The sequence below is a fragment of the Eptesicus fuscus genome, chromosome 6, assembly GCF_027574615.1.
Source record: "Eptesicus fuscus isolate TK198812 chromosome 6, DD_ASM_mEF_20220401, whole genome shotgun sequence".
Lineage (NCBI taxonomy): Eukaryota > Metazoa > Chordata > Mammalia > Chiroptera > Vespertilionidae > Eptesicus > Eptesicus fuscus.
Genome location: NC_072478.1, coordinates 73,153,432 through 73,295,395, shown reverse-complemented (window position 1 = coordinate 73,295,395; position 141,964 = coordinate 73,153,432). Strand labels below are relative to the sequence as shown.

At 48.8% G+C, this 141,964-nt stretch overlaps 3 protein-coding genes and 1 long non-coding RNA gene across 10 annotated transcripts; 1 reads left to right on the top strand and 3 right to left on the bottom strand.

Moving 5' to 3' along the window:
• Nucleotides 1-3,632: 3,632 nt before the first annotated feature.
• On the bottom strand, nt 3,633-5,606 carry LOC129149475 (uncharacterized). The gene is made up of 2 exons (XR_008556378.1): nt 5,431-5,606; nt 3,633-4,210 (listed from the first exon to the last, which is right to left on the bottom strand). It is a non-coding gene; the product is annotated as an uncharacterized LOC129149475 (long non-coding RNA).
• Nucleotides 5,607-5,798: 192 nt separating this feature from the next.
• Nucleotides 5,799-12,792, top strand: IRF1 (interferon regulatory factor 1). Of its 5 annotated transcripts, none has more exons than XM_008142488.3 (10): nt 5,799-6,005; nt 7,003-7,094; nt 8,345-8,444; nt 9,190-9,366; nt 9,490-9,539; nt 9,643-9,775; nt 9,967-10,089; nt 10,503-10,552; nt 11,420-11,555; nt 11,849-12,792. In XM_008142488.3, the coding sequence occupies exons 2-10, from the start codon at nt 7,008-7,010 to the stop codon at nt 11,971-11,973; spliced, it is 981 nt and encodes a 326-aa protein (XP_008140710.2). In that variant the 5' UTR covers nt 5,799-6,005; nt 7,003-7,007; the 3' UTR covers nt 11,974-12,792. The 5 variants fall into 5 exon arrangements, with proteins under 5 accessions (XP_008140710.2, XP_054573790.1, XP_028004544.2 ...); XM_054717815.1 differs by having other exon boundaries at nt 11,663-11,917; XM_028148735.2 differs by lacking the exon at nt 5,799-6,005 and adding an exon at nt 8,062-8,230 and having other exon boundaries at nt 7,031-7,094.
• Nucleotides 12,793-21,247: 8,455 nt separating this feature from the next.
• On the bottom strand, nt 21,248-90,615 carry LOC129149248 (uncharacterized). The gene is made up of 6 exons (XM_054716738.1): nt 90,610-90,615; nt 83,722-84,071; nt 74,549-74,664; nt 46,331-46,369; nt 24,932-25,119; nt 21,248-21,261 (listed from the first exon to the last, which is right to left on the bottom strand). The coding sequence occupies exons 1-6, from the start codon at nt 90,613-90,615 to the stop codon at nt 21,256-21,258; spliced, it is 705 nt and encodes a 234-aa protein (XP_054572713.1). The 3' UTR covers nt 21,248-21,255.
• A 4,244-nt stretch (nt 90,616-94,859) lies between these two features.
• SLC22A5 (solute carrier family 22 member 5) lies at nt 94,860-119,515 on the bottom strand. 3 transcript variants are annotated; one of them, XR_008556377.1, is made up of 11 exons: nt 118,824-119,515; nt 112,385-112,488; nt 106,449-106,603; nt 105,311-105,482; nt 103,216-103,342; nt 101,094-101,194; nt 99,035-99,249; nt 97,978-98,160; nt 96,858-96,993; nt 95,374-96,496; nt 94,860-95,213 (listed from the first exon to the last, which is right to left on the bottom strand). XR_008556377.1 is itself a non-coding variant. In XM_008142499.3 (10 exons), the coding sequence occupies exons 1-10, from the start codon at nt 119,217-119,219 to the stop codon at nt 96,409-96,411; spliced, it is 1,677 nt and encodes a 558-aa protein (XP_008140721.1). In that variant the 5' UTR covers nt 119,220-119,515; the 3' UTR covers nt 94,860-96,408. The 3 variants fall into 3 exon arrangements, 2 of the variants coding, with proteins under 2 accessions (XP_008140721.1, XP_054573788.1); XM_008142499.3 differs by having other exon boundaries at nt 94,860-96,496; XM_054717813.1 differs by lacking the exon at nt 103,216-103,342 and having other exon boundaries at nt 94,860-96,496; nt 106,430-106,603.
• Between the last annotated feature and the right edge of the window lie 22,449 nt (nt 119,516-141,964).

The following is a 141,964-nucleotide window of genomic DNA, read 5'->3' as shown; positions in this document are numbered from 1 at the left end:
TGCTGCCCCGCCCGCGCCCGGCGGAGGCGGGAGCCAGCTCGAGTGTCGGGGCGCGGCTCGGCGCCGACTCCCGCCGGCAGGGCTGCGAGTCTAACCGAGCCGCGCTGGCTGCGCGGATGGCGGCGTGCCCCGCGGGGGGACGCAACGCCGCCTTCTCCTGCAGCCACGGCGGCGGCGCCATTACCGTGCGCCTACCGTGTGTCCGCCGGCCCCGGGGGCAAAGGGTGGGGCGGTGGGGCGGAGGGGGCCATAAGAAGAGAGCAGGGGGCATTTACCAAGGGCCCTGCACCCGAAGTGTTACAGGCTTCATCTTGCGGTGGGGGGGGGGGTGGTGCTGGGGGGGCAGACAGTGTGCACAGAGAAGTTGAGTACCTTGCCCGAGGTCACACAGCCGGTAGCTGCGGCGCTGGCTGCAAAGCCCAGGTTCGCAGCGGGAGGCTGGGCGGGGGAAGAGGAGGAAGTGGCCGGGGCACCCGCAGGTGAGCCGCCCGGCCTGGGCGGGGCCGCCACTGGAGGGGGAGGGGCGGCCCCAGGCCTCCACCGAGCGGCGCGGCGGGGAGGCTTTCCTTTTCTCCCGCCATCCCTCCCTTTCCAGGAAGCCAGCCAGACCGGAGCCGGCCGCTCACCCTAAGTCACCCCCAGCCCGGGCTGAGCAGGAATGTGGAAGTTGGCCCGTAGAGCTTGGGTCCCCTCCCCTGCAAATACACACACACCCAGCTCGGAGGGCGCAGGGGGGAGAAAGAAGGGGTGAGGGATTGCACACCAGAATGCGGATTCCCCAGGGCGAAGTAGGGGTACAGATGGCCACATAGAGGCTAAGAAGCCTGCCAGGAGCGCTCTGGACAAACGACAGTGAGCGCAGGCCGCGCTGCAGGACCCATTCGCGCGGGGCGGGGGACGGGGGGGGGGTGGAAGGGGGGAGGGTGCTGCTCTGGTCCAGCTCCGGGCGCCGCTGGGGCCGAGTCCGCCTTCCCCCACCCCGCCTCCTGGGGGCCTCCACGGGCGGATGGGGAGCCGAGGCCTCTTTCCTCCCATCGCAGTGTTTATGAGAAATGAAACTGCACAGGGCATCAGCGGCAGCCCACACTGACACTCTATTCCCCCTCCGGGGTTCCGGAACAGCCCACGGCGCTGCAGGACCCCCCAGTGCTTTCCCAGCCAGCTGCAACCTCCCACTCCGCATTTAGGAATTTTATAACTGCACGACATTTATTCTGCTGTGTCATGCAGCACTTCTGCCAGATCTGTGAGGAAAAAGGGGTAGTCTCGTGCCCCAGCATATATATCCTCGGGGCCAAACTTGGAGTTGACCCAGAGAAGGAGTGCGATTTGTATTTGTTGAATGAATTAAGAAACTTCTTCCTTTCTCGCTAACTGGGCTCCTTCCAGGAAGAGTGAAGCCGCCTGGATTCTATCGCTAAGGCTTGGGATGCTCAGAGGACTTTATGTTTGCCTTGTGCTCTGCACTTCACAGTTTGGGGCTGCCTGCCTCCCAGGTCTGCTGGGAGGAACGCTGAGCAACTAAGAGAGCCCGCCCTCGGACCTGGAAGCTGGAATGCCTATTGTGGGTTCCTTTGCTTTGGGGTCTGTGGCCTCTTCTCTGGTAGCAGGCTCAGCAAGGGCCCAGGGCGGCCCCCTCTCTCAAAAACCGAGTTAAAGCCTCAATGGTCCTGCATCTCAGGACTAACTGGACCCACGGAGGCGGCAACAGGCAACAGTGTGTTCTAAGAGGCTGAGGACAGAATTTGGTCCATCAGGGAAGAGGCTCCCACAAGGGTGATCTTGCCTCCTGCATCTTTTTAAAATATATATATATATATTTTTTATTGACTTGAGAAAGGGAGAGGGAGAGACAGAAACATCAATGATGAGAGAGAATCACTGATTGGCTGCCTCCCACAGGCCTTGCCCCTCCCCATCCAAACCCCAATCCTGGGCATTTGCCCTAACCCAGAATTGAACCATGACCTCCGGTTCATAGGTAGATGCTAAAACACTGAGCTTAAACTGGCTGGTCTGCCTCCAGCATCCTGATTGCCAGCCAGTCAGCTCCTCTTGCCAGCCTAGAAAACCACAGGGCCTTATACATAAAAATCACCCAGTAAATTGACCCTCAGAGAAGGACAGTATAGATGGGGGGCACCTGCTCCAGAGCTAAGCCCCAGCTAACTCCTGCTGTAGGTGCGAGGAACTCAGGTGTCTCGTGGAAAAATGCAAAGTTCCCCAGAAGGTCACCACCCAGAATGTGATAAGTGGAGAAAAGGCAACATGCAAGTTAAGGGTGAGGAGATCCTGAGGAGGGGAATGACTTCTAGCTGGCTGCTTTGGGGGCATTTCATAGACCAGGCATTCGCTCTGGGCCCTAAAATAGAGACTGAAATTGAAGTGGGGGGAGGGGTAGTGAGATGGGAGAACTGAAATTGGGGGGTAGGAGTGAGTTGTTAAGTATCCCAGGAAGTCAGGGTTGAAGAGCAAATGGAAGGAACAAAGACATGAAGGGGAAAACACAGCATGAGCTCACAAATGGAAGTGCAGTGAAAGGTTCACGCATTTCTATTAATACATGTCATTTGTCTAATGTTTTATAGTTTAGGAAGGAGTTTGACAGTCTACTGCGGAGCTGCGGGACCCATCTTCACAACAATTAAGAGATGGACTAGAGCCGTGGTCGGCAAACTCATTAGTCAACAGAGCCAAATATCAACAGTACAACGATTGAAATTTCTTTTGAGAGCCAAATTTTTTAAACTTAAACTTCTAACGCCACTTCTTCAAAATAGACTCGCCCAGGCCGTGGTATTTTGTGGAAGAGCCACACTCAAGGGGCCAAAGAGCCGCATGTGGCTCGAGAGCTGCAGTTTGCCGACCACGGGACTAGAGTATCTCTGTTTTACAGATGAGGACACTGCGGCCCAGTGAGGGACAGTGACTTGCCTAAGATCACACAGCAAATAGCAAAGAGACAAGAACCCAGGCTTTTGGATTTAAATTGTGTTCTTTTCCACCGCCCTCTTGTTACTGCCAAGAGTAGGGGAGCTGTGGGAGAGAAGGTTGGAATGAGACCCTTGGGACCCCAGAGTGAGCATCGATCTGAATGTGGGGCTGAGGAGTCTGGGAGAACTCAGAGGGTTCCAGGGTGGACCTGAATATTAGGGAGGTCATCAAAGTTAGGGAGATGACCCTAGTGCAGAGGCACCTGGAGGGGCAGGCCACAGGGGAGGCTGTGGCAACACGGGCTGGTCCTGGAATGTGAAGACATGACTTGGTTCAAGGAAGGAAGACCCAGAGGACCACGTGAGGCAAAGGGGGATTGGAGGATAGAGAAGACTGCACCAGGGAGGGAGCTGGAAGTAGGACAGGAGAAAGCCTGCGGGGCAGTATGGAAGGGGAGGCCAGGAGTTCTGCTTGTATGTGTGTGAACCTGTGGATTGGATTGTAGGGAAGTGGGTTTGGACATCACCTGTCCAGAGGGGATGCCTGGAATCACAGAGGATGAGTATTTTGAGAGGGGAAAGGGCCAGCCCTGAATTCCTAAGAAAAACCTAGAGAAGGCTCTGCGTTCTGCTTAGCATTACAGGGAATAATGTGATACATCTTAGAGTGGGATTCATCAAGAGCAGTTACAATAAAAATTGTACTTCAACAGGTGTAGCTTTATTTCACCTATTTGGAATAGGGCACTCCCAATCCTTAGAGGCTTCAAGATACAATAGAATCCCTAAAATTAAAAGTTAAAAAAAAAAATCAAAGAACCCTTCAGAGATGTAAATGACAATTTCATTGGTAAATCCTAACACGGGGGAATTTCTCCTAAGCAAAAAATTATTGATGTGTGCAAAGATTTAGCTACGCAGTGTTGCTTGCATTATGAAAAAATGGAAATAACCTAAATGTCCTACAATTGGGGATTAATTGGGTAAAATTTCATTTATCCTTATGATAGAATAATATGTACCCATTGAAAATGATATTGCAGAAGTACATTTCACAACATGGAAAGATGCTCATTATATATACATGTACACATATGGATGATTACCTGGGAGTTAATATAAAGTTCTTGTTTTAAAGCACTTTTTACAGTCTCCTGTTGCCTTCACAGGGTCATTTTGGTCAATTTCTCAGACCACATGAGATGCAAACTTCCTCTCCGTAATCTCATTCTGAGTTTTCCAGCGGCGATGTCAGGTTCTTAGGGACCATCCATTTGCTGCACAGAGAACAGACCTCAGAGCTTAGGAGCCAGCTGTTTCTGCTCTTGCTCAGAAGGTCTTGGTCTCCCATTTTGCTTAACACCCAGCTAGGCTCAATCCTCACAGTCCCTCCTGCCTCTTCCAGCTTCTGCACCCACCACCAGAATTGGCTTAACCCATCCATTTCCTCCGTGGGAAGAAGTAGAGTGACTGACAGGTGGAATACTGCATCCATGTGTCTAGTACAGCCTGCATCATTGCAAGAGGGTGCTGCTGTGGAGGGAGAGCTGGGGTGAAGGGCCTGACACAACCAGCCTCGCCAGGAAGAGCAATTTACTGAGTCAGCAGCCTTGGGGAGGTGAAGGAAGGAGTCCGCTGGGCCAGGAGCTCTGAATGGAAAAATGAACACAGCCCAGCAGCCTCTAGGAGTACACAGGTAAGGCAAGGTCTAAGTTGTAAGCACAAAAGTTAACTAGCTACCCTTCCCAAATGGCCTGGGACCTGGGCTCCCCAACCCTTTGGCTGGACCCATGGCCTTAGCCAGCCCTAAGAAATCTGCCCAGAACCTCTCTGGGCCAAGCCTTGAGGACCCAGAGACAACACCAGTGCTGCCACTGAGGAGCTCCCACGCAAGGGCCACCTAAGGCTGTGGAGGTGGCCTAAGGCTGTAGTGCTAGGAGGGACCAAGGCTACCCCCTCCTCCCCCCACCCCACCCCCAATTTAACACTCCTGGCTTCTATGAAACCCTTCTTTATTTACCCTTTCCCTGAGGCCAGATGTGGGGCAGTCCCAAGGATGTAGACAGAGAAGGGGGAGAAGTGTCTCCCTGGTCACTCTTAGACTCTGAGCCGGGGATTTCGCAAACCACAGAGCATCTGCTGCCCAACCGGGGCATGGTGCTTTGCAGATATCTCCCTGTCGCTGTAAACGGGCGAGGTGGGGCTGTTATTTTGAGGTTGAGGAAATTGAGGTCCCGACTCCTCGGGCAGGCTGCGCCGTCAGTGGCCAGACTGAGATTCGCCCAACTGCTCAGGCAGCAGCCCAGGGTAAAGGGCTTTCCTTTACGTCTACGGGGCAGGTGAGTGGCCTGGCGGTGGGTCACCTCTCAAGAAGCGGGCAATGAAACCCTCCCTTTCTGACATCCCATCAGCGGGCTCGAGGAACCAGCCGGTCTTCAGGAGTTTCATCCCGGTGTCCACTCTGAAGGAGGAGGCAAGGGCCCGGTGATCACCTCACCTGCGTTCCGTGCACAGACGTCTTCACCCCCCAAGAGGAGGGTGAGGAGGCGGCCTCCGGAGCTAGCAGGCTGGGAGAATGCGGGCCAGGAGCGTTCGGCTTTCCTGGACAGCCTATCTCGGGGAAGAGCTGGGGTGGGGGGTAGCGAGGAGGCCGGCGGGCGGCGGCGGCGGCGGCGGCGGGGGTGGGGAGGAGCAGCCGCCCTGTACTTCCCCTTCGCCGCTAGCTCTACAACAGCCTGATTTCCCCGAAATGATGGGGCGGCGCTGGCCAATCGGCGCGCTCGCGGCGCCCTAGGAGGCGGGGCCGGGCCTGGGCTGGGGGAATCCCGCTAAGTGTTTAGATTGCGGGCCGGCGCCGCTGCCCCGGCAGATCGCGCCACTCCTTCGTCGAGGTAGGACGTGCGTCCGAGCTCAGCCGAGCCGAGGCCAGCGGGAGCCGTGCCCAGCCGAGGCCAGCCGTGCCCGTGGCCCCGCGACCCGGGCATCCTCTGCCTTCTCCCTGCTCCCACCCGGAATCCCGCTCACCGCTTCGGGACCCTCGGATACCGCCGCCCATTCGCGCCCGCTGCAGAGGTGAGCCTGCCTTCGCCGCGGGGGAGTAGGGGGGGTGAGGGGGGGGGGGGACGGGACGACGGGTGGCATCGAACAAAGACGCGCGGGGCACCAGGAAGTGGGGGCTGAGAACCCCAGGCGGGAGAGTCGCGCGCGTGCGGCGTTGCCTGGGCTCCCGCGCGGACTCGGGAGGGCGCAGGGGGGACGGCGGGCTGCAGCGCAGGGAGGGCGGGCCGCGCGCGAGGTTGCGGGCGCCCGGCCGCTTTCGCAGATCTGTGTGCGCGGAGCCATCTGGGGGCCTCTGGTTAGCGGGGTGTGTTCGCAGCGCGCACCCACGGGCCGTGCCGGGGTCCCGAGTGCCCGTCCGTGCATGGGTGCTCTGTGCCTCGCGCCCAGACCCCAGGTTTCAGGCTGGCGATGCAGGTGGCGGGGTTGGGGCTTGCTTCCCTGGGCGGCTGGAGGACCTGCTGAAGCAGCGGGAGGAGGCGTCACAGGTGTTTGTTTGGTTCACTTCGCCGCCGAGGACGGGAGCCAGGCTGGGTTGCGCCTCGCGGCCGCTGCGCTGTTGTGGGCGAGGGTGGGGGAGAGGATGTCTCCGGTGCAGGGTGCCTGCTCGCCCATTAGGGAAAGTGCACAGCTTTATCTCAAGGAGGGAAATTTCTTGGCATCAAGCAAAAGAAGCCCCTACCTTCCCAAAGGGTCTGAGTTTGGGAAGAAAAGTTTTGGAATTAAGATACCCGTGTATTTTGTCTCTTTTTCCTGCACATAAATCCTGCAACTATCACCAATCTTCCCAGGACTGCCCAGGAGGGAAGGGGCAGAAGTGGTGTTGCCTAAGATGCTAAAAAGATTGGGAGGGCAGTTTTATTTCAGTATAATCCTCCTCCCCCATGATGGTTTTACCTGCTACCTGGTTGAGGGCAGGGGAAGGTAACTGAATGATCTGGGGTGCAGCAAAGTAGTGCCCAGGGGCTGCTCAAACAGACTTAAACAAGAGCCTTCTGTCTTCTCTTTACAGCCAACATGCCCATCACTCGGATGCGCATGAGACCCTGGCTAGAGATGCAGATTAATTCCAACCAAATCCCAGGGCTGATCTGGATTAATAAAGTGAGTGTAACTCTTTGGGTTTTTCTGCCACATGTTAACCCATGTTCTTTGGGGGACCAAAGCTCCAGATGCAGCTCAAAAAGGGAAGTGATAGGGAGGAGGCAGATGTGTTTCCCAGCGGGTCCTGCATGCAGGGAGTGTGCAAGGCCCACAGCCCTGGGCCTCACTTGCCTGACTTCTGCCTTCCTTCCTTCTTGAGGTAAGGACAGGGCGCCTACCCGAGGTCACTGACAGTTTCCAGCAGCTAGACTCTCCCAGCATCTGAAGAGCTGGCGTTCTGATCTCTCCTGAGGGAGACCCATAAAAATCCACCCAGCAGGGCTCTAGTCAGACAAATGGCACTGCCAGTAGGAAGGTGACTGGCTCACCAGGTGACCCAAGAGTTAACCTTGCACCAGTTGCCCATGGCCCAAGAAACCTCTTGCTGGTGAATAAAGGGCATCACACAGGCTTTGTAGACCTAATAATAACCGTATTCATAATAATAGCTACTGCATACTGTTCACTCACTACAAGTGAGTGTGGCAACATGCTAAGTACGTTACTTACATTGTGTCATTTAACCCTCAAAATAGCCCTGTGAGGTAGAGCCTTTAATATCTCCATTTTTAGGTAAAGAAAAGGAGGCACTGAGAGATAAGATAGATCATGACTTTGATGCCAAGACCTGAACCTGAGCAGGCTGACTCAGAAAGCCATACTGTGAAGCCACCAGTAACGAGAACAGTGAGACCTAAGGCTTTACATTTGCCACTGCGTTTTCTTGTTTCATAGAAAACAGTGAGGGACAGAGTTAGAGGGCCAGGGCCAGGGCCAGGGCCACACAGGTAGTCAGCATCCACGTCTGGCCCGGGGCCTCCTCAGGTGTACGGCCGGAACCCCCAGTGTAGGAGCCAGTGGCCCTAAGGTGTCCTGAGCAGCTCCATCTAATGGACAGAGTTCTCGTTTCCATGTTGATGCTGACCAGCCAGAGAAGCATCCCACCCAGCACATCTGTAACAGGCAGAGGGAGGTTTTTGCTGAGCTGATGGTGCCACAGCTCATCTGAACCCACAGCCCCTTCTGAGAGATCCAGAGTGATGCAGCAGCCTGTTTAAGCCAATCTCAGGATGGGTCAGCCCAAGCCAGCTGTCGGGGTAAAAAGGGGAAGCCAGCCTTTTCCCAGACCTGGGTGGCTGGGCAGACTCAGACTAAAAGCCTGTAGCCTCTGAGCTGACACAACCTTCTCTACATGTGTGTGTGCTGTTCAGGAGGAGATGATCTTCCAGATCCCATGGAAGCACGCTGCCAAGCATGGCTGGGACATCAACAAGGACGCCTGTCTGTTCCGGAGCTGGGCCATTCACACAGGTATGTGACACTTGCCCAGGAGGAGCCAGGGAGGGGCTAGGGGGAGGCACTTCTGTTAACACAGCGGCTCTAACTGGGCTTTCTGAGCTCCCTGTGATGGCATGTAGAATTGGGGGTGGGGGCAGAGGGCAGACCTGCATTTCTTTGGAGAGGGGCCATGGTTTCAAGGAGTTTGTGGCTGGATTAAAGTTCTCCCTGGCAAAAGCAACTGTGAGCCAAGATATTAAAAGAGACCCAGGCCTTCTTTTCTTGAGGTCCTTGGCTAAAGGCCCATCCATCTTGTTGGTGGCCTCCTGTCCCAGAGGGACGGGGCTCTTGGCCCATCTCAGACCAGTAAGCACACCTATCAGTAACTGTTCTTTGATGCCCACTCTTTACCCACTCCCATGTTTGGAAATAGCAGATAAGCCCCAGCCCCTACCCTCTGGATGCTGACAGCTCAAGTAGGGAGTCTGGGCATGGTCCAGGACAAAGAGCACTTTCGGGTATGTGAGCGCTCTCGTGCTTCCAGCTGGGCCCTTCCGTGAGGCTTGCTGGATGTGTTTATACAAGCCTGGGCATTTCAGAAACCCCAGGGTCTAGGGCCAGCAGAGTGTCACGCAGGAATACCTGCTGGTTTGACCGTTGAGGGTCTCTGGCAGCATGAGAGCTCGGGAAACTCTTGCCTTCCTCCTCCCAGGCCAGCAGGCAGCTGAGGATCCCCACCTATGGCCCTGACCACCCTCTTCACTCTCCTGCCCACTAGGCCGGTACAAAGTCGGGGAAAAGGAGCCAGATCCCAAGACATGGAAGGCCAACTTTCGCTGTGCCATGAACTCCCTGCCAGACATCGAGGAGGTAAAGGACCAGAGCAGGAACAAAGGCAGCTCAGCTGTGCGGGTGTACCGGATGCTCCCGCCCCTCATCAAGAACCAGAGGAAAGGTATCCAAGGACTCTGGGTCCTCAAGCCCTGAGGCAGGGAGGGAGGGGAAGAAGGAGGGAGGGAGGAAGGCAACGGGGGCTGGTGTTGCCTGTACCAAGGCTTAGAGCCTAACTCCTCCACAGAGAGAAAGTCCAAGTCCAGCCGAGATGCTAAGAGCAAGGCCAAGAGGAAGGTGAGTGTGGTCCTAGGCAGCCAGTCTTTGGCCACCTGTGAGTCAGGCCGGGCAGTGGAAGAAGCGCCACGGCAGCCTGGTCTAAGCTTTTCTCCCTCTGCAGTCATATGGGGACTCCAGCCCTGATACCCTCTCCGACGGCCTCAGCAGCTCCACCCTGCCTGATGACCACAGCAGCTACACAACACAGGGCTTCATGGGGCAGGACTTGGACATTGAGCGGGCCCTTACTCCAGGTGAGATGCACGGGGCCTGGCAGGGACCATACAGGTCGGAGGGGGTGAGGGGGTGAGCTCTTTCTCTTGGATCTGGGAGGCAACGTGCTTTCGGGTGGCCTGTTGGAGCAGGCCACGGGATAGGGGATGCTGGGTGTTTTGCAAACTAAGAAAGCACACAGCTCTGACCTGCGCTTTCTGCTGTCCTAAAGCACTGTCACCATGTGCCGTCACTAGCACTCTTCCCGACTGGCACATCCCACTGGAAATTATGCCCGACAGCACCAGCGACCTGTACAAATTCCAGGTGTCGCCCATGCCCTCCACCTCTGAAGGTTCGTGCTTCTGGGGCCTCGCTTGCCTGCCTGTTTGGGTCTTGGGAGGGGCTTCCTGGGGGGGAAAAGATGCTCAGAACTCCAGAGCGGACTGCAGCCGGCTGGAGAGGGGAGGAAGGGGGCCAGAGGCTGCATTTTGATCTAAGGTTGCTGGTTCTCCTGGCTCCTCTGCAGCCCAGTCTCCGAGGGTGAGGAAGGAAGCGAGGGAATAGGAAGAGGTGTGGCTTCAGGGTTTGGGAGGCTGAGTCAGGAGGACAGTGTCCTGTTCTGGAATCTCCATGGCAGGCTAGGCAAATGCCTACTGGGAGGGTGTGTGTGTGTGTGTGTGTGTGTGTGTGTGTGTGTGTGTGTGTGTAGGGGCAGGGGAGCCTGGCTGACTGCCAGCTAACCTCTCTGCTCTTCCCCATCCACAGCCACAACAGATGAGGACGAGGAAGGGAAGTTACCTGAGGACATCATGAAGGTAGAGCCCCTTCCTCCCTGGGCACTCTTTTGAAGTAGCTGCTACTCAGTGAGGAGAGAGAGAACCAATGAGAGCGTCCAGATTGTGCGGGGGTGGGGGGGGGGGGGTTAAGGCAGCTCCTGCTATAAGCTGGCTGCTTGCATAGTGCCATCTCCATACGGTGGAGACCACTGCCCTCCTTGGAGGAAAGACACTGCGGAAGTGAGGACAGGAGGGATGCCTGGTTTCCAACAGACTGTCCTGGAGCAGCCTCAGGGCCCCAGATAGCTCTGAGTCAGCCACCATCAGGACCAGGTCCCTGGCCCACATCCTCCGCCCCAACATGCCCCAGCCCTGCTAGCCTGAGAAATGCGCATTAGGTTTCAATACTCAGCCGTGGGGATTTATAATATGGCGGCTTTTTTCTTTTCTTTAGCTAATTATCCTCTAGGGTTGTGTTTTTTTTTTTTTCCTGTTTTAGTTTTAAAAGTGAATATAGAAGAGTTTTTGCAGTTGTATGCAGGCTCTGTTCCATCAGCACACAAACTACATGGCGTAGTTTCTTATCTCTAGCTTTTACAGTCATCTGTTCTTGACTTATTATGCTAGCCATTGCTTTAAGCCATACTCCCAGTTGTCCTGTCCTTACCCAGTTGAAAGGAAAGTCTAGGAGCTTCGGTGCCAGAGGTTGATGTAGGAGTGTGAGTCCAAGGCAGACCCTCACCTCCCAGACCCCTGTCCTAAGCGAACTCCTCATCTGCGCCTGCCCGTCTGAGAAAGCGGCCAAGGCTGTGATCCTGGCTGGGAAGCTGTGGCTCGTTAGGGCAGGGCCGTTGGGTGAGTCTGCACTGGAAGTGAGCTGATGGCCTCTTGTTCCTCTGTCCCCAGCTCTTGGAGCAGGAGCAGTCGGAGTGGCAGCCGACAAATGTGGATGGGAAGGGGTACCTGCTCAATGAACCTGGGGCCCAGTCCACCTCTGTCTATGGTGACTTCAGCTGCAAGGAGGAGCCAGACAGCCTTGGGGGTAAGAAGCCCCTGAGGGAGAAGGGAGAACCATGTGGGGGGCTGAGGGAGGGGCAGGCTTGGCGGTAGGGAGCAGCAGAGGTAATGCATCCTTCTTGAACTCCCCAGGGTACAGACAGCTTGCAAATTGGCTGTCGCGCCCATGCCTTTAAGTTTGCCTAAAGATGAGGGGTGTTGGCGGCCATGGGATGGACATGAGACGCTGCTGTATCTGTGGTCTTCAGGGAGGAGGTTAGAGGGGAACACACCTCCTCCCACCCCCTGTCCTCAGACAACCTCCTTCACATCTCCTAGGGGATATCGGACTGAGCCTGCAGCGCGTCTTCACAGACCTGAAGAACACGGACAACATCTGGCTGGACAGCCTGCTGCCCCCAGTCCGGCTGCCCCCCATCCAGGCCATTCCTTGTGCGCCATAGCTGGGTCCCCGGCTATCTTTTGCTCTCCTAGGCGAGCAGGACCCGGCATCCCGGTGGCTGTGGTGCAGAAAAGCAAGACTCTTGGACATGCAAAGAGTGGGGATGGGGCCACCCTCACTGGGATGGTGGCTTCTCAGGGCCTGGCAGGACAGGGTCTGTGGGGTAAAGCTGGCCCTGCCTCCTGGGAAAACGGGGTTCTGAGATTGGTGTCAGGTGGAGGTCTCAGACAGAAGTCAGCCCTCCAGGTTTTCCCTCTGAACCCAGCTGCCTCGAGAGGGTTTTGCTGTCACCGAGGGAGCGGACCAGTGACCTCAGAAAAGCACAGCACCACCCCAGGGCTGGCTCCGCACTAAGAGACAATTGCACTAAGTGAATCCTGTTTCCAAAGAGCGTCTCCCTTCCCAGCTGAGCCCTGGGCACCGTTCCAAAGTCAGTGAAATGTGAAGGAAAAACGTGGTCCCGCGGGACCGTGGCCCCTCGGCCTCAGAGGAGTCCTGCCTCCCTGCGTGGGCTGAGGGGCTGGGGGAAAAGCATGGCACTTTTTCTTGTGGATCTTGCCACGTTTCTGGTCAGAGATGTACACTAACGTTTCCCACAGGTTCTCAGCCTTTGCATTTATTTATACAGTGCCTTGTCCTGCGCCCGCCTGCCCCTCAGGCGGGCTGCGGCAGCTCTCAGCAGGCCCAGGGGGGGGAAGTGTGAGCACCTTGGTATGACTTTTAAAATTGGAAAAGCTTTCTAACCACTAAGTCATATATGACCATAATATGTACATGTGTGTAAATATGTACATTGTATTTTTATAAAAAGTGAATTGTTCTAAGGGGTGTGGCCTTTTATTTATAGATAAATTGTAGATGAGTTTACTTTCTGGAGAGACATTCGGATGGCCTCATTCTTGGCATCCTGCCTGAGCTTGACTATGGGGTGAGGTGACCTGCACCTATTGTAGGATCCTTTCAATTGTGTTCTCTCAGAAGATGGGAGGAGGGGACAGCCATGGCCCAGGGACATACTCATGTAAATATAGTCGAGGCTTGGCTTTAGAGCCAGGGCTGTGAGTTGAATTTGGGTTTCTGGGGACTGGGGAGTGTTGGGTCTTGAGTTCTGAGGAATGTGCCGAAGGCTGTATGTCCCGCTGAGCTCAAATGCGAGTGCACTCGGGTACTATTCCCCAAAGCGAACCACTGGTGCAGCGCAGTCATGGGCAATCGGAACAGACGGCCGCTCAGAAAAGGCTCCCGAGGCCTGCTGTGCCGGGCGTTGCTGCCCGACTTGTGCAGTGACGGACATGGACAGTAGCAGTGGCAGAGTCACATGTGCCAGCTGAGTACTTGAAATGTGGCCGGTGCAATGGAGGAACCGAATTTTAAACTTTACTAGTTAAAATTTAAGTAGCCACTTGTGACTAGTATCTACTGTATTGGACAGTACAGGTAGAAACTGGATTGGGGACAGATCTGAGGGGTGGGGTGGGGTGTTGAGAGAACACTGGGGACAGTGGCTTGGGGCTACTTACCTGCCAAATCAAGAGTATTTTACTCTTGCCAGCTGACAGTAACTATCAGTGCTGAATACCAGCCCTGCATTGTACTGTGAAATGGGTCCATGCACAAATGTGTTAGGAAAACCTTGGATGACCTTACATGAAGCAGGTTTCCCTCCTCCACGTCTTTTCAGGGTCTGTCTGGGCTAATGCACACAGAAACTCTCGGAAGGGGTATATTGGTCAGAACAGTGTTTCTGAAAACCACAGGTTGGGAACCACGGACACATGCCAAAGCATACTCCAGATAAGGCCCAAGTCACAGGAATATCTGAGGGTGACAGGTCTGGATCTGGGCTTTTCTCCTCTCCCTCCCCAGTCTCTGGCATAAACAGTACCCAGCAGTAGGCAGTCTGGTCAAGAGAAGCCTGCCGGCATCATTAGCATCATCTAGGCTAAGGCAGTGGTCGGCAAACTCATTAGTCAACAGAGCCAAATATCAACAGTACAACGATTGAAATTTCTTTTGAGAGCCAAATTTTTTAAACTTAAACTTCTTCTAACGCCACTTCTTCAAAATAGACTCGCCCAGGCTGTGGTATTTTGTGGAAGAGCCACACTCAAGGGGCCAAAGAGCTGCATGTGGCTCGTGAGCCGCAGTTTGCCGACCACGGATCTAGGGAATGAGGCCATGGCAGGGAGGGGTTTGCTCAGAAAAACCAAGCCTTGTAGACACATCTTCCCTATACTTAGTCCTATAACCCACTTGCACTGTGGTCCCCTCTTTTGACCCAGCTCTCTGGAAGGAATGTGGGCTCTTGGTGGGGAAGGGAAGGCTGAGTGAAAGAATGATGAGGAAATTGAAACATGGGCAAAGGTCAGTTGGACATGCTCTGCCAAGCTCAAGAAATACTGTTCTCTGACCTTGGACATGCAGGGTGAGTGACAGATGGGCTCCTGCTGGGGGGTGGGGGGTGGTGTATTCTGCATGTAGGTGCCTGGATAGACCTCAATCTCAAGCCCTGCCCATCAGAAGGTCCACCTGGTTTTTTCAAGAGAGCTTCACCTATGGGCAGAGAGATGGGTAAAATGACCTTGCCAGCTCCACCAGAGCCCAGCCCTTACTGAGGAAAAATGGATTGGGGTGACTAGCCCCCTGTGGCTTCTAAAAGGGGGCTTGGCAAAGACTTCTAGTGGGTGGCTTTTCCAGATAAGGATGGCTGGGGGCGGTGTGAAGCCAGGGAGAGTGGACTGAGGAGGAATAGAAGGGAAGGAATGCAACCCAGAGCAAACAGGAACTGCTTCTCGGACCAACTCCTTAGAATATCCTGTACCCCCTCCTCATAATAATGGAACTGGGTCCTAGGGACCAGGCACGGAGGAGGAGTGTGGGATAGGTCAGGACTGAGCTGTCCCACCACACCCCACCCAGGACTTCAGCCTATCCCTAACAGGAGAAACAGTCAAGTCTGCCTGCTCACCTAAGGGTGATGGCAGCTGACACTAACTCCTTCGTTAAAAGGTGCCACATCAGTGGAACAACATCAGTTTAATCCGAGCCAAACTTGGGCATAATCATTTAAGGTCATTCTAAGGACCTGCCAATGCTTTTGTGGGTCATTCCAAGAGTTTCAGTCTAAGCACTGAGTGAAGGTGGAGGCTCTTGGCTGAGGGAGCTAGAAAGCCATTGAAGTCTGTTTTTTAGGGGTTGTGATGATATCATTGTCATCAAGAACCACTTTTCAATGGGGTAATCTGGCAAAGGGAGGCTCAGTCATACCAGCTAGAACTCCTGCCAAGTCTACAGATATTCAAAGGCATTTCTGGGTACTTACAGGGTTTCCTTGCCTTACTCCAAAGGTGTCATTTTAATTGGGCTGGTTTATTCATTCCGCTCACTTGGCAATAGGAAGAAAGCTACAGGCTAATATGCTAGCTGCTATACAGAGGCTCAGGGTGGCAGGAGATCTTCAGGGAATACAGATGCAAACTATCCCTTCTTAGTGTATTGGTTTTCAACATCTCCTAGTGCACCACATGCAGGATAAGAGCTTTCTCAGATGGGGACTGAGACAGAACTGAAGTCCTCGGAAAAGTCCAGGGCCTGGTTGGGGTGGAGTTCTTTCCTCTGGGAGTGATGCCCCCTGGCTATCAGAGCTGGTCATACCCAGGCTGTCATTCTCTGGAACCTTCACAGTTTGCACAGACCCCCAAATCCCTGTATCAGTGGGGATCAAGGAGCCCTGCTGGAGCATCCAGGAAGCTTTGTCTCTTTCAGATGCAATGCCCTTTCTTAACTTGGACATGACGAACTCTCCACTGTGAGGATGCCTGAAATTCATCAGAGCACTGCACTAACCTTGTACCAATGGCTGGTCACAGGGGCAGGAGCCTGGGGAGGGAGAGTGGGGAGCTGGTGAACTCTCTTTTCCAGGAGTGAAAGTTCTGGGAAGAGGGAGACTTGTCTTTGTCAGCCAGGACTCCCTGGTGAGGCCAAGTCTCAGGCAGCACAAGGGAATAGCTGGTTGGCCACATGGTTTTCTTAACTCCAGGCAGCTCCCCAGAGACCCCTTTCTGATAATTTTCTGGGGGTGGCGAGTTGGAGAAGTCCCCACTTCTGCAGGCTCCATGGTGAGGTGGGCCTAAAGAGTCTATGCAGTTTAATTTCAACTAGGGAAATACTGAAGGCAATAAAGCAAGGACATGCTCACCATCCCTTATCTAGCTCCACGAGCTCAGAAAGAGGCAGAATGGAAAGGACCTCAAAGTCTGGCTGGGTAATGATAACATAGACCTCGAGTGCTCACCGTGACAAGGTGCCAAGCACCCTCTACGCACCATGACACCGGCACCCACCACAGCCCCTGCTTCACGGACCAACCAAAGCTCAAGTGGCATAAGGCGTTAGCCTAAGATGACTCAGCTAATCTGTATGGGGCCTGGATTCCACCCCACAGCAGTCTGTGCCCAGAACCCAGACTGCTTCCACAATATCAGAGGAGGAAACTGAGGCCTGGGGCGGAAGATTGGCAGAGCTTGCCCGGGAGCAGGGCACTAGCAACTCACGCCAAGAGAGCCTTCGGAGACACCGAGAGAAGGTAGCAAAAGCCACCGCTGCTCTGGACGCTGTGCAGGACCCGCCCCTGCCTTCAGCACTCGTGACCTCCCCCCACCCCAGGGGACTGGCTCTGCAGCCACAGGCCCCAGGGCCCCATGGGGTAGGGTTTGTCTTGGTTCTCAAGGAGGGGGATGCCCCGCCTATGCCCTGGAGGCCACCTGCAGTTTACAGGAGCGAGGGCCCCAGGAGGGCGGCACATAGACCGCTTGTGACTTGGCCTCCGTGCAGGGGGCGGCTCAGCCACACAAGTCTGAATGTGAACCGGCTCCAGGGAACTCTGGCCTATTAGCCCTTATCTCAGCTCTAGGAATCAAAGAGGACTTTTCAGCTTGCCTGTCTGAGCAATGTGGCCAGAGTGCTCCCGTTCCGCTCAAAACCAGACCCTTGTGGGGTCCTGGGGTCCTCAGAGGTCTGGACTCTGGTGACTGTACCAGCCAGAACCATTTGGGGTGCATCCTAACTCCCAGTCATGTGGTTGGGGCCACTCTGTGGCTGTCGTGAGTCAAATCCTGGCTTCTTGGTCCCTGAGAAAACAGCACTCCTGACAGCTGGCTGGTTGCTGCCCCACATCAGGTGGGTGCTCAGACTCACTGGCAGGCTTTCTTCAGAAGACTTGCCCCGCCCTGCCCTCCAGACCCAGCTGAGAGGCGGTGGGTGGGGCCCTCACTTCTATTTCTGGCCAAATGCCTTGCGTTGGCCTGGGTTCCTTCTTGGTTTCTGCCCTCTGCTTTTCCTTAGAAACCAGGTGGCTGCAGGGTGTTCAGCTCTGCCACCTCTTCTCATCAGACTCTCCATCGGAATTGGGGCAGGACCAACGAGCTCTTCCACAGCATCCAACTCCTCAGCCACACCTGTGCTCAGAGAGGTGAGAGGATAGGCCAGGATCTCCATTCAGGAGTGAAGTACGTGGCCGAGGCCACATGAGTCCTGGGGTGGGGGTGGGGAGCATGGTGTGCTAGGCTTCTTTGAGAAAGAAGGGACCGTGTGGACACAGTGGTGGTGTTTGGGGATCTGGGGTGGACAGGGAGGAAGTCATTATGCCAGAAGAGCTATTACTTTTCTAAAATGAAGAACACATCAAGAAGCCCTGTCACATCGGCCACACTGGTGCTCTGGTGGACTGGGTGGGGGCGGCTGACCTTGGCTGTGGGAGGTGAAGGTGGCTGCCACTGCTCAGACGAAGGACTCCTCTCCCAGTGCTCTTAGCTTGCCAGGGTGGGGAGAGGAGCTGGATGTGAGGGTGCTGAGAACCACGGTGAGGGCTGGGCTAGTAGATGTGGGAGTCTGGCATTCCCTGGGGGTGGGGGAGTGGGTGGGGTGGGGCCGAGGGGAGGGCCTGAAGGGATGTGCAACTTTCCAAGACTCAGAACAGCCTGGTGACTGTTCATCACCACCCATCTGTCATGAACTGGCAGCAGCCAGAGTTCCCAGCCCAGGTGCCCATCTGGCCCCTCTTAGGGGACCTGCCTCAGGTCACTCAGAAGGACCCCGTTTTGGTCTCTGGCCATACTAAGACACATGCATTGTGGCCCTGAGGCCCTCCCTTACGTGACTACCCACACAGGCAAAGCCTCACCATCCAGTGCCTGTCCCCTTCCTGTCTGCTACTCCCCACGTGGAGGTGCCCAATCTCCCCAGCCAGACTGAAAACTCCCCTGGGGCAAGTAGTCATCTCCTGCATCTCCTCACAGTGCTCAGGCAGGCCCGGCGCTCGAGAGCATCTCTTGCAAAACCCTGGGCCTGCAAAACCCTGCAGTCAGCATCTGTTCACCTGCTCTGCCCACTGCCCACCTGGCTTCTCTGAGTCCTTCCCTGGGGACGACCTAGGCTGGACTCAGGGGTGCAGGGAGCAGACTGAGAGGCAGGGAGGGCAGAGAGAGGTAACTAGCTCTGCTCCTGCAGTAGAGCCTCGGGTGGAATGGGCCACGTCCAACCAGCAGCCAGGGCCAAAGATCCCAGAACAAGGGCCGCTGTGTCCCACGACACACAGCAAGCACGACCCGCCTGTCTCCCTCAGCAGGACTACTAGAGATGGAAGGCTGGGTCGTTAGCTACTTTCTTTTATTAAAAATCTACACAAATAAAAGGAGCATGGTTCAATTGTACAGAGTAAGAAATACAGATGAGTAAATAGAAACATTAATTAAAGCCACCTGTAGCACACCATCCAGAAGTAATCAGGCTGTTAAATTTTTAGAGACTCGGGTGCAAATATAGTTTTTCAGCCCTGTGCACATGCCTAGGAGCTCTGTCCCAGGCAGACACAGGCTGGCTCTGCAAGTGATGTCTCTGCTGAGAACACGGCCAGCAGGAGTCTATTTCCCGGGCCCTGGCTCGGGGCCCTTCCTCAGCCCCAGGTTTCTCTGTGCCCGGATACTGTGCAGAGGTTGGCATCCCAGAGTCCAAAGGGCCAGCTGTCCGGGCTGCAGAGGCAATTTAGAGTAGATTAGGAGGTGCAAAGGCCCTTGCTCAGGACCGAGGTGTCTCCTGGGATGTGGAACCTTCCGTGCTAAAACTGAGAAAGTCCTGGACAAACCTGGGGCAAGTTGGTCACCCTACTTGGAAGGCCAAAGGCCTTGTCCAGCCTCTCCCTCCTTTGCTGCCCACAGGCCCTCTTGCTGGGCCTTAGATTCCCCTAGGCCCTCACCATGCAGTCCAGGCAAAGAGAGGAGGAAGGGAATGAATAAGGCAGACAAAGAGTCATCACCTGAAGGAAGGGGCCAATTGAAATCTATATGTCAAGGGCAACCAGGCATGCAGAGGTGGAGGGACTCCAATACTTAGCTGCCTGCCCCTCTAGCCTTGAAGCGACCCTTAAGATTCTGTGTCGAGTCCTCAGAGGTTAGGCTTCTAGCCCAGTGGTTCTCAACCTTCCTAATGCCGTGACCCTTTAATACAGTTCCTCATGTTGTGGTGACCCCCAACCATAAAATTATTTTCGTTGCTACTTCATAACTGTAATTTTGCTACTGTTATGAATCGTAATGTAAATATCTGTGTTTTCCGATGGTCTTAGGCGACCCTGCTAGCGGTTCTCAACCTGTGGGTCGCTGCTGTAGAGCCTAAGACCATCGGAAAACACAGATATTTACATTACGATTCATAACAGTAGCAAAATTAGTTATGAAGTAGCAACGAAAATAATTTTATGGTTGGGGGTCACCACAACATGAGGAACTGTATTAAAGGGTCGTGGCATTAGGAAGGTTGAGAACCACTGCTAGCCCGTCCTTGGAAAGTGTAGGGTCTCCAGGTGGGAAGTGCTCAGCCTCCCAAGGCCTCCTACAGCCCAGGTGCAATCAGCCTTACACCTCCCTCCTCCTTGTCCACACCTCCTGGTGCTTCCTGCCCAGCTCCTCTCTGCCTCCAACTGGGAGCAGCAGATGGGAGAAGAGGAGGCCAGGACAGGATGAGCTGAGTCAGGAGCAGGCAGGTGGGAGGGGGCCTGGGCAGAAAGGACCTCTCTGACAGTGGCTGGCATATCCTGATTGTGGTCTGGCCCCACACCCTGTCTATGCCTGAGGATGGGTCCCTTGGATAATGCAGAAGAGTAGGCAGAGTAGTGGTCCGTGGTAGGATAAATATGTCCACATCCAATCTAGTGAACAAAATAAAAACAGAGACATGAATACATGGAACAGACTGACAGCTGTGGGGTGGGGGGGGGGGGAGGGGGGCTGGATGAAAGAAGGTGAAGTGATTAGTCAAAGAATATATATATAAGCCATATATACAGACAACAGTGTGATGATGGCCAGAGGGAAGGGGGGAGGAGTGGAGGCTGGGGGAAGAGAAGCAAAGGGGGAGGGTAATGGTGGCAAAAGGGGGGGATGGGGACATCTGTAATGGTGTCAACAATATAAAAAAAGAAATGTCCACATCCTAATGCATAGAATCTGTGAACATGTTATGTTAGGTGGCAATCGGGAATTAAAATTGCAGATGGAATCAATCAGGTAATCTTAAAAAACGATTATCCTGGATTATCTGTCTGAGTCCAGAAGAATCAGAACCAGAGAGATAGAACTGTGTAAAAGACTCGACTAGCCTTGACTTTCTGGCTTTGAAGATGGAGGAAAGCGCCACAAGCCAAGGCATGCAGGCAACCTCTACAGCTGGAAAGGGCAATGAAGCAGATTCTTTACTCGAGCCTCCAAAAGGAATGCAGCTCTGCTGACACGGTGACGTTAGTCCATTATGACCCATTTTTGGATTTCTGACCTACAGAACTGTAAGATAATAAATCTGTGTTTTAAGCCACGTAGTTTATGGTACAGCAGCAATACTGAGAAACCACCCAGGGGATGCAGCTGCCCCACCTCCCTTGGTTAGAGTGGGTCTCACAGAGCCCCACCATCCCTCCGTGAGAGGCCGTTTTGTCCTGGGAGGCACTGAGATTCTGGAGCCCAGGGCAGGTCAACAACAGTGCTCTCTCTGCTGGACGTGTCTGTAGGAAACGGCAGCCTCCCAGAGCCCACTCTCCAAACCTGCGAGGGTGCTGGCTCTGAGTCCTGCTGGAGGAGCTGCCCTGAGGTCAGGCCACTCAGCACAGCCAGCCAGGGCCTGCAGCGCTTGGCTTAAAACTCCCAGGGCAGGGTTCGTCGTCCTTTCCACACCTCCATCACACAGCACTGTCAGTCCCTGGCCTCACTCAGGGGATCCAGTTGACAAGGAAATACTAGGACTAGAGGGGAAAAAAGGTGAGAGGACAAATCACTAAATTGGAGGTCAGTCAAATCTGCCTGCTCTGTCCCTTATTAGCTGTGTAGCTTCGAAGAAGCCACTAGACTTCTTGTAGCCTTAGTTTCTCCATCTGTACAACGAGCATAACAGCTTTGTCTTACCTGCCTCACAGGGTGTGTGTCTTGGGTGAAATAACACCTGAGAAAACATTGTGCTGCACAGATGGAGATGCTGTTGTTATTAAACAGTAGCGGTCACAACCCCCCATGCCTTTGGATGGAGTGAGTGATTACCTATCCCGGGTCGGCAAATGTAGGGTGAGTGCAGACTCATCTGTCCTGCCGGCAGGCACGAGCTGCAGCCTGGCCAGGAGAGAAGAGAAAGACCTGACTTTCTAAGCCGCTGCCTCAGAGCTCACAGCGGACGTGAGTCGGAGCCACCCTGCAGCCTGCAGGAAGTCCTCCCAACCACCACAGACTGAAGCTTTGCACCTTTTTTTTTTTTTTTGCTAAGAAAAAGATTTCTAGAGTTTCTTTTGCATTAAAATAGCCCCTTTGTTCACAGAACACTCCCAGTTTTACAGGGAAAAGGTGGAACATGAAACTATGCACAATACAACTCCAATCTAATAAATATAGGATGTTTAACTTTGTCTGCAATGCCGTCTGGAAGAAATACGTAAGAATACTAACGGGGATTGCCTTTGGTGGTGGGGTTAGGCGATTATATTTCCTTCCTTATATATTTCTATAATTTAAAAATGCTCCATAATGCTATAATTACTTTTACCGTCAGAAAAAAATATTGTATAGATGAAAAGTACCAGGGACGTCCTTTTGAGGGGCCACAACCTGGGCTCGCGGAGTCATTTGAGCTGGTTCTGCACAGGCGGGGGTCCTGGCCCTGGCCCTGGCCGCAGGACCTTGGAGACGCCTCCTCTCCCGCCCTGGCCTCTGTGTGCCTGTGAGACCGCATGCTGGACAAGACATTCTCTAGGATCCGTGGCAGCTCGATAAAGTATTCACCTTCATCTCCTCCATCCCTGCCCCGTGCTCAGCTCCCAGCGGCTTCTCTGTTCCTAGAGAACTCCTTACTTAGGCCTGGAGGTTAAGACCACCGCCTCCCTTATCAGCCTGGCATTTGCCTGCATCAGCCTGCACTTCTCAGAGCCCTGCCCTTCCTTGAAGAACAAAGCCTGGCCAAATCCTGTGCAGCCTGCTGGCCTGCGGTGACCCCTGCTTCCCTCTACTTGTGCATAACAATAGCCACCATTTATTGTTAACTTCAGGTCACAGAGCCCTTTAAGTGCTCTCATTTAACTTCAGGTAACCAGCAACTGCATAGACTAAAATGTGAGCAGTACGCCCTGGAGGTGTGCAATGTGGTGACCCTAATTGATCCTCTCTTGCCTCTGAGGGATGTATTGTTATACCCATTTCACTGATAACTGAGGCTCAGAGAGGTCAAGTTAACTCACCCAAGGTCATACAGTGAGTTTGTGGCACCTCTAGGACTTGATCTGTACGTCAGTTCAGTCCAAGTCCAGTGTTTTTTTTCACTCTCAGGGTGGTGTCTTCAACTCCCACCTTCCAGCACTGGAGGACAAGGACAGTGTGTTCTGAGTTGAACATACAGGGAACACCCTGGTGGTAGTGGTGTTGCTCACAATGAATTTAACCAGCGTTTATTATTCAATCGACAAGTCTTCCCAGACCGCCTGGGGGCTCTGGGGAGCAGGAACAGGCCTATTCTGTTCACTGCTATACTCCAGCACCAGGCAGTGCCTGACACAGAGTACATGCTCAGTTAATGACCCTGAATTTATGATTGTTCGTTCAAATAATAAAACAACAAAGTAAATAATGTGAACTGACATCCATGGGGTGCCTACCCCAAGCCAGCTCTCAGGGAGTCTCCAGGAGAGCTGAAGAGAAATATAACACTGGTGACAAGGTTACCTCGTGGAGTTTTATGTAAGAAAAGTATTTGTGTTGCCCTGGCCGGTGTCCCTCACTTGGTTGGTCATTGTCCTGTGCACTGAAAGGTTGCCGGTTCAATTCCCAGTCAGAGCACGTTCCTGGGTTCTAGGCTCAATCTCCGGTTGGGGTGCATGCAGGAGGCAGCAGATCGATGTTTTTCTCTCACATCGATGTTTCGCTCTCTCTCGCTCTCTCCTCCCTTCCTCTCTCTAAAATCAATAAAAAGATCCTATTTTATTTACATTTTTATGTGTTCTTTTTAAAATCTTCATTGTTGAAAGTATTACATAGGTCCTAAAATATATATATATTTAAAAGTATCTGTGTAAAGGCTGTGAAAACACCAAAGAAAGATGATCAGAAGCCTTCTTCTGGTGTTGGAGGCCCTGCCAGAAGCTATCACCATTGCAACTCGGATACACTGACTGCCAAAGCACAGAACCCTAATTTTCCATCTACATCCGCGGTTCTGTCTGTTCGGAACACATCTGGGTGCTTTTGTAGCCTCTCCAGACTGGATAACCAGAATGCTGAGGGCTATAAGACAATCGTGGAGACTGGTGAGTTTAGCTTGGAGAAGGAAACCGAGGGTCATCTTTAACACCTGATGGGCTGCAGGGGGCAATAGCCCTGGGCACCCCCTGAGGGAGACCTCTCTCTGGAGATGGACCAGAGAAGCAGGGAGCCCGGCAGGCTGCCTCTCCAAGACCTGATGAGGCCTTACTCCCTACAGCACAATCTGCACACTTGCTCAATAGCAAACGCTTATTAACTGTCCTCCGTGGCTTATTGCAGGCTAGGGAAACAAGGGTGAACAAAACAAGCTTGCAACCTTAGAACACGCCTTTCCCCTAGGGACAGAGTCAGGGAAGCCTCATCCTGTGGCCTGAGACTCCTTATTATGCACCCTGTCCCAGCCACTGCTGAAGGCTTTTATTTTCCTTTTTTTTTTTTTTATTCTGAAGGGGCCGGGCATAATGCAGATAATCAACAAACACAGGCATCTCTGTAGAGGAGTCCTGGGATGGGAACTCCAGCTGAATCAATGTTCTAGGGGGGCCACAGGGGGCGGGGTCTCAGGCCCAGTCATCGGCATGTGTCCTCTGCCCCTCCAGATCCCTTCAAGCCCAGACAGGCCTTGACCACGGTGTCCTCCAGCCCCGTTCCCGCAAACACTGATGGACCTCCGCCGCTTGGACTGACATGTCAGAGGATGCCCTCCAACCCTAAATTCATACCAGTCCTTGTCTTCCGTTCCCTCCAAGGCTGCACAGGCTACAGTGACAGCTGTGGCTCAGCAAACAGTGTGACAGTCCTGAGTGCTGCTCGGAAAACGGGCTCCTGCTGCTCCCTGCCCACGCACACACCGGCCAGCGCCGGCCTGACCGAATGCACTTCTTACAGTGAAACAATACTTGCAGAAAAACGCACAGAACATATACCCGGTTTAATAAGTACGAAATATGAAGCAAAGATGTGTATAACCACCACCGGGTCCAGAGATAAAACAACGCCTACTGTGCGCCCCTGTGCACTCCTCCCAATCACAACCCCAGCCCTCCCTGCGGTTGTGACTAAATTGACTTTTGTGATAATTCCTGTTGTTTATATTTTGCCTCTTCCACATGTATCCTTACACAATAGAGTCCAGGATTGCCAGCTGTTAAACTTTTCCTGAAAGGGAATACGTACATCTTCTTTGGTGTTCCATATGTTGATGAGAGTCCTCATTATGGCAGTATTTCTACACCATATTACAGTACTGCAAGTCGCTGTGGTCCATTCGTCTTCACTGCAGAAACATTGCACATGGCATTTGTATTCTCCGGTGGTGATGAGCAAGCATCTGGCCTCCTCCTGGTGCTGTGCCATGTGGGTATCTGGTGCGCAGGGGTAAGAGTTTGGTTAGGGAACATTCTGAGGAGTGGGGCTGCTGGGTTATAGGGTATATGTATTTTCATCTTTACCAGATCACTTATGTACTATTTTTTTTTTTAAATCCTCACCAGGGATATTTTTTCCATTGATCCTTAGAGAGAGTGGAAGAAAGGAAGAAGTGGGGAAGAGAGATAGATAGAGAGGGAGGGAGGAGAGAGAGAGAGAGAGAGAGAGAGAGAGAGAGAGAGAGAGAGAGAGAGAGAGAGAGAAACATCAATGTGAGAGAAACACATCAACTGGTTGCCTCCTGCACACACTCCTACCGGGGCTGGAGATCAAACCTGCAACCGAGATATGTGCTGTTGACCAGGAATCAAACCAGAGACCCTTCAATTTGTGGGCCGACGCTCTAACCACTTAGCAAACGGGCCAGGGCCACTTATGTACTTTTTAATTATGAAAATGTTTCTCAGGGAAGGAGTGCTGTAACACACCAGCATTGTCTGGAGTAGAGAACATGGGACATGCCTGCCCCTACAGCCTGACTGGCCCACCCTCTGCCCTCAGAACCTCATCCCTTCCCCGTAGCCCAGCCGCCCTCTCCCTCCTCTGGCACCCATAGGTTAGCACTCCTCAGCAGCTGGCTCCTCTTTGGCCTCCGTCCCTCAGTGATGAAGTTGGATGGGGGTGGGGTGAGAGGAGGTTGAGAATGAGGAAGTGGAAACCAAATACAAGGGCCACAGAGAAGTCTGGTCCACAGACCTCAGTGTTTCAGCGGCACACTCTGTGGGACAGGAACATGCAGGCTGCCTGGGGAGCATGCCCAGCAGGCGCCAGGCCCACCCGTGCTGAGGTGTGCTACTGGGCAAACCGCCACTTTGCACTAGGTTCCTGTACATAAGTTACTCCGTGCAATCCTCTCCCCAAACCTGTGAGGTAGGTATAACATCCCCATGTCACAGGCAAAGACACTGAGGCACAGAGACACTGAGTAACTGGCACTATATTACATCCAGTTAATAGTGTGGGATCTGGCCCAGCCTGTGTGACCTCAGTAGTTGACCTATGAACCAAGAGATCAGGGCACATGCCCGGGTTGTGGGCTCAATCCCCAGTGTGGGCCGTGCAGGAGGCACCCAATCAATGATTCTCTTGCATTATTGATGTTTCTATCTCTCTCTCTCCCTCTCCCTTCCTCTCTGAAATCATTATATATATATATATAGTGTTTAAATTGTGTGTAAATTGTGGCTTCCCTACTTTCTGGTATAATTGTAGACCAGTTACCTGACTTTCTTTGGCCTCAGTTTCCTCATCTGTAGAATGGGCTAACTGACCCCCAGGGCTGTTGAAAGAGTTAAAAGAGATAATGTGTAGAAGGAGCTTAGCAGAGTGCCTGTCAAAGGAGGAGTGAGCGGAACTATGAAATGGGAACCACGGAGTTCCGAGGTGGACAGCCAGGACTTGGGGGAGCGGGAGGGCAGCTCATCTTGGCAAGCTGGGACCAGGCCGCCGAGCTGAGGGAGCTGACCCGGTGCTCTGTGAGGACTCGGTCAGCGGGGTACTGGCCACATGAACTTTGAAACTTGGGCACCCAGGCAGTCCTGCTCCCCTGACACCTTTGCCCAGAGCTCTCTACCGAACTGGCTGCTTCAAACGGCAGTGATTTGTGATGGGGCGCAGCTGGATCCCTGCACGTGTGGAGCTTCTAACCCAGCTTCAGCGCTGGTCTCCAGGAGGCGGCATTGGCAGGCGGCAACAGCGGCAGCCAATGGGCAGCAAGCCTGTTGCTAAGGTCACTGGTGAACCTTATTTGGCGACATCCAGCTGACCCTGCGTTCACCTCTGAGAACCCTGGGAAACGCCAACCACAGATGTGAAACGAACGTCTCAAAACCACAACTGCATTTCCTTTGAGAAAAGATTCGGCTCTCCTCTCCAGCCTGCCTCTTGGCAAGCTGGGACCAGGCCTTTTGTGCAATACCTTGCAACCTCGAGAGAGAGAAGCCTGGGCAGGCCTGGGCAGGGAGAGAGGGCAGGGTTCCTGCACAGGCGGCCTCAGGACCCAGCAAGGACCTCTGTTCCCACCCCGCGGCTGCCGACCCCTGCCCAGGCCTCCCCGGTCACACCCTGAGTGTTCCTGACCTCACTTCCTGCAGCCTTGGGAAGCGGCTGGTATGAGGAAGGCTCGCGGCACGCAGGGAGGAAGTGGGCCTGCTCAGGCCCTCACCATCTGCACCAGCCGCACTGCTTCGGTGCAGCCTACAGCTCAAACGGTCGACGATTTCAGTTTTTCATCTCCTTTTGGTGTATCTTCCAGCTTAACCTTGAGTAAGTTAATTAAATGTTGCCCCCACCCCAAATGTGGGAGGGAAGCGGTGCCTTCGGTATTTCCAAAACAATACTCTTTCCTCATGTTTGTTTGGTGCGTTCGATTCTGCAACTGTGTTCACATTTGCCATCTTGCTGGCTCCTCACAAGCCCGGTTATGGCAATAATAACAAACGATGACTGAGCCCTCCACCACAGGTCAGGAACAGGAATCAACTCACAGAATCTGCTATAATTGTTCCCATGTCACAGAAGAGAAAAAATGAGGCAGAGGGAGACTCAGTAATTGTCTTGGAGTCCACGTAGCCTGCGAATGAACAGCTGGGATTTGATCCTAGAGAGCCCAACTCCAAACTTCGCCCTATTCTCTTCTGTTACATCGCCTTCCAAGGCACAGGCGCTAGAACAAATGCCATTTCCACGTAAGAAGGTGAGGAGACTACAGGGTGGTGTGCGGTCTGAAGTCGGGGCTGCTTTCCCTGTCCACGTCTACTCCCAGGGGACCATCCACCGGCATCCTTCACTGTCCTGTTCATTACTATCATGGCCCCCACGCCTCAGCTTGTCTCCTGGCCCGCAGGCTAACGTGGCCTTTCTTTTCCGGGCAGCCCAGGGAGCTAAGTGGCCCGGCCTATCTGGAAGAGGCTACGTGAGCCCATCTGTCAGATAGGGGAGCAAAGCCTGGACCACAGAGAATGTGCCACAGGACACCCCCCTCTCCCCGCCCCGTGCACACCAGGACAAAGTATTCCACCGGCGGGGGTCCCTGGGCTGTGGGCAGCAGGGCTGGGGCACCTGTCACAGCATCCTCAACTGAAGGTGGTCTGAGGGCCCGGAGTGGGGTCTGGACCCTGAGGAACGCCCTTGCTGGAGCGCTGTCCTTCTCTCGGGCTCTTCAGGACTCCCCCATGCATATAGGGCGTCCCAAAATGGATGCAGGAGGGAACAACACAGACCAGGTGCCGGGCCTCACAGGGTTCGTTCCAGTGATGGAGACAGACATTAGGCCAGTAATCACACGGACAGCTGAAAACCACAGGGTGCGATGAAAGTGCACTGTCAAGGTCTTCGTCTAAGGCAGTGGTCGGCAAACCCATTAGTCAACAGAGCCAAATATCAGCAGTACAACGATTGAAATTTCCTTTTGAGAGCCAAATTTTTTAAACTTAAACTTCTTGCCCTGGCCGGTTTGGCTCAGTGGATAGAGCGTCGGCCTGCGGACTCAAGGGTCCCAGGTTCGATTCCGGTCAAGGGCATGTACCTTGGTTGTGGGCACATCCCCAGTAGGGGGTGTGCAGGAGGCAGCTGATCGATGTTTCTCTCTCATCGATGTTTCTGACTCTCTCCCTCTCCCTTTCCCTTCCTCTCTATAAAAAAATCAATAAAATATATAAAAAAATAAAAATAAAAAACTAAAAAAATAAAAAAACTTAAACTTCTTCTAACGCCACTTCTTCAAAATAGACTCGCCCAGGCCGTGGTATTTTGTGGAAGAGCCACACTCAAGGGGCCAAAGAGCCGCATGTGGCTCTCGAGCCGCAGTTTGCCGACCACGGGTCTAAGGAATGCATGGGGCTGGGGGTTAGGGCAGCGTTCCTTGAAGAAGGAGGGATGGTGTGGGGTGAGGGGTAGGGACAGTTCTTGGTGCCTTCCCCACTGTCCTCTCCCCTGCATTCCAGCCCCTTCTGAAATGGCTTCCATGAAAGTTCTCCGCTGGTGTCCAAGTTGCCCCGAGTGTTTCTGCTGGCAGCTGCTGTGGTGTTTCTGCCTGGTGAGCTGGCTCACGTGTGTGCTGCGGAGACTGGAGGAGAGAGGGCTGGAGCTGTTTATTTTTGAGCCCCAGCTAAACCCAAGCAGCTCCATGCCCTGCCAAGGTCCTGCATGTGCATGTGAGGGAGCCTGGCAGGCCCAGGGGGTGAAGGCAGCTGGCAGGGCAAGAAGCTGCTGGTATGAAACACTTAATTCCGAGAAACATTTTCAGATGAACCGCTTTCACATTCACCGAGAGCCAGGGCCCTTCCTAAAGCACCTCTGAGAAGAGTTTTTCAACCTAAAGTGTGACATTAGCTTTCGCCAGAGAGGAAACCCTTCTAGGGGTGACAGCAAGCCAGGCGGCCTTAGAGGAAGCTGGTGCAGCCGGGGCCCTCCCCGCCGGCGCCTCCCCACCTGCAGGCTGCCAGGGAGGCGGGCGATGCACCACTGGCAGGCCGTTCAGGGCACACCCTCATGGCCTTCACTAAACACGCACCCCCCCCTTTCTCCCTCAGGGGACTCCCTGTGGAAAAGGAACCCCAGCACTTGGGGTTTCCAGGCTGTGATCTCCAGTTTCATTTTCCAGTTTCCATCTAGAAGCCTCTCTGCCAGCTCTCTACTCCCACCTCAGAAGAGCTGAGAGGAAGGAAAAAGGGTTCCAGCTGGCACCCTGCTCCCTGGGGCTCTCAGAGGGCGGGAACTGGCAGAATCTCCTGCAGGGGAGGAGGTAGGTTTGTGCCCGTAGGTGACTCTCCTGCAACCTGTGGACCCTGCTCTGGCGGGTCACAGCCTCAGGGCCTTCAGAACAGCCCGAGCACAACCCAATCCCCTCCAAGGCTCTTCCCGCAGTAAGTGCTTGTGAGACTGGCACCCTTGCCCCTTCCCTGCCAGCAGCGGACACCTCTCAGATGTCAGTTCTCTGGGCCTGGAGGTCTGTAGGAGGAATAGTCTTCACACAGCTCCTCTCCTCCCCACACTCCAAATTCCCCTTTAAGATGTTAATTCCTAATAGGTATTACTAGAAACAAAATAAGAAAGAAGACTTCTACTCAGAGGTCCTTTGGCTCTTCTCCCTTGCCTCGTTTCTTTATCATCTATAGCCTAATTTCTAAAAGAATGTAAGGGCATTTATACCTGTTTTTTTCTGTGTGTGTGTGTGTGTGTGTGTGTGTGTGTGTGTGTGTGTGTGTACCTTTGTCCTAGTCTAACCTTTGAGGGAGCAGGTGGGCAGGTACCCAAGCCTGGCAGATGTAGACCTTTCCTAATCTCTAGGGCAAATTTGTTCTTCAGTGTTTCTAGTATCAGTTTTTGATAAATCATTAATCAAAGTTGCAATAAAAAGATAATCTCAGGACTGGGCTGTAAAGGTCCTTAAATAAACCCTTCTGTGGAGGCCTCAAAGCCAAGAGAGAAGGGTCTTGTGTCTTTGGCTGGATCTGGAGGCAAATGAAGGCCCCCTCCATTTCTAATCAGTGGGGACAGGCATGAACTTGAGTCACCTGAGTGGCTGTGGCCTCTTGCTTCCCCTCTTGCTGTCGGTAAAGCTGGCCATGCCCTGACTCCTGGATCAGGTGGCATGGGGCGGGAGGGGGCGGGGGGAAGAGGCTGTAGTTGGACCCAAATGTGAGGGTCGGGGGGGGGGGGCCCTTCCACAGGATGTGACAGCTGTGGCATGGCTCTGGGCCAGGCCTGATGGCAGTGGAGGAGGCAGGGCAACCCCCAGGGCCTGCAGAGCCCACGTGATGGAGGGAGCCCCCATATCTGACAGCTTGGCTCATTCCTGTTGACTTACTGCTGCGCAGGGCAGAGAGGTGCCTGGGATGGAGGAGGCTCCCTTCTCCTGGGAGGAAGAAAGGAAATGGCTGCTCCTCCCAGGGCCCAGCAGGGTCAGAGGCTGTGGGGCCCTCTCTGCTCTCCAAACTCCCTCACAGAGGAGAGGGCGGGTCTGCTCTTCGGGGCATGAGGTCACCGGCTCCTGACAGGCTGCAGAGCTGGCTCTAGGAGCCAGAATCAGTCATGGTCAGGGATAATGTGAGGCCCAGCGCCGGTTCCAAGAGACACCAAGGCAAGGCCCGAGAGCCCCTGTGCCCACGTGGATGTATCTCAGATGTGTGGTATCTGAGACAGGCACTCACTGTTCCCTGCCTTCCTTCCGACTGTTACCGGACCCATGCTGGTACCACATTTTCAGACACAAGGGGGAAATGGGCATTTTCAGAGAAGTGCAGCCCTAGAGGTGCAGAGTAGTGAAATCAGGTGTGAGAAGTTGTTCAAAGGAGTGATGTCCAGAACCCGGATAGACTTGCTCTGGATGGCTCAAGAGGAGGAAGCAGCCTTGGTGGGACAGTCGAGAGACAGAGGTGAGGAAGACTTCCTACAGGTCCAATGTATTCTCCAAAGACAGACAGACAGACACACACTTCTTTTTTTAAGAGAATAGGAAATGAATGGAGAGATACCCTGACATTTTAACAGTGGCTGTCTCTAGCTGGTAAGACAATGAATGACTTGCAATTTTTCCCTTTATGCTTACCAACAGTTTCTAAAATATCCATAATATACACAAATTACCTTTTTTTTATCATGGTAAAATACGCATAACATTTAAAAAAATTTTAGGTGTGCGATTCAATGGCATTAAGTTTTATGCTCATATTGTTATGCAGCGATCACTACCATGCAGCTCTAGAACTTTTACTAGATCACCCCCAACATAAACTCTGAACTTCTAAAACTAATTCCCCACTCCCTGCTACCGCCAGTCTCTGGCAATCCCCATTCCAATTTCTGTCTCTACGAATTTGACTACTCTAGGTACCTGACATGAGTGGAATCAAACAATATTTGTCCTTTTGTGTCTGGCTTATTTCACTTCTTGGCATAATGTTTTCAAGGTTCATCCATGTGGTAGCATGTGGCAGAATTCCATTCCTTTTTAAGGTTGAATAATATTCCATTGTGTGTATGTATTCCATTCACCTGTCAATGGACATTTGGATTGTTTCTACCTTTTTACTGTGAATAATGTAGATATGAGAATGGGTGTACAAGCATCTTTTTTAAAAATATATATTTTATTGATTTTTTACAGAGAGGAAGGGAGAGGGATAGATAGTTAGAAACATCGATGAGAGAGAAACATCGATCAGCTGCCTCCTGCACACCTCCTACTGGGGATGTGCCCGCAACCCAGGTACATGCCCTTGACCGGATTCTAACCTTGCTTGGACCTTTCAGTCTGTAGGCCAACACTCTATCCATTGAGCCAAATCAGTTAGAGCTACAAGCATCTTTTTGAGTCCCTGCTTTCAATACCCAGAATTAGAATTGCTGGGTCATATGATCATCCCATGTGTATTTTTTAAGGAACTATAGTCATAGTGATTGTATCATTTCATATTCCCACCAGCCATGCACAAGGTCTAATTTCTCCACATCCTTGCCAACACTTGTTATTTTCTGTTTTTTGATAACAGCTATCCTAAAGGGTGTGAAGAAGTATCTCATTGTGGTTTTGACTTGCACTTCCCTAATCCAAACTACTTAAACACATTTTTAAAATATGTTCTTATTGAATTTTAGAGAGAGAGGAAGGGAGAGGGATAGAAAGAAACATTGATCAGCTGTCTCCTGCACGCACCCCAACTGGGGATCGAGCCCACAACCTGGGCATGCACCCTGACTGGGAATCAAACCGGCGACCTCTTGGTTCATGGGTTGACACTCACCACTGAGCAACACTGGCTGAATCAAACTACTTATTTTTTAACCCAATTCTGTCTGAATCAAATCCTTTGTCCTTTATTTCTTGACAATATGGACCTTTCTCCCATCTTCTCTTTTTTGTACTTATTCTCTGCATAATATTTTTAAAAATATGTTTTTATTGCTTTCAGAGAGGGGAAGGGACTTGCATCCATCTACTGAGCTCCTCTGATGTGCCAGGCTCTGTGCCAGGCGGGAGGCTCCGAGATGAGCGTGGCCTGGTCTCTGCCCTCGGATTTCAGCCTCTGTAGGAACAGCTACACCCAAGGCTGAGGGCTCTGGGCCACCCTGAGTGTGGGCGCAAGTGTTGGAAAAGGCAGCACTGACGAGGTGGCATGTGAGCTGGCCTCAAGGGATGAGATGTTTGCAGGTGTGCAAGTGCAGAAAGGAACTGGGCTGTGGCAACAACTGCCATTACGTAAGCATTTGTTTGTTTATGTCTGTCTTCCCCATTTGCTTATAAACTTCATGAGGGCAGGGCCAGTGGTCTTGCTCACCGTAGGACCCCACGGTGCCCGGCACCGGCAGGTTAAAACGAACACTTGCTGAATAAGAGAGATGTCTCCTTCCAGAATGTCGGCCGTGAGAGACGGACAGCACGGCTGGAGGGAAGCTTACACAGACAGTGGCGACAAGAGCATGTCCAAGGCTGCACCACAGGAGCCCGTGGGAAGGGGAGTTTGAAGACCCAGGTTTGAGAGAACTGGAGGCCATGATAGCTGGCTGGGTTCCCTGGAGAAAGGGGCGATCCTAGGATGCAGGCCCGGTAGAAGGAGAGGGGTCTCTCTTTTTGTGAGACTCGGATGGCCAATATGAAAAAAACAAACAGGAGATGCCCGTTGTTGACAAGGATGTGAGCACCTGGAACTCTCATACACCGACGGAGAGTATCCTTCCTGCTGTCATTCTAGGCTTCAGACAGCCTGTGGGTGCTGGTTGGTTCTGGCTCCCCTTTGGGCCAATCACTTAGGCTGTCAGACATGAAATGTCCTATGTCCAGAGCAATTTCCCAGAAGGGCCTGAATCCACGGGACTTGGTGCAATCGAGAGCCCAGAGTTGGCTCTGTGCTCACCGGTCTCCAAAATGTCAACTTTGCCCACGTGCCTCCTTGCCCCTCCTCTCAGGTCACGTAGCTGGCAGGACTTCAGTCAACAGAAGGTGGACCCTGCTCTTTTCAAAGAGCACACGGGACGGGCACTGACAAGCTCGCTCCATCCCCACCCCTGAGCCCTGTGGTGGCCTCCATCAGGGTGCTGACACCTCTGCCTGAGGGGCCTTTATGTGCTCCCAGTCAGGCACCAGCATCCCACCTCCAGCTACTGGCCCAAGACTCCGTGCACAGGCCCCTCGCCCACCAGGCGGGCAGCACACGTGCCGCTCAGAGCCCACACAGGGCAGCTCTGCTTGATGCCTGCACAGCTCAAGTCTGAGGGAAGGAAGACGCTGGCTCCGTGTATGGTTTGTATTTTTAATGTATCCTCCTTCCCAAGTTGGAGGATGTCACTGAGTTACCAAATGCCACTTTGCTCACTGCGGGGGACACAGACAGATCCAGACACAAGAAGGGGACGTAGGACAAAGAAGTGTGCAGTCAGGAGCCGCGTGGGATGCTCTCACTCCAAGTGCCGCAGGAGCTCAGAATCGAGAGGGTCAAGTAGGGGTGGGGTGGGCAGGAAAGATCCTGGAGCAGGGCCCCCAGGTGGGGAGCAGAGGACAGAGGAGACCATCACAGGTGAGGAAAACAGCAACTGGGACCTGTACGCAAACCCGACTGAACACAAGAGCTGGCCAGGCCTAGACTCTGGTGGGAGAGCCCCACTGGCTGCCCTTTCACCCGCAGACAGCAGGCCTCCTTCAGCCCCACCCAGGCCCCCGAATACAGACTCCACTGTCCCCAGCCTGACCACAACCCCCACACGAGCTGTGTCCCATTCACACTGGCCTAGAAACTGGGAAGTCCCTGGCATGGGGCCCCTCCACTTCCTCCACATGATTGCCTGGGGCTTGGGGGGGACCAGCACGGGGTCATTTTTGTGGTCAGGAAATGTCTGTGGCAGCTGTGGACACCACGGGCCTTCCCTGGACCCTTCTGAAGTGGAGGCCACATTCCCAATGACTCTCAACTGCCTAATTCCAGCTCCAATCTCTTGCTTCTTCCTGGTAGGTTTGGTGTGTGTGTGACGGGGGTGGGGGTGGGGGTGGGGTGAATGTTATCTTTCCGCAGGTCCATGAGGTCCCCTCAGATCCAAAATACTCCAAGTTCAAGGGCAGGACACCGAGAAACAGAGCAGCAGATACTGAGGTGTGGTTTAGTTCAAGGCTTTTCAACCTTGGATGCACATTACAGCCACCTAAGGAGTTTCTTAAAAATACTCATGTCCAAATACTTCAACAGACACTTTGCAAAGAGGGGACCCACATGGCTAATAAACACATGAAAAAAGTGCTTGACTATATGGTGTTAGTCATCAGGGAAATGCAAATGAAAACCACATTGTGATCCCATTACACACCCACCCGAATGGCTCACATAAGACAGAAAACAGCAAATGTTGGCAAGGATGTGAAGGAGCCAGAACTGTCATACATTGCTGGAGGGAGTGTAAATTGGTACAGTCACTTTGGAAAACTATTTGGCATAAGGTACTCGAGCTAAACACGTTCGTATCCATACTTGTCCAGCAACTTCACTTTTACGTACGTATCCAACGGAAATGCACACGAATGTGCTCCCACAGACACCGCCGAACGCGCAGAGCAGCAGGAGTCAAAATAAACCCAGGCTGCAAACAACAATCCAAACACCCAAATATCCACCAGCAGTAGAATGGACAGGTAAACTGAGGAATGCCCACAGGGGTGGCTACACTATGGCAATGGGAATGAACCAGCTACACGTATAAGCAACAGCTTGGATGAACCTCACACGGTTGAGTGGAAGAAGCCAGGTACAAACGCATATATACTGTATGATTCCATTCATAGAATGGAAAGCTCAAAAGCAGGTGAAACTAACTTATACCCCAAACCCTATTAGGAGGGAGAATGGCAAACACCCTTTAGAGCACAAGCGGATTCTGGTGATGGTCTGTTTCTTGATCCTGTTGCTGGTTGCTTGAGGTAAGTTTACTCTGTGAAAATCCATGGAGCTTCGCACTTATGGTTTGTGCTTTTTTTTTTTTTCTTTTAATGTAGGTTATCCTTCAATAAAGACTTAAAAAAAACCCCACACAACTCAGATCAATTCAGTTAGTATCTGTGGGGTAAGGATCAACCCAGGCATCAGTACTTTTTAATATCCTAGACCCGTGGTCGGCAAACTGCGGCTCGCGAGCCACATGCAGCTCTTTGGCCCCTGGAGTGTGGCTCTTCCACAAAATACCACGGCCCTGGGCGAGTCTATTTTGAAGACGTGGCGTTAGAAGAAGTTTAAGTTTAAAAAATTTGGCTCTCAAAAGAAATTTCAATCGTTGTGCTGTTGATATTTGTCTCTGTTGACTAATGAGTTTGCCGACCACTGTCCTAGATGATTGTGATGTGCAGCCAGGCTTGAGAGCCACTGGTGTAAGCTCTTGGGCAGAGCAGATGCACTCACCTGCAATGGTTCTGACGAAGGCACTCCCCGCTCGGTGGAATGAGGTATTGGGGGGGTGGGGATGGGGTAAGAGGTCCGTCTTTGCTGGTTGTGGGCAAGCCTCCTGCATGGGAAGAGGAAACGCTGTAGCATGCTGCTGTTCCGTGTTTCTTCCCTGACGGTGTCTGCTGAAAGCTGGCTGCATCAGTTTGGTGAATAATGGGAACAAGGTGGGCCCCGCCCCACCCCACCTGCCCCAGGGCAGTGGCTCACTCAGCGCAGCTGCTACAGGGTCATTTACAGAGAGGTGGCCGCTGGGCTTCCCAGGCACTGCTACTAGGGCCAAGGCACTGCTGAGGCTCTGACACCTGGGGGGAGGGGCGGGGGCAGGACCCACTCGGGGTGTCTATGTTTGTGGGTAATAGCCCACTCTGGGTTCCACATGATGCCCAAACTCCCTGGCCTCTGGGTCCAGATGAGGAACTTGAAAGCTTGCTGCGGACCACATTGGTTTTGGCTCAAGTGCCTGGGCTGAGGATATCCCTTCTCTTCGTGTGGTTAGTGGCAGCCACCTTAGCAATGGCCACGCTCTAGCATAGTCTGGCCAAGCTACAGGCAGCTTGGACAGGACAAGACAGGACATGGGCTTACACACGACACAGGTGTTCTGCCCACCTGGGCCCCATCCGTCCTCCCCGAAGCGCAGCGTCCATGAACTTTCTGCTGTGGGAGGGGCCCTGGGAGAGGCCCCAGAAGCTTCCCCCAGCGCTCCAGGGCCCACCACCAACAGGCTGCGGGCTGGCTCTTCTGGCCCTGTCCCTGCGTGTCTGCCTCCCGGCATCGCGTCTACAGGGCAAGCGTGAACAGGACGGGGCCTGGGTCTCGTGCACCTCTGCTGGGAGGGACGCAGCGGGGCCTCGCGGGGCTCACAGAGTGGTGTGGGCTGGAAGAAGGCAAGCTAAACTGATAAAGACTACATCCCTTGAGGGAAGCCATCACACATTAAAAACTAACACACCGTCTCCAACTGCCCAGCCTCCATTCCCCAAATTAAAAACACACACAGCCCGGCCGGCGTGGCTCAGTGGGTGAGCTTCGACCTATGAACCAGGAGGTCACGGTTCAATTCCCGGTCAGGGCACATGCCTGGGTTGCAGGCTCGCTCCCCAGTGGGGGACATGCAGGAGGCAGCCGATCAATGGTTCTTTCTCATCATTGATGTTTCTTTCTCTCTCTCCCTCTCCCTTCCTCTCTGAAATTAAAAAAATAATAATAATAAATTAAAAAATAAAACAACACACACACACACACAAATCCCTGGAAATAAAAGAATCAGGAATAAGGAAGCGAGGGGGGTGGTAGTGGTGTAAGAGGGCCTCTCCACCCAAGTTGCCAGCCTCCACTTCCCTGGCTTCAGTCTCCTCCCTGTGAAATGGGGGTGGGCCCCCAGGCCTTTCCCCCTGCACAGGAGGGTTGATCTGCAGTGGGCCAGGGAGGCCGGGCCCTGAGGGCTGTGCTAGGGCTGCCCTGGCGGGGACGTCACCTCCCTTGTCTGTGAAATATTACAATGGCAGCCCCTGCCAGCCAGAGTGGCACGGCCCCTTCCTGTTGTCTGTTTTAAGAAGCGTTTATGAAATATTTCCTTTCTGTGCTTCAGGAAACGTGTGGCCAGAAAGAAATTTTGATTCTATTTTTTCCCTAGAGGTTTACAACGTGTGCTTCAAAGGGGTGCACAAATTCAGCAACACGGAGGCTGGTAGAGGCGGGAGCGCAGGGAGCACGCAGGCGGAGCTCGGAGGAGGCCGCAGGGCGGGGGGTCCAGGGCTCCTCCGTGTGAGGTGTGCCGTGGGCCTCTGTGGGCGCGTTTATCCTCATCCCAGTGGGCAGACGAGCACACGATGCTCCTCAGAGAAAAGCATCGAAGAAGCTGCTGACCTGGAAGCACATAGGCCTGGCTGGTGGGTCTGACCTGAGAGACAACTACTGTCACATCTGGTGCTGGTGTAGGGGGGGGGGGGTCCCACCCAGACACAGCCTGGATGTCCCCCAAACACCCACTTTACCTTAAGACCCAGTAAGGATCTGTTATCCAGGGAGGATAATTAAAACTGCTGATATTTTCCAGTCTGTTATATGTTTTCTAAAAGTCATCATAAATTCTCTCTCCTGGTTTCCTATTACTTACATGCTTCTTTTCCTTCTCAAAACACTCCAGTAAGTAATATTTCCCATACAGAGAAGTCACTAGTCCATTACCCTCTATTGTGTATTACTAGAGGCCCAATGCACGAAATTCGTGCAAGGGGCTCGGCCCTCACAGCCTCAGCTGCCTCAGGGCCCCACCCACTGGTCGTTCCAGAAGGTCGTTCTGGAAGGTTGTTCCAGAAGGTTGTCCCGCCTTCTGGTCTAATTAGCATATTAGCTCTTTATTATATAGGATAGTTAAAAACTAGAAAGTGAACTTAAAGCACCATCCCACCCCCCACCCCCATCCGGAGTAGCCCAGAAATGTCACAAAGCTCCTGCAAAGGACTCCTAGGAGGAGCTCTCAGCCTCACTCGGGACTATTGTTGTTTTATTTTATTTTATTTTATTTTCATTTTTTAAAAATATATTTTATTGATTTTTACAGGGAGGAAGGGAGAGGGATAGAGAGCTAGAAATGTCGATGAGAGAGAAACATCGACCAGCTGCCTCCTGCACACCCCCTACTGGGGATGTGCCCGCAACCAAGGTACATGCCCTTGACCAGAATCGAACCTGGGACCTTCCAGTCCGCAGGCCGATGCTCTATCCACTGAGCCAAACCGGTTTCGGCTTATTGTTGTTTTAGATGCAAATCAGAAACTGTTTCAGTCCGGCCAGAGGCCCAGTAGAAAACAGGCACACCCCACAGGTGACAGAGGAGAGCTCTAGGAAGGACTGGGAACAGGGGTGAGAGGACTAGAGACAAGGGGAGGAGCCAGCAGCAGAGGGGGCGGTGGGCCTGAGGGAGGGTAAGAAGTGGTCACGAGAGCCTGCAGAGAGCTGTGGCAGGAGGCTTCTGGAGGAGTTGTGGCTTTCGGGTGAGACCCTGCTGACCTGGGGCCTGACAAGGGAGGGAGCTGGGGAAGAAAGCACCCCAATATTACTCTGAAATCTCCTGCAGGGTCTTCAACTGACCAAACCCAGCTGGAAGCATGAGGACAGGGAGTCTGGTTGCTGCAGTCCACAAGGTCAAATGCTGGGAGGTGTGGGGAGGGGAAGAAAGTGGGCGGGGCGGGGCAGGGGGGGGATCCCAGTACAGTCATCTGGTTTAACCATTTAAAAGGAGGAATGCAGCCGTTAATGTGCTGTGGTGCGGCACCCTCGCCACAAATAAATAGGACAAGGGGCAGCCAGAGACAGAGATGACCACGAGAGAAGGTTTAAGGAATTTTATCACAGTGACCGGGGTCCCCATCATATGGAGGGACAAACAGCTCTACTCAGCTCAATAATGCCAAGGTAAACAAACATGTATGTTCATAAAGACGACTCTGAGTTATTTTTTAAAAAGATTAAACGTGGTCACTGTACTACTTCACAGAACTTTAACAGGGCAGGGGAGACTGTAACACGATTTAGAAATATCTCCATCCAAAGGAAGTACAGCAGGGCTCCCAGGCAAACAGGGCAGGCTATTCACACGTCCCGATTGCCTTCCTCTCCTGAAGTGCCTTTAAATGCCAGTCAAGAAATAAAATGGTACAAACCTCCAGAGCAAAGAGAATGGCCAAGGAGACACCAGTGGATGAGAGAGTTCAGTAAACTCTGGGAAGCAGATGAGGAATGATGGCTGACGTGGAGAAAGCTAGTCTCTTATGGGCCTGCAGAGGGGAGTACTGACCTGAGGCAGCCGCTTCACCCCAGGACCCTGGCAGAGCTCAGAGCTTGGGGAGACCAGGTATTATGGTGGTGGGGTCAGGTATGGGCGGGGGTGGGGTAAGGAGCCAGGAAAAGTGGTAGGAATCCTCCCAGGTCCCCCCCCCCCATACTCCGCCCCACACAGCAGGAGACTCAGGCAGAAGGGGCGCATGAACACAAGGATGAAACAGCAGGATGGGGGCAAAGTCTGAACATGAAAAGTGGGACTCCATATCCGCCCCGCTTCACACCCCTCCCTGCCCAGGCATAGGTCACCCCGTGCTAGAGTATGGTGAGTTTGAAACACGGCCACACATTTTTTGGGACATCTCTTCCATTGGAAAGGTGGGTCTCTGTCTCCCTCTCTGAAGCTGGGCAGGCTTGTGACTGCAGCGGAAGCGATGCTATGTGGCTTCCCAGGCCAGGCCACAGCAGGCCATGCACTTCCATGCACTGCTGGCTGCGACGTTCACCCTGGAGCCCTGAGCTGCCACACAAGAGGTCCAACTGCCAGGCTGTGTGCTAGAGCGGCCATGTGTCATCTTTCTGACCACCACACCCAGCCTTCCAGCGCTCCCTGCCAAGTGAAGAACCATCTTGGAGGAGGATCCTTCAGCTCAAACTGTTCTACCTCAGCCATCTGGGCCCCCCACAGCCATTCCCGCCATCCCAGCCTGGGCCCCCCAGACACTGTGGAGCAGAGGAGGGTTGGTGCCTTTTCCAAATTCCTGACTTGCAGCACCAGGAAATGGCTGTTTATGCTCCTAGGTTCTGGGGTGGTTGGTCATGCAGCAATTAGTGAGTGGAACAAGGAGTTAGAAGCTTCTCTTGAGAACCTGAATGACTCCAGAATAGTAGTTCTCAATGGGCAGATTTGCACGCCCCGCCCTCCCCCACAACCCCTCATCCCCCACCCCCGGCCCCAGGGGACATGTGTCAAAGGTTGTAGACAATCTTGATTATCACAGTTCTGGGAGGGGTGTGGCTACTGGCATCTGGTGATGCTGCTAAACATTCTGTAATGCACAAGAGCCCCTGACTCAAAGGAATTATTTGGCCTCAAATATCAATAGTGCTCTGGAGAAACGAGTCTGACATTTAAGGTTTGTTAATGAAAAGACTGGCCTCCTTCCTACAGGGAAGCCCCAGTTGATAAGTTTTCCCCAAACACAGTTTAATTCAGCTTTTTATTGCTTCTTTCATAGATATCAGCAGTCAGCCAGGACATTTTCCAACGAGAGAGAGAGAGAGAGAGAGAGAGAGAGAGAGAGAGAGAAAGACAAGTGGAAACAAAGACAATATAGAGAATAGAAGACTATTAAAACAAAACAAGGGACAAAAATAAATAAATAATATCTTCAGAGGGATAAGAGGGGAATAGTATATCCATATAATAAGAATGTAATATTATGAAAAAGGAACAGTTAGAAAACAAGAATGAGCATTGCATATTAAAAATAAGAAAGCAGCCCTGGCTGGTTTGGCTCAGTGGACAGAGCATCAGCCTGCAGACTGAAAGGTCCCAGGTTCGATTCCGGTCAAGGGCATGTACCTTGGTTGCGGGCACATCCCCAGTAGGGGGTGTGCAGGAGGCAGCTGATCGATGTTTCTCTCTCATCGATGTTTCTAACTCTCTATCCCTCTCCCTTCTCTCTGTAAAAAAAAAAAAAAATCAATAAAATATATTTAAAAAAAGAAGAAAGCAGCCCGGCCGGCATGGCTCAGTGGTTGAGTGTTGACCTATGAACCAGGTGTCACAGTTCCATTCCTGTCAGGGCACATGACCAGGTTGTAGGTTTGATCCTCAGTGTGGGGCGTGCAGGAGGCAGCCAATCATTGATTCTCATCATTGATGTTTCTATCTCTCTCCTTCTCTCCTTTCCTCTCTGAAATCAATAAAAATATATTTTGAAAAAAGATAATCATTCTTTAAAAGACCAAATAAGAAAGCAAAAAAATTTTTAAAAAATCAACAGAAGGGCTGGAGGATAAAGTCAAGTAAGATTTCCCAAAGAAATAAACCCAAAAGGCAAAGGGAGGGTAAATAAGAGAAAAAATGTTTTTCAAAAATTAGAAGGTTAATCCGGTAGGTCCAACAGATAAAATAGAGAATTATCAAAGAACATAACATTTTTTCCAGAACACAAGCACACATAACATGCTATTTAGTTCAGCAGTGAAGACTATGTACGTTCACTACTGGTGTAACCAAAACTCATGTGATATTCCTATTGGAAGGATGTGGAGTGGAGATTGGAGGAGTTCTGTAGGAAAGTGCATCTCATCTACAAGGAGTCAACGGATGTCTAAAACTGGTGAACCAAGAAATAACAATATAAACAGAAATAGAAACTAATAAGAGGGTGGAAAGAGGCTACCTCTAGAGAATGTGGGACTGAAAAAGGTGGGGAGGGGATTTTAATTATGAGCCTCTCTGCACTACTTTTTTTGTTTGTTAATATTCACGGGAGGATTTTTTTTTCTTTGATTTTTAGAAAGAGTGGAAGGAGGGAGGGAGGGAGAAAGAGAGGAAGAGGGAGAAAAAGAGAGAGAGAGAGAGAAACATTGATGTGAGAGAGACACATAGATTGGTGGCCTCCCACACCTGCAACCCAGGTACATACCCTTGACTGGGAATCGAGCCCTTGACCCTTCCGTGTGCAGGTCAACACTCTAACCACTGAGCATACCAGCCAGGGCTTTCTGCATTATTGATATTTAAACCATATGCATGAATTATTTTAATACATTTGATAAAACAGAAATTAGTTAAAATTAATACAACAAAAATTGGAATGTGATGTAATTAAATTTATTTATTTTGAAAATTCACTTATGTAGATGATCCATGCCCCAAGAATGCTCAATCGTCATAGTCAGGCATAAACCTTGTTAACGTGTAAGAATTTCTCCTGACGTTACTGGCCAGTAAGGCAGTGGGTGGGGTGGGGTGGGGGTGGGGGTAGGAGCCCACACAGCAGCCCTTGGGTGGTCCCTGGCTCTCTTTGTCAGCAGGTTGTATATGCTGCTGTTGGGTACGGGAGACCAGGCTGCCAAAGAAGAGAGGAGCTAATCATCCTTTCAGGGTGTGTATTGTTTCATACGATTTCAAATCCACTTGTTTATGACTCAACTGAAGTTGTTTTAATTCACCTGTTTATGGCAAAGACCCCAAAAAGTTGCTTTTAGAAGTAAAGTGGTTTTGACGTAAGAATGAAGTCAGTTGTGTCAGGATGTCCTTGTCTGTTATCGCTGATAAGCACTCAGTAGCGCTGCTGCTCAGAAGCCCTGCCTGGGGGCTCATCCATAGAACACGTGGAAGAACTGCTATGGCAAGTGGACATTCAGACTATAAATACTGCGAGTTTGTGAGGAATAGCTGAGTTTCAGTCTGGGCAAGGCGACGCTCTGCTGACTTAAAAACCTCTCTGAAGACCTCTGGGGCACAAGCACCTCCCTCTGTAAAGGTGACTCTTACTGGCAGTGTGAACATGCAGCAGCGCGAGAGGAGATGGCCTTGCCCTTCAAACTGGTGCCATCATCCCCTAGCAACATGCTCTAGCAACGAGGGACTTTTACTTTTTACTCTGGCAGCTGGACGTCAGCTCTCAGTCGGCTAAGCATAGAGGTACACCTCAATTAAACTCAGACTTTTCCCCTTTTATCTCCCATTGCCTGGAACAAGAGAGCAATTAATCCATCATTGCTTTGGAGTATGTTATTTTTATTGGCTTATTAAGAGACATTAACCTGTATGCTATTGGTTTGTGTAATTCCCTCAGTGAACCTGTGTTAAATAAACTTCAGCCAAGATAATCTCAGCCTCTGAACATGCATAATTTTGCTCCCCAAAACAACTCTGGACATGGGCAAGAAGCTGGGTTTCTAAAGGTGGGTGAGGACCCCAGCCCAGGGCTGGAGCCTCAGGCCCCTCTCAGGACCTGCTGGAGGCAGGCTGTCACAGCGGCGGAAGGTGACTGCACACGCTCTGTGTCATGTGACCGGACAGGTGGGCCTCGAGTCACCATATCTCCTACCAGGGGCTCCCCCATGAGGGACAAAAGTGAGTAACTTGCTTGCAGGGCCTTGAGCCTTACCTCTGAGGTGCACCACGTGGACACCAGCCCTCAGGCCTCACCCTGTTTTTCGTTCTTTTCCTTCACCCACCGCCTTTCCTATTCCCCTCCTCCCGCCTCTACCTCAGTCGTCCCGAGCTCTGCCCCGGGGGGCTGCTCAGCTGGCCTGCCTGCCAAAAGCACTGCAGTTTTTCATTTTTATTTATTTAACCTTTTCAATTGTTACTTCCTTTTTTTTTATTATTACATCACCATTATATAAGTAGTAAGTATTCCTTGTAGAAAAATAAGAAAATATGGAAAATCACCCATAACTCCGACAGCCAAATAAAACCACTATTTGTTTATAGATTTCCAGAATGTCTCCAGGCTTATACACAGGTAAATATACTATTGGGACAAGGTTCACCTGGGTATCCAACTGCGGAGCACTCAGCGCGTGCCCAGACCCTGTGCTGGGGGCGTTAGCCCTGTTAATCCCGCCAAAGCCTCACAACTCTGTGAGGCAGGTGTTGTGCCCTTTTCCAGGCAAGAAGCTGCGGCTTAGGGAGAGCAGTAATCACTGGCCCGAGTCCCATGCTGTTCAAGAGCCTGCTCTGGACTGCCACTCTCCAGGCAGAGGCCAAAGCCACTTTCCTGACATGTTTCATAAGCTTCTCCCATTTTATTTTTTACTTAGGAATATATGCAAACATCCTTCTTGTCAATAAATATATACCTAGGTCATCCTGCTGCATGACATGCCCTTGTGTGGATGGGCCAGAATTTTTTTTTTTAATTTTTAAATGTTTTTATTGATTTTTAGAGTGGGGGGGAGGGGGAGAGAGAGAGAGAGAAACATTGATGTGAAAGAGAAACACTGATAGGGTGCCTCCCATATGCACCCTGACTGGGGATTGAACCTGCAATCTGGGCAAGTGCCCTGACTGGGAAGCGAACCAGTGACCTTTTGCTGCACAGGACGACACTCAACCAACTGGGTCACACAGCCAGGGCAATGTGCCAGATTTTAAATGATTCATTCCGTTTTGTTGGGCTTTCCGATGTTTCCTTTTTTTTTTTTTTTTCTATCACAAACAATGCAGTTATAAATATCTTTGTACACATACGTTTGCACAAATGTGATTGTTTTCCAAGGTCAACTCCAGAAAACGAAACTGCTTGGTCAAAGGCTACACACATTTTTAAAAGCTGCCCCTTTCCAATCACATCAGCACATTCCCCCCTTCGGTGCACATTCCCTCACATCCGTTACTTGCTGAGTACTTTCAGTTTTTGAAATTTGGACTGTGATTTAACAGACTGAGAAGATCTCTAAACTGGAAACATCCTAGCATATTCCTCTAGATCTAGAACCAAACCAAGATGCTTAAACACACAGACACACACACACACATACACACACACACACACACACACACACACACACACACGCGCGCCCCAGACACTCTGCCCAGGCCTGTCCTGACTTCAGCAGGCAGGGCAGACCCTCCAGAGAAGCGAGTAAGGGGCGAGGCCTGGAGGGAGGCAGAGCAGGAGGACCAGGCTGTGGCCCACACCTGGTTTGGTGGAAAATGTCATGTTTTCCCAAGGGAGGCACTGTCCTTCCGGCTCTCCCGACCTCACAGCCACCCCTGCTGATTCACCCTCCATACGAGCTGTCCTCACTGTCCCGGTGCCCACACTCTATTCAGGAAGTCGACACAAGTCCCCTGGACCTTCACTTGATCCAGTTGCCAACACTTCAGCACTCTGGTCTTCCCTGAGTCCCTTCCGAGGCTTTGAAGTTGAGAAGTCCCGAACTATACACAGTCTCATTGTTCTCTTACCTTGATGCTGTTTTCCTCCAATAGGCTGCAAACTGGCATCTGGACAAAAAAAAAAAAAAAAAAAAAAAAAAAAAAAAAAGGAGGGGGAGAGTAAATGACTGAGGCAGAACACCGGGTGGGCCTTTGGGCAAAGCAAGCCTGGATGGAAACTGAGTGATGCATGCGCCTCTGTGGCGAGTTCAGATGCCTTTTTGATGTTCAAGTGGAGAGGCCCGTAGGCAGGCAGATATTTGAGTCCTGAGTTCAGAGGAGGGGTCCAGGGTGGAAATGAAGATTTTTAAGCGCTCAGTAGGTAGCTTTTTATAGTAGGATGTCACCAAGGGCATGACTGTCAACAGAGAAGCTGTCCAAGGACTGAGCCCCATTCAATCGCTCAGCCAGGGACACCAAGAAAGAGCAACAAGTACAATAGGAGAAAAGGCTTCAAGGAGGACGGAGCAATCCACTGTGATAGGTCAGGTCACACAAAGACAGAGCATTAATAATTGGATTTAGCATCTTGGAGTCACAGGTGATCCTGGTGAAGGGCAGACTCAGTGGAATGAATGGTTGGGATGAGAACCTGATTGGAACAGGTTCAAAAGAGAGAGCTGGAGGACAGAGTGGGCTGGCCGCTGCAGAGGCGCCAGAAGCAAAGGGGAAATGGGTGATAAGATAAATTGCTTCTACCTTCCCTCCACTCAGTTGTAAAATGTAAATCACAAAGCTGGCACTTCCACAACACCTGTAAATAGCAGCCATTGTTACCGAACTGGAGCAGGTGCTACAGGTAGCAAAGCTTCATGCAGTTCTGGCCCCATGAGCTGGCTATGGGCCTATGTCTAGACTCCCATGAAGTTATCCCCAGGTTCCCACTGTCACGTGTAGCCTTAGGATCAACGTCCACATGGGGGCTGCTCCGTTCCTTACAAACCAAGATCTCACTCGGGCCCCTGCTCCAGATGGTAAGTCAGAGGGAGTAAGACATCAGGGTGCTGCTCTCGTGAGCTCACCTTCTGTGGAGGAGACAAACAATCCCCAAGGAAACAGATGAGTAGGTTGGTCACTTCAGCTGCAGACAAGTGCAATGAAGACAATAAAAAGGGGTGAAAGAGGGAGGAAAAATGTGGGAGGGGCCCCCTTCAGCCAGGTTATGTGATCTGGTGGCCTCTCTGGGAGGTGACATTAAGACAAGACCTGGACGACAATGCCCAGCTAATTCTCCTCAAGTTGGCTCCTGCCCAAGTACTCTGGGGCTTTCGAATCTCCCCAGGCTGGGTGGGGCCCGGGGTCATCTAAGTACAAAGCCAAAAGATGCCATTCTCTCCCTCTTCTGTCTCTAAAATACATTATTGGGATACTTTTCTCCATGATTAAAAAAAAAAAAAAAAGCATGCTCACTGCAAGAACTGCAAAATATTGAAAACAGAAGAAAACAAGTCACTGACAGTTCTGCTGCCCAGAGAACACTGCTGTCCACATTTGCTATGCACCCTTCTAGACGCTCTCTGTGTACACGTATAGACATAGTAGAGGCCCGATGCACGAAATTCGTGCAAGAAATTCCTTCTCCTGGCTGCCGGCACTGGCTTCCCTCTGACAGGGACCCGGGCTTCCCTCGAAGCCCTGGCTTTGTCCGGAAGGACGTCTGATCTGATTCGCATATTACGCTTTTATTATTATAGATTGTTTAAAAACATGATCCTGTTGTACATTGTGATTTGTATATATGGTTTTAGTCATGGATTTTGACTAAACTGTTGTGAGCATTCTTCTCATGTCATTTAATTTTCTCCTGCATGGTGGTTTTCAATGGCTGTATGGTATTCCATTGAATGCATACTTTTATCATATTTTATTTAATACTCAATTAAATACTGGCTAAACAGATTGCTTCCAAGTGCCTGCTACTATGAGTAAATGCTAAAAACAAAAAATCCTGTATCTTTTTTTCTTAGTGGAGGAGGTTTACAAATCTCTGATTGTTTCCTTGGGTTAAAAGAAAATACCATTGCCCAGTGGGAGCGCCCCGGGTCTCCTAAGATCAAGAGGCAGCCTGAGGCTGAGGGCAGTGCAGAGCTGAGCCCAGAGGTCACTCAGAAGCAGAGGCTGATTCAATCCTCTGATTTACCCTGGTCCTGTTTTCCTCCCTAGGGAGCAGAAGAAAAACAGTAGGCCCCTCCCCTAAACCCAGTGAAATCCAAAGGGATTCCCCACCTCAGCCAGGAAGAGGGTGTCACTCCCTATCCTCCCTTGAAATCCCCTTGAGGAAGCTCCGCCCTCCATCCCTCCCTGAGGGAAAAATCTGAGTGGTCCGGCATTCAGCCTTTCTTTGGGGCAAGGCTGTGGGGAAACAGGGCTTTACTGGTACAGAAGTAGCAGCTCCTCTCCTATCCCTGACCCAGCCCTGCCCCCGAATTCTGAGATAGTCTATGCCCCCAAGGGGAGCAAAGTCCTGAGGGGCAGTGAATTCTGAGGTAAGGTGGGAAAAGCATAAGCCCAGGAGGCCACCAGACTTGGGTTTGAATCTCATCTCTGGAACATTCCAGACTCATCTTGGGCAAGTGACTTCATGGAATGTAAGCTCCATGAGGGAGGGACTTGGGTCTGTTTTGTTTACTGTTATATCTGCAACACTTAGCACATAGTAGGTGCTCAATAAATACTATGCCAGGTCAATGCATGACCTTTTCTGAGCCTTAGCTTGCTCATCTGTGAAATGGGGATGATAACACTTATCTCACGGGCTTGTTGTGAGGACTAAATAAAACATGAGTAAAATACTTAACACAGTGTCCGGTGTTCAGCAAACAGCAGAGTCCAAAGCTCTGAATAGTTGCTTTCGCCTTGCCACACGCCCCACAGCCCGGGCAGGAAGCCCTGCAGTTTCCCCTTGTTAGATCGTTAGTTTGCCTCCACTCTTCTCACTACTGCACCCAAACACGCCTCTGATATGGTACACATCACACTGTGTGGGTGCTTGTCCAACGCCCCTGCTAGGCTTCAGGGCCGTTAAGAGACAGGAATTTTGTCTACTACCCTCTGTGCCTCTGAACAATACTAGTGTATGAGGTAAGCAAGGTCCTTATCTCCATTCTACAGATGAGGGAACAGAAAGGCTAGGTACCTTGCCCTAAGTCCACAGATGAGGCGTGGCAGAGCAAGGTCTAAACCTGGTTCTGATTTCTTCCCCCCTGCTCTCTTCTAGGTGATTCTCTTGCAAATACGTACAGGGGGCTGTGGGGAAAGGGGGTGGCGGGGGGGGGGGGGAGTAAGCCAGTTCCCATGCCCCTAAGAGAAAGGCAGGCAGAGGGGGGTGTGGGGACAAGAGGGGGATAAGAACACATATGTAATACCTTAATCAATAAAGAAAATTAAAAAAATCATGTATAACAGGATATTGTAAAAATTAAGTTATGAAATTTTTATTAAAACTTTTCTTACATAGCCCTAACTGGTTTGGCTCAGTGGATAGAGCGTCGGCCTGCGGACTCAAGGGTCCCAGGTTCGATTCTGGTCAAGGGCATGTACCTTGGTTGCGGGCACATCCCCGGTGGGGGGTGTGTAGGAGGCAGCTGATCGATGTTTCTCTCTCATCGATGTTTCTAACTCTCCCTCTCCCTTTGTCTCTGTAAAATATCAATAAAATATATTAAAAAAAAACACACAAAAACAAAAAAAAAAACCTTTTCTTACATACCATTAAAAAAAAAGGGGGGGGGGGGCGCAGGCAGAACTCCAAGAGACCAGCAGTCTCCTGAGCCCCTGTCATCTTCTGGGGACCATCATGCATGCAGCGGGTGTGGCCCCCCACCCCCAAGGCCTGTGGATTGGCTGGTCTGGGACGGGCTGATGCAAAGGCTGGGCCCTGGCTCCCTCTACCAATGTGGAGCCCAGCCAGCGAGTGGACTTGGGTTTCTTCAGTCCGGAGTTGATGGACACGGTCCCAGCAGCAGACGTAGTGGGCTGAGGGTGCCTGCTCAGGACTGACCTATCTGCAGCTATGGGACAGGAAGGCTCTTCACCAGACCACAAGCATCCTGACTTCCTCATCTGTCACCCTAAGATCCTGCTGAGTGAGAGCCTCTAGCTGCCAGCATTGCCGAGTGAGGGAGAGAAGGCAGCTAGACCTAAGCCAGGGCTGCAGAGGAGGGAACAAGGGATCAGGAAGGAGCGTTTTGGATGACCAAGAATGGCCTCTGTCCACCCTCCTCCATCCTGACTTGCAGGTTCCTAGAGGGCAGGCCCGTGGCTGGTTCAGCTGTGTCTCTGCCCCGCCCAGCAGGTTATTTTGCAGAGAGTAGGTACTTAGTAAGGGTAGCTTACTGGGGGTGTCCCTGGAAGCCAGTCTGCAGGATGGCAGATGGCATCTGCCTTTTGTGTCTGTGTCATGAGGGAAAGGGCCAGTGTCCTGACCAGGCTGGGCCCGGGGAGGGGTGGGACTCTATGCCTGCGGCATTCACACTCTGCCTCCCTCCCAAAGCACACCCAGGTGACAAACTCCCTTCCTTAGCCAAACAGAGACCATTTGGGGAAAATCTCCTGGACCTAGGTGTCTCCCTGGCGACAGAAATGGACTGGGCGTGTGGTATAACTTCCTTGTCCTTGGGAATCGGAGGGCTCTGGCCGCAAGACAGAAGAATTCAGAGCAATTACCTCTTTATTGGGAGTAAAACTGCTGCTTTTGCCTGAACGGTCGATCAGGAGTCTTCTTCCCCCTGCCATCCCCACAGTGCGCACGAGTCGTATGGCTACAATCATCCTGATGTCCTGTTAAAATAAGGCCTTTCTTCAATCCTTCCTTGTCCATCAGGGGAAACCGTGTCTTCCTCTGCAGGTGTGCTGCGTGCAGGGCTTGTCTGTACAAGACCAAACTCAGCATGCGTTTATCACCAGCACATCGGCATAGCCTGACGCTTCAGGCTGAGGGTGCCCAAACCCTGGAGTGAGGCATCCAGAGACCAGTTATTACACATGTGGCCCTAAATGAAGTATACGGAATTAGGTGTACACCCCTCAGGCAGCAGCCAAAGGCCTCCAGGCCATGGCCCACTCTATCTGTCCACCCCGATCCCATCTTGCACTTCTCTTATCTTACGTTATGGCTCCAGATGAGATGCCACTGCCTGGACCAGCTGGTGTTGGCTTAAGCCAGTGGCTCTCCAAGTGTGGTCCCCAGATCAGCAGCATAGCACCACCTGGGACTTGTTAGAAATGTAGATTCTCAGGCCCTACCCTAGACCCACTGAATCAGGCAGAGGCCCTGGGGTGGGGCCCAGCCACCTGTGTTCTCACCAGGTGATTCAGGCATGCACCAGAGCTTGAGAATCACCTGGTTATGCCATTGCCTGAGCCTGGGCCGACCTTCTCAGGCCTTTTCTGCCTGTTGTCATCTCACCCACCTTTCAAAGTTCAGCTCAATAGGATCCCTTTCAGGAAGCCCTCCCAATCCCCAAGACCTGCGAATGCCTCTTCTGGAACCCGCAGCCCCTTTCTGGTAAAAGGGCTTCGCTTCTGCTTCTCTTTACGGCATGCATTTTCTGCTTCATTTCACAGTGAACTGGGATCCTTTGTTAACTGTCTCCCAGGCTGATTCCATTCTAGCACACACGAGCGTTACTCTGAAAACACCTTGAGGAGTCAAGGCCATGTCTTACTTCACTCAGTCTGTCAACAAACATCAACTGGGGGCCCGCTGAGCGCGGCAGGAACTGTGCTGGGCACTGAGATTTCAGAGAGAAAGGGGGTGGTCCTATCCTCTGGGAACATAGAATCAAATAATATGTACTTTTTTTGGCATCTGGCTTCTTTCACTTCACATCTCTGTGAGATTCATCAATGTTGTTAGGTGTCGCCATGATTTTGTTCCTCTTTAAAACTGCTGTGGTATATTCCATTGCATGGATATGACATGATTTACTTATCTGTTCTACTGATGGACATTTGGGCTGTTTCCACTTCTACAAATAAAAATACTGCACACACTGGTGGGCATCTGCACTCATTCCTCTTGAGTTCATGCTGAGAAGTGGAACTGATGGCTTATGCAATGGGTAGAATATTAGCTTTAGTAGATATTGCGAAACAGTTTTCCAAAGAGTTTATACCAACGTACACTCCTACCTGCAATGTATAAGGGTCTGCCAATATTTGGTATTATCAATCTTGAATGTTTTAGTCCTTTGGGTGGGTTTATGGTGGCATTTCATAAGGTGTAATGTCCTTATTGGCTATTTAGATATCCACTTTGAGGATGTTCCTGTTCAAGACACTTGCTTATTTTGTCTGTCTTTTTCTCATTAACTTGTAAGAGTTCTTTGAACATTGTAGATACAAGCCCTCTGTCATGTATGTTCCTGACAATCTCAGCCCATGGCTTGCCTTTTACTCCCGCCTCCACCCGTAGATTTTAGGAAGAGAGAGGGAGATACATCGATGTGGGAGAGAAACACTAAAGCGAAAAACATTGTTCAGTTGCCTCCTGTATGCACCCTCAACCAGGGATCAAACACACACCCTGGGGATGTGTCCTGACCGGGAATTAAACCTGGAACTTTTTGATGCACAGGACAACGCTCCAACCAATGAAGCCACCCGGCCAGGGCGCCTTTCACTCTCTTAATGATACTTTCAATGAACAAAAGTTTAAGAGGTCAACTTACCTATATTTTCATCTATGACTAGTGTCTTTTGTATCCTGTTTAAGAAATCTTTATTTTAACATCAAGAAATCCAGTGAACAGCTCAGCCGGCGTGGCTCAGTGGTTGAGCATCAACCTATAAACTAGGAGGTCATGATTCGATTCTGGTCAGGGCATACAGGAGGCAGCCAATCAATGATTCTCTCTCATCCTTGATGTTTCTATCTCTCTCTCCCTCTCTGAAATCAGTAAAAACAACAACAAAAGTAATCTAGTGAACATAGAAATAACAACAAAACCCATTCATATTAAAAGCACAAAGAGGCGAAGGAGAAAGTTTGATGGTGAGTCAGAGAAGGATGGCATCTGCTCACCACGGCATGCCTGCCTGAGTGTGACACGAAAAGCCTGGGCTTTGTCCTATAACGTGATGTAGGTGAGAGGTCAGCCTCTGATCAGTTCAACAGGCATGTCTGGTGCCAGTGTGGATGGGGTGCTATGCCAGGTGCTGGGGATAGATCTGTGGGGGAGAAAGGCCCTGGCTGATGGGTCAAGAGAAGGACCACCTCTTATCATGTGTGTTATATTGGGTCCAGCTGCAAACCTGCAGACTCCCCCCAGTCGAGGCCCTGCTCCTGATCCTCTGTGTCAGAGCCTGCAAAGAGAAGCGTTTGCACTGGTCCAGCTGGCTGAAAAGGGGAAACCCCGCCGCCCCGCCCTGAGCCACCACTGACGGGAGGAGCTTCACAGAGCGAGCACGGGACTGCGGCGGATCACTATGCTTGTTTCACTGTGCTGCTTCGCTTCCAAAATCCCCTATGATGCTGCTGGACTAAGTCTAGATCCAAAAACTTTCCCCATGTTTCCCCCAGTTGCAAAACAATACCCAGGGAATCACAGCTGCCTCTTAAAATGACTTCCCCAAAGAAAATGAGAGCTCGCAGGCTCCGGGTTATGAATACGCAGTTTGGAGTGACCAAGGCCCCACCACTTCTTCTGGGAGCGGGGGAGGTGGCGGGCTGCTAGCCCTGTCACCTGGCCAAGAGGACTCCAACCCACGTTGTCTCCTGCCTCCTCCAGCAGAAAGCCAGCTCCAGCGCGCCCAGGGCAGCTCTCTCCCCATCCAGCTTCTCGGAGATACACGGCACACAGCCTGGGAGCTCAGAGATGTGGCACACAAGTCCCCAGCATCACAACGGACAGCACACCTTCTCTCTAGGGAGGGCAGCGCCTACGGCCAGTGACAGACATTCCTTTCTGATAGGTTCACATTACTGGCCTTGGGGAAAACCACAAAGTGATCTCTAGCAGCACCCAGGTTCCCGGTCTGTCCCTGTTCCCCACCCCTCACCACCACCTTTGCCCACTGACCATCCTCTCATCAGAAGAACTCCAAACTCCAGGGGAGGGTCAAAGGGGTCCTTGAAATCTACAAACGATGTGTCAAATTCTGGATGTTTGGGCATTTTCCTGGGAATGGGTCCATCTAGTCTTTTAGATTCTAGAAGGAGTGTGTGACTTCAAAAAGGCTAAGAATCAATGGACTGCGCCCTCTTTAAATGTAGGGTATCAGTTTGACAAAGTCTATTTACACGATGAGTAATGCATCTTTAGCTAACTGCATTTCCAAAATAACACCTGGGGAAGGAGAACACTTAACTGAAAATATATTCCTAATGGCAAAACAGAGGTCCCGCTAAAACCTGAGGGGAGGATGACCTTGAAGCCACAGGGCCCTCGTGCTTTCTCTACCCTTGAAACCAATCCCACTGGTGCAGAAGGCCAGCTTTTCTGTCCAGGTGGCTTTTCCGAGGCTCCTGGAGAGGAGACCAGGGTTGCTGATCAGGATGCGTCAAAAGAGACATAGGCACATCTCCGATGAAGCCCGGCCTCTCGGGTTTGAGAAACCCTCAAGCCACCGAGGATGCTAAGACCTTAAGAAAGACGGGAGATCCCCACCATGACTGGGGCCCAGGAGCCCTGTTTTTACTATGACTTCTCATCTCAAATTGGAAGAGCCTGCCTGGAGCACATACTCCCTCCGGAGAGGGCTGAGCCCTCAGAAGACCCAGGTCTGCTGCATCCTGTGCCCCTGCTCTCCGCTGGTGACGAGATGCAGCTGTCCTTAGCAGGAGCCATCTGAGGGCTCCTCCTTCCCAACGCACAGCTCTTCCTCCCAGACTCTTTCTGAGCTTCCAGACCAAGCCAGGGCCCTGCCCCCGCTGCAAGCAGGAGGAAGTGATTCTGCAAGGCCTCCCAGGGACTCCCGGGGCTGGCTCAGGCATCAGACTGTTAAATAAATGGGATTTTTTTTTTTTTTTTTTAGTGTTTTCAGAAACTGTTGTTTAAAAAAAAGGTATAACCATCCAAACCGTTTATGTAACCCTTGGGAAGTCTCAACAGACATGGTTCCCTACTTATAACCGTGGCCAGCACTTAAAACAATAGTAGAGGGGTCGTCACAATCCGAGGCTGTCTCATTCAAGTTCAGTGCTTTAGTAATCGAGTTCAATATTTTACTCTAATTTGAGAAGTTTCTTTTTATGCACCTTCCCCCTTTTCTGATTTTCTTTTCCTTCGTTGTCCACTGCTGTGCACCGTACACTCCTGACAGTTTCTGGAAACATCAGAACTGTTTTTTTCCTGAAATAGAGACCAGAACATACCCAGAACTTGGTATTTAGGGGAATGACTATGCTGGAACTCATTTAAAGGCCTAGGAATAGTCTATTCCCATAGATATTCCATGTCTACCAGGGTCAACACAGCTCACTTCTACCCCTCCACCCACCTGCGGGGTCTGCTCTGTCTCGGAGTTGTTCTCTTTGGAGTGGGCCTCAGAATACGTGGTCCAGCTCTCAGGGGTTTCAGCTCTCTGGATCTGTGCCAACTGGGTCAACATGGTCCCTAAACCAGAAGCTCTGGTTACAAGAGAAACACAAAGTTCCTGGGGGACAATCACAGTGTGAAGGTGATGATCTGGGCTTCTTTCTAGAATCCCCTGGGAGTCTCCAACACTCAGTGCTGGCAATCCAGCAGGAATCCATCTCCTGTAGAAAAACATCCCCTTCCTGGCTGGTTTTGCTCAGTGGATAGAGCGTCAGCCTGCCGACTGAAGGGTCCGGGTTCGATTCCAGTCAGGGGCACATGCCAGGGTTGCGGTCTCGATCCCCAATAGGGGGCGTGCAGGAGGCAGCTGATCAATGATTCTCTCTCATCATTGATGTTTCCATCTCTCTCTTCCTCTCCCTTTCTCTCTGAAATCAATAAAAACAAACAAACAAACAAACAAAAATCTCCTTCTTTATTAGAAAGGCGATTCTTTGGGTTAAAGCAGTGGTTTGGATCACAGACTTTTCAGGTAAAAGAAAAATCTGGTGAGAGCTAGGCCTCCACCAAATGCAGTTTGATACCACTTGAGGGGCAAGGATAGGCTCACAGCCCTGAAGATGAGCCTGTGGACCAGAGATAGGGTCTATGGCAGATTTCCTGACACTACAAAGCCTCTGAGAATTCCTAACCACTGTCCAAGCCAAGACCTCAGCCTGGAACTCGCTGCTTCCACTCGCACTGACCGCCCTAATGGAGAAGGCAAAGGCCCAGGGCCCTCACACCCCAGGGTTTCCCCTAAGGGCCCAACAGCTTGGAGGGCTCTAAGGGACAGTAGAGGGTGTGGCCACCACAGTCCTCGTCTCCTTCAGATGAGGGACATCAGCCAAGAAGCATCTAAATGAGGGTGGAGAGGGCCAGAGGTTCTTCCTCTTGGGTCTCTCCACCCACTCTCAACCCCAAGCCCTGATGTCAGCCCTGCTCTGCCCGCCCAGGAAACCCTCGGCCACTTCCCACGGGCCCCCTCCCAGGGAAGATCTTTAACTGGTGAGTGTGGGAAAGAGGAAGAGAAAAACTATTTCTATCCCTCCCGACTCCTCCCACTCCATGAATACCCAAATGATAAATGATTACCCAACCAACCTGGAGAGCTCATTCCAGGTATCCTAAAGGCTCCTTACACTCATGAAGAGAATGAGTGATAAAGAACTGCAAAATCCCAAATCATAAAAATGTTATTGAAAAAGGGAAGCTCCCCCCACCCTCCAGTTCCCATTGTTGACCAGAGCCAATTAAAATGTGACTTTAAAAAACCTTTGGGGTCTTTCCAAGTCATGGATGAAAACATAAACAGGAAGACGCGCTCCCGTTTTAAAACTCTGACTTGGTACCAAACTAGGTGATCCCCAGCAACAGTAAACAGCCTCTCCCCAGCACTCTTCTGCCTACCTGGCCCCATGCGTATGAGGTCCCAGACAACTCACGGAACATTTGCTGACCTCTGGCTGTGTGCTTCCAACCATGCCAGGGGCTGGAGTTCTGCAACCTCTGGGTGCTTAGAGAGGAGCAGGGAAATATTTCAGCCAACCTTTACTGTGTGCCTCCACCGTGGTAGGTTTTGAGGTTTGAGGGAAATATAAGGAAAAAAATACTCCAACCTGGGAAGTGCTCCTCTACAAATAGCACCTCGTGCTCAAGGAGCAACTGATTCTGCACGGTGGGGTCAGGGAAGGTGACCCAGGGAGGTGACACTTGAGTTGGGCTCTGAAAACATATTAGGATTCTGATGGGTGCAGCTGGGGAGGAGCAGCATTCCAGGCAGAAACAACGGAGTGAGCAAAGGTCAGGGGTGGGGACGGGAGGCGGTATGGACAGTTGGCCGTGTGGGGTATGGCATGTAGTCAGGCCAGCGGCACCAGAGCGCAGGGCCTGGGAGCAGGGAGAGAGAAAAGAAGAGGCTGACTGCGGTTTATGCTAGCCACGGACAAGTGCCCTTCAGAGAACCTCCTGCCCGGAGGGAGAGCCTTCAGCTTCTGGGTCTGCCCTGCCATTCAAGGCAAGGCCACATGCCTCCTGGGAAGCCCCTAGCCAATGGCAGATTATGGCAGGGGTGCAGGGGCCTGTCCATTTCTGCCCAAAGCGGGACTCCTCTAACGGCCAATCCTTACGCTGGAGCTCCCCATCGGACCGGTGGAGACATTCTCGAAGCTGCGTCACAGTTGGGGAATCTTCCTACTCAATTCTCCTTCTTCCCCCCTTTCCCGTCCCGGAGTTACGCCTCAGTTGCATTCTGAAGACTGCCCCCTCCATGCCTACTCCTGCTCCCCCCTCCCTTTTCCTTTCACAGGCATTACTGCCCTATGCTAGTAAATCTCCTGCATTTCCACTTCCCAGAGAACCCCAAATGACTGAGAAGGATCCTAGATGAAGCTCAGTGTCTGAACTCTATCTTGTTGGCAGCGAGGAGCCATTAAACATGAAAAGCCATGATCAGATCTGAAGTTATAAAAGCAATTCGGTGGCAGAGTGAGGAATGAACCGGTGGGGAGCTAATGGGCTGGTGAAAAGGCCACTTAAAAGGACAGCATTTATTGGTACAAGGTTTTGACAAGAGGCAACTGGCAGCATTTATAATTTACTATGTATGCACTCTTGAAGTCAACAACCCCCATTTAAAACATCTTATAGAAACACTAGCACAAATGCATAAAAGAATGAAGATGAGGATGCTTATAGTAGCCTCGTATGTATTAGCATGACATTAGAAAACTCATGTTCTTTTGGAGGAGGGAAAATGAAATAATGGTACATCCATGCAGTGGGATACTATGCAGCCTTTTAAAAATGCAGTGGGTCTCTTTGTTCTGTGTTAGAAAGAGGTGCAAAGTTATTGCTATTTGTAAAAAGCTAGTTGCTAAACAAGGTATACAGCATGATCCAATTTTCATGAACAAAATTATGCATATGTATATCTTTTGTATCTGGTTTTCTGAATAAAAGTTGGGAAGAAGATACATCCACTGTTGCTAGAGGTCACTTCTTGGGCTGGTAGGGCTTTTACTTTTTTTATGTGTGTTTACAAAGTGGTAGTAATAGATTCTGGCTTTATTTTTATTTTGCTTGGTGTTTTTCTGTATTTTCCAACTTTTTAGATGATAAACATGGTTTATTTCTCTTATCAGAAAACAAAATATTAATTTTAAAAGCTTTGTGTCTATTTGGGGGAAAAAAAGTCTAAAAATTCTTCATATTACCTTCCCAGAGGAAAAAAATAACAAAAAGCTCCCAGGAGAGTTGGGAAGTCGGTCAATGGCCTATCTAGGGAAACAGAAATTAGAATTGAGCTGGAGCAGAGCCGAACACAGGGTGGCAAAGACAGAAGTTCCAGAAGCCCAGAGTACTATCCTGGGTAGCAGGTAGGTGACCCCAGAGCGGGTATGTGTGCTGAGCTCAGGCCAGGACAGGTAGCGTACATGAGAGATGACGCTGCCTCCTGTCCTGCACCTCAGGAGAGTAGTTGGGATAGAAACTCATGACCTACAGAAGATTCAAACTCACCAATGAGCTAAAACACCAAATACAAACAGTGAAATCATTAAAAAAAAAACAACCTAGCAAAATATTGGTGAATATTTGTCTGATCTGAAGAGAGATAAGGACTTCAAATACAAGAGCAACTAGTATTTTTTTTTTTATTATTGCTTTCAGAGAGGAAGGGAGAAGGAGAGAGAGATAGAAACATCAATGATGAGAAACAATAATTGACTGGCTGCCTCCTGCACCGTCTAACTGGGGATCGAGCCTGCAACCTGGACATGTGCCCTGACCGGGAATTGAACTGTGACCTCCTGGTTCCTAGGTCCACACTCAACCATTGAACCACGCCAGCTGGGTTCAATTAGTGTTTTAAAAGTCTGGAAATACTTAACAACTTTAAAATAAATACGTTTATTTTAAAAACAAAACTATAAAAGTAAAACTCATAAACAAAATCAAAAAGGCAAGTAAAAATAGAGAGAATATTCACAACATTCACAGAAATGAAATAACCTTTATACGTAAAAAACATAGATCAGTAATTTTTTTTAAAAAGCTCCAGGAAAAACACACATACAACAGAGTATTTATTTTGTATTGGTTAGAATTTGGTTTGGTTACATAAAACAGAAAACAACAGGGCTTAAACAAGATGGAAGTGTATTTCTCTCACAGAGGGAAGGTAGGGGAGGGTGGGGGTAAGGGGCAGAGATCAACCAAAGAACTTGTATGCATGCATATAAGCCTAACCAGGGGACACAGACAACAGGGGGGTGAGGGCATGAGTGGGGGGCGGGGTTGGGAAAGTAATGGGGGGATGAGGACAAATATGTAATACCTTAACCAATACAGAAATTAAAATGCAAAAAAGAAGAAGAAAAAAGTCCCAGAGGTTGTCAGTCCAGGGCTGATATGGTGGCTCCAAGAGTCATTAGGGACTTAGGTTTCTTCCAGCTCATCGTGCCCCATCCCTGGGGTTCAGCTCTCATGGTCCATATTGGTTGCTAGAGCTGTAGTCATCGTGCCCTCATTTAAGGACATAGGATGGAGAAAGGGAGGGTGGTTAGAAGGGCATACCTCTCTCCTTTCAAGGGGTCTCCTTGGAAGTCCCACACAATATTTTTACTTCCATCTCTTTGGTCAGAATTCAGTTACATGGCCATACCTAGCTGCAAGGGAGCCTGGGAAACATAGTCTTTGAGTAAAATAATAAAGGGCTCAGCTACAAATCGGACTTGTTACTTAGAAAGACAGGGGAATGGATATTAGAAAGCAACTAACAGTTTCTAACATACATGTGAACAGAATTACCATGATAAATACAAATGTAAAAGATTTTTAAAAGGGTCAATCTTGCCCAGCTGGTGTGGCTCAGTGGTTGAGTGCCGACCTATGAACCAGGAGTCATGGTCCCGTTCCCGGTCAGGGCACAGGCCTGGGTTGCGGGTTTATCCTCAGTGTGGGGCATGCAGGAGGCAGCCAATCAATGATTCTCTCTCATCATTGATGTTTCTATCTCTCTTCCTCTCAGAAATCAATAAAAAAAATTTTTTTTAAAGGGTCAACCTTACCAATAATCAAATAAATGTGAAGCAGCCCTCTTATGGTCTCTTTCAGCTAAGATTGAAGGGCTGGCCAGAGAGGCGATCAAGAGGACAGTCAAATGCTTACTGTCTTAGTACAGTCCCAGGCAAAGGCCCTTCCGCCTGCTGAGTGGCTCCTGGACCTTCTCTCCAGTCTCCCTCCAACCCCAAGTGACATCAGATTCTGTAAATGCTGTGAAGTGGAGAAAATTCCTAGGGATTCTCTAGCTAAACTATGGCTACAATTAAATTTTAGGTGTTTTTGAAAGTTCCTTAAAAAGTAATATCCTCATGCAAACTGAATCAGCAGTTTCAGAACTAAAAAGAACCTCTTCCCTGTGCTTGGGGTGTCACAAACTAAGCATGAAAACTGGCCATTAGAATAAAGATAAGTGTCGGGGAGAATTAGGCAGCCCCAAATCAACGCCTTTGGCACATTCAGAGCTTTACTTCAGGCTCCAGAGGACTGTCATGTCAAAGCCGCCATCTCTCAGAATGCACAGAAATGTGGCAAACATGGACCCTGAAGGCTTCTTAAGTTCTTGAGCCCATTAAAAAAATGTTTTTAAATCTTCATTACAATTTATATTCAATATTATTTTGCATTAATTTCGGGTATACAGTATAGTGGTTAGAAAATCATAAACTTTAGAAAGTGATTTCCCTGGTATTTCAAATATCCACCTGCCACCATACATTATTATTAACTATACTAGAGGCCCAGTGCACAAAATTCTGGCACTGGGGGGGATGGCGTCCCTCAGCCCAGCCTGCATCCTCTTGCAGTCCTGGACCTCTCGGGGGATGTCCGCCTGCTGGCTTAGGCCTGCTCCCTGTGGTCCGGAACCCCTTGCTCCTTACCACCCGCCTGCTCACTGCTCCTTAGCACTACCGCAGAGGCGGGAGAGGCTCCCGCCACCGCCACTGTGCTCGCTAGCCATGAGCCTGGCTTCTGGCTGAGCGGCGCTTCCCCTGTGGGAGCGCACTGACCACCAGGGGCAGCTCCTGCGTTGAGTGTCTGGCCCCTGGTGGTCAGTGCACATCATAGCAACCGGTCATTCTGGTCCTTCCACTGTAACGGTTGCTTAGGCTTTTATTATATAGATTCCCTATGCTGTACTTTATATCCCATGAATATTTTGTAACTACCAATTTGTACTTCTTTTTTTTTTAATCCTCACCTGAGGATATGTTTACTGATTTGAGAGAGAGGAAGTAAGAGAGAGTGGGTGGGGGAGAGAGAAACAGCGATGCAAGAAACACTGATCAGTTCCCCTATGTGCCCCAACCAGGGATCACACCTGCAACCTAGGTGTGTGCCCTGATGGAATCAAACCTGCAAACTTTTTAGTGTACAGCAAGCATGTCAAACTCGCAGACCACAGGCTGCATGCAGCCCACAACAAATATTTTTGCGACCCAGCCAATATAACAGTATGTAAGAAATGTTTTAACAAAAATTTCCTAACTTAATTTTTACAATATCCTGTTGTACATAATTATCAGTAATGAACTACAACGTTTGCTAATGACTGATTACTATAATCATGTCGCATTCATTTCCCTTACACACCTTACGTGTGCAGGCGCACCATTTCTCTCCACTAATACTAGCAGCGAATATCTTAGCAGCCAAGTGCCGTGTCATTTGTCTCCTACTGACTTGTTTGGTGTGCGCAACAGGAAATATTTCGCTTTCGGAGAACAAGAAAAATAGGTTTATTTGCGTTATGCTTATTAATTTGTGCAGTTATTCAGTGTCTGGTAAGTTAATGTTCAAGAAAAAATATTAATTTTTATTAACTTGTTCTATTGTTTTATGTTAACGATTTCTCATTTATTTCAGCCCTTTGTATTCATCATGTCTCTATCGAAATAAACCTACGTTTCTATGAAAATTGAAGCTTTTGTTTATTTGGCCCATGTTAGCCTTTGAGTTTGACATGCTTGGTGTACAGGATGATGCTCCAACCAACTGAGCCACCTGGCCAGGACCCAATTTGTACTTCTTAATCCCTTCACCTTTTCACCAAGTCCCCCAGCCTCCCCTCCCCTCTGGCTACCATCAGTCTATTCTCTGTGTCTATGACTCTATTTCAATTTTGTTTGTTTATTTATTCTGTTCTATAGATTCCACATATAAGTGAAGTCATATGGTATTTGTCTTTCTCTGACTCGCTTATTCCACTTAGTTTAACAACCTCCAGGTCCACCCATGCTGTTGCAAATGGTAAGATTTCATTCATTTTTATGGCTGAGGTCTATATCTTTAATAGCTTCTATGCCTTTTCTCCATCTCAGACTGTCACTAGTCATTTCTCACTACTTACTTGAAAGCCTGCCTTTAGCATCCACTTTTAATTTTAGCTCCACTTAAATGGTTGTGGATTAGGGAACAAAATATAAGAGCAAGTGAATATTTAGTGGAGTCTGGGGGGAGGGGTCTTGAGTATGTGGGAAGCAATGTGATAGAATGACTTGACATACACTGGATTTCAGTCCTAGTTCAACCACTCACTAGCTGTGTGCTCACTAACTTCTCTAAGCCTCAGGTTCCTTGTCTTACCATGGGGATACCACAGTGCTTACCTCATATGGTTTATCATACTGACGGGGTATTGTAGGAAATGGATGGCATAGTCAGACTGGAAAGATTTAAGGAAACCAACATGGTAGGGCTAGGCATAATGGGGAGCTGTTACTACCTCTAGCTGAAGATGCAAAGGATGGAAACAGGCACCCAGTGGAACCCAGAGTTGGCAGCTGCTGGAATGGGTGTCTAGAAGGATCTGTGGGCTCCAGGAGAGGATGCACTTAGCTTGAAGTGACCTGATGGGGATCCAGGGAAATAAATGTCTGTGTCCACTGATTTCCTGACAGTACTCCCCATTGGCCAAACTGAGGCAGAAGCCAGAAGCCAGAAGCCAGGTAGATAGTACTGCAGTGCACTATAGGGCATCCTTCCAGGGCACAGGGCAGGTGGGGAGGGTGGACAGCAGATCTAGAGGGACAAATAGGAAAGCTTTGGGGAAGATTAAACAAAACAGAGAATGTGGTGAGCTTAGCACAGTGCCTTCAACACAGTAAGGCAAGTACTGTGTCCACCCCAGTCCTCAATAACTGTTAATTAATTCTGGACTTTGGTCTTCTCTCTCCCTCTGTCAAACTCTCTTTCTGGATGACTCTTACTGCTTACTTCCTGGTTTTAATAGGTCATGAATGGTTAAGGTGACTCCCAAGTAATCAAGTATTGTTATCTATATTGGAGAGTTTTGAGGGAGTAATGAGTGTGTAAAAAAATAAATAAATAACCAGGGACTCTGGGGTTGAGGATGAGAGAGGGAAGCAAAAGAAGGGGAGAAGAAGAAAGAATGAGAGAAAGCCGTATGTTCCCTATCAGGCTGGAATGAACACAGGATTGTTACTTTATGATCAAATTATGCATTCCCAGGGGTGTGATAACAGTGTCTTTGCGATTCACAGTCTTGTGAGACTTGCAAAGATGGTATGCAAAACAACCTTATCGTTACTCCTAGGTGAATAGGTTTTATCTCAGTGCTTGTTCCCTCCAAAATCAGGTAGTCAAATGTGTTCACATGGATGTTCAAATACGTCCGTGTTCCCACCTGGGTGCCTGGGTCAGGGAAATGGCTGCGTGGAGTGAGTTGGTCCTCCCATGGAGTGACTCCCGGTGGGAAGGGAGGCCCTGAGAGTGCTCTGAGCTCATGAACCTCAGTGTCCTTTCCCCAAGTCTTTGGCTGCTGCGGACTTGACCCCTTAGGAATCAGTCTTAATTCCACAAGCTATTCTGAGTGTCTGGTACAGGCTCCAGAGCAAAGCATTCTTGGCTTTCTGTCCCACCTCCAGCATCCTTATCACATCTACATACCCTTCCTCCAGACCTCTGCACAGGCCTCTCTCTCTGCCTGGAACACATTCTCTCTCTTCTTTGTCTGGCTAACCTGACCACATCCTCCAAGACCCTTCAGATGGCATCTCCTTTAGAGAGCCTGACTGGACAGTGTCTCCTCCCCTCAATGCTCACAGGGGTTGGGAAGCCCTCAGCATGCTCCCATTAACCCTCTTTATTCTCTCACCCACAGAGCTTACCACACTGTCTTGATGTCCTGGCCTAACTCTCTCAACAGATTAAACATCTCTTGAGAAGAGACCTTGACATATTCATCTTGGTCCCACCCCCATGCAGCAGAGTCTGCTGGCACTCAATGAAGACTCACTGGATGAATGTGTGGGGCATAATCCTAATATATAAAAAGCCAAGGGCCATCACGACCAAAAACAACCGACGAACAACCGAACAGCAGGCTGTGTGGGGCGACCAGGCCAGCAGGGGGGTTAGTGAGGGATGACCAAACCACTGAACAGCAGGCTGCACAGGGCAACCAGGCCGGCGGTGGGGAGGGGGACAGTTGGGGGAGACCAGGCTGGCAGGGGGGGCAATGAGGAGTGACCAGGCTGGTGGGGGGGGGGGGTGACCAGGCTGATGGAGGGGAGGAAGATAGGGGTGATAAGGCTGGCAGGGGAGGCAGTTAGGGGTGATCAGGCAGGCAGGCAGGTGAGCAGTTAGGAGCAAGTGGTCCCGGATTGTGAGAGGGATGTCCGACTGCCGGTTTAGGCCCAATACCCTGGATCGGGCCTAAACCGGCAGTCAGACATCCCCTGAGGGGTCCTGGATTGGAGACGGTGCAGGCTGGGCTGAGGAGACCCCCCTTCTGTGTACAAATTTCATGCACTGGGCCTCTAGTTCAGAAAATAAGAAAACAAGCGTCACAAATCCAAAAGTATCTAGTTAAACATGCTGTATGTTCTAGAACATTCTCCCTTACCTCCTGTCACCCTTGCTCTCCTGTCACAACTCAGGACAGGTAACCTTATGGATATTCACCTGCCCTTTCCTCAATCTTCTTTTTCAAATATCCTCTTACATGCCACTTCCTTAGAGGCCATCCCTGACCATCATTTTGAAGTGGTCACTCAGTCACTTGCTTACATTTCAGTGTATTTTAATTTGCTACACAGTACTTTTTTCTGGCATTGACATTTGATTTATGTGTTTGTTTGATTATTTTCTATCTGTCAGCTCCATTTGAGCAGGGACCTTGTCTTTTCATGGTTGTATGCCAGGCAAAGTGTTCATTCAATATTTGTTAGACAAATGCGCGCTATTATTGCTGCATTCTGACTCAACTTGATGTATGTCTCCTGTCTTTGCTGTTGGATTAGGTGCTCAGAAAAACTCAGAAGGATCTCCCTTGTGGCATTGGAAGGCGGGAGGGGACCTCAGTTTCCTTCCTGGGACAAGGTGAATTCTGCTGCCTGCTACAGCTTCCTGTGGCCAATGCTGAGGAATCTCGCCCGTGTGTCTGCAGGCCCCAGGGCTGGAAGTCTCCTCCAGCTTGCTGTGACAGCCCTTCCAGCTGCCCAGGGCCCAGCTGACAGAGGAATGTGCCCAGGGCTCCTAGCTGGCGTGGCACCCAGCAGGAAGCAGGCAAAGCGGTCAGCACAGAGGACAGATGTCTTTCTTTTCCCGTACTGCCACCCCGAGAGTACACGTAGCTGCCAGGCTGCGTGCCGAAAGTGGCCTTGCCTCACGGGCGGGGCATCGTGGCTCCTGGCTCTGCTGTAGAACAGGACTAGCCTTGAGAAGCCTTGACCTGACTCCTGCCCCTCCCGCTCCTGCAGAAGTTGCTCTGCCAGCTCAGTGCAGGGCCAGGCCTGGAGTCTCTCACCTGCCCCTGGCCCTTCCTTGAAGTCCTCTGGTTTACTGGAAATCATAAACCGAGAGAGACAGCCTTTATCACACCCTGAATATTGCACTCTTAATATTTAACGCCAAAGGCTGAAACGACCTGACACTGGCCTCCTGGTTTCTCTCAGTGACTGATATTTGCACCTGGTAATTGAGGTCAAATTTGCTTCTCTTAAGTCACATGATTTGTCTCAAGGCAGGAAGGTGTCGGGGCCACTTGTTGCAAAGGGGCCAGGAGGTGATCACAGAAACGCTGCAAATCAGCTTTGGCAGCAACAGCTGTGTCCCCAGGCAGCCAGCCCTGGGAGCACACTGCTGGGCTGGCAGCTGGTAAAGGACCCACATAGCGTCTAAACCCCAACATTTTCCTCAGAGCAAGCTTAGGACACCTTCCTCCCTCTAAGACACCTGCTGCTGGAGTCACTTTGAATCCTTTCTGGAATAGGGTGGGACCTAAATCAATTAATTAACAAACTAATTAAGCATGTTGAATAGGCCACCCACAAGATTCTGGTAACCTAAGGCAGTGGTCGGCAAACTCATTAGTCAACAGAGCAAAATATCAACAGTACAACGATCGAAATTTCTTTTGAGAGCCGAAAACCGACTTCTGTGCATGGGCCACGAAGTTTCTTCCTTCCTTCCTTCCTTCCTTCCTTCCTTCCTTCCTTCCTTCCTTCCTTCCTTTCTTTTAATATATTTTATTGACTTTTTTACAGAGAGGAAGGGAGAGGGATAGAGAGTTAGAAACATCAATGAGAGAGAAACATCGATCAGCTGCCTCCTGCACACCCCTTGCTGGGGATGTGCCCGCAACCAAGGTACATGTCCTTGACCGGAATCGAACCTGGGACCCTTCAGTCCACAGGCCGACGCTCTATCCACTGAGCCAAACCGGTTAGGGCTGGGCCACGAAGTTTCAATCGCACTGTGCGTTTCAATCGCACAGATATTTTGTGGAAGAGCCACACTCAAGGGGCCAAGGAGCCGCATGTGGCTCGAGAGCAGCAGTTTGCCAAGCACTGGCCTAAGGCTTTCCAAATCACAGTACAGGTCCCACCCTATCCAGACACCTAATCTTGCTCCAGGCTTTGCTTAACCTCAGTATTTATCTCCTGGTTGTCATGGCAGCTGCTCAGATTAACAGCAACACGGCCAGACTGGCCCCTCTGCCAGCCTGGAATCCTTCTGAGAGCAGCGGAGCTCCCTGGTGGCCACTGGCGGCCCTGCCCGCTGGACACAGCCCCGTTCCACCTCACATCTGAGGCCTCTTTCACATGGTCTCTCAAGGCACACAGTAGGTGTTCAATCAATGCCTGCTGAATGAAGTTACCACCAAAGGGTGTATTAGTTTTCTGGCTTCGAGGACCCTGGATAACCCCCCAGTGGCTGCAGTGGCTAGAGCAGATCCACCCCTACCTCTCACCCCAGGGACTGCAGGCCAGACCTAACATGGTCACTCAGCCCCTCCAGGGACGCAGGTGGCCCACAGACCACTTCCTCTGCTCCCAGAGCCAGGTGGGTGCGGACCTGTGAGGAAGGAGCCAGCTGTGGTCAGGCAACTCGGCAGCACAGCAGGCAGGATGATGTCTGGCTACACTGGCACTGGATGCCAGACACCACAGCCAGCACGGCAGAAGGCCCTGCCACCCACACTGCGGTGGGACATGACCCTCACTGTCCTCGTGCCCACCCCAGGACTCTGAAACTGGGGCCCTGACTACTCTTGAGGGTGGACGGCTGGCCTCAAGGGGACACTGCCAGAAGACCAAGGAAGAAGCCACTGTCCCTGCAGACCCTGGCATGGCCACCAAAGGAGGCCCACAGTGCTCTCTGGGAAGCTTCTAAAGTAGGACAGGAACTATATTGGCTTCATTTGCTATTATCTGGGAACTCCTCAGTGTGGACATGTTAAAATCCCCCCTCTTGTCAGTGTATTAGGGATAGGAAGAGGAATAGGCTTTACAGATTTACAGTTCAAATTCATGAGAAGGTTCTTATTTTTTTTAAAATACATTTTTATTGATTTCAGAAAGGAAGGGAGAAAGAGAGAGAGAGAGAGAGAGAGAATAGAAACATCAAAGATGAAAGAGAGTCACTGATCACCTGCCTCCTGCATGTCCCCTACTGGGGATCAAGCCCGCAACCTGGGCATGTGTCCTGACCGGGAATCAAACCATGACCTCCTGGTTCATAGGTTACGCTTTTCTGAGTCAGGATAAAGGAGGGAAATTGTATTGATAGTTTGATACCAAAATTTCAAAGTACCACCTAGGAAAGCGATTTCTTTAACAACTTACAGTTTATGTTGCTAAAAAGCTCTATCTGAGATGTACTAGTATTGCTCTATTTTTCAATTAAAAGTGGTTTTCTCCTAAAAAAATAAAAGTCAATAAGAAAGTAGGACAGATGTTCCCCTCTGTGACACAGCTCAGTCCAGAAAGGGAGCTGGGGGGTGGAGCAGACTGCCTGATGCCTCAAGGCCACCAGGTCAACCACTGCCCCGGGGAGGGAGGCAGCACAGGGTGGGGGTGGCTCTGGACTTGGACCTGTGAAGGCCAGGTCAGCAGCGTGAAAGCCGTGCAGCCTTGGGCATCATTTAACCTCTCTGTCTCTTCATTTGGTTGTTATGTGAGTTAGAGAAGATAATACATGCAAAACTCTTAGAATAGTAAACCCTCCTACCTTTTAGCCATAGAACAAGTTTTTTTCTTTCAAGAACACTGAGTAGAGAAAAGAAGCCGGGAAATAAATAGCATGGCATCACACAACAGCAGCTTAATCAGCCACCCTGGACAACAGAAATGACTGCAAACGGCAGTAAAGCAAAGAGGCCTGAGCACTCTGGCTCAGTCATTTGGGCTCCTACGTCATGGCAGATGCACGTGAGAGCTGTTTCCACCCACACGCTGGTGGGGTCCACTGATATGCTTCATAATCATGGCAAGGATGACGAAAATAGCTCCCACGGGCCAGGCACATGCTACGCAGCTCACACAGGGCACTTATTTATTTCATGCTGTCAATCTGTGGGGCAGGTATTTTTGTTCCCTTTTTACAGATTTAGAAACTGAGAGTTGAAGAGGCTGAATAATTTCTCAAGCACACCCCCACCCAGGTACCCACACACCAAGAGGCAGAGCTGGGATCCAACCCAGCCTACCTGACTGTGGACTTCGCTGGCCCGGACTGCCTGCAGCAACATTCTAAGCGCAGTCCATCTCCTGGGAAAACCCACGGGGGAGTCCTTAAGTCTAACCTGCCAGGAGCGGGGGCGCCACTGTGTATCTAAGACCAGTGGCAACAATCCTCAGGTGACAGGGTGAGCAGGGCAGCTGGAAAGGGCATCTGTGTTCTAAAGGGCAAAAGTCAGGTCTCTTTATCCAAAGGATCTGAGCCACCAGAGGGAGGGCCCGGCTTGGCACTGGGACAGAGAGTTTCAGAGTGCCCACCCGCCACCTGCAAGCCTGGCCCAACCCCCTGACCTCCCCAGGTATGGGCTTTGTGATGGCCCGTGGCGGGGGGGGGGGGGGGGGGGGAGCGGAAAGGGTGGTACAGGATCTGACCGGCACCAAGCCAAGGTGGGGAGTGCTGGAAGCACCCCACCCCCAACCTCTCTCTCTCTCTCACAAACCGAAGAGCCCCCACTGAAGCCCCTCCCGGGGGGCCTCTCTTACTGCCTAGGGCCAAGGGTCGTGTGTGCCGAGGAAGCCCTGACCACCAAGCCCTACAAAAGTCAAAAGCAGCTGCCAAAGGGTTCAACTCAGATAGAACAGTCTGTATACATGGACATTTTTTTCCCCTGGAGACCAAAATGAATTCCAAGGGGAAAACCCTGGCCTAGGACCCCTTGAGCCAAGGCTTCAATTTCTGGCTTTTCCTCTAACTCTCCACATGACCTTAAGCAAGTCACTTAACCTCCCTGGTCTCGGCTTCCCTTCCCGTTCAAGGGGAATCAATGCATGAAGTTTTACTCGGAGCCAGGCCCTGCGCTGGGTGCCTCGGCACGTTTACCCTCAGAATGGCCTTTGAGGTAAGCACTGTTTCCATTCCATCTGCAGATGAGGGAACGGGAAGAACAGGGACGTCAGGGGAACGGGCCCCAGGCACATGGTTCGTGAAGGTGGACCGGCTCTTGTTTTCCCAAGCTCTAAACCGCTGTGCCAGAGTGACGTTATACACATCAAGGACAGATGTAAAAGTGTTTTGTCCGCAGAACCAGAGACCTGTGAGATGAGAGAGCCCTGCAAGAAGTCCTTTTTTCCTTCCCCCTCCCTTCGGGCAGGAATGCCATGGCCGGCCAAATTCTACAGGCGAGACCCGAAAGGTCAAGCTTGGGCCCTCAGCTGGCAGGTGTGGGGGGGAAGACAAAAATGGTCAAGGTGGGGCCCCTCCAATCAAAATTTTAACATTTTAATATAATATCCAAGTATATCTTCTCTGATCTTAAACACAAACTGTACTTCACTTCTAAGCGGGTCAACGTTCAGTTCTAAATGTAGTTGGTCCCCTCCCCTCCCCTCCCCTCCCCACAAAGCTCTGCATGGGGGCTCCTGGTCGAAGACAACAGAACTGCTGGTGACTAGCAGCACCAGAAGAGAGGCTAAGTATAGAAGGACGCTGGGTAGATCCAAAGGCTCTCTGGGAAGGCTGCAGATTTAGAGGCCAAGCAGCCAGGAATACGCCTCCAACATACTTTAGGGCCGGGCAAGAACACAATCCTATCTTCCTACGGTGGCCCGCAAGGCTGGGTGGCCAGTGCCTCCTCCCTCTGTGGCCTCTGCTCCTCCCACTCTCCTCCTGCCTGACTCTCTGATGCACTGGTCTCCTTGTTGTACCCCCCACACAACCCCATCTCGGGGCCAGGAATTGCTGTCTCCTCGGCCTGGAACAGACATTCCTATGGCTTGCTCCCTGGCTTCACCAGGTTTCTGTTCAAACACCTCCTCCTTAGAGAAATCTTCCCGGACTGCCCTGTCTCTGTGCCCTCTCCCCGCTCCGCTCCTCCTCGGAGCACCCACTGCTCCCCGACACTGTGTTAAGCACTGTCTGTCTCCCAGATGGGACCGTAAGCTCCATGAAGGCAGGGGCTCGGGTTTTGTTTGTGGCTGTAAGCCCGCAGGTGCTTAACTATTTGCTGAATATTCGGTGAAGGAATGAACAAAGGAATGAATGGAAAAGTTCAGCACACACGTTCTCCTGCCCGTGCTGGAAGATCAGGGCAGTAACAAGAGTCAGCTTGTGCGGTGGCTGCAGCTGCGCTGTCACCCTGCCCGGATTGCGATCAGCCCTGCGGCTTCCACTTCGGAGGGAAGGCTTGTCCGGGGACCTGTAGCTCCAAAACTCCCCGACAGCCTCTGCAGCGTGTGGGACTTGTCTGGACTGTGGCTGTGCAGACCATGGAGGTCTGGCTGGGTTCCTGCCCTGCTTTCTCAGGGCCTCAGAGAGACTGGGGAGTGACTTACCCAAAGTCTCCCCTCTCCCCCGGCCCGGTTAGCACAGGGAGTGACGCTGACAAACAATGCAGTCCTGGATAGACTCTCAGGGTCACAAAAGGTCAGAGCTGGGTGAAGCCTCGGTGATCCCAAGACCCGCCTGTGCTCCGCAGATAACACAGGCCGAGCGTGTGTGTGGACTCTGGGGTCTGGCGGATCCAACCTCCAGCAGCTGTGGACCTTTGAGAATTATTTGAGAAGACAATATAAAAGCACTGCTTTTCTCAGGTGTGAAATGGAGATAAAAGTCCCTACTTTAAACAGGAAGCTTGTCCTCCAGTTCAAAAGTCTTTATTTCCATTCTTGATGATATTTAAGTCAAATTATTTTGGCTTGATAATCATATCCTACCACTACCAAAACCGGGTCTTCCCAACCTACTCAGTGTGATCCCTCTGGGCTCCTCCACCTGACGCCCCTCCCCGCCTTCCCCCCTTCCCTCCCGCCAAGCTGTGTGCCTGGAACCACCACCATCTTCTTTTCTCCCATCTGAGTTACTCAAGCCCCAGGAGCAGGCCGCACAGTCTTCCCTGCCGTGGGCTTTTCTGGGAACTCACAAGTGGGTACTCTGCCATGCATATGTGGCATGTTAACAGGAAGAAAACACTTTTTTGACTTTTTTAAATTTAGATTTCTTTTCTTTGTTAAATTTTATTTATTTATTTTTAATATATATATATATATATTTATTTTAGAAAGGAAAGGAGAGGGAGAGAGAGAGAAACATCAATGATGAGAGAGAATCATTGATCGGCTGCCTCCTGCATGCCCCCTCCTGGAGATCGAGCCTGAAACCTGGGCATATGCCCTTGACTGGAATCGAACCCGGGACCCTTCACTCCACAGGCTGACGCTCTATCCACTGAGCCAAACCAGCCAGGGCTAATTTTATGTTTTAATTACAGTTTACATTCAATATTATTTTCTATTAGTTTCAGGTGTCCCGCATAGTGGTCAGACAATCATATACCTTGTAAAGTGTTTCCCCAAAATTTCCAGGACCCACCCAGAAACCAAATTCTGATTCTCCCACCAGAACATGTGGCCCTAGAGGGCAACAGCCTCTTCTCTGAGGGTGTCTCCACTCATTAGGTACTAAATAATACTCAAGAATCCCTGAAGTTAATATGCCCCCAAACATTCCCTCCATTTCCCGAGGGAAGGAAATGAAAGATAGACATAAATTGGAGACGAATTCAAGTCATTCCTATCTCTTCGTGCTTGGTCTGTGTTGGAAAAAAAAAAAAAAATCATCTCTATCTCCAACCCAGACTTGACAAGTAGAGCAACGCCCTAAAAATGAGGCATAGAATAAATCATAAACACTAGCCTCACGTAAAAGACTTCAGGAAGGAACACACAGTTAAACTGAAAACTGTTAACTGGTGTTTAAGAAAAAAACACAACAAACAGCCCGGAAATGTTTTTAGGAGTGTGCCCATCAAAGTCCCTCGGGGGCCGATTTGTCCTTCCACACCTGCTTTTACTAAAAACCAACAGCCCAATACCAGAGCTTTGTGAGTCAGAAGCTGAGTGAAACCGGACACAGAGGTACTGAACTGTGAGGCACAGCACCCAGATAGCAAGCAATAACCGTGCCACGACTGGCCAGGGCCCTGTGGCCACGAGGGTGGGCCAAGGGGAAGCTGAACCCACAGCAGATGCGTGCCCCACAGGACCCAGACTCTCCCGCCTGGTTCCTCCTCCAGGCCTCCACTTCCCCCGCCCACCCGCTAAGTACATCTGGAAAAAAGTCCTTGCACAAGCCTCCACCAAACTAATTCCACATTGTTTCACACGAGACCTCAGAACCAACACATATTGCTTTCTAATGCTTTTTAAAACAAGATTTTAAGAGACAAAACAGAAAACTCAAGTGTTATGAAGAACTAGATATGGTCTTTTGATTTTAACTTCATAGTAGGTAATCTTTTTGAATGCAATTCTGCTTCTACACAAAAAAAGAAATTGTCCCTTTAATTTTCAAACAGCTGGAACTTCGAAGGACCACAAGCTCCCACACGTTTGTTGAACTAAAGGGAACTGTTCTGGGTGGGCCCCGCCGCCCTGGATGACAAAGGGGCGGGACACCACACTCCCAGTGCAGAGGATGACCCCTGACCCCTCATCCCCTCTGCAACATTCTGGTAATATTTCTGGTAATACTGTTATTGTTGTTTTTGTAAACAAACTACCTCAAAATCCAACATGCGTGGTTACACCAACCCCTATGTTAACCCTTTGCACTCGCTTGCTTTTTTTCTCGATTCCTTTATTCTAATGCTAACCGTGTCGAGTCACACTCGACATCCGAGTGCAAATTAAAAATAAATAAATAACACAGAACAGAAAAGAAGAAAACTCTGGTCAAGCTCCAAACTCACCCATGGCTGGTGGTTGGCATTCATGTCTCCAGGAGAAGGGAGTCCATTTTCTCGGTTCTCTGCTGTCCAGCCCCAGGTCTGCCTGCAGTGCAGGGAAGTCCAGGGCGTGCTGCCATCTGCAGGCAAAACAAGAAAAAGCAGAGATTATGGCTCAAGTTGCCCACCTGAGGCCTGGGAGCTTCCTCAAGCAACTGCAAGACTGAGTCCCGTCCTGGTGCAAGAGCCAGTAGAAGTCACTCAGTTCTGTGTTTGGGATCCCACCCCAGCGCTGTAACAGACACACTAGAAATTCTCAGCTCTGAAGAGCTCAAGTATTTCTTTTTTTTTTTTAAATATATTTTTATTGATTTTTTACAGAGAGGAAGAAAGAGGGATAGAGAGCTAGAAACATCGATGAGAGAGAAACATCGACCAGCTGCCTCCTGCACACCCCCAACCGGGGATGTGCCCGCAACCAATGCACATGCCCCTGACCGGAATCGAACCTGGGACCCTTCAGTCCGCAGGCCGACGCTCTATCCACTGAGCCAAACCGGTTTCGGCTCAAGTATTTCTTAACAGCAGCAAATTCTTACACAGGGCTCACCATCTGCCAAATGGTTTGCATTTATTAACTCACTGAATTATCACAAAAACAGGTGAATATTTTAGATCTCTGCCAATTTGCCCAATTCTTGAGCTAGATTAGATAATGAAAATGAAGACCTTGATGAAACCATCTTCAAAGAGGGTTCAGATGTGAAACTGCGATAGAGTCCGAGCATCCCGCAGATCAGTCATTCCCTAAATTTCTGTCGAGTGCCTGTCTTGGACCAGGCATGACTCTGGGACCTGGGAGTAGAGGCATGAGCTCAAACACAAAGGCCCTGCTCTCCTGGAGCTTCCATTCTGGTGGAGGGAGGCGACAGAAGAGGTGACAAATGCTGTGCAGATGACAAAGCAGGATAAAGGGGATAGAGAGTGATGACATTCGTTCTATTATTCATTCGTTCCCAGGTTTCCCCAGTACTTACTAACCACCTACCACAGCCAAGCACTGCGCTGGGATGCAGTGATGGGCCAAAAACAGACATGGCCCCAGCTGGCATAGCATACTTAATAACATGGGAGAAGCACATATGAATCAAACAATCACCTAAATAAATGCAAAGCTGTTAACCTGTGGTAAGTGTGATAGGGGAATGGCACAGGTCCCTGCGAGAGCATCCCAGGGGGTCCTGACCTTGTCTGAAGCCTCAGGAAGGCCTGGGATGGAGTGTGGGGAGAAGCATTCTTGGCAAAAAGCACAGGCTAGACCATGAATAGCAAGCCAGAGGCGGAGTGGGGAGAGAGGGAGCAGGGGGCTGGGGGAGAAGGGGTTGGGAGTCTTTTTAAAAGATTCACTATGAGGCTGGCTGGATAATGCCCCCACCAAAGATGTTGATGTCTGAATCCCTGGAAGCTGTGCATATGCTCCCTTACAAAGGGACGTAGCAGATAAGATTAAATGAGGCATCTTGAGATGGCAGGATTATCCTGGAGTGTCCAGGTGAGCCCCGTGTCACCACAAGGGTCTTCATAGGAGGGAGGCAAAGGGAGATGTGATTTCAGAGGAGGAGTGCCAGAGTGATGCCACGTGAAAAAGACTGGTGGGTTTAAAAGATGAGGAAGTAGCCATAGCCAAAGAACGAAGGATGCCTCTAGAAGCTGGAGAAGCCTTGATTTGTTACAGCAGCAATAAGAGACCGATACACGCTGTCTTCTGTGAAGAAACACACTATAAGTAAGGAGAAGGGGAGGCAGGGACCAGTGGCAGGTCACTGTGTTATCCAGGCAAGCAGTGTGAGAGCCTGAACCACAGCAATGGCAGTCGGAGTGGAGAGGCGTTGAAGGAGGGGAAGAGTCAACTAGTCAAAGGTCTTGCTGCAACCTGGCAGATGCTACCTGAGTGCAACATCAGGCGTCTTCCAGGCTCAGGACATGGCTGGCTTATCCTGGGCAGAGCCCAGCGCCCTCCGTAGAAGGAGGAAGCTGTACCACTATAGACCACTCCTGGACTCTCTTACCAGGGGCCTGCCAGCCCCATCCCCACAAAGGAGTCCAGGGGTTCCAGAAACAAGCTCTAAGAAGTAACAGCCTGGGAACTGCTACCGGGCAAAAGGTAGCAATTGTTTCTGCCAAGCATTAGGCCTTGCAGTGAACATGTTTTTTCTTCCAAACAAAGAGATTTCATAATCTTGGAAATGAGGTGCCCAAATTTAAATACACACATCTCCAACCCAGTTGATGCATAGCCACAGTGATATCCAACATGTTGAAATTTCATGGTCAGTGAAATAATACAGAAATCAAAGCAAGATAATAAATGAGAAACTAGGAGACCTTCTCTCAGCATCTACTCCACTCCTATGTAATGACCCAGACCTACTGAAAACACGGCGTCCTGACTTAGTCCTGCCTAATAGGGCTGTTGAGAAGAAAAGGCAATGCAAATGATTCCAGAGCATTTTATATACATTCTTCCTGTTTTATTGCAAAAGTATAAACATATACCCACCAAGTACTTTGGAGTCTACTGAGGGGTGACAGGGAAGTCTTAAAGGCACTGCTCCTCCTACCCCAAACCCCATCCCCACCCCCACCCCCAACCCCAGGTGGCTTTAAGTCAGGCCTCAGGGACCTAGGAGCAAGTCAAGACCCAGGAGTGCCTGCAGATGGCAAAATACCAGGTAGTCCAGTTAGGGTTGGAACAGGTTAATTAAAAAGCAGATATATGTATGTATATATTGTTTTTCTGGTGACAAAAGTGACATATGTTTACTATTGAAAAACACAAAGATCTCCTGTAGTCCCAACCATCCAGAGACAATTTACTTGGAAATATTTTCTTTCAATCTTTTTTCCAATAATTTTAGTGTGTATATCTATCCTACCTAATAAAATAGTAATATGCAAATTGACCACACTTTCGCTATGCCCAAGCCACGCCCACCAGCCAAAGCCACGCCCACCAGCCAATCAGGGTGAGTATGCACATTACCCAACAAAGATGGCAGTTAATTTGGATACGCAGAGGGAGGGAGGAGTGAAGACTGAAAACAACTTAGAAGGAAGAGGGAGGAAAAGTGGAAAGCCAGAGGGAAAGCCCAGGCGGGGTGGAGTGGGGCGGAGCGGGGCGGGGCGGAGCGGGGTGGGCAGCAGCGGCGTGTGGGTGCAGGCACAGCGGCCGCTTGCAGGATTCTTCCTGCAAATGGGCTACTAGTATATCTATAATTTCTTTAAAAATTTTTAGGTACTGTGTATATTTTCTTTTGCAACCAGCTTTGTTTTATATAGCAGTATATAATTTTTCCGTGCCACTAAATATACTTTTTAAACAGTTGGCAGTATTCTATCCTAGAAAGGCATCAAAATCACTTAACCAATTCCTTCTTGCTGGAAAACTGAGTGGCAACGTTATGTAGCAGAAGTCACATGGGAGGAACAGCCCACATATAAGGACACCCCATTTAAAATCTGTCTGAAGCTCTAATTATTCCTTGGGGCCATGTTTCGCACATTTCAGTCATCCATACATCACCATTACTAGTTCACTGTAATTACATGTCATCTGTACCATACTTAACATTTCTCTTTAAAATTAACTCATTCTCCCTTAAGTAAATGTGTTTTAAAAGCAAACCTTATTTATTCTTGTAAATGGAAAACGGGCATCATAGTCATAAATGAAGGCGACTAGAAAAATAAATACGAAGGAAAACAAAACAGTGTGGTGAAAATACAGTTAAGATACTGTTATCCCTTTGCTCATTCTTTTATATCAAAAGGGAGATGAGGAAGGTTTGGAGGGCTTTTAAAGGCAGTCCAGCACCAAGCTGAGACCTTTCTCCTTCCCTTGATCAGAAGATTGAAAAGGGCAATAACTTCTCACCACGCGAGTCAGGGTTAGACAATGCGGTATGTTCCACCTAGAATTACTCTGCACCATCCGAAATAACCTCACGTGGGAAACACGTCTTCGGATAGACTACTGGAAGTAGCATTACTGGGATAAAAGGTATGGACACTTTAAAGAGCTTTTGATAAACACAACCCAAGTTACTGGCACCACTATTTTACTATCAGAGTGCCCATTTAACTTCGCCCTCACATAACAAATAAGATAAAGAGCAATGTTAAAATGTTAAGCTTTTTAGTGTAACATATTCAGCAGTTGAACTTTCAAAGCTATGCTCATACTCCTGCAACCAGTCTCGGACCCTGGGGCAGGGCCATGACACAGATCTTCACTTAGTGTTAAGTCTACACAGCCCGACAGTGCACTTCTTAACCTAGTTAAAGGAAACTCAGTAAAATATGAGGAAGTGACTTCAGCACTTGCAAACATTTCAGAACGTGTTTGTGCCAGCAAAGGTCAAGTGAGGATTAGAATAGCATGGACTCTGCAGTGTGCTTTTGAGAAATCCGAGGCCGGAGAAGCATAGCTCGCGAGACACAGATAACTACAAATGTTCCGTAAGCCAATGAAAACGCTAAAAGAAATGTTGAAGCCCTCCTATCCTGGTATGATAGGCCATTGCACCAATCGGTTAAAGATTAATGCAATTGCTAAGAAAAGATTTCAAAAATAGAAAAAGGAAACTGTATTTTGAAGCATGAAGAGTTAATAACAATGGGAAGCTTCCAGATTATTTCAATAATTTCTGGGCAGATACCCGTGTGTGTTATGTGGCTGTGGGAGAAAGGTGGGGGAGAAGATAATTAAAAACATGCTAAAAAGTTTCTTATGTTTGGAAGGAGGTTCGAGATTCTGATTAATTTTGGGCATTTGTAGGAAAACATAAGTTTGTCTATGCTTAATAACTTAATGAGGGCTCCTGGTAAGACACAGAATTTAAAGTCACTAAATAAAAAGGAAGGAATGGGGACAAAGACGCGTTGATGAATCAGAAAAAAAATCACAAGAAAAAAGGAAGAACCCATAATAAATATATGGCAAAACAAGATGGTAGAAAGAAGGCCACACTTATCAGTGATCAAAATAAACACGAATGACTTATATTCCACTATTAAAAAACCAAGATTTTTAATCTAAATGCCCACCAATGGAAAAATTGATAAATAAATTATGCCATTCCATTGTAATGGGTGTGTGTGTGTGTGTGTGAGAATACCACAGAAAGGGGTTCATGCCTTACATAGTTTAGAAAGTTGTAGAAAAATGTGTAAGTATAGAAAAAAGAGTCCAGAAAAACACACCAAATTGGTAACTAAGGTTAGCTATAGAGTGGGATTACAGAAAATAGGAGTGGCCTTTCCTGTCTAACTTTATGAGCGTCTACTACATTGTTTGCATTTATTACAAGCAGCATGTAACCAGGGAAACAAGGTGAAATAATAAATACAAGGGAAGAACCAATTAAAGAGAGGATACAGAGGACAAAAAAATAAAGGTGGGTTGACAAAACCCGAAGCATTTCTTTAAAAATAGACAAATCTCTGGGGAGACTGATCAGGAGTATCTGAGAGTGCCCTGGCTGGTGTTGCTCAGTGGCTAGAACATCAGCCTGTGCACCGAAGGGTTGCAGGTTCCCCAGCCCCTGTCAGGGCACATGCAGGAGGCAACCAATCAATGTCTCTCTCTCTCTCTCTCTCTCTCTCTCTCTCTCTCTCTCTCTCTCTCCCCTTTCCTCTCTCTCAAAAACAAATAAAAAATATCCTCATGTGAGGATTTTTAAAAAGTAAGAGTTAAAACTAGCCAAAACCGGTTTGGCTCAGTGGATAGAGCGTTGGCCTGTGGACTGAAAGGTCCCAGGTTCGATTCCGGTCAAGGGCATGTACCTTGGTTGCGGGCACATCCCCGGTGGGGGAGTGTGCAGGAGGCAGCTGGTCGATGTTTCTCTCTCATCGATGTTCCTGGCTTTCTATCCCTCTCCCTTCCTCTCTGTAAAAAATCAATAAAATATATATTAAAAAAAATAAATAAAAAGTAAGAGTTAAAACTAGAAAGCTCTCAGCCCAGTCAGTGTGGCCCAGTGGTTCACCATCAACCTATGAATTAGGAGGTCACTATTCAATTCCTGGTCAGGGCACACGCCCAGGTTTCAGGCTCAATACCCAGTATGGGGCCTACAGGAGGCAGACAATCAATCATTCTCTCTCATCACTGATGCTTTTATCTCTCTCTCCCTCTCCCTTCACATCTGAAATCAATAAAAATAAATATTTTTTTTAAAAAAAGAGAAAATTGATCAGTTGGACCTCAACAAAATTGGAAAAAAAAATTTTGCTTCAAAGAACACCATCAAGAAAGTGAAAGGGGGCCCGACTGCCATGGCTCAGTGGTTGAGTATCCACTTATGAACCAGGAGGTCATGGTTTGATTCCTGGTCAGGGCACATGACCAGGTGCAAGTTGCTGGCTTTATCCCCAGTGAGGGGTGTGCAGGAGGCAGCCAATCAATGATTCTCTCTCATCATTGATGCTTCTCTCTCTCTTCCCCTCTCTTCCTTTCTGAAATCAATAAAAATATTTTTTTTTAAAAAAAGAAAGTGAGCCCTAACCGGTTTGGCTCAGTGGATTGAACGTCGGCCTGCGGACTCAAGGGTCCCGGGTTCGATTCCAGTCAAGGGCATGTACCTTGGTTGCGGGCACATACCCAGCAGGGAGTGTGCAGGAGGCAGCTGATTGATATTTCTAACTCTCTATCCCTCTCCCTTCCTCTCTGTAAAAAATCAATAAAATATATTTTTAAGAAAAAGAAAGTGAAAGGGGGAAACTATTATACACACACACACACACACACATATATAAAATAGTATATATATATATATATATATATATATATATATATATTCATATATATATGAATTCTTTACCCAAGCCTGGCCGGCATGGCTCAGTAGTTGAGTGTCAACCTATGAACCGAGAGGTCACAGTTGTTTGATTCCCTGTCAGGGCACTTGCCCGAGTTTCAGGCTCAGTCCCCAGTGGCAGCCTATCAATGATTATCTCTCATCACTGATATTTCTATCTCTCTCTCCCTCTCTGAAATCAGTAAAAAATATATATTTTAAAAAAAGAATTCTTTACCCAAGAGAAATGAAAAATATATGTTCACACAAAAATGTATACATAAATGCTCATAGAAGCATTATTCATAATAGCCCCAAAGTAGAAACAACCTAAATGTTCATCAACTGATGAATGAATAAACAAAATGCTGTAAATCCGTATGATGGAGCATTATTGGCCAATAAAAATGAACAAACTTCTGCCTTAGCCAGTTTGGCTCAGTGGACAAAGCATCGGCCTGCAGACTGAAGAGTTCTGGGTTCAATTCCAGACAAGGGCATGTACCTAGGTTGCAGGCTCCTCGTGGGCTCAGGCCCTGGTCAGGGCACATGCAGGAGGCAGCCAATCGATGATTCTTTCATCATTGAGAGTTCTCTCTCTCCCTCTCCCTTCCTCTCTAAAAAACAAAGCAATAAAAACATTTTTTAAAAAAAGAATATAAGACTGAGGATGCATTGGGCAGTTGAGGCTTATATGCCCTTCTAAACGAGGGGGAGGGAGGCAGGGGTCTAGGATTTCAAAGGGACAGTAGCCAATTCACAGGTAAATGAGAAAGAGCAAACTTGTCAACAAATTCTGGCCGGGCTACCCCTGAAACAATGGGACGCAGGGGGAGTCCAACTCACAGGCTTTGCTGGGTTTCTCCCAGTCTGCCACACTGACTCATCCGTGTAGGTGAACACACTGAGGTCAGTCTGCCAGGCTTTTCTATCGGAATTCATTCAGGCTGGAAAGGATCAAAGGCTCTTTGTGAGCCTTTCGTTTCTCCGAAAGAGCCGTCTTAAAATCAATATCCCAAAAGGCGTATTTTAGGGTGGCACACTTTGGTTCCCCTCGAGAGGAAAGAGGACCATCCATGACAGTTAAGTTTTAGTTTAATAGGGGGGAGCGAGAGAAGGGCCTTCGGAAACTCGGAGGAAAAGGAACGGCTTAGAGGAGGTTAGTCACAACAGCGGCGATCTGACTTTCTGGCTCACGATAAAGACAGTATTTTCTAAAAGTCATAAACACCACCCTTCTGGGGTAGGACTCCACGTTTTAAAAATTAGGGCGTTGAGTCATCTCATCAAATTCAGATGGCTATTTTCAAAGTTAAGGACGTTCCAGGTTTGTCTCAGTAATGGGTCTTATGATCAGATCCAAGTAACTAAGCTGAATTCCTTTTTATTGAGACAAAAGCAGAATAGAAGGGGGGGGGGGGTCTTGGCTACAAAAACTGGGTTCTTGTCCGTTTTTGTAAGTCAGTGCCTGCGGACTTGTCACTCTGCTCTCAGCACCTAGTGCCTCGTCTCTCTGCCTGCCCCCCAAACTGGCCTAGCGCGCAGCCAGCTGACATTCCTTCTCTTGCCCGGGGATGGGGAACACCCCTGGGTCAGGGGCTGTCTCTACAGCCTTGAGGTGGCGCCCAATTCTTTCACATCAGGACTGAGCGGTAGATTTGACTAAGGACAAAGACCAGGGCACTCGTCTTTCACCCTTCCGGCGAGCAGGAAAGTTGCGTTGGTTTGGGGAAAACTGGGTCCCTGGGTGCTTCCATCCCTGGCCATTTCTGTCAGCCCCGGCTTTGGGGTCCCTGCAGGGCCCGGGGGAGGGGCGGCATCCTGGCCCAGCTGCTCTCCAAACCTATGACCACGAGGGGGTAACCGCCAGACCCTCGGAGGGCCCCGCAGGGACGCCCTGGTGCACCAGATCTGAGAAACGCAGACAGCGAACGGCCGAGGGACACAGCGCGTGGGGAAGCGGGGGGCTCTGGCAGGTGAGAAGGGCCAAGGATGCGCTCCTTCCTCCCGCTGGGCTCAGGTGAGGCCCTCTGCTCCGCACCTCACAGGCTTCCACCCTCCTGCTTCCTTTTTCGAAACCCGGGTTGGAGCGGGGAAGGGGGCTCGGGGTTCGACCAGACCGGAGCGGGTGCGGGGAGCCGTGGCTTGCCTCGCCGCGTCCCACCCCGATCCCGGGGTGCCCGGTCCTTGGCCCGTGGGTCGGAGCTCCCCGCGGTCTCCCAGCCCGGCCGGGAGGTGCCGAGCCCTCCCAGCCCGCGGCAGGCGACGACTGCCTGGCGCCCCGCCTGTCGGGTCCGCAAGGAGGAGCCCGCGAGGCGACCTCGAAGGGGCTGCGCTTACCTCGCCCGGCGCGGGCTGCGCCCCGGCTCCGGGCTCCGGGCTCCGGCCGGCCGCCGCGCTCCGCGCCCCTCGCCCCGGTGGCAGCCGCGCCAGCTCGGACCACGGCCGCTTTCATTTTCCTCAATTATATCGGCAGGAAAACGAAAGCGAAAACCGCCGGGAGGCGGGCCCGGCCCGAGCGCGCGGTGAGCGCCGAGCGCGGGCCCCGAGCCAGAGGCGGCGGCCTCGGGGCTGCGCGCGGCCCGCCGGGCGGCCTTCGGGCTGGAGCCCCGCGCGCCGAGGGGCCGGGGCCGGGGCCGGGGCCGGGCAGGAGGCGGGCAGCCCGGCGGCCAGCGGAGGGGCCCGCGCGCCTCGGTCCGTCAGAGCCGCGTCCCTTCATTCAGCGCCTCCCGGGCCTCGTGGTCGGCGGCGGCCGTGCGGGCCCGGGCTGCTGGCGCCCCTCGAGGGTTTCTGGCCGGAGAGGGGGGGCTCTGGCCTGGCAGCTGAGAGCCAGCCTCGGAGGGATCCAGGTTCGAGGCGCTGAGCAGCCTGCTCCCTCGCACGGGCACGCGCCCGGGTCCCTCTGCCAAACGGGTGCACCATCACTTGTAACAGCCCGGTCCTGGCACGAGGCACCAGGCTCTTCCTCCTGGGTCAGCGGAGAAATAAGTCAATGGTGGGGGTGAAATGGGGGGCCCCTCCTTTGACAAGAAAAACTGGAACAGCAAGCTTAAGGTTTGGACCCCCTGGTCTTAATGGTGCCCATCAATACCCAAAGTTTAGAGACTCCAGGGTTCAACCTCTTGGCTCTGTCACTTACTGGCTCTGTGATTTCGGAGAGTAACGATTCCTACCACAATTGTAGGCAGTAAGACAGACTTGAGCAGAGCAGGGACGATGGGCCAGGTACAGAAGGTCACCTGGTGGGAAGCCCCAGGTGTCTAGCAAAGGACAATTGTAAGGAGGGGGGGGCGGGGGAGCCTAGGTGACTTCCTTCCTTAGCATATGACTGGTCATGAGATTTGGACCCCCAGTGCTTTCCTCCCTAGAGATAACATCTAGCCCTCAAGTTGTATTTCAGCTCCGGGCCCAGATAAGCAACAGAATGACACCCCCGCCCCCCTCCACCCCCCCCCCCCCCCCCACCCCCCCCCCCCGCCAGCCAATCAATCCGTGGAGACCAGAACCCTGAATGGACACACCTGGAAAGCTACTGAATATTCTATTAAGATCTTTCCCTGGTACTGCCCCTAAAATCTCCAGCCTTAAAAGTCTTAGGAAGGAGGACCCAGTGCTGCTCTCCCCTCTGGGGAGCACTCCCCCTGCCCTGCCCTGCCCTCCTCTTCCCTTCCCTTCCTTCTCTTTCTCCTCCTCCTCTCCCTCCCCCTCCTATGGCCCAGGCATGTTACCATTAGCTTCCTCACTCCCAGGTTCCAAGGGCCCTTCTTTTACCTCCATAATTTGTTTCCTAAGGCCATTTCTTCCAGGAATTACCTTTTCTACCGCTGTGATGTACCCAATACATCTTCTCTTACAGTCTGGGTCTTGCTCTGAATTCTTCCCTAGCCAGAACCCAAGTACCCGAGGTTGCTGAACCCAGGTTTGGTCTGACCCCCCCAGTCAGACACCTGGTGCCCTTCCCACCTCCTACAACACCACTAGGTGATAGGAATTTAATGAACCATATAATGGAGACAATACTTGGTATTTTATCTTAGGCTCTAGGTGGGATCTTGGAGGGCAGTGGCCAAGTCATTGTTTTTCTGGGTGCTTGATGGACATATTCTAATGGTCTGATAAAATGGAGGTCCCTGTGATAATAGGAAAGAAAGTTTTCTTCAATGTTTGGACTGTGTTATGTTGACTAGGAAGGATGAGGGCACTGCAGCCTGTATAGAAGGCCCCTGGCACTTAGCCTGACAATCAGCCCCTGTAATAATGCCACTGGGCCAGGTTTTTTTGTTTGTTTGTTTTGTTTTGTTTTAAATATATTTTATTGATTTTTTACAGAGAGGAAGGGAGAGGGATAGAGAGTTAGAAACATCAATGAGAGAGAAACATCCATCAGCTGCCTCCCGCACACCCCCTACTGGGGATGTGCCCACAACCAAGGTACATGCCCTGGACCGGAATCGAACCTGGGACCTTTCAGTCCACAGGCCGACGCTCTATCCACTGAGCCAAACCGGTTTTGGCTGGGCCAGGTTTTTATTAGCATAGAGCGCTGCTCCAAAGTCAGAGGACGTCCCGGCAGCTCTATCCAGCACCCACCTTTGAGATCTGAAAATGCTTTTGTAAGTATTTCCACTTGGAAAACGTTGACAAGACTCCATACTCCAAACACAATTTGCCTGTGTGTGTTTGTTTGTGTTTGTCATAGAGCAATCTGATACCTGCAACAGAAGAACGAAAGGTACTCAGTCTGCCAGAGTCACTTTGGTCTGCCTGTTTGCAACTCCTGTACGTTCCCTGCATGACGGCGGCTTTGATCTGCGGCTGGCATTGTGGTTTTCTAAGTGTCCTTGAAGAATTTTCCTCAAGAGCAGGTGGGGAGGTGGGGCAGGCCAACTGCTGGCCTTAGAAAACCAGAAGCCCGTGTTTCCACTCTAGAAGAAGATGCTTTTGCTCTGTAGTATGAAGTAAAAAGAAAAAAAAAAAATCCCAACAAGGCTTGGAGCCTCTTCCTTGTTATACAACAATTATTCTTGACTTCAGGAGAGCAAAATAGAGCTAAATTTACTTCTGCATAAAAAGTATGCCTGGGAGATGAGGAACAGGAAAAGAGAGGTTGAGACACAAGAAGATGAAGCCAAATCCTGGTTACCTGTTATAGATGTTGCTCAAGTGAGCAGAGGTAGCAGGATGTGAGGGCTAGTCTGGAGTCGATCACCTTGGTTATTTCCCGAGGTTCAGATTTGGTCCTCAGCCTTGTGGGATCAAAATTTTTATCTTTGCCCTAGCTGGTTTGGCTCAGTGGATAGAGCATTGGCCTGCAGACTCAAGGGTCCCAGGTTCGATTCCCGTCAGGGGCACATGCCCGGGTTGCCTACTTGATCCCCAGTAGGGGGTGTGCAGGAGGCAGCCGATCAATGATTCTCTCTGTTCCTCTCCCTTCCTCTCTGAAATCAATAAAATATATATTTTTAAAATGTTTTTTTCATCTTCTATTTTGCCCAGCCACCAGGGTTGTGGGCTCGATCCCCAGTAGGGCGCATGCAGGAGGCAGCTGATAAATCATTCTCATCATTGATTTTTTTTTTTATCTCTCCCTCTCCCTTCCTCTCTGAAATCAGTAATATAATTTTTCATCTTTTTAGTGTTCCAGCTTTGATTAAAAGTCAACATTATATAAAATTAGAATGCCAACTTACTGATTTCCTCTGTTTGCTAGCCTCTATGCGAGGTGCATTGCATACATTGCTTTATTTAACTCCCCCTATAATTATGTGGTGTATTCTGATGGTTTTTCTCAGTTGGGAGGAAAAAGTTGAAGGAAATTCCCAGTTAGTGTGTATGTAAGTGATAGTGTCGGGGTTCAAATAAAGGCATCTGATTCCAAAACCGGGAGCTGACCCATTCCTGTTAGAAGCAAAACTCTCAGGAACACTGGGCTCTTGATGTTGCCTGGTGAGTGCTCTCTCTGCGTGTAACTGTGCACTTTGTAGCCCAGTTGTAAGAGGGGAGCTTGGCAAACTTGAAATCAGAATCCGAAGAGTCAGAATCTGACTTAAATGCTTAATGCTATCAGGCCTGGGCAGCCTGGTGCCTTTGCCTCCACACCAAAGGCCACACAGCCTGCTGGGAGGACTGCTCCCCCCTCCCCGCTGCCTGGCTGCCCTTCTCCTCGGAATGATGCCCAATGGGCACTCCATCTGCGTTGCCTCCTGTCTTTATTATGCTCATGGGCGGCCCCTCCTCAGGTGGACGCATTTCTTATTTTAGATAGAGCAAGGCCTTATCAAGTTCAACAGTATGGTTAGACTCCTGGAGTCCTTATTCCTCTTTATGGAAGCATTTTGTTTGTATATCTTTGCTCTGATTGACTTGATATATAATTTAACTTTCAAAGAGCAACTTTGTACCCCAATGCTTAGGGAAAAATTCACTTTCTTTTCCTTCCTACCACCCCTCACCTTCTAACTCTAGAATAAGAACTTGTGCAAATAGCAAGTTTTGGAACAAGCACTTTATCCAGGCTGCAATGGTCATTAATGAAGACCAAAATTCCAAGGCCAAGGCCAGCCTTCAAAGACATTGGGGCGTGGGGGGCAAGAAGAGGTGATCAGGCAATACAGCTGGAGAACAATATAAATGCAAAGAAAGATAGAATTTGCTGATTAGAAAACACCTGGTGTGTGATTCAAATAAAAAGGGGAAAAAAGTCAAATAACCCTTTTACATACTTCAAATATTTACTCAACAAATATTTTGTGACAACTACAAAATGCAGCCACTCTCTATGATTAGTCACTGCTATGATTCAATAATGAGCAAAAATAGACATGATCTCTGCCCTCGGGAAACACACCTTAGTGAGGTAGCCAGACGGTCACATAATTAGTCAAATATAGAAAACTATCGTAGATGCTACAAAGTGGGTTTGATTCTCAGAAGGAAGAACAAAGGATTTGAACTTGTCCGGGGGTCAGAAAAGTCTTCCTTGAAGAAGTGCTGCTTGAATTGGGAGCAAAAGAATGAGGATTAATTAACTGGGTAAATGGGTATGGGGCTGGAGAATAGATAAATGGTGGTGGTGGTGGTACGAGGGGAACAGCATGTGCAAAAGTCCCGAGGCAGGAAAGAACCCAGAACATTTGGGGAACTGGAAGCAGGCTGGATTAGAACCATTATCTTCTATCCGATGCCCAAAGGTTAAATGGAGCAGAGAGCGTCCACAGGAGGCTGGAGAGTAAGATAAAAGCTAATCAGGTAGGGTCTTGATGGTCGTACTAAAGACTTAGGTCTTTATGAGCAGTAATGTTATATCATCTGATTTGTGTTTTGAAAAGACTGCTCTGTCTGCTGTGTGGTGAATGGATTGAAATGCAGTCACCTGTTAGGAGCAAGATGATGGTGGTAGTGGTGGAAGAGATGAAGAGAAACGGACAGATGAGAGATTGAGATTTAGACGGTAAAATGATCAGAAACACGGTGATGGATTGAGTCTCAGAGATAAGGGAGAAGGACTTATGACTCCCAAGTTGCATAACTGAATGAATGAATAGTTGTGGGAGCCATGTAGGTACTCAGATCTCTCTTCAAGAGAGCCTTCTACAAAGAATATAGTTAGCCGCCAGAAGCTGTGCCTTCCCATCCGCTGCAGTGTTCACACAAGGCCACACGTTCTGGCTGCTCACAGCCAATGAATGAGCACAATGGGGGTATCAGAGCCAGGTCATTTCTGCCCAAGGTGGGACTCCTCTAACAGGCAGTCTCTACCCTGCTGGTCCCATCAATATGGCCAACACTTTCTCAGAACTGCTCTAGGAGGACCCATAGTGACAAGGATGCCCTTTATTGAGCTGGAGAACATTGGAAAAGACCCAAGTTTTGGAGGGCTTCGATTCTGCATGTGTACAGTGATGCTTCAGGTGGGCAGGGAACCTCCATAGCCACGTTCCCAGTCATAAGATATGTTTGTGCTTTGCTATGAAACTACCAACGCTGTCTTCAGTGTGAGCTAGAGTCTGGTCTTTGGGAAATGCTTGTTGCATAGATAATTTCCCAACTTCAGTTTAGAACTTGATACTAGAACTATTTGCCTCTAGAAAAATATGACTTACCAGTAGCAAAAGTATCCTTTAACTTCCTTGAGGAGGAGGCAAAAGTCAAAAAATAGAAAGGGAGTGAGCAATTGTTCTTGAACAACCAAAGGTAAATCATTGTGCTTTGGGGGCTCTGGTTTTCTGGGAAAAAAGGAGTAGTTTTTTAATAAATGTTCCTGAAGAAAAGCAATTACATATTTGGCAACACCAATGGAAATTTCTGTTAGTCCCTGAGAAAAAGAAGCTAGTACTCCAAAAGGCACTCGTGCTCTGACATCTGTCTCCCTGAGCAAGATGCCCTTGGAGAGCTGGGTGGCATGGGCTGCTGACCCTGTCACCGAGATTGCAGTCACAAGCAGCCTGTCTGAGCGAATCATCCGGGAGAGAGCCTAGCTGTTCCGGTCCAACATTGGTTCATCCTAGTGCAGCGGATTGAACAAAGTCATAACTACTACCTGATATTTGAACTCCGAGCTCTCTCGTAGGTCAAACATTTCCTTCACTAATCGTGGACCCCAGACAACCCTCACCCATCTCACGGCAGTGAGTTTGCATGTTTTGTTAGTAGGTGGTCAGGAAGCCCAGAAACCATTAGTTTCCTTGGACTAGAAAAAAGAAAGGAGTAGGTGTGGGCATCAGGAGGTACGTTTTCCTGAGGGCTCTGTCTCACTGAAGGATGAATGAGTAAACATATTTGTTAAAATTTTAAAAACAGACAACCAAATGTAAAATGAATGTACTACTTAAGAGCCTTAGGGATAGGAAACCTGTGCTTTCTCCCAAAGGTAGTTATAATTTCCTTCTGGAACCAAACAGACCATGATAAGCACTAATTATTTGTATAGTCAATAATTACATTAGGGAAGTCAGGAGGAATAGCAATATTATTATTGTTAATACAAATTTAGTACTGCTAAGCACTTTACATGCATGATCTAATATCTATCTATATAATAAAAGCCTAAGCGGTCATTACGGCGGAATGACTAGAACAACCGGTCGCTATTATGCGCACTACCAGGGAGCACTCAACACAGGAGCTGCCCCCTGCTGGTCAGTGCGCTCCCACAGGGGGAGCGCCGCTCAGCCAGAAGCTGGGCAAATGGCTGGTGAGCACAGGGGCGGTGGCAGGAGCCTCTCCCACCTCCATGGTAGCACTAAGAAGCAGCTAGCTGAGCAGTAAGGAGCAACGAGCAGGGGGGTCCTGGACTGTGAGAGGGCGCAGGCCAGGCTGAGGAGCCCCCTCCCCAACCAGTGCACGAATTTTGTGCACCAGGCTTCTAGTAATCCTTATAAAAACCCAGTGAGGTAGTTCATCTATTTTACATGTGAGGAAAGTTTGTGATTTGCCCAACTTTTTGAGCTAGTCAGTGGAGAAGCCGACTTTTAGAGAAACCAGAGTATGGAGAAGCCGACTTTTAGACCGCATGGACCACATATCTGCTCCCGGTGTGGGCACTTTGCCCATAGTCATAGCGCCTCCCAGGAAGAGCATGTGCTTGAGGTGAACCTTGAACATGGGTGGAATTGGGATAATCAGAGACAAAGGAGGGCACTGCATGGATGGAGGCAGCAGTATCAAGGAAAAATATAAAACTGGAAGTGTGTCATATCAGGAGCTGAATGAACTACATAAAAAATATGTGAAGCCCTGGCCCTCGTGTCTCAGTGGTTACAGCATCAGTCCTGGCACCGAAGGGTCTCAAGTTCCATTCCCGGTCAAGTGCAGGCACCTGGGTTGCAGGTTTTATCCCTGGCTCTGGTCAGGGCTTATGCAGGAGTAAACCAATCTGTGTGTCTCTCTCATATTGATGTTTCAGTCTCTCTCCTTCCCTCCCTTCCTCCCTCAGCTCCCTTCCACTCTTTAAAAATCAGTGGAAAAAATATTCATGGGTGAGAATTCACAAAAATAAAAATATGTGAAGTTTTGGGAAGGGATTGGAGAAGTTTTTAAAAGTAGTGAAAAGTACACAGAAGAAACGAATTCATTCTTGTCTTCATCTTGCATATTTACTCTAACAGTTTTACTTTTAAAATTAAAAACCACTACAAAACTTATGCATTCTCATTATATGGAATTCAAACAACATAGAAAGTACAACATGTACTGTAAAGCTCTCCCAAATCTTCCCAGCTAAAAATTATTACTATTAATATTAGAAAAATAGTATTATATACATTTTCCTTTGCATTTATACAGAGAGGAGAATGCAAAGGTGAAAATGATACCTCAATAGAGTTTTTGTGTGTATTTCTCTCATTAGGAGGGATGTGAATGACACCGACAACAAATGGGTCCGGGCTGCCTGTCACTACTTGAGCCAATTAAACAGAAACAGGGTTGAACTATGTATGAGCATTTATCCCAATAATGCCAGCAGCATGGGAGAGAAGCAGGTGATCCAGGAAAGTCTGCTCTGCCATAAACCAGCTGCTTATATTGGGTAGAAGGACAAAGATTACATGGGGAAGTAGGCAAAAGGAATAAAAATGGGTATAATGGTTAGATTATGGGCAATGTGGGTTTGGGGGGTGGGGGGACTCCATTGTTTGGGCAACAAGGTTGTTAATCTTTCCAAGATAATGGACCACATTCCAAGGTTGACTACCTCAGTGTGTGGGGGTGGGGCGGGGCGGGGCGGGGGGGGGGGTGGGAAGTGGTACAACTTCCAGCCAGGTTAGAATGTGCTTTCTTTATTTTTTTATTTTTTATTTTTTTAAAATATATTTTATTGATTTTTTACAGAGAGGAAGGGAGAGGGATAGAAAGCTAGAAACATCGATGAGAGAGAATCATCGACCAGCTGCCTCCTGCACACCCCCTACCAGGGATGTGCCCGCAGCCAATGTACATGCCCTTGACCGGAATCGAACCTGGGACCCTTCAGTCCGCAGACTGACGCTCTATCCATTGAGCCAAACCGGCTTCGGCAGAATGTGCTTTCTTTAATCAGAACAAAACAATCACGGTTACAGAGCATGATTAATATTTTTTATAACTAATAGCTAGTCCCTAATAGTCTATGTCTGCCCCTAACAAAACCTCTGATTCAGTCATCCTGGGCATCCTCTATCAATGTCACTGGAGTTTTATGAAGATAAATTAGAAAACAGGTGTATTTTCCAAAGTGCTTTTTGCTGTAGCAATGGCATACAACATAAGGTACTGCTAATGCTGTATGTACTGCATCCAGACTCTTTGTATCAGTCTAAAAGCACTTTAGGAAAAGGAATTGAATGAAACACCCAGGGAAAGATTAGTTGTGCTGCTTACCGCCTAACAACAGGGCCCTCTGCCCAGCTCATTCACCATCACTTAGACTAGGTGTTAAGCAGGATAATTCTCTTTGGCAAACATAGCCCTTCTGGAATTCATGAGAGTGTTCAGGGAGCTCTGATGGAGACAGAAACTAGTTCCTAACAATAGGAAAAGATTATGGGGTAAACCCTTCTTTACACATTTGTTTTTTTTAATCTGTCCCTCCACCTCCTTTGCATTATCCTTATTATTCTATGGGTATCTTGGCTTCTAATTCTTAGAGGTATTAACTGAGCACATTACTCACCAACCATTCCTGTGATTATAGGTTGTGCACACCTCTCTTCCTGAGAGGAGATCCCTGATCAGGATAACTTGGTCAGTCATCCCAAAGCCATGGCTCTGATAGAAAAAACCCACACAAGAGCCCAGGAGGCCAGGACAGAGGCCTCGGATTTCCTGACACTTGCCTCTGCCCAGGGAGTAGTGACTTGGGCTGTTGTTCCCATGGTGAGAGCTCTGAGCATTCAGGTAATTGGTCAGGCTTACAAGGCAATATAATTCTTAACGGCCATTTTGTCTGCTTCCCGGCATAGGAGAACAAAGACCAGGAAGACTTGTTGGACAGGAAATGCTGGACACGAGGAATCAAACCACCTAAGGAACTAAAACTGCCAAGAAGCACCCCATCGCACATCCACATTCCTGTTGACCCAAGCCTACCAACCAAGCCCCCAAATCCCACTGACGACAAAAGCTTCCGGCCAGTGGCTGCATATAAGGACCAGACTCCAGCTCTTAGGGCTGCCATCACTGACCCAATACTCTGTGGCTCGGTGCTATGCAGCCCTTCCCTTTGGACACCCCCATCCCCTTTTCTTTAAATAAATCCAATTTTTCTTTATTCACCGTCTAGGATTGCTATTTAGCCTGCCTGCACACCACCACCTTGAACCTTTCAGTAAGTATGATTTTTGCTCCCAGAGGGCCACAAATAACTGGAATCAGTGGCACTGAGGATAAGAAAGAAAACTCAGAAACTCTTCACTCATGCAACAGGAGAAAGGGCAGGCAGGACCGTAATTCATATTCAGGAGCCACCGTGCAGTCAGTTAATCAGGAACCCAGCACAGGACCAGGTCTGAGGAGAGTGGAGGAGCCAACAGTGTTAGGGACGATGAGCTTCCTTCTGTCCCACCTGAGTTGTTTTGTTATGCATCATGCCTTTTTAGTTATCTATCCCACACTGGAGCTACCTACATGTTCTAGCACAGATTGCCCTGTGACACAGTGTGTGTGTGTGTGTGTGTGTGTGTGTGTGTGCGCGCGCGCGCGCGTGCCTTGTGATACCTCTTGCTTTCTTCCCAGGGGACAGAACCTGCTTGGGACTTATGCATGTGCAACTTGGACTTGTGGGGAGCTGACGTGTAGGGGGCTGCTTTCGATGAATGGATGGGGGACGGAGACCAATATATAAATGCTTCCCCCTTTTATCTACGTGCAGATAGTTTTGAGACAGATTTCAGAAGGCTCCTCAGATGTTCTGGATGGATGGAGCGGTGCCCTTGGTGCGGGCCAACCTCTCGCTCCTTCCCTGTTTCCTCTGCCTGTCCTTTACTCCTGCTTCCTGGAATCTTGTCCCCAAATAAACCATCGGACTGTACAGGAGCACTGGCCTCAGGCTCTGCTTTTATTATTATTTTAAAAAATATATATTTTCATTGATTTCAGAGAAGAAGGAAGAGGGAGTGATAAGAAACATTGATAATGAGAATCATTGATCAGCTGCCTCCTGCATGCCCCACAGGAGGTATTGAGCCCGCAATCAGGCATATGCTCTGATCAGGAATCGAAACTGTGACCTTCTGGTTCACAGACTGATGCTCAACCACTGAGCCACGCCGGCCGGGCTCGGGCTCTGCTTTTAGGGGAAACCAGGCCAAGACACCTGTGTAAGAAGGCTGGCTCAGTGCATTGTCAGCAGAGGGAAGGTTTCTAGCTCACAGGGATTAAGTCTTAGCCCTAGAGGCTCATCACAAGCCACTGCGAGAATCAGGCGAAGGTGACACGGAAAAGTCAGGTGATGGTGTGGCATGGCTCACCAAATTGTGGAAATAAAGGTTGTGGAGAGTTGCTATTATTTAAAAAATCATTTTATTTATTAAAACATCTTCATTTTCCAAGGCACATCAGTAGCTTTCCCAAAAATGTTGTTTTTTAACCAGGTGAAGCATATGCTGCAGGAATACCACGGTAACAATCAGAAAAGAGAGGACAATTACATGGAACACAAAATCTCTCCCAATGTCACATGACTGAAGTGAGCAGTTCTGAAAGACTGTGAACATGACTGAACTTTCTTCTTCGTAATTTCCCCCATGATTCGGCGTCACAAAAGGAACCCACACAATGACATCCGTTTCACACTCAGGAGTGCTAGTGGGAAGGCCTTGCACAAGTGGCAACTGCAGACCTTTGCCAGAGTGATTCTGGGTTGAAAAAAAAAAAAAAAGACACAAACCAAGAGACTAAGGAACCAGTCTTTCCTAAGTCTATTCTGAAGATCAAGTAACGTAAGGAGAAAAAGACATAACAACACACAAACAAAATCCATATTATAGTTTTAAGAGAAGAGACAAGTTTGCTCACCTCTCTTTCTCACTGATACACCTCCTGCACACCATACATGGACATCATAATAGTCAGGAGGTTTGATTCATATGGTTCATATGGCATGAAAACAATAGTAGGTTCAAGGATGCATTTGTTATGGGCCTGGACCAGCCCAGTGCTTTGATCAGATGTAAACAAGTCTACCCAGTAATCACACTGAGTGGTCCAAGAGCTCAGGGTCCATGCACTTGCCCGTGTTCTTTACCTCTACGTCCCCTCATGTTAATTAGTTGTAGGTTTCCCCACACCGAGCTCTCCTGCCCTCAGGAAGCAATAATCCCAGTTAATAACCTTTGTAACTGAGGAAGTGTGAGAAGTCAAACTCCCTATAAGATGATTTCTTTTTGTTAATCCTCACCTGAGATATTTTTTCCATTTATTTTTAGAGAGTGAAAGGGAGAGAAGGAGAGGGAGAAACATCAATGTGAGAGAGACACATGGACTGATTGCCTCCCTCAAGTAACCCGACGAGGGCTGGGGATTGAATCTGCAACCCAGGTACGTGCCCTTGACCAGGAATGGAACCCAGGACCCTTCGGTACGCGGGCTGATGCTCTAACCATTGAACACACCAGCCAGGCTGAAATGATCTTTTCCCCTCTAAAGTGCACCATTAGAGGGAATCGGAGAAAATATTTAGGGGGTGGGATTTAGACCTCCAGTTTTATTAGGGGGGGCCTTTTCAAGAAGTCTGAAATTAAAATGTAAATTTAGCAGATGCCGTTCATATTCTTCTAAATCCCAATGGTTCTAGTTCACTTCTTAGGAAGTGCCCCATCCACCATATGTTAGGACTTCTCTGAAGTTGTCTGTCAGCAGCCACGGTGTCGCTGGAGGGAGGGTGGCGCTCTAGGACCGCACGCAGCGCTTAGTCCAGGTGCCCATCCGCGAGCATGTCAGACAAAGGGTCGACAGAATGAACAGCAGAGACCCTGTCACTGAAGGACTCAGCGTCTACAGTTTCTGACAAGACCAGTGTTTCCTCTTCACTTTCTCACTCACTCGAGGTTGTTAGAAGGCTGTGCTTTTAAGGACTGTGGGGCTTTCTTCATCATCTTTTAACATCCTTGTGTGGCTTGGAGTTTGCCTGTATTTTATTCTATCAACACAAGCAAAACAAATGTTAGTAACAAATCTTAAAAGAAGATGTCCACCCGTCTTAAAACAAACAAACAAACCAAACCTAGAACTGAGGCTATCTCGCTAGAGGGAAAAAAAGAAATCGTACAGCAGATTCTGCAAGGTTTCTCCTCGTCTTTGCACTATCCCAGAGCTGCTGTTGCTGTGGAGATGGACATGGTGACATGGTGATCTGGGTCAGGACAGAGAGGATGGAATGTAATCTCCTTGCCATTTCTAACCCTCTAGACCAGTCCATGGCGCTGGCAGGACTTTCGGGGGAACTCTCTGCCAGGCCCAGACCCAGTGTGCCAACATGGTGAAGAAGGAGGCCTCCTTACCCTTTGACTCTTAGCATCTGGTCAATGGTGTCTGGGAGGGGGATGCCGAAGCTCTCTGGGAGGAACAAGGTGAGGATGGCTGTCAGGATGGTCAGACTTCCCATGAGAATGTAGGGCAGGAAGCGGTCGTAGGCACCTAGGGTAAAGCAGACAGAGCCCCAAGCCAGGGTGCAGTTAGACTTGGTCCCCTCTATCTCTTTGAGCTCTCAGGACTCTCTAACGGGGATCACCTGCCCTCTCAGCCTTAGTCTGAGCTGCCAGGATGGGGTCTGGCACCTAGACAGGTCTCAGAACCCAGAGTTGGCACCGGCATGCCCAGAGGGCCAGGAGTGCCTCATGGTGCAGGGGAGGGGAGGGGAGCCATGATGACTATGATTCCTATTTCCCAATGCTGGGTTTCCAAAGAAGGCAGGATACTCATCCAGGGTCACGAATAGCTCCCCCTCCTCCTCCTCTCCAGATGTGTTGCAACCCATTCAATTTGCCTACAGGCCAAGCAAGGTGTTTCTGCTTGTCAGATCTATGGAGCATGTTCACCAAGCATTCTGGGTACTCTCAAGGTGGGTGCACCCCTCCCCAAAGATGTGCCAGCAAGGGATGCTCAGGGGAAAGCAGCTGCCAAGAGAAAATGATTTTGAGGAAGAGAAAAATGGTGCCCTGCTACAGAGAACGGCAGGAGGCGCACCATCATACAGAATTAAACCACTGTGTCACATGCTCTGAGCCGCACAAATTCAGCTCATCAGCCCTCTTGAATGACATCTTTCCCTCTCCCTGTTCCTTTTAAATTCTGATTCCAAGAAGAGATTCTCCAATTAAGAATATTGGCTCCCTAAGCCACTCTGTAGTTTCTTAGGATAGCGGGATTCTGTTTGCTGATGGGAAGCTAAAACAGGAACAAAACTCCCTACTTTTCTGATCAATTTCAGGCTCAGCTACAAGCCAGTGCCTCTCCACAGCACACGCACCTGGACAAGAACCTTCTCCAGGCACAGATCCAAGATTAGATGGATCCCATTTGCTGTGTGTTTTCCCTTAGCAAGCCGCCTTCAGCTCGCATTCCAGCTCACCAGTGCTTCCGCCCCATCGCTCCCGCGTGCCCTCGGCCCACGGGACTCACCAAGGTAAATGAAGTAGGGAGATAGGATGCTGCCCAAGCGGGACGCCATGGAGCTGATTCCCACGCCCATATTTCTGACCACGGTGGGATACAGCTCAGCTGTGTACACGTAGACCATGGAAAAGGCAGCAGTGACTCCAAACTTGCCCACCATCACCAGGATGGTGGACAAATAATACAACTCTGGAGAAACAAAGAGAAGAAGGTAGGAGAAGGCACCAACCCAAGGTACACTGCTGTTGAGAGTTTCAGGTTTTGTTGTTTTTTTTGTATGAAACAAACATACTTTATCCTTTTTTTGTGGGGCTGGCAGTTTCTATAGCTTCCTATTGTGGGATAAGGGGCTACAGCCAAGATATCCCTCCAAATTGTTACTACTGAGAGGATGAATGGGTTACTCCAGCACAACGTTTGCTGTGAAAGGCTAAGGGACGGCCCAGCTATAGCAACCAGGCAGCCTCAACTGCCTGCCTCATTAGCCTTTTATTGCAGTTTTTATCCTTAGATACAAGCAGTAGGTGAGTAATCTTGGGAGGACACGTGTGTTTACATTGTCCTCTAGGCCAGGGCATCCAGGGATTAAGCATAAGGATTCCAGCAAACACCCGTGGGTCTGCACATGCACAGACTTGTTTGGAAAGGTCAAGGAATAACTAGGGGCACCACCTTCGACACTCCCCTAAGTCAGAATTCTGAAAAATAGGGCAGGCGGCCTTCCACACACTTCCCTGTTCTCAGAATGTCCTCCTTAAAAGCTTTCCAACCAAGTCTCATGCTCCCCCACAGAGAAAAACAAATGTGCACACACGAACTTGAGTCGAGAGTAAAACTAACCGCCAGCACCCCCTGGCTGCTCTGCCCACTCCACACAAGCCCAGGCCATGAGGAGTGTCAGGTCTCAGAAGACCCTTTCTCTTGATTCTTTTGGCCAAGAATGCAGATATGCAGGTGAGCGGTGGTGGCATTATTTTATTCCCTTCATGAATTGGGGGAGACAGCCTGGTAGAGGCTGAGTGGCTCAGCGAAGACCCCGGACGCAGACGCACATGCTCCCTACCTGGGGGCACCAGCTGCACGAAGAGGAGGACACTGCCGCCCAGGAAGAGGGCGGTGGCCATGGAATAGCGGCGGGGCAGGTGCCGCAGCAGCAGCCAGGCCAGCACGTACGCGGGGACTTCCACCACTGCCGATAGGAAGCAGTTCACATAGGCGTCACCGTGCAAGTTAGGGGTGTCCAGGGAGAGCCCGAAATAGCCCACTGCTATGGTCATCCTGCAACAGAGCACAGAAGAAAGCTGGAGGAGCAGCATCCACCTGGGGCCACCAACAGAGGACCTTCCAAGTGCAATAGATGCAGGGACTTCACAACGACCCTTAGGGGAGGGCAGCAGATTGAACACAGTCTCTGGCCCAGTGTATTTTCAGAGGATCCCAAACAGCAAAAAGACATACAATTGAGACAGATTTACTTGGTAAAAACAACAACAACAACACACACACACACACACACAATGAAAAGACAAAGAAACCCATCTCCAACCTGCCTGTCGGCTTTAGAAACCCTAAGCTGAAGCTCTCACTAAGCCAACTTCCCGACTCTCTGAACCTCCCCAAACCCAGCAACTACAGAGGAGCTGGGGAGTGAGAGGAAGCAGACAGCAAGTGGGGTGGGAGAGGACTGGAAGGATAAGATCATGGTAAAGCATTTGGAGAAAGAGCCAGAGCAGACCCCCTGTGGCAACCAGCCAGGAAGAGGCTGGTCAGAAGCAGCGAACCCAACACCACCTACTCCGGGAGGAGAGGGAGCTCCTGATGGCAGGGTCATGTCGGCTCTCATCTGCAGGCCGCACCCCCCACCCTGGCATCCCTGTGCCCAGGGCATTCTCTCTGTCAGACTGGACCTTTATGGTTAGACTGGACTCATCTGCAGGGTGAAACCACAGCTGGTACAACCTGGGAAAGGGGCAGGAGCAGGAGTTCCTGGGAAACCCAGAGCTGGAGGTGTGCCGGGTGAACAGTGGGGGTGACTGGCAAGTCTATGGCACACACTGAATGCTGGCACTGTCTGAGGCCGATCCCGGGGGAGGGGCATTGCCCTGAGGGATCCTGGGCTATTTCTTGGAAATGGGTGACTCATCATCTCTAGGGAGCAAAATGGCTGGCTGCCCAAAGACTGGCTGACTCGTAGCTGTAGAGACTTGAGGTGAAGTCTGCCTTCCTCACCCAGCAGGATCAGGTGGTGGCTCTAACCCCAAGCGTCTGCGGCTGAGCAAATGCTCTCCGGCAAATCAACTCCCTTCCTGACACACTTGGTGAAATGCCTCGTTAGAAGGAACTGGTAAGGACATCGAGGCTGTGGCCCTCTTCCAGGACACTCTCCAAACATCCCAGAAGGAGGGATCCTGCTTCCGCACAGACTCCCAGAAAGTACTCAGCAGCCTCTGTAACTGAAAGAACATGGTGTCTTCACTTAGAGCCTTCCTTAGCCACTGCCTGAAGCACAAGGGACAGGAACAACTAAACTAGGACCCGGCACGAGCAAGGATTCGCCTCAGGACCTGGAGGGATCCTCAAAGGTCCCATATTCCCCCCCCCCCCCAAACCCCCACAACAGTTTCCATTTCCTTTTCTGAGATTCCATCAAGAATCATGCCCTAGCCAGTTTGGCTCAGTGGATAGAGCGTTGACCCTCGGACTGAAGGGTCCCGGGTCCAGTTCTAGTCAAGGGCACATACCTTGGTTGCAGACTTGATCCCCGGCCCCGGCCCTGGTTGGGGCACGTGTGAGAGGCAACCACTGATGTGTCTCTCTCACATCGATGTCTCTCTCTGTCTCTCCCTCTCCCTTCCACTCTCTCTAAAAAAAAATCAATGGAGAAATATCTTTGGGTGAGGATTAACAAAAAAATAAAATAAAATACCTTAAAAAAAAGAAATATGTAAAAAAAAAAAAAAGAATTGTGACATGCTCATTTCTTTGATGGCAAGACACATCCCTTTTACTTTCTGATGACATGGCCTTTCAGTTTTGGACTAAACCACATTTGCCAACGAGAAGGGCATGACGGCCACTGCAGAGGCGTTGCGTGGAAGCCTCCGACAGTCTCACTTACGCACCACAGAATTATGGACATGATGGTGACCATTCGGATGTTTCGGGTTCGGAGCAGATCCAGAATGCTGTGGGACTGCGGCTTCTGGGAGCTAAGGTCTTGTAGCTGCAGGAACGAAATGACAAGAATATAGGAGCGAGAGCAGGTCGGAGATTCAGAGATCCAACAGCATGCCTGAAACCCTGGCATCTTCCTCTCCGAGTTGGGGAGGGTTTTGTCTCTTTCTTAAAAGGAAGAGTAAATACAGTGACTGCAGCTTGGGCAGCACAAGGCTTCCCCTGGCCTTGTCAGTACCACGTTAGTATCAAGAATGAGGAGGGAAAGTGAGCAACCAGTCCCTGAGGGGTGCAGCCAAGGCAGGCCCTGGCCCAGGGAGGCGCCCTCACAGCACCGCCCCGGTCAGTGGCCACGTTCCAGGCAGGCAGGCCTCTGAGCATTCCTTCCCAAGGCTGGATCCCTGCCCTCTGGGTCAGAGAGAAACTGGCTGTGTCGTTTATTGATCTGCTATTTTAGAAGAATTAATGTTTTGAGTCTTCATACCATGTAGTCTCTGGTCTACTTCCAAAAACAAAAACATTTCAGATAGAAAAACAGGAAAATTGACCTCAGCTTCACCCAGGGTGACTTCCTATGAAATTCGGCATAGCCAAGGACATTAATAAACCACACGTCTAAACACACTGATGTTTCTTTCTTAAGCAAACCCAGCTTCGGAGCTTGTTTTCCCAGAGTTAGCAGTTCAACAAAAGGTCAGCTTTAGACTTAATGGATCCCCTGAATAGTCTCATTTCCTCAAGGATGCCAGAGGGACTCTGGGCTCACCCAAATTGACCCCTCACCGAAAAGCCACCAAAGCTGCTTCTCTGAAAAGCCCTCTCTGCCACCCACTCCTGCCCTGCCCTTTGGCATCACAGGCCTTTCCGACTGTGCTGGGAGGAAGCGGTTGCTGGGCCACCACTCGGCTGTGAGGCTGGCAGGGCTGGCGGGGCGCCAGCAGCTTCTCTGCTGCGTGTAACTGGTCTCTTTCCCAAACCCCCACTCGGCATCTCTGAGTCCCGAGTGTCTCTAACGTGCCTTCCACACACTTCAGCATGACTGCTGGTGGCTGTTCTCACAGCTGGTCCCCTATCGTCCTGTCAGATCAGACACACATTCCAGAACTGTAGCAGCCAGCAACGACAACGTCTGGCCTCTTCTCACTGTCACGAGACTGAAGAGAACTGCCTGCTGCCGAGGGTGGAAGCTCTGGGAGAATAGGAAGAAGCAAGACCCGGGAATCAGGCAGGGCCAGGAGGTTACTCATGGCATGAGAATGGGGTTTGCCGGGAGGTGGGGTAGGGCAAAGGATCGGACACCACAAAGGACCTGGCTCCAAGGTCACGCAACAACTAACCCCAGGAGGAGATTGAACACTTCTAACTCCAAAACTGTGTTTGCTTCATATTTTACATACTGTATTATTTTTTTACAATTGGAGAGTACTTAGCCCCTTACTCATAAAGAGTGCTTATGGTTAAAAGCAATGATAAGATTATATGATTGCCTAGAAAAGAAGTATATAAAGTATGAAAACCTAAAATCCACAAGAAAGGTGAAGAGATTTAGGCAGTTAGCACCTTCTTCTCAGCTTCTGAAATTTTTCATTTTTATTGTTTCAGAGAGGAAGGGAGAGGGAGAGAAAAACATCAATGAGAGAGAATCATTGATCGGCTGCCTTCTGCACTCCCCCATAACCCAGGCATGTGCCCTTGAAAGGAATCAAACCCAGGACCCTTCAGTCTGCAGGCCTATGCTCTATCCACTGAGCAAAACCAGCTAGGGCTTTTTAATATATTTTTATTGATTTCAGAAAGGAAGGGAGAGAGAGAGAGAGATAGAAACATTAATGATGAGAGAGAATCATTGATCAGCTCCCTCCTGCAGAACTCCTCCTACTGGGGACTACTAGTAAGCCCACAATCTGGGCATGTGCACTGACCAGGAATCAAACTGTGACTTGCTGGTTCATAGGTCGACACTCAACCACTGAGCCACAGTGACTCGGCTGAGCTTCTGGCCTTTGTAATGCTGCCCTCAAACCATGGCACGGAGACCCTCCCACCAGCTAGCTCCCATACAGGGCTTACCTCGCTTGGTTCAAAGATGGCTGAGGGTGCAACAATCCCGTTGATTTTGGCAGCCCTATGGATGATAACCTCTGCCTCTTTAAATCGGCCCTGAGAGATGAGCCATCGGGGGGACTCGGGGATGAACCTGAAGTACAAGAAGCAAGCTCACTGAGGCATTCCTGCTTAACAGACCAGATGTGGAATGGGGTCCAGGTGGGAAACGGGGCCTCAGAACCAGAGCTAGGTGTGGGGAATATTTGGTGTTTCCGAGTCAGAAGCAAAGAGATGATCCATGCCACACCCAATAAGAACCTGAAGTGTGAGCTTTCGAGTACACTGGAGTGCACAAAATTTGGAGAGTCCTGCTCACCATGATGGGATGCCTCCACTGGCTGGCCACCTCCATTTCTGAGGAGCAGTGGTGCCACCTGCTGGATGTTAAGGAGACCAGGCAAGTTGGGCTCCTGAAGCCTGGCTTGTGCGTGAGCTCCGCCCAGCCCAGCTCCTTGCCCACCTGTACTCCTCTGCTTGTTTCTGGCATCCACAGAAGTTTCTACACTGGCCTCTTAGCCTCTAGTTTTTCCTCATCTCCACCGGATTCACCCAATTGACGTGTCAAACTCTCTACCTACACTTACTAAGGCATCTGGGTGCTTTGAGAGTATGTGGATCTTAGTTTCTACCTCACCAGGTAGCCCCAGCCCTTGGGTCAGGACCAGGACCCATGCTGAGCTCTGTATCCCTTCCCAAATGCCCTGGAATGTTCGCAACATGTGGGGCAGTGCTCTCAACATCCCCACCTGCAAAGGGCGATTCCCGCCTCAGCCCCTCTGCTGTGTTCCCTCCCTTGGTAAGGAATGGCCTCCTTTCTGCCCGTCCAACTCCTCTGTGTTGGAGGCTCCGATGGAGCCTGGCTTCTTCTGTGTAGCCACCCTGGGCACTCTCGCTTCCACTGCTCTTCCTCTTCTCCCCGTGCCTGTGTCATGGAGCCGTGGCGGCAACACACAGCCAGAAGCAGGGCCTTAGCTGTCTAGTCTGTAGACGGATAACTTCCTGGAGGTCAGGGAGGACCCCATCATCTCGCAGAGAAGATGCTCATCTCTCAGGGAAGATGCTCCTTCTTCCTCTCCCTGAACGCTGAATAACCCAGCACGGGGCTGGGAACAAGCCCACTGATGTCTGGAGATTTTGTTTTGTCTTTGGCTTTTCTGAGTGTGGACACAACATTCTAAAGTAACTTACAAATACAGCGGGACCTTTGTTCTTGAACTTAATTCATTTTGGAAAGCTGTTTGAGATGGGATTTGTTGGAAAACTGAATCATTTCCCCCCATTAGAAATAATGTAAATTGAATTAATCTATTCCAAATCCCTAAATGATTCTGTTTTAACCTTTCTTACATGTACTGTTTAATCTATAAACAAACACTTCTTAAATTGATCCAACCACACCCTACTAGCCTTAATGGAATCCCTTTCAGCACTAGTTCCATGGGTGTCTGACAGGAAGTAGGTATGCAGCATCTTCACTTTTTCACATATCACTGTCTCCGAAATATTGTCAGCAGTTCACTGCTTTTTGCTTTTCGTTTATCCAAATCAACAATACTTCTTTTACCTCTTCAATCCCCTATGATTGGAATTTTGTGAGCACTTTCACACCCTTAGCAACATTAGCACACTTGACGGCATCTTATATATGTTTTAAAAGTGTGCTAGTTGTCCAGCAACAAAAGCAAAAAAAAAACAACCCACAAAAAGCCATGAAGATATTCACAGCACCACTTCCTGAGGTGTTAACAACAGGTTTAGGGAGATTTAGTGGTGAGCTGACCCTCATTCTCTCCTTTGTGTGTGGCTGAGAGAGGCTTTTGCCATACTGATGTATCAGCACGAAAGGGTTGTGAGGTCAAGAACTGAAGTTTTGAAAAGGGAGACATTTCTGCCCCTCCCCGCACCCCCAACAACTTGGCTGAGAACAACATTTGACCGTAATTTACACTTCCTGTCTCTGGGAGCCCAAATAGGGATTTGTGGGTTGCTGCTGCCCCCTAGTGAAGCCAGGTGGAAGACGGAAGATACCCAGTTGGTGTTTACCCCAGGGCATACTCACCACCAGAGCACTGCGCACAGCAGCCCGGGCAACGTCAGCGCCAGCAGCAGCATCCGCCAGTCTCTGATGAAGTAACCAAACAGTGGCAGCAGCATGTAGCCAATTGCATAAAATATGCACACTCCTAACGTAGAGAATATAATGCGAATGGACTTGCCAAGAATTTCTGTTCCTGTTCAAAGCAAGGGAGGAGTCATGTTAGCATTTTAATTTAGGTTATTTCCCTATTAATCTTCTCTTGTCAACATAAAGGCAAGAAAGCCGCCAGAATTATTTCTAAGTTTCTAAGCCCTCGTGAGGGATGGGATTCTGAACTCAGCCCCGTCTGACTATCTGCTGGGCGTGCCTCATTGTGGCCTCTCGGTGACAGTTCTCTCATGAAAATTTCATCACTTCCTGAAGCCATATGTTAAAGATGCCACATTAGGCCTCAAAATGTAATCCTCACAGGAGGAAGAATTCATTAAAGGGGAAGTCATTACTAAGACTGCACAGGCTGACTGTTATCCTTTAAGGAAAAAATATTCCTTTAACTGTGAAGAGAAAGAAATAATCCTTTCAACAGTACAACCGAAAGACCAATACGCTAGAGTTAGATTCCTCCAAACAGTGAGACTGGTAACTTCAGTGAGAAAGGCAAAAGTCCCGCAGTGTGAATTCTTAATTAAAACCCGAAGGTCACATGATGAAAGCCTGATCCTACCAATTCATTCTTGCCAGTCAACATCACTGGCCGGTGTTTTGCAGGAGGCCATTTCTTCATTGGCCTTTGTTCCTCATGTCATACTTCCCTCTTTCCTTAGCTACCTCAGCCCTGGGCAGTGGCAGGCCCTTTTTGCTGGATGGAGGATCTTGGGTAAAACGGCTGTCAAGTCCTAATAAGACCAAGGAGCCACACCTCGGAGGCCCGAAGAGAACTGGCATACAGCAGTTAGGCTACGTGCTGCTGGGGACCCAAGGCTGGGTACTTGGTGGACTCAGATTCCCTGCCTACAAATTGGGTTCTCCAAGAAGCCCTGGTTGGTGTTGCCAGAGACCACTTCCCCTTGAGGGACATCACAGATGTCTCCAGAAAGTGGGTGGTGAGATGATGGTGAAACACAGGATCAAGTACTCAACTCCAATTTGATGGCCATACCCAGGACAAACGCTGCCACATAGTTGGAGATCTGGCCCATGCCTACAAGGACAAACAGCACGGCAAACATCTCAAAGTTCTTGGAGAAGATCTGCAGGAAGCTGAAGCCTGTCTGCATGGCCATGGTCACAAACAGCACGTTCTTCCGACCAAACCTGGGAAAGAAAGCAGAGTGAAGGAACCAGCAGTGAGAAGGCGGTAGGAAGGGGCTCCACCAAGAGGAGCTTTCTCCAGGACCATTCAGGGACTGGTCGTGGACAGTACTGCTAGGGTACCAGTCTCCCAGTCCCTATGCTGTTATCCTCCCACCCTCCACAGGACCAATGTGCAGCAAGGGCACCAGGGTGGTCCCAAAAAAAAGATGCTTATTAAAAAATAAAAAGATGCTGTTTCTGCCCTCAAGGAGCTTATAGTTTACTAGAGGCCCGGTGCACGAATTTGTGCACCAGTGGGATCTCTCGGCCTGGCCTGCGGGATCAGGCCGAAACCGGTTCTTGGACATCCCCTGAGGGGGCCCAGATTGGGAGAGGGTGCAGGCCAGGCCGAGGGACCCTACTGGTACATGACTGGGACTGGGGAGGGACACGGGAGGTTGGCCAGCCAGGGAGGGACCGCAGGAGGGCTCCAGGGCATGTCTGGCTCGTTTTGCTCAGTCCTGATTGGCCGGACCCCAGCAGCAAGCTAACCTACCAGTCAGAGCGTCTGCCCCCTGGTGGTCAGTGTATGTCATAGTGACTGGTCGACTGTCTGCCCTCTGGTGGTCAGGGCACATCATAGTGAGCAGTTGAGCAGCCTTAGCATATCATTAGCATATTATGCTTTGATTGGATGAATGGATGACCACTTAGCATAATAGGCTTTTATTATATAGGATAGGTAGTGAAATAGACAGTGATCACTTTAAAAAATCCTCACCCTAGGATATTTTTTTATTGATTTTTAGAGAGAGAGAAGGGAGAGAGAGAGAGAGAAACATTGATGTGAGAGAGAAACATTAATCGGTTGCCTCTCGTACGTGTCCCAACCTGGGATAGAACCCACAACCTAGGTATGTGCCCTGAATGGAATTGAACCTGCAACCTTTTTGGTGCACAGGACAATGCTCAACCAAGTGAGCTACCTAACTGGGCAGTGATCACATTTTAGTCAAATAACCACATTACTGAAAGTACGGTTACACACTAAGGTAGGTGCACTGAAGGATCAGCACCCAGGTCCCCCAGGGTACAACAAAGGAACCTACCCTGGACTGGGGGTAGGGGCTGGGGATGTAGGCATTCAGGGAAGGTCTCCCTGATGATGGGACACTGAGATGAGGCCCTAAAGAAAAGTACTTGTTGTCAAGGGGGAGTAAGGATAGGGACCAAGCTTCCAATGATATTCACAATATAGCGAAGAGACCATTAATTACATGAGAACACCTTTTATTTAGCAATTTTTAAAATACATGTATTTTTATTGATTTCAGAGAGGAAGAGATAGGGAGAGAGAGACATAGAAACATCAATGATGAGAGAGAATCACTGACTGGCTGCCTCCTGCATGCCCCCTATAGGGGATTGCAACCTGGGCATGGGCCCTGACCGGGATCAATCCTGAGACCTTTTAGTCCAAAAGCCAACGCTCTATCCACCGAGCCAAACCAGCTAGGGCTATTTAGCAATTTCTGATAGGTACTCTGAAGGAAAGGCACAAGGCACAAGGCACAAGGAACCAGGGTAATGTAAACCAGGGACCCTGAGTTAGCCTGCAAGGTCAAGGAAGGCCCTGGAGGCAGGTTGGTTAAGAGGAGAACACACAACTGTGGCTGGAGTCAGCTGCTCACCAGGAGACTGCAGAGTGGGCAGGACCTACACTGCACAGGCCTTGCAGCCACATTGAAGAGCTGGTGCTTCTACTTACTGCGATGGGGGTTGTTTTATTTGTTTGTTTGTTTTGGGGTGGTGGTGGCTAGTGCTACTGGCATATAGTCGTAGACAGAGGCCGGAGATGATCTAGACATCCTAAAAAGCCCAGGATAGCACCCCACAACAAAGAATCCTCTGGCTCAAAACGTCAATAGTGTGAAGGTGGGAAACCCTGACAGTAGAAGGAGACCTTGTTTCCCCCACCCACTTCCGGCCTTTTCTTGATACAGAGCACCCCACTGGCCGTCCAAGGGCAGCCCCTTATTGCAGGCAGAGCTGTAACCTCCATCTCTGCCTTCTCTGCCTTTCCCGCCCAAGGGCTTCCTGGGATGATGGGGAAGAGAAAGATCCAGGGAACCCTGACAGAGCACCAGCCCCTTGGCAGTCCGGGTTGGGCCCAGAAACACTCACGTTTAAAGTATGTCAACAAAAAAGTAAAATAAATAAAAAAAAATATGTCAACAAAACATCAAACATATACATGCCTACAAAACCAGGAAATACCAGTCTACTTCTTCCCAGGGTTGTGCCTCTCATAATTCATGCACATAAAACTAACTCAATGCCAGATAAAAGGCTTTAACAATCCAAGACTTTTTAAAATTTAAATTCTTTATTGTTTAAAGTATTACTTATGTCTCCTCCCACTTCCCCGCCCCCCATTGACCTCTCCCCGGCCGCTCCCACCCTCCAACACATGCCCTCACCCCCTTACTGTCTGTGTCCATTGGTTATGCTTATATGCATGCATACAAGTCCTCTGGTTGATCTCTTACCTCCCCTCTCACCCTCCCCTGCCTTCCCTCTGAGGTTTGACAGTCTGTTCGATGCTTCTATGTCTCTGACCCCAAGATTATTTGTATTGCTCTTGAATTTCAGCCTTACTTATTCATGAAGGTTAAACCTTTGTCCTACATAAAAAGTTAATACTGGTATCCTAGACAAGTTGAGGTAATGAATCTATTGCACTTAGGTAATTTGTCTGACTTAGGTTTTGAAATGGTTGACTTAGAGGTAATGAGAAGAGAAACTGTCCACTCTACAGAGCCCTGGGCCTCCCGTGGGGGTGCAGACAAGCTTGAGGGGTGGTGCTGAGGGCTGACGGTATGGGCTACAACCAGAACAGCCGTATTTCTAGCTATTTCATTTACTGGATTCAAATGATCCTACTTAAAAGAAGTCTGCTGACAATTTTTTTTTTAAGTTTTGAAAAACACTGTACTAGCACTTCTAAAGACTAATGTAGTCCTTAAGATATTCATTACATTTATTTCTGTTTACTTGGATGATCCTTTGGAACTTAAACACTTTCCTCAGGTAATCAGGGTGTTACACGGCCGTCAGGTCCTTAGGCTATCCCACAAAGACCTGCCTAACCCATGACACAGTTGATCTAGAAAAATGCACTGAGTTTCAACTCTGAGCTTGGGGTATCTTCTCCCTGTTTATATCGAAGTAATTACTCTGAGTCTCAGCTGCCACTCAACTCAGAGAGAGAGTATTTCCCACTTGGAGAGCCTCTAAGCTCAGTCCCCTCTTCTCACTCTACATTCTTGCCAGGTAATCCCATCCATGTTTGGGGCTGTGATGAGGGTTCTATGAGCTGATAATTCCCAAATGTGCTTCTTCAGCCCAAACCTCTCATGGAGCACTATGTCCATATGTCCAACTGCATACTTAATTCCTCCACTTAGGAGTCTCATCATCACCCCAAGTTCAGTATGCTCAAATTGAACTCACCATCTTCCCCTCTCCCGGAGTTATCTGTCTTAGAGAAGGGTACTGTCACCTATCCGGTTGTGTAGACCAGAAACGGTCCTCTCCTCATTTCCCTCATCCAACCCATAGCCAAGTCCTGTTGGCTTTACCTCCTACCACTCCTCCCCATTTATACTACCTGCAGTCTAGTCCAAGCCACCACCATCTCCTGCATAAATTATTGTGTTAACCTCTTAGTCAGTCTCTCCACAATCCCTCTCTTGCTTCCCCCTTCAATCCTTTCTCCACAAAGTTTATCACATAATCTATTAAAAATTGCAAATCTGATTATGTCATACTCCTGCTTTAAAACACTCTCAATGGCTCCCCAATGCTCTATGACTAAAGTCCAAGCTCCTAACTATCACTTGCTACTCCCATCTGCTCTTCTGCTTGGGCCTCTGCCTGCCTCACTGCTCATCTCTAACCACTCTCCACGTCTCCACCACGGAGGACTTTTTTTCCAATTTCTAACACATGCTATTATGCCTTTTCTTTAGTCTAGGCTTAAGTTCATGCTGCTCTCTTGCACCCAGAATGCTTTTTCCTCCCTCCATTCCCATAGCTGGCTAATTTCTACTCATCTTTCAACTCCCAGTGCATGCTTTGCCTCCTCGGGGCAGCCTCTCCTGGCCCTCTCTGTCAGACTCTCTTAGCATCTGCACATCTCCTCGGTATCACTTACTACCACCGAGGATAATAAGTGCTCCCCTCCGCTAGTTGTTTAAGACATTCTGCCTTGCTCGGAGGCGAGTTCCAGAAGAGCAGGGCTCACGCAACACAGAAGATCAAGACTACCTGGGCCCAAATCCCAGGTCAGCCACTTGCTGGCTGTGTGACACTGGGGCAAGTCCCTGCACTCCTCTGGGTTTTATTTTCCCCATCTGTAAAATGAGAATGCTAATACTTCCTGCTTCACAGCGTTATGAAGATTACATCAGTATTATTGTTCACTCAGTACAGTGCTCATAAGAGTGTTTGGCACATACTAAGTTCCATGTGTTTGTTAAATATGTATCGGTAATCAGCGGATGTTTGTTGCTAGATGAAGGCTATGGGGAAGCATAGGACCTTCCCCCAAAAGGACAAGTGTCTATGGCTCGTCTGGAATCACCAGTCAATGGTGATGGCCTACTTAACTCTTAATGCTCACTGGCCACTACAGGAATTTGTCCTTTTTTTTTTTTTAAATCGCTGGATGATATTCTGGAAAAGACAAATCTAGTGAGAAATGCATGTATTTTTTCATGAGTAAAGATTCCTCAGTTAAGAACAATAATCCATAGATGTAAACATGTCAACAGATCACCCTGAATCAGTGCTACAGAATGAAATGGCTTTGTTCTTATGTAATAGGACAGTCTAATCCTGAGCTTCTCTATTCGAGGCCCCAACCAGCTGGGACGATGCTGGAACTCCTCTCCACTGGGTGACACAGTGCAGCCCAGGACTTTGCTGAAGGCCACTCTACTTGCCCTGGGCTTCTCCAACAGACCCCACAGCTCTGGGGTAGGGAGATAACATAATGGACCCCTCTGCAAACGTCACAGAAACTCCGGACCTCTCTAAATGCTCACATGTAATCTCTAAAATTGTGCCTGTAATGTCAAGAGTACATGAACTCCCTAAGTCATGAATGGACCTTGAGTTAACAGCCTTGGAATTCCATAAATAATCTGATTATGGGTGAAAATAGCGCATTTTCTGCCTGTTGTGAAGTAAGGGCCATAACCACAGGCCTCTTAGCTAAGGGGCATCAGTCCTGTGGACACACGTTCTGCCTATCACGTCCTATTGGCTACTGATATCTCCTCTTACCTTGTAGAGAAAGCAGTGGTTTGGCGAATACAGTAACAGCCATCCATGGTACGCCTTAAGACCTACAATACAGTGTGTGTGTGTGTGTGTGTGTGTGTGTGTGTGTGTGTTGTCTACCTCTCCCATGCTTGGGAAGATGAAAGAGTCATGCTCACCTGGGGAGGGACAGCCAGACTAGTGCAGAAATAAATCATGGCATATTTCCTGGTCAAATCCAGCTGATCCTGCATGGATACACTCAGCTCAGGTTGTTTTGTTTGACAAGAATTAGGGAGAGGAGGTTGCTGGCTCTCTTTACTTGGTGTGGTGTCCGTACTATAGATCAGGCTTCCCTTTCTTTTAAAATGCAAGGCCCTGGGCTGAAAGCACTTGAAGTCATGGGCCAGGCACACACATACTCCTTACTCAGTGCTGGGGCCCCCTACTTCTGCAGGAGACAGACACCCACCTTACCTGTCTGAGAGCTGCCCCGAAATGAAGGAGCCTATCAGCACACCCACGAAAAACAAGGACACCGTGAGCGGGGCCTTCCAGTCGTCATCACACACCAGGTTCCACTGTAAGAGGAGCAAAGGGATGTATCACTCACTTCTATTGAAAATGTTTTAAGTTTAAACTCTCCTGGAAAATGAAATCAGAACATCCTGCATTCCTGCGCTCCGTTTACATGACTATGTGGGTGTGAGTCTGTTTAGGCAGCAATGGCTGACCTGGGCAACAAGGCAGGGAGCAGGCTCCCCTCACATGGAGACTGGGCTCCCTCCCCGTCTGGTTTTTCATAGCTTTGAGCCCCATTGTTTTGCTTCTAATTCGAGGAAGGGAGCGGCAGGGAACAAGTACTCTGCCCATGTTCCAATCCAAGAGAAGGCAAGGCCTCTCGTGGTCAGTTTGAAGAATCTGGGCAGAGCCCAGGGCTGTGGACGGGCAGGGAACCCTCTCAGTGGGGTTTGGGTCATTGGCAGGATGGCACGGGCGTGGTTCTGAGCAGGGCTCTGGGGCTCTAAGGGTCAAGGCATCCATCCGGCAAGGAACAGAGGCCAGGGGGCCTGAAATGCACCATCTGGACCTGTTCCTTCAGCTCCGCTCAGGTCCCCACCCTGGGCCAATGACTTCTCGGACCTTCTGGTGATATTTAGAGCTGGGATCCCTGATGCTGCATTAACACTAGCCCTGATTACAGCCAAGAGTTCTGAGCTGGATGTCAGGAAACTGGGGTTTAGCTTCTAGTCTACTGTTAACTGGTTATCCAACCTCAGACAAGATTTCCCTCCTCAGTTGTACCTTACTTTCGATTTTTGTAAAACAAGGGTTGGGGTAGGTAACAGGCTACATGGCTTGAGTTTCCCAGCACCCAATATGTAGTTTTGCCTATGGTTACCGTAAAAAGAGGTCTGCGGGCTTGGGGAAGCAGCTGAACTCTCAGATGTGAGGTCGCTCCAGCCTAACCAGGAGCCAAGAGGAGGAAGAAAAGCCAAAACAGGAAGCTTGGTGGTTCCCAGGAAAATGTTTCCCAGAAACAGAGAGATGGCGCTCTGCAGTCCCCAAGCAGGCCACCTGCCAGAGCATTCTTGCTTGCCTGACGCCAGGCTGCTGGCCTGCCCTCCATGGAGTCTGCAGGCTCCCCAGCAACACAGAGAAGCAGCGGGAATGTGTGGCTCCCAAGAACAAAGCGTGTCTTCCAGGCTAAGTGACAGAGGGAAAACAAGTCTACTTCTCTGCTCTACTGGGCAATGTGTGCACAGTCTCCGGGCCCCTTAGAGGGGTAGGAGCAGCCCCACTCTGGACAAGAAAAATCCCTGCAGCTGTTGATAAGGATGGCTCAGCCACACAGCTGGCTCTCCACTCTGGCACTTTGGCTGGGCTGAGAATTGGGGTGGTGACCCCTACCCCAGGGGAGAATTGGGGGTCTCCAATTCCTGTATCTAGAGGAACTCCAGGCTAGCTTTCAGACAGGTAAGGTGGGTGTCAGGAGGTCAGAATTTCAAAACACTAAGGCTTGAACGCTTGGGTTATGGCAGCCTTCCTATATCTGCAGCCTCAGTGGTGCCAGTTCCCAGATACCCCCTTCCAGACATGGCTGCTAAAGTCAGGACGGGAGCGGCAGGGGAGAGAGAGCTGAGGGACTCGGTGATGGGTGCTAGTCCCTGGGTATTAGGGAGGGTGTGAGGCAGAGCTTCAGGGGCCAGATGGTGGCTATTGCTGCTCTTGAATGCGATGGGCTCTATTCCCAGCTAGCACGCATTACGTTTGTAGCAACAGAGGTGAAAAAATAAAGACTCAGTAGCTGTTTCTCAACCGGTCTCTTGTGAGGGTTAGGGACTAATATAGCTGAGCTACACTAGGAATCCATGGGGGCTTCTGCAGTGAGTTCTGGATAGTCCCCCCAGCCCATGTCAGGTCCCCCAATATAGATAGGCTTTTAGAGAAATCTGGACTGGCAAGGAGACAAGGTGACTAATGCTCATGTTGGGATAGATCCCCAGATCATGTCTCCAGCTCCCACAGCTGCCACTTGGTTCAACCTGTCCTTACTCCGGGCAAGTGTGTAACTCCCTGGAGTAACTGGGCTCTCAATCCACCACTAACAATTCTTGACAATTCTCAGGGCCTGGCTTGGGCCTTCCAAAGGCAAACATGGGCTAACACTTCCTATTGGTCACATGGAGGGGGGGGGGGCGGGCTGTGTGTAGGGTCAGGACAGGTAATAGGTCTCAAAAAATGATCACAGGGGCAGGCACGGTCTAGGTCCCAACTCGCCAACCTATCCACTCACCTGTCAACTGGTCTTGGTCTGCAGTGGCCTTAGAATTTGGCCTGAATCCTCCTTGGAAGGAGGGGTGGGATGAGAAGGGGTGGGATGATATGCACAGAGGAATCCAGTGTTCCTACACTGAGCTCCTGGCTCCCCGAGCCATGACTAAAGCAGCTCCAGACCAGCTCACTGACGCCTCCACTTGGTGCACTGGATGGGCTGTACTGGCTGTGAATAACTGCTATCAATGTTAGGACTAAAGGTGTGGATTTAGGATTCAGGTCCTGAGTCTGGGATCGTGACTCCTCTGCTGGATGAGCTATGAAAGGGGAGTGTCTGAGGACCCAACCTGAAAAAATCTGAGAGCGATCCTGGCATTGGGCCTAGACTAGCTATCCTTCCTGGTAAGCCTTTCATATCCTGGTAACCCTTTCATATCCATGGAAGTTTTCATATTGCACACTTAGCTATATACAGTTCATGTCACTTATACCTCAACAGAGTTGTTAAAATTTTTAAGAGAGAGAAGTATGTTTCTTGTATGTAGTATGTAATTGGTGCTGCTTCTTGGTTATAGAAAATAGATTCTAAATGTTCTTACCTAGAACTAAATGTTCTTGCCTGTGAGTTGGCTAGAGGGGAAAAAGATACAGGGTCTGTGCCCATGGGGCAGAAGCTCTTCCCTGAGATGTACCTAGCCTGACTGCTTCAACGGTCAAATACATTGGTAAGAATCACTTGTTGCTGAATGCCACGTATTCCTATACACATTTAGTTCGGCTTCCTGCTGCAATTAATGACAAATCCTTGCCCCGAGGCTGGCAAGGAGAAGAATCTGCTACCATAACCTCTATAATGCCTGGCAGTGCCCTGTACAGGTGAGGCTCAGTAGCTGTTTGGTAGATGGGTGAGTGAGTGAACAGATGAAAAAAAAAGGGCTGTGAATCTTCCAACATCATAGAATCCTTTGGGCTTGGCTGCCCAAAGCCCAGATGAACCCTGAACTTTGATCTCTAGAGTAGATTTTCTTTGCTTCCTCAGCCCCTTCCCTGAGTCAATTGTCAGAACTTTGACCCAGAGTGTGGGTTCTCAGCCATCTAGAGAGGGGCTCAATCTGGTCACTCGGGGCCACGTGGGTCTGCTATGACTGCATGCACACAGGGGGCCTCAGGGGACCCAGCAAGGGTCTTCTTTGGTTTTCCAGAGCTACCAACAGGGGTAAGGGTCTGTACTCCCCTTGAGTCAGCAGGGGCATAGCGGTGAGGCACAAGCTCCAGGTCTGTCCCGACTGGCCACCCAGAGTCAGCCCAGCCCCACATCCCCGGGTGATGTGGCCTTTCCTTCAGGAGACGTGGCTTGTGGATAACAGTGGGGGCTCTCCTACCTTACAAGACTATCTGTGTGTGACATACGGCTGACAGAAAAGCTAGTCCAGAGAAAGAAGCTTTCTGGGACAACAGGGAGAAAGTCACAGTGCTGCCAAGGGCTGGGGCAGGGGGCTCCTGGGCAGCAGAGCCAGGCAGAAGGCAAGGGGACAAAGAGGACGGCCAGGCCTTGGCTGAACAGACTCCAACTCATGGGTGTAAGAGCTAGACGTTTCTAAAGGAGTTTTTCTGGCTGCAGACTGGGCTATGGAGACACCAAAAAGCAGGAGGCCCAGGCAGTGTCAGAAACCACCCAGGTTCTCAGAGGAGGGGGCAGTCCTGAATCAAGAAGCACTCCGGGATTGGAGCAGCACAGCAAGGTGGGGTGGCTGACTCCCCAACTCCAGGGATGACTGAGGGGCCGGAGAAGGGGCCAGTCTGGAAGCATGTGGACCACCAAACTGTTCCCGAAACGTGGGAGAGCGATCTCATGTCACAGTGTCCCCTTCTTTCCGCCAAGCCCAATCCCTTGCCACGTGCCCCAGTCCGTGGGATGGGAGGTTACATTTCCTTTAAAATATTTCAGTCAATGCTTTTCAATCACTCTCAAATTTCCCTTCTGTGAATTAAATTATCCTTTTCCTCCTCAATTCTCAAACTTTAGAAAATATTTCTTAAATTATTCATTAATCCATTCAACAACCATTTTCCTGAGTACCCACACTCTGTATCCAGCATCATGTTAGGACCTGCAGGAGAAGCAAAGATGTAAATCCAACACCAACTTTAGTACTTACACATACACACTTTAATTTCAACCAAGGCAAAAATCACACAGGAGACCTGAGGTTTTCATCTTCTGTTGAAAAAAAAAATGACTAAGAATTCAGTATCAGTGTACCTCTACATACGATGTGGGGCCGAGGGCAGACCTGGGGACTGGCTGCAGTGGTCAGCATGCCAGGTCCGAATTGAAGAAAAAAAAAAAAAATGGCCTTAGAAAAATGGAGTCAGAATGTTATTGCAACAGCTTGAGGCACAAGCAGCTCTGAATGTCAAGTCAGGCATTCCAGCATCTTCAAACAAAGGGCTAAGTAAGGCATTAATTTGGCCTCCCAGCAAAGACGGACAACCTGTCAGTAGGTGAAAGGGCACACAGCTCTTATGAAACTGCTAAGACAGTAAAAGACACAGGCTAAATATGAAAATGAAAAAGCTGACATTGGCAGCAACTTAAGCTAAGGACCCTTCTGGCAGGAGCTCATCAGTACCACCACCGCTCTCAACCCAGGGCAGGACGAAGGCAGTACAACAAGAGCGGGTGACGAGAGTGAGTCAAGGGATACCAGGGGTCCGGGTCAAACCCGGAGATGCCACGAGCTTCTTCTGACTTCCCCTTTCCGTGAGCAGCTAGCAGCAGAATTGGTAGGGACTCCTGGGTAGAGGACAGCTTCCCTCCGTGGCCTCTGCCTGCCACCAGACGGGCAGTCCCGGCTTTCACAACTCTCCCTGGCTCCCAGGAAGGTGACAGACCTGCTTGTGAGGCTAGGACTGAGGGTCTGTGATGACAGGAGGCTGTGATTCTCCCTGGAATCTTGGGCCACAGAGCACAGTCAGCTACCTCCATTCAGTGTCTCTCTTGTCAACACCTCGGGACACCAGGATGATGTCATGTCACTAGCTTTGAGATCCCAGTGGGGATCCCCTTCAGGCCCCTCCCTCTGAACTCTGCCTTCCTTCTCGGCTGTTTCTTGCTCTTTCAGACTTTGCATCTGCTGAGCTGAGCACCCCAGACTCACGGAGAGGCCTCCTCTTTCAGGAAGCCTTCCCTAATCTGCAAATCCCGGATCCTGCCGTCCTGGCGCCCGTCAAGGAGGGCTCTCTCACTGCCCTGCTTGCTTAGTTGTGCTGAGACTCCAAGGAGTTAGTGCCAGTGTCTTAGGAAGATGCCAAGCACACCCACACTCATCCACGAACATCTTGTTATACGTTCCGTTCTAGTGACGAGGGGGTGGCCAGGGGATAGACAAAGCCACCCCAAAACAAGAAATCCAAGGTGGTGGGGAACGAGAAAGGTTTCTCGCCCACTTCTATGAACGACAGCTGTATGCTCTGTGATAACATTTCTGGTCAATTAAGTCACTCTGCACGGGTCTTCAGACGTATGGATCCTAACAGGCTGATAACCAACTATCGGTAAAAAGTAAACAATCCCTTAGAGGGCATGCTCAGACTGTCATTTTGGGGTGAGGGTGGGTGGGGAAGGAGTAACTGGAAAAGGAAGCAAGAAACAGTTTTATACACATGCTACCCTTAACTTTAAAAGTTCAGGAAAGAAAAGGAGCATTTTGTCTCTCTCCGCGAACAGATGCCAAGAGGCTGGCAGAAAAACGGCGACGGGCCCTCGTCCCAAGCCCCGGATCTGCTCCTCAACACTCTCATCCCAACGAGAGGAGGTCTTTGCCCACTCAGGGCCTTAGAGCACCTCGTGCGGGCCGCCAGGGCCTTCTGGGCTCCCTCCCCAAGCTGGCCATCGGGACAGACAGACGGGGAGTCAGATACTCTGTGAGAGGGCATCTCTGGCTGGAAGTCACCGCGCAAAGCGTCCCCAAGCCACCTGGCTGGAGGATGGACGATCATCACCAGAGTGTAGCGTGACGGGGGAATGGGAGTGACAACAACACGCACTTTGCCCAGGTGAAGTGCGTGAGCTCAAAGACTGCGAAGGACCTCCCCACACCCCGGCCCTCGGTCCCAGCGCGGGGCTGGAACCCACCTCGGTCACGATGGTGGACAGGTAGACGTCCTGGCTGAACTCCCAGCCATCCAGGCAGTCCTCCTGCTGCAGCTTCTCCAGGTCCACGTCGCGCCCCGGCTCCAGCCCGAGCGCCGAGAAGTTGGCGATCGCCGCGAGCTGGTAGCGCCGGCAGTTGTGGGGCACCTGGCGGCCGTCCTGCAGCCGGAGCAGCGGGGCACTGTGGTTGCGCCAGGCGCTGCTCAGGTTCGCGGAGCCGGGCACCCGGCAGCGGTGCTCGGGGGTCGCGGTCAGGAACACGGCGGACATGCCGTTGAAGCCGTTGGGGATGATGCTGGCGCTGAGCAGGAAGAAGATGAGGCGCTGGAAGGGCCCCCACTCGCCCAGGAAGGCGGTCACCTCGTCGTAGTCCCGCATGCCACCCTCAGCAGCCCCCAGCGCGCGGCGCGGGGTCGCGGGACACGGAAGCGCGCAGAGGCGGGGCGCGGAGGGCGTGCGCGCGTGCGCCTTGGGACTCCGCCGCGCGACCGACCGAGGGACCGGCCGGGTTACGGTCCGCCGACTGAGCTGCTCGCGAGCTCCCGCCCCGGAGCGGCCCTGCCGCAGCCGCAGGCCTGACTTAGAGGGCGAGGCCGAGGAGGGCCCTGGGGTTGGGCCGCCAGGCCCACCCCGCCGCCCGCGGTGCGGCGCCGGCGGAGGCGGGGCTGAGGCCGCGCGTGACGGCAGGTGGGCGGGCCCGGCTGCCGCGCGCACCTGGGGCTCGGCCCGAGGTCCCGGCGCGCGGAGCCCCGGCGCGGGTTCGGAAGGCGGCGGGCTCCGGGCCGCTGTGTCCGAGCCAAGCTCGCGGGCCCCGCGCGGAGCCGGGGGGGGAGGGGACGCGTTGGCGAGCGGGCGGCGGGGCTCCATGACATATTGAAACTCCCGCCCCCACCTCACAGCTTCTCGCCCGGGCAGACGGGGCACCGGGACTGGCCCAGGGTCTCACCGTGGCGAGCTGCCCCTGACACCACCCAGCCATATCGGAGGGACAGGGATTTCTTTCAAACCGGAACCGTTAACTACCCCAAAGGAGAGGCTGGGAGCAATGACTTTGAATTCTGTTTCCAGTGACCTTTCCATGTTTTGGTCTCTAACAAGCCCTTTTGTTGTCCTTTAAGGAGTGCGAACGAAAGTAAAATTTTAACGTCAAGATTATTGATGATCCCAGGCTAGGATTAAATACTCTTCTTAGATTGTTTCCGCACAGGCTTAACTCTGGAGTTGACTAGCAATGAAAAAAAAAAAAAAAGAAAAGAAAAAGCAACTAGTGATTCTAAAGGTTCACTGTACAATAGAATAAGTGTGGTAGGCAGTGAGCCAGACATAAGCAGAGCAAGGAGAATGGGCCAGGTACAGAAGGTCACCGCACGGAGAGCACTGGTTCCCTGACAAAGGACAGTTGTAGAGTGGTGCCTGCAGGACTGGGGAGCTGGGTGCCTGCAGGATTGGGGTGCCAGGTGCCTGCAGGATGGCCCCAAATAGCCCAGGCTAGCAGTGACACCTCTAAATTGGCTTGGGACATATTTATCCCTTGTAGACGGGGAACAAGTCCACAGTGCCTGGAGGTACCCTTTTAGGATGCATATTTGCCAACTGGGAGAAATTTGACCCCGAGTCCCTCAAGGTTCTTTTGCAACATAACCTAGCCTCACTATGAAATGGGCAATGGAAAGGTTTGGCCACTTAATGGCACCATTAAGTCTAGTACTATCCTACAGTTAGACCTGTTTTGCTGTTCCTAAGGGAAGTGGATGGAGGATGAGGCCTCCTTAGATAAGTGTGTCTTTTCCATACAGCCAGGTCTTTATGGCTCTCAGAAATTGTTAGGGGCAAAAATAGAATATCGGGGACTAGGTATGGTTAAGGGAGGTATTAATCATGCTCTCTTAACCATGATTGCCATGTGTTGGTTAAAGGACATTATATTTTTAATATTTCCTACAACTTTTGTGATATACTATGTTAGTACAGTTTGGGTAATATTATACTTAAAATCTTTTTTTCTTGAAATGTTAATGTTTATTGTATATTATATTTAAAATAGTTTTTCTTGAAATATTAATGTTTATTGCATGTAATATTATTATATTTGAAATTGTTTTTCTTGAAATAAAAAATTAAAAAAAGAAGAAAGGACATTCTAACGTGGCTGGGAGTTGTATGCACCTGGGACCTGGGAGTCAACCTTGGAATGTGGTCTATTCTCATTCAAGAACTGCCTGTTATCATGGAAAGATGAACAACCTTGTTGCCCAAACAATGGAGCCCCACCCCAGCCTGTAATCCCTACTTCCCCATGTAATCTTTGTCCTGGATTACAGGGACTCCATTGTTTGGGCAACAAGGTTGTTCATCTTTCATCTTAGGTTGTTCAATCTAAGCAGCTGGCTCGTAGGGGGTGCAGAGCAGATGTTTGTGGATGACCTGCGCTACTCTCCCAAACTGCCGGCAGTATTGGAATAAACGCTCATATGTGATTCAACCCTGTCTCTGCTTAATTGGTTCAAGTAGTGACAGGCAGCCTGGACCCATTGATTGTCCGGTTACAAAACGACCCTCAGCTGTGTACCACTGGTAAACTAGATTTCTCTGTAATTGCTACAGAACCTGAAAGAAAATATAACCAGATGGGGGGAAAAAATTACAAAAATGGGTGAAAGAATTTGTCAGTCCTTTGCCAACATTTGCCAGTCCTTGAAGTATTAAAAAGGACTGTTTTTGTTTTACAAATTAAGTCTTTACAGGGCCAGAGGTGTGGCTCCAGAAATCATTCAAAGCCCACCAAACTTACCTGAGCCGTCTTTTAAAATGCAGGTTTCTAGGCGGTAATCCTCATTAAAAGGAAAAAACCTTAACCACCTGAGCAGATCAAATTATTTCAGCTGTTAAACATTGATTGCTGGACAAATCTTAAAGTCACTACTTTTGGCTTTTTAAAAAATATTTGTATTGATTTCAGAGAGTAAGGGAGAGGGAGAGGGAGAGATAGAAACATCAATGATGAGAATCATTGATTGGCTACCTTCTGTATGCCCCCTACTGGTGATTGAGCCCACAACCCAGGCATGTGCTCTTGACAAGGAATTGAACTGTGACTTCCTGGTTCATAGGTCAATGCTCAACCACCAAGCCACACAAGTTGGGCAAGAGACATTTTTTAAAGCATTTGGCAAATTACATATTTTCTCCCTACCTGATCCCTCCAAAATTAGGCAATTCTTAATGAGTGAGCCATGGCAATAAGTTTCTTTGCATGAATTCAATAAGGCCAGTTTCCAATTGTGGTTTTATTAACCAAGACCTTGACTAGAATGTCATATTTGAAAGACACATGCCTGGACTTTGGATGTCACCAAAAAGCCTTAAGGAATGAAGATTGACTTTATAGCCAATAACATTGTAATCCACCCCTTATTTTGACATTGTTTCTGTAAAATGCTGACTCTGACTAATATGTAGTTTGCAGATAAACAGCATGTTTGCATAACAATCCTAGGAACTAACTTCAGAAGATACAGACACTGACCTTCAGTCATCCCAGCTCTAGGAGAATTGCTGACCTTCAATCGTAATACCAGGATGACAAAGAACTAGGATGACCCACACTGGACCATCACTTGACCAGTTTCAAGATCCATATCGGAATGGACTGTGCTGGACTGCAGGTAGATAACTTTTCAACTCCCTCCCCTTGATTATTTTGTTCTGCTTTGCCTCTCCCTCCTTGTAAAAACCTCTGCCTACACTGAGATGTTGAGATGGGCTTTGTGACAAGAGTCCTCAATTTCCTCTTTCCTTTTTCACCAACATCTGTCTAATAATGAGTTTGTTTTTTTGTGGTGACAGGCAACAGAACTTGAGTTCTGGTTACAGTTTTGGCAAGCCAGCCAGGAGCGAGCAGGAGCCCCTTCCCCCATACCCAGTAAGCTCCTGGTCTTTGGAGGGAGTTCCTCAGGCTGCCTGTGGCTGACTGACTCCCTGAGGGAACTTGGGAGTCCCTAGCAGCTGCCAAGTGTACTCAAGGACCCTTCTCCCCGCCCGCGCCCCCCCCCCCCCCCGCCTCTCTATCTCTCCCTCTTGTCCTCTCCCCTCAGAGCTGGTTGCCTGCTACATCCAGCTAGGGAAAGGAAAAGGGTTGTTGGTGGGCTGATGAGCCCAAACTGGGTAAAAGCCCTTAGTGTGTACAACCAGAAGTCCTGACCCACCTTTTGGGGCATCTTTGAACTCTTTGGGATTCTGTAGGAATCAATAAGTGCCCCATGGTGGTAGGCATGGCTTAGTGACTAAGAAAAGTGTGGGATTTGGTTGGAGCACTCTTTTAGTTTTGGTATTTGGATTTTTGACTGTTGTTTGCTTCTCTTGTTGCCTGTATCTGTGGGTTATCTTTTTTTTTTTTTTATGACTTTTATTTTGTAACTAGAGGTCCAGTGCACGAATTCGTGCATGGGTGGGGTTCCTCAACCTCACGGGCAATTGGGGGCCATCTCACCTAGTCCCAATCGGGGCCAGCAAGCTGGGGGGAGGGACCACAGGAGGTTGGCTGTGGGAGCGCACTGACCCCCAGGGTGAAGCTCCTGCATTGAGCGTCTGCCCCCTGGTGGTCAGTGCACGTCATAGCTACCAGCCAGTCATCCATTTGTAAAGGTCACTTAGGCTTCTATATATATAGATTTTTTTTTGGTTAATCTTCACCCAAGGATGTTTTTCCATTGATTGTTAGGGAGAGTGGAGAGAGGGAAAGACAGAGAGAAACATAGATGTGAGAGAAAGACATCAATTGGTTGCCTCCTGCATAAGCCATGACCAGGGCCCAGGCAGGGGAGGAGCCTGCAACCAAGGTATGTACCCGCCCCCCCCCCCCCCCCCCCCCCCCCCCACACACACACAACTGGAATCGGACTCTGGACCCTTTGGTCCACAGGCTGATGCTCTATCCACTGAGCCAAATAGACTAGGGCCAGGGCAGGTTATCTTTTTTTTTTTTAATTTTATTGATTTTTTACAGAGAGGAAGAGAGAGGGATAGAGAGTTAGAAACATCGATGAGAGAGAAACATCGATCAGCTGCCTCTTGCACACCCCCTACTGGGGATGTGCCCGCAACCAAGGTACATGCCCCTGACCGGAATCGAACCCGGGACCTTTGAGTCCGCAGGCCGACGCTCTATCCACTGAGCCAAACCGGTTTCAGCAGGTTATCTTAATAGATGTGTTTTTAATTTAGAATATTGTTGCTTAAAGAAATTTGCATAGAAACCATACTGCTATATAGTTGCTTGCTCCTTCTTGTTTGTCTAATTGTTATTACTATTTTGCAATTGGAGTTGTTTTGCCAAAGGTCTGGTAAATAGACTAAGATCTCTTACAGGCAAGCTTTCCTATTGTTACATCATAAGAATTATACTCAGAAAGATCTGAATTGATGGTTCAAAGAGAGGGAAAAGCCTGGCTGCAGTGGCTCAGTGGTTGAGTGTTGGTTGACCTATGAACCAGGAGGTCATGGCTCAATTCCTGGTCAGGGCACATGCTCAGGTTGCAGGCTCTATCCCCAGTAGAGAGTGTGCAGGAGGCAGCCAATCAATGATTCTCTCTCATCTCTCTCTCTCTCCCTCTCCCTTCCTCTCTGAAATCAATAATAATACAGTAAAAAAAAAAAAAAAAAAAGAGGGGGGAAAGGTCTCACTCCCCTCCCAGAGAGTAGAAGAAAAATGTGATGAAATAAGTCTTTTAAACACTCTAAATCTTCCCCCTGGAGGTCTGGGAGCTACAGCAGTCCTGGGAACAATGGGGAAATTAATACCCACCCCAAAACCCAGTGCAGGCTGGGGAAGCACTTGGAATGAATAAATAATTTAATATTGCTTCATAATGATACATGATCTTCTGGTCCAATATGTCTGACAACATTCCCGGGGTTTGGATTTTAAGAGACTTATATATATATATTTTTTCCCTAGGAAAGAATTCCAAGCCAAGACTCAAAACTATAAGAGAACATTTATTTACAAAAATCACAGAGATGGAAGAAGCAATTTGTAGAAGAAATGGGCTTAGGAACATTTATAGAGGCAAAGGAAAGGCCCGAGGAGCTCCGGAGTGCGGAAGGTAATGGTAACACCCCTGGGGGGTAGGGGGAAGGGGAAGGGGAAGGGAAAGAGAAAGGTGTTGGCATGCTCCCCGGAGGGAGAGCACCTAAGAGACTTTTTCTTGATCTAGAATTGGCTTTGGGTCATAACAATGGAATCTGGGAATACCTCAGGATTTGTTTTCTCTCCTTATGAAGGAAAAATTTTTACTTAAGGTACATGGGAAGCTTTGTCAAATAAAGAAATAATAACTGTATTAAAATGGGTGTTCTAGAGAGTATATAAAAATCTCCAAGACTCTACAAGATTCTGATATACTTTTATTTATAACTTTGATTGTTATTCTGAAATGTTGTGTCTTGAAGAAAGGACAGGATTCCATGTCAATCGCATTAAAATCAAATCTATAACCGTGTCATTTTAAGTTTTGTTTTTCTTTTAGAGACAGTCACTGGTTTTTTAAAATATATTTTTATTGATTTCAGAGAGGAAGGGAGAGGGAGAAAGAGATAGAAACATCAATGATGAGAGAGAATCATTGATTGGCTGCCTCATACACGCCCTCTGCTGGGGATCAAGCCCACAACCCGGGTGTTAGAGCAAGTTCTTCCTTGATCCTACTTGCTGCAGCAATCGTGGCAGTACTCTACTATGCTAACTGTTGGGTCCGAGCCCCTCTGCCAGGGACTGGACCCCCTTGGATACAGGTATTTGTTGAGAAGTTGTGGGTATATAAGAGAGTCTTTATTGTAGCCTAAGTAGTCATTGCTACGACAGGAGCTATTAGACAAAGCAGTTATTCAAAGTAAAGTCTCATGCAGTAGCTTTACACCGGCTAGGTAACAATACATCTTCCCCACAACATAGCCATAGCCTCCAATACAGGAGCTATACAGGAGCCAGCCTTAGAGCTACAGCCTCACTAAGCAGCTGCCTCCGAGCCCGCTACCTGCTGGTCGGTAACATACTTTAATACTCACTTAGACAAAAGAGGTTTCTTGCCAACTAGTGACCTCAGTCTTTTGAGTTATAGAAGAGTATGCTTGTGCAGTGTACATACAGTAAGATAGCTGTGTCCTTGCTTCTTGCACCTGCATATAGCAAAGTAACCTTGAACACCCTGTTTATAATTCCCACGCTCAGAGTAGCCTTGAATCTGGTGCACTCTAGACAGGGCCCTCACACCGGGCATGTGCCCTTGAACAGAATCGAACCTGGGAGCATCTGCAGGCTGACGCTCTATCCACTGAGCCAAACTGGCTAGGGCAGTCACTGTTTTTTAATAGTACATTTGCAAAAATGTCACATCTGAGCAATCCATGGAAAGGACTCTGACACATTATTTTATATATATATTATATATATATCTACACTAATAAAAGGGAAATATGCAAATTGACTGTACCTCCACAACACCCACCAGCCAATCAGGCGTGAGAATGCAAATTAACCCAACAAAGATGGTGGGTTAATTTGCATACATAGGCACAGAGTGAAGACTGAAGATGACTGAAGACTGAAGAGGCTTGGTTTCTCCGCTGCGGCCGGAGCAGAGAAGCCAAGCCTCACTGCGGCCAGAGCAGAGAAGCCTAGCCTCAAGGCTTGGCTTCTCTGCTGCAGCCAGAGCGGAGAAGCCAAGCCTCGCTGTGGCCAGAGCGGAGAAGCCTAGCCTTGAGGCTTGGCTTCTCCTCTGCAGCCAGAGCGAAGGCCTGGGTCCCGAGTGCCGGAGGAAAACTGGTGCCGGCAGCCAGGGGAAGGAAGGCCTATTGCACGAATCTTTGTGCCACAGGCCTCTAGTGTATGTGTGTGTGTGTATATATATATATATACACATATATATGTATATACACACACACACACACACACACACACACACATACACACACACATATATATCTGTATATATATGTTTGTGTGTGTATGTGTGTGTGTGTATATATATATATATATATATATATATATATATATATATATACTAGGGGCCCGGTGCACGAAATTCGTGCACTGGGGTTGGGGGGTCCCTCAGCCCAACCTGCCCCCTCTCACATACTGGGTGCCCTCAGGGGATGTCCTACTGATGGCTTAGGCCCGCTCCCCATGCTCCTTTGTGGGAGGCAACCGGGCTGATCAGGGGAAGGCACCAGCCCCATTACCCCGCTGCTGCAGCCACTACCAGTCACCACAGCCACTAAGGTGTTTTCATCAACACGGACTCCAGTCCCTTCACCAAGAAAAAATGACAACTTTCTTTAGGCATTTTCAAGATGTGTCTTTCATAGGATATGCTTTTTTTTTAATCCTCACCTGAGGGTATGTTCCCATTGATTTTTAGAGTGTGGAAGAGAGAGGGAGAGACAGAGAGAAACATCAATGTGAGAGGGACACTTTGATTGGTTGCCTCCTGTATGAGCCCTGACTATGGGCGCCAGGCTGGGGGGCATGCAGGGACCCCTGGGCCACACGCAGCGGTGGCTGCCAAGGGTCTCCACACAACCCAGAGGCCAGCAGCCAGCCCCCCATCATGTGCGCCAGGCTGGGGGCATGGACCCAAACTGCCTCTTGGTGCTGGAGCATTCCCAAGCAGCTGGGGGCACTATGGTGACAGGGGATGTTTCTGCCTCGCCCCACCCCCAGCCCCTTGGCGCCTGCACCCTTAGGCTCCAAGTGGCCAGGGGGCATTCTGGGACCCTGCCGCTCAGGACCTAAGCGCCGGCCTACAGGCTCTGAGCAGCTTAGGTCCCAGACCCCAGACTGCTGCAAGTGTTTGGGGGCGGGAACATTCCCGCCCCGCCAAGGCTCCCAGTGGCCAGGGGGCGTTCTGGGGCCCCCGCCGCTCAGGACCTAAGCGATCCGCCTGGGTCCGGAGGATGTTTATGGGACCCAGGCCGCTCAGGACCTAAGCGCAGGCCTACAGGATCTGAGAGGCTTGGGTCTGAAGGATGTTTCCCAGACCCCAGACTGCTGCAAGTGTTTGGGGGTGGGAACATTCCCGAGTCGCTATGGGAATGTTCCCGCCCCGCCAAGGCTCCCAGTGGCCAGGGGGTGTTCTGGGCCCCTGCCGCTCAGGACCTAAGCGCAGGCCTACAGGCTCTGAGCGGCCTGGGTCCGGAGGATGTTTATGGGACCCAGGCTGCTCAGCGCCCGCATATGCAAATTAACCACCATCTTGTTTGCTCTGATTGGCTGTGGGTGTAGCGAAGGTGCGGTCAATTTGCATGTTTGTCTATTATTAGGTTAGATTACTGATTTCAGAGAGGAAAGAAGAGGGAGAGAGAGATAGAAATCTCAATAATGAGATAGAATTATTGATCAGCTATCTCCTACACTGGGGATGGAGCTGGAAATCCAGGCATGTGCCCTGACCGGGAATTGAATTATGACCTCGAGGTTCATAGGTCAACCAGTGCTCAACCACTGAGCCACACCGGCTGGGCTCTGACTTATTTTAAATTATATATCTCTGAGAGTAAATTTTCAGATCATCCCCGTGAACTGGATGAAGATTACAAGAACTCTAGGGAACATCTGAATTTATGTAAGTATGGTTGAATAATCAGGAGAAACAATCAGACTGAATGAACTGAAAATAATTGTAGTTTTTGTAACTTTTTGTTGGAAGTATTGCTGATTTTTGACCTTTTGGTTTTCCAGACATAAGGAAAGTTGTTTGTTTTCTTAGAGCAATTTGGTAAATTGTGCTTTGATAAACAATATTAAAGCATTTCTATTTTTCTTCCTACTTGATCCCTCCAGAATTTAAAAACTCTTAATGAGTATTATTATTTTCATGGCAATGCTTATTTGTATGAATCAAATAGGAATATGATTTTTTCATAAAAGGACACATAAAGCCAGTTTCCAGTTGCTGTTTTTTTTAACCAATACTTCGACTGCAGTGTCATGTTTGAGAAAGAGATGCCTAGACTCTGATGTCAGCAAAAAGCTTTAAGGAATGAAAATTGATGTTGAAGCCAATAAAAGCCCATTGAAAAAAATAGCCTGGTACTGTGCTTATTCATATGGTTCATGGCAGTCTTTCCAGGAAGGGACGAAGGTTGCTGTCCTTGGAGATGGCAAGGAAGGAACCTTAAGAAATTTTGGGGACCTCAAGAACTTGAGGAATTAACCCAAACCTATAGGTATTGCAGGCAAAACCTGATGGCAACTGTGTGGCTTGGTTTCTTTGCCCAGAGAGGAAACTTTCTTGTAAGATTCCCGAAAAGCAGATTTAAAAAGTTTATATGATCAATTGCTATTCTGTTGTGTTTATGCAAATAATCATGTCACATTAAAACTGGACTTAATGCGGTAAGTAAAAGTCTTGATTTGATTCTGATAAAAAATAAGGGTGATTTTAGGAGAAAAATTGTATTTCAATGGAATCTATAATACAAGCCTATATAATAAAAGGCTAACATGCAAACTGTCCCCTTGACAGGGAGTTGGACCAGGGGGTCGGGGAGGCCAGCCAACCGCCCATGGCCCCTCCCCCGGCCGCCCCCCATCAGCCCCTCTCCCCCCCATCAGGGGTGGGGCCGGCCAGCCCCCACCTATGCACAAATTCGTGTACCAGGCCTCTAGTTAGAAATATTAGGCTCTGGTTCAGTATATTGTCTATAATATTGTATTTCTCACTTATTAACTAGACTGGATCCTGGATTTTTCTAGTTTCCTGAAATATTTTGGCTATAACTCCCTAACTTCCATGGAAATGGAAGAAAAATTGACAGTGAGGACCTGTAACAGTGGAAAATTGTAACCCACCCCCCATTCTCTTGCCACTGTTTCTGTGAAATGCTGACTCTGACTAATATGTAGCATGTTTGTATAACAATCCTAGGAACTGCCCTAGCCAGTTTGGCTCAGTGGATAGAGTGTCAGCCCACAGACTGAAGTGTCTCGCGTTTGATTCTAGCAAGGGTATGTACCTTGGTTTCAGGCTCCATCCTCAACCCTGGTCAGGGATCATGTGGGAGGCAACACATCAATGTGTCTCTCTCACAAGGGACGTTTCTCTATCTCCCCCTCCCTTCCACTCTCTCTAAAAAAATCAATGGAAAAATATCCTCGGGTGAGGATTAACAAAACAAACAAAGAAACAAATCCTAGGAACTAACTTCAGAAGATACAGACTTTGACCTTCAGTCATCCCAGTTCTAGGAAAATTGCTGACCATAAAATCGAGATGACCAAGACCAGGATGACCCGCACTGGACCATCACTTGACCAGTTTCAAGATCCTTACTGGAATGGACGGTGCTGGACTGCACGTAGAGAACTTTTCAACTCCCTCCCCTTGATTATTTTGTTCTGCTTTGCCTCTCCCTCCTTGTAAAAACCTCTGCCTACACTGAGATGTTGAGATGGCTTTGTGACAAGCATCCCCCATCTCCTCAGGTGACCAGCACTTGAATAAAACCTCTTTCCTTTTTTCATCAGCGTCTGTCCAATGAGTTTGGTTTTTGTGCAGCAGAACTTGGGTTCCGGTTAAATATAGGTATTGCAGGCAAACGTGATGGCCATTAGAGCTCAATCATGAGATTCCATCAAAGCAGATTTAAAAGCGCCTATACAGCCCAGCCGTGGTGTGGGTAATAGAAAGAGAACTAAATGTGCATTTTAAAATGTAGTCTATTGATGCCCTAGCTAGTTTACTCGGTGGTTAGAGCATCGACCTGTGGACTGAAGGGTCTCAGATTCAATTCTGGTCAAGGGCACGTACCTGAATCCCTGGCCTCTGTCAGGGCGCGTTCAGGAGGCAACCACATTGATGTTTCTCTCTGTGTCTCTCCCTCTGCCTTCCACTTTCTCTGAAATTCAATGGAAAAAAATAGCCTCAGGTGAGGATTAAAAAAAAGTAGCCTATTGGGTGAACACTTCAATAGTGATTACATTCTAAATTGAAAATAAGAGAATGAGAAGGTAATGTTAATGTAAGAAACATTCAAACCTATGATAAATTTTTGTGCGTTTATTTAAGCCAAACTGTCAACAATTGCCAGGAAGCAGAATCTCAACAGATTGAGATAATGCTTGGGAGAATGGCAGTTTTGACATGACTACCCACCATAAACTTCTTTTAGTAAAAACAAATTAAATTTCAGACCATCTTTGCAGTTACTTTAGGTCTTTGAATTTGCAAGGCAGCCACGCAGGCCTTCCCTGAGCTAGTCACGTTAGCATGTGGCCCCTTTTTGTCCACACAACCTTGCCAACACATTTTACACAAGGAAATATTAACATTTCCATAAAGCATAGTCAATTTTTTTTACATTAAGATAAAAATTAACACAGGTGTTGGTCATTTCATTTGCATTTACTATTCAGTATTCCTGCTTCCTGAAGATGACTTGCTATGCCTTCAGAAATGTACTTTTTTTAACATCTTATCTCAAGTAACAGTCCTTTTCTGGAACTAACTGAAAAGGAAAACCAAGCATCTTAATCATAAACTAGTTTCTTGTATTGACTCTCAAAATTGTCTTAATATTTCAAAATAAATGTAAGCTCCTATGAGAAGAATGCCTGTGTACAAATTGAGGATTGGAGTGAGGAAATATAGTCCATTTGCTAAATTAATAATATCAAGTGGGTTAAGGCATTAGGCAATGAGTCTATTCTTGTCCTAATAGCCTGGAAACTTAAACTTTTTGAATTTTTCAGTCCTGAGTCAATGCCTCGATATACATCTGGACATATAACAGACCTTCAGATACCCCCCTGATTACCCACCGAAGGACTCCTAATCAGACCATCTGACATCCATTATCCTGACCACCTGACATCTGACTGATAACTGCCCTGGACCAACCAGTAATTCTCAATAATGTATTTTTTACTATAAAAACTTTTAACTTTTCTTCTTTGGAAAGCTTCTGGTTTTTTTGCCTAGCTGTGTTCCCATTTGCAAATTCTAAGAGTTTTGATAAACATCATTTATTTCTAGCCGAAGCCTCCAGACTCTTTGAGTTCCTTTGACAAGACCAAACAAATTGAAAAAAAAAAAATCTTATTTTAGGCAATATCAGTTGTATGTCAGAAAACACTCCTGAGAGGGTTGAAAATAATTCAATAGGCTACCAAAGAAGAAGATGTGAAGAAAAAAAAATCATTTGTTGTAATAGATATCTTGTCCACATGTACAAAACAAACAGCAACCTTGAAAGGTGACTTCCAGTTCTTGGTGAGATAGTAATTACCACATATCTGAATGTTAGTATTATTTAAATTACACATTTTATTTATTATTATTTTTAAAATATATTTTATTGATTTTTTACAGAGAGGAAGGGAAAGGGATAGTTAGAAACATCAATGAGAGAGAAACATCTATCAGCTGCCTCCTGCACAACCCCTACTGGGGATGTGCCTGCAACCAAGGTACATGCCCTTGACTGGAATCGAACCTGGGACCCTTCAGTCTGCAGGCTGACGCTCTATCCACTGAACCTAACTGGTTAGGGCTAAATTACACATTTTAAAAGAGAGCTTGAATTCTGTATCTGAGAAAATCAGTTACCTGAGGCCCTTTAGCCCTCAGGATTCTGAATTAGGTTGTTTTCTCTTATATATATCTTATATATAAGAGAAAAAAAAAACATATATGACAGGAGCAGATTCAGGATTAGAACCCTAAATTAAAAGGATTAAAACTCTAGCAGATGTGGTAGCTTTTCTCCAAGATGGTCCCTGCCTTCTGGTATTCATACACTTGTGTAGGTCCCTCCTACATTGTACCAGGATTGGTGACCAATAGCATATAGCAGAAGTGATGTTTTGTCACTTCAGTGATCATAATTAAAAAATATATTTTTATTGATTTCAGAGAGGAAGGGAGAGGTAGAGAGAGATAGAAATATCAATGATGAGAGAGAATCATTGATTGGCTTGTCTCCTGCACTCCCCACACTGGGGATTGAGCCTGCAAACCCGACATGTGCCCTGGCCGGGAATCGAACTGTGACCTCGTGGTTCATAGGCCGATGCTCAACCACTGAGCCACACCAGCTGGGCTCAGTGATTATATTTTAAAAGATTTCCATCTTGAACGCCCCTTCTCCTTTCTCTTTTTCTCTTTCTCTTTTTCTGGGAGAAACAAGCTGCCATGTAGTAAGAGGCCTAGGCAGTAGCAAGAAATGAAGAATTCTGCCAGCAGCCAATGAGGAACTGAGGCCCTTTGACCCTCAACTGAGCGAGATTGTGACCACTTCAGCATCAGTTGAGTCTTTAAATGACTGCAGCCCCAGCCAATAGCTTGACTGCAACCTCATGAGAGACCTTGAGCCAGAACTACCCAGCTAAGTGGCTCCCACATTCCTGACCCTCAGAAATTGTGAGAGATCATATGTTTGTTGTTTTAAGCTGCTAAATTTGGGGGTAATTTTAGCAATAAATCACTAATATACAGATTATTAAACATTATGGAATTAATGTTAGCTATAATTATTAGTTTTATTTTGATTATTGACCCTAAAAAAAGCACCTTATGAACTAAGCATCCTCCATAGTTTTGGACAAGTCTGAAGGTTATGTGACCTACTTGCCTGAGGAAGAGAAAACTTGCAAAGAATGAAGTCCAGACTAAGTCCAGTGGAGGAGGATGCAGAGGGTCTGGTCTGTCCAGTCTCTGCTGTTGATCTCACAGAGATTTTATGGGATGGGAACCTTGAGCAAAATCTGAAATAGCGATTTTTGCTAAAATCTCTGAGACATTATTTGCCTTGGCCCCTTAACATCAGAGTATGACCCAAAAGTGGAGGAACAGGAGTCTATCCACCTCATCAGATCACATTTGTAGCGGCATGTCATCGCCCATGCATATCGGCTTTTGGGGCACAGCAGAGCAGCTGCCGCTGAGCTGGGCACAGCAGCCCTTCATCTTCAGTGGGTATGCAGCACTTTTGTGCTCTTTTCCAGGTGTCTACTGCAGACACATCTCAAAAAAATTAACAGAAAAGTCTGTATTCATGAGCCCAACTGTGGTCTGTACGTTTGACTTTGAGGGAGATTGGAGTTGCACAGATAGAAGGGCCAGAGAAATCACATTTGTACTATTATAGGATCCTGCATTTTAACCCCAGGCTATTTTGACCTGGACAAAATAACCACGAGGAGAATGGGCCTTGAGACATTCTTCAGACTAGAAGAGTTCGATAAGAAGTCATTTGAACCATTTTTTAAGGACTTTGACTGAGTGTAATTTCCAATGTGAAACCCACAATTTGGCTTAAGAGATACAGGAAAGTTTTAAAATTTCATATAAATAATTACACATTGCTACCAACTTGAGTGGCAGTAGGAATACAAACTTGCTCCCTTCAAGGCAATACCTACATAAAATGAGATGTGAAATACGCTGCTTGCATCTTAAAGACTGGTTATCAACCTCTAGAATAGATGGAAAAGATACTGGTGATGGCTAATGTTAGAAATACAAGTTTTCCTGAAAGAGTTTTATGTATGCATGTGACATAGAAAGAAAATTGTTTTGTTTTGTTTATTGATTTCAGAGAGGAAGAGGGAGGGAGAGGGACAGAAACATTGATGACGAGAGAGAAACATTGATTGGTTGCCTCCTGCATGCCCCCTACTGGGGATTGAGCCTGTGACCTGGGCATGTGCCCTTGACTGGAATTGAAACCCGGACCCTTCAGTCCGTAGGCCAATGCTCTATCCACTGAGTCAAACCAGGTAGGGTGAACATTGGGTTATTAATGTTGTTTACTTATTCATCCATTCAGCATATTTGAATAGACAGTTATTTGCCCAACACTGTTCTGTGTTCTAGGAATTGAGGAAAGAGACAAGATACCTATTCTCTTGAAGCTCACATTTTAATTGGGGGATGAGGAAGATGACAATAAACTTGAAAAAAAATAAATACAAGTTTCAAATACAGGTATACCATGGAATTACTGCAGGTTCAGTTCAAAGACCATCTCAATAAAACAAGTATTGCAATAAAGCAAGTCATAGTCTTTTTGCTGGTAGAGGGTCCTGCCTTCATCTGTATATATAAACACACACACACACACACACACACACACACACACACAAAACACAACATCTGTGAAGCACAATAAACCAAGGTATGCCTGTGGTGATAAGGGCCAAGAAAAAAAGATGGTAAAGGATGATGGTATAAAGAGTGACAGTCCGGGGGTGGCTACTATAGATAAAATGGTGAGTGAATACTTTTTTTAAAAGGTGATATCTGAGCTGGGATACAAGGGATGAGAAGAAACCCATCATGTGAAGATGTGGGAAGAGAGTGTGCCAAGCAGAGGAGCAGCACGTACAAAGGTTATGAGGTAAGGTCATGTGCCTCAAGCTACCGAGGGAAGACCAGCATGACCAGAACATAGTGATCAAAGAGAATAGTAATGGGACCTAAGGGCAGAGACATTGGCAGGAGGCCAGTTTATATGGAGACCAGTTCATCTAGTTCCTTGTGGACAGTGGCAAGGAGTTTTTATTTTTCAATTGCAAGTGCCAAGGAGTTTGAATTTTATTCTAGGTGCAATGAGCAACGATCAGTGTATGTTCAAGCAGAGAAAGGACAAGGTGTGATTTCTATTATAAAAGAAGCACTTTGGCTGCTATGTGAAGAATTATGAAAACAGGTCGATGTGTTAGAAAGTTATTGCAGCATCTCAGGCAAGAGGATATAATGGCCTGAAGTAGAGTGTATCTGTGGAAGAGATAAATGGATGAATTCAGAATACATTTTGGAAGCAAAAGGTAACATGACTTACTGTTGGATAAGGGAAGGAAATTAAGGATGACTCCTGGATTTTTGGACTAAACAACTTGGAGGAAATTGGGTGGAGTGGAGGTTTGGGAAGTTAAAAATTTTCTTTAATTTAAAAAAATTATTGGTGTAAAAGACACATAATGTAAAATGTATCATCTTAACCATTTTTTAAGTGTACAGTTCAGGGGCATTAAGTATATTTGCATTGTTGTACAACCATCACCACCATCTAGAACTCTTCATCTTGCAAAACTGAAACTCTGGAGGCTGGGTCCCGGGCCCGGGTGAGGCCACGCGCCCCTTGGGTCTGGGTGAGGCCACGTTCCCCTTAGTCCGGGTGAAGCCGTGCCCCTGGGTCCAGCCGAGACCAAACCAGAGGGAGTCGGACCTCCGTTACCACCATTTGTCCACCATCCAGAGCTGAGGGGTCAGTGCTGACATGTACACATAAGGAACTGGTGGACATTGAAATTGGGTCTCAAAGGAACTGTTGGTCCAGAAAGAAACTCACTACAGACTGATTCATTTGCCTGTCAGCATAACTATTATTGCTCGTCTCACATTCAGATCTTATAAGTATATATCTAGTGACATATGATCTCGCTCATCTAGGGGAAATGATGAACAACATAGACTGAGGAACAAGAACAGAACCAGAAACAAGGAGGCATCGATCGGACTATCGGGCCTCAGAGGGAGGATAGGGGAGGTTGGGAGGAGGGGGGAGAGATCAACCAAAGGACTTGTGTGCATGCATATGAGCCTATCCAACGGTTAAGTTCAACAGGGGGATTGGGCATCCGTGGGGAGGGGTGTGGGATGGGAATGGGGGGATGAGGACAAATATGTGACACCTTAATCAATAAAGAAATTAAAATAAAATAAAATAAAATAAAAAGTAAAAAAAAACCTGAAACTCTGTACCCATTGAACAATAATAGTGCTGCATTTTTCACCTTCTCCCAGCCCCTAGCAATCATCCTTCTGTTTTCTGTTTCAATGAATTTATACCATTCTTGGTACCTTATGTAACTGGGATCATACAGTATTTGTCCTTTTGTGACTGTTTATTTCACAGCATAATGTCCTCAAGGTTCATCTGTGCAATAGCAAATGTCAGAATTTTCCTTCCTTTTTAACACTGAATAATATTCCACTGTATCTATATGTCACAGTTTGTTTATCCATTCATTTGTTGATGGACACCGGGTTGTTGTGGATAATGTTGCTATGAATATGAGTGTATACTAATAAATATTTCTTCAAGGCCCTGCTTTCAATTCTTTTGGGTATTACTCAGAAGAATTGCTGGATCATATGATAATTCTATGTTTAATTTTTTGAGGAACTGCCATACTATTTTCTACTGAGACTGTACCATTTTATATTTCCAACAACAGTGCACAAAGTTTCCGGTTTTTCCAGATCCTCACTGACACCTGTTATTTTCTATGTTTTTAATAGTAGCCATCCTAATGAGTGTGAGGTGCTACCTCATTTTAGTTTTAATTTATATTTTCCTAATGATAGTGATGTGGAGTTTAATTTCATGTGCTTGTTGGCAATTTGTATATTTTCTTTGGAGAAATGCCTATTCAAGTCCTTTGCTCATTTTAAACTCAGGTTGTTTAGTTGTTATTGAGTTGTAGGAGTTCTTTATTCTAAATAATAAACCCAAAAATCAATAAAATATATTTTAAAAAAAGCCGAAACCGGTGTGGCTCAGTGGATAGAGTGTCGGCCTGCGGACTGAAGGGTCCCAGGTTCGATTCCGGTCAAGGGCATGTACCTTGGTTGCGGGCACATCCCCGGAGGGGGGTGTGCAGGAGGCAGCTGGTCGATGTTTCTCTCTCATAGATGTTTCTAGCTCTCTATCCCTTCTCCCTTCCTCTCTGTTAAAAATCAATAAAATATATTTAAATAATAAACCCATCAGCTATATGAATTGCAAATATTTTCTCCCATTCCATGGGTTGCTTTTCACGCTATTGATTGTCCTTTTCTGTGCAGAAGTTTTAAATTTTCATGTAGTTCAGTTTATCGATTTTTTCTTTTGTTGCCTGTGCAAGAGTTTTATTTAAAACATAAAAATAAACTTATATTTAAATATATTATATTTTTTAGTTATTTTAAAATATAGATTTGGAGACAGCTGGATATATAAGACTGATGGTCATAGGAGAGGTCAGATAAAACATAAATGAGGGCGTTATCCACATGTGGACAAAAAAGGGTCCACGTACTAAACTTGATTAGATCAGGGAGGCCTACATGGTGGGCCTTAAAAAGTCAGAGACTGAAAGCAGTTACATAGGATGGTCCGAACATAAAAATTCCTAACTAAAAGCAGGCCTGTAGCTTCCTTGGCAAAGGTCAATCTTTACCTTAAGTGAGTCTGTCTATTGTCTTTTTAAAAAGATATTAATAGTTTTATATTGTTAAAATAATATTTTGAATTATTGCACTATTCGTTAAAACTGTTTCTTTTTACTTTTTTTAAATGATGCCACTAGAAACCTTAAAATTACTCGATGTGGGTCGCATCATATCTACAGGACAATGCTAGTGGTTAACACTAATGTGAGACCACCTGGTAATACAGGGTGGGGTCACAGCCTACAATGGAGGGAAGTAATGGGCTCTAATAGGCCTACCCTGTACCCACCAGTGTAAAAGAATATGTGTCTCTCCATTTTACTTTTACCCAACCCCAGAGATTTCCCTGCTTTGCTTTTTCTCTCCTCTCTAATCTACCATCAATGTATCTCATGTAACCCTCCTTATGTCTTCTTTGATTCTAATGTATAAAATAAGCTGCAAAACTGCCATTCTCCAGAGCATTTTCTTAATCTGTTGAGATTTTGCTTCTTAGCAATTGTCAGTTTGGCTCAAATAAACTCATAAAAATTCTCTATAGGTTTGGATGTTTCTTGTGATTGATACTCATATGGATGGTATTTATAGCCATGGAGTGAATGAAATCACCCAAGAGAGAAGATCCATAGGAACTAGGTCTCCCTTGGAATGGAGTCATCTTAGAGTTAAGATTCCATAGGAAGATATCAAGAAGCTTTGACTGAGTTAACTTTGGGTACTATAAGTTATTGGTGTTCTTCTGAGGTATAGGCTAGGTTCAGGTGGAAATTAGAAAGCCCTGGGCAAGTATTAAACCTGCTTGCTATTGTATTATTATAATAGCACTAACAATAGCCCATGGCATCATTGAGTCCTCACAATAGCTCTATGAGGTACAAATTTGTACTGCCCTCACTTTACAGACAAAGAAACCAAAGAGAAGTTCAATAATTTACCCAGTTGCTATAGTTAGTCTGTGGCAGGTCCAAATTACAATCTAGTTGGTCTGCCTCCAGGCCTTCACTCTTATTTATTAATGCTGTATCTCATTATCCTGAAAAATTAAGTCTAGCCCTTGGCCTTTACCCACTGACTACATTTGGTCTCCTTGGGTTTCATATCACTATAGTCACATCTTTGTGGTGGTGGATGGTCCAAGACAGATAGATGGCACTGATCCTGTCACCTTAGTTAGGCTGACCTAAAGTCGTGGGTTTTTTTTTGTTGTTGTTGTTGTTGTTTCTTTGAACACTGAAAACTGCCATTCTCCAGAGCATTTTCTTAATCTGTTGAGATTTTGCTTACTCTGTTGAGAACACTGTGCCAAGTTATCATACACCCCAAATAAAAGAAAAGAAGGTAGATGGTCATAGTATACTAGGATCAACAGAAGTTGTCATATGTTTTATTCCCTTTCCTCTTCAATCTAGATACTATGGTCTTTTGCTTCAGTCAATCTCAGTTCCTCCATTGTCTTGTCATTCTGCTCACCTGGACTGCAAAGCCCCAAACCCTACTATTAGTGCATATCATTCCTACCCTGGGGCCCTGGAGGAAATCACACAACCATGTGAATTGGTTCTCTGCAAATTCACCTTTCCAATCTTAGCTGTACCCTCAACCCCCTTGACTCTGCCAACCCACTTGTTTCTCCAACCATAACGATCCCCCTTCGCTCCTATATCTTAATTCAACAGCTTTGATTGAGGGTGAAGAGTAAAATGGTTTGGCTTATCTTGGGCTTACATTTTCAAGATGAGTAAACGAAAGGATGGGGGTAGTGGTGTGAATGAATTGAAGGGATCTTGAGGTACACTAGAAAGGAAAGGATATCAAGGTCAGAGCTGAAGGAGCAGGAGGAAAGTAAATAGTCCTGGGATGAGGTGGTTATTGTGCCTGATGAGGTCATCTAGGGTGTGTCCTTGGCAGGAAGGAGTTGAAATACAGGTAAAGGTCAAATACTATGAGGTTGAGGTGTAAAATTACTTAGTCTTCCGAGCACAAAAGGCATCACTAACCCTGGCTGGGTTCCAGAGAGCTCATGGAATTCAGACAAGCAACTGGGCAGATTGTGGTAATAGCAACCAGAAAGCACAGGGTAAACCTCAAAGGAAGCATTTTATAGATGTGAAGCTGAGGGAATTATGGTTTGGAAACAGGAAAATGCTGAGACCTTACCTGGCCCTGAAGTTCATAGTAAGTGATAAATGAACAGCCTCTATTTGAGAGACAGGAAGAACCACGAGGGAAGTGGAGTGATGGGGAAGCCAGGTCTCTGTCAAGGCCAGGATGTAGAGAGAGCAACCGGGACTATATTTGTAGGAGGAGAATTGTTTGTCCACAGTGGAATGGGTTTTCACTGTAGCAGGGAAAGCAACAGTAGGAGGGTGAGACGGTGGGCTAGGCAGGGACAGAGAGTATTTGACTTCAAGAAGGATTGTATTTGCCATGTTGGAGAAGGATGGTCTTAAGGTTCTCAAAACCGGGTTTAAGACTTCTCTGTGTTCAGAGGCATTGGGTGATAGTTCAAATCCTCATAATATTTTGCAATCCATTCAGTGGCCTATCAAATATAAAAACTCAATAATAAGGTAATTTGCCTCCGCAAAGCAGGTTTGGCTTGGTCCAAATCAGGGTAGAGGTGACTGCTGCTCAAGTTGCATGGAGGAGGAGAGATATAAACATACCCGGGAATTAATGGAAGAAAATGACTTTGACCGGAGTTTCAGCTCCACAGAGCTCAACCCCAAGTGGGAGGCACTGAGCTAGTTGCTGTGGCCACACAGGTAAGAGTTTATCATCTGGCTAGTGAGCCCACTAAGAGCAGGAAGTTTGCATTTTCCATGATCTTCATCTTTGCTTTCCAAGACCTCACACTTAGCTGACACTCAATAAAAGTTTTTATTTTTAAACATCTTTATGATTAGAAAAGTAATTTATGTTATTTGTGAAACATTTTTAAGATTGCAAAGAGTTTTATTTAAAACAAAAATAAACTTACATTTAAATATATTAATACTTTAAAGTTATTTTAAAATATAAATTTGGAGACAGCTGGATATATGAGTCTGAAGGTCATAGGAGAGATCAGCATAAAATATAAATTAGGGAGTTATCCACATGTGGACGAAAAAGGGTTCACGTACTAAATCGGACAGGATTAGAGAGGCCTTCGTGGTGGGCCTTAAAAAGTCAGAGACCGAAAGTAACTACATAGGATGATCTGAACATAAAAATTCCTAACTAAAAGCAGGCCTGTAGCTTCCTTGACAAAGGTCAATCTTTACCTTAAGTAAGCCTGATTGTTGAAATAATATTTTGAATTATTACACTGTTTATTAAAACTGTTTCTTTTTACTTTTTTAATGATGCCACTAGAAACCTTAAAATTACACTTTGTGAATCGCATTGTATCTGTGATAAACATCTATGTACATAAATATTTCTTATATTTCTGATGATTTCCCAGTTGTAGAATGAATACCTCAAAAAACTCCAGCATTTCAAGGCTCTGAAAACACTTCGCCAATTTGTTTTCTAGAAAACAATAAAATAATTTATAGTCCCACTAGAAGAATCTGAGAGTGCATTTAATCATATTCTCATCAATATTAAACTTTAATTTTGTTTTATTATTATTATTTTTAAAAATTATTTAATTTTAAAAATATTTTAAAAATTTTATTGAATACTTTCATTTTGTAACCTTTGCAATGTAGTAGTTGAAAAATGGCATCACATTGTCACTTCAATTAATATTTTTTTGGTTACTTGTGAAGCAGAACACTTTTTTGGTATATTTATTGACCAGTGTTTCCTTGTTTGAAAACTAATAATTACTTTGGTTCCTTTAACTATAATAATGAAAATACAATACATTTATTCATTTTTTCAACAAATATTTATTGAGCATCTACTATATGCCAACCA

Excerpts from the sequence above, each read along its gene's own strand:
- IRF1 (XM_008142488.3), top strand. The coding sequence starts at position 7,008 with ATGCCCATCACTCGGATGCGCATGAGACCCTGGCTAGAGATGCAGATT. Across the intron at positions 8,445-9,189 it reads GAGCTGGGCCATTCACACAG|GCCGGTACAAAGTCGGGGAA; the intron begins GTATGTGACACT and ends CCTGCCCACTAG. Across the intron at positions 10,553-11,419 it reads TACCTGAGGACATCATGAAG|CTCTTGGAGCAGGAGCAGTC; the intron begins GTAGAGCCCCTT and ends CTCTGTCCCCAG.
- LOC129149248 (XM_054716738.1), bottom strand. Across the intron at positions 46,370-74,548 it reads ATGCCAACCACCAGCCATGG|ATGCCAGTTTGCAGCCTATT; the intron begins GTGAGTTTGGAG and ends TTTTTTGTCCAG. Across the intron at positions 25,120-46,330 it reads TGGAGGAAAACAGCATCAAG|ATACCCACATGGCACAGCAC; the intron begins GTAAGAGAACAA and ends CCTGCGCACCAG.
- SLC22A5 (XM_008142499.3), bottom strand. The coding sequence starts at position 119,219 with ATGCGGGACTACGACGAGGTGACCGCCTTCCTGGGCGAGTGGGGGCCC. Across the intron at positions 98,161-99,034 it reads CGTGCAGCTGGTGCCCCCAG|AGTTGTATTATTTGTCCACC; the intron begins GTAGGGAGCATG and ends TTGTTTCTCCAG. Across the intron at positions 96,497-96,857 it reads CAGATGCTAAGAGTCAAAGG|AATAAAATACAGGCAAACTC; the intron begins GTAAGGAGGCCT and ends TTGTGTTGATAG.